This window comes from Vanellus vanellus (genome assembly GCF_965231255.1).
Source record: "Vanellus vanellus genome assembly, chromosome: 1".
Classification (NCBI taxonomy): domain Eukaryota; kingdom Metazoa; phylum Chordata; class Aves; order Charadriiformes; family Charadriidae; genus Vanellus; species Vanellus vanellus.
Genome location: NC_138905.1, coordinates 40,149,029 through 40,293,207, shown reverse-complemented (window position 1 = coordinate 40,293,207; position 144,179 = coordinate 40,149,029). Strand labels below are relative to the sequence as shown.

General features: G+C 40.7%; 2 protein-coding genes across 2 annotated transcripts; both read right to left on the bottom strand.

The window, feature by feature from the left end:
• Window positions 1-43,937: 43,937 nt before the first annotated feature.
• Window positions 43,938-91,375, bottom strand: MYRFL (myelin regulatory factor like; the record flags this gene model as incomplete). Its single annotated transcript, XM_082483181.1, has 25 exons — window positions 43,938-44,094; window positions 44,188-44,262; window positions 46,800-46,908; window positions 48,968-49,042; window positions 49,265-49,352; window positions 52,134-52,208; window positions 56,967-57,123; window positions 57,259-57,310; window positions 57,415-57,501; window positions 58,282-58,367; window positions 59,139-59,202; window positions 59,798-59,961; window positions 63,495-63,604; window positions 64,086-64,194; window positions 64,603-64,803; window positions 67,572-67,662; window positions 68,249-68,359; window positions 69,512-69,588; window positions 70,671-70,866; window positions 74,249-74,396; window positions 76,162-76,253; window positions 77,700-77,958; window positions 78,054-78,121; window positions 83,350-83,440; window positions 91,330-91,375. 25 exons carry the CDS (start codon window positions 91,373-91,375, stop codon window positions 44,008-44,010), a joined length of 2,718 nt encoding a protein of 905 aa, XP_082339307.1. The 3' UTR covers window positions 43,938-44,007.
• A 3,580-nt stretch (window positions 91,376-94,955) lies between these two features.
• Window positions 94,956-129,634, bottom strand: RAB3IP (RAB3A interacting protein). Its single transcript, XM_082488859.1, has 11 exons — window positions 129,606-129,634; window positions 120,967-121,242; window positions 120,497-120,758; window positions 113,264-113,359; window positions 110,623-110,700; window positions 110,034-110,237; window positions 104,221-104,349; window positions 101,844-101,956; window positions 98,272-98,371; window positions 98,096-98,165; window positions 94,956-95,313 (listed from the first exon to the last, which is right to left on the bottom strand). Exons 2-11 carry the CDS (start codon window positions 121,215-121,217, stop codon window positions 95,231-95,233), a joined length of 1,386 nt encoding a protein of 461 aa, XP_082344985.1. The 5' UTR covers window positions 121,218-121,242; window positions 129,606-129,634; the 3' UTR covers window positions 94,956-95,230.
• Between the last annotated feature and the right edge of the window lie 14,545 nt (window positions 129,635-144,179).

Genomic DNA, 144,179 nt, shown 5'->3' with positions numbered 1-144,179 from the left:
TGCGTGGATCTGACTGCTTCATCTAGGACAAAAGTACCGCTGTCTTGAGGTTTTCACCCTGAATTGTTCAGAGAGAAGGAGAACATTACCGTGGGAAGGCTCTCACTAGGTTTGCTGAGACCCGTGTCCATCTGTCAAATGATTCCTTACCAAAGGGAGTAATAACCCAATTAAATTATGTGTATACCCGCAGCACCTAGAAACCTCAATTATAGCTTCAGATCCCACCGTAATATTTAGCTGCATTAGCCTTTATTGCCATTAAATGTTTAGAAAAAAGGGAATAAATGGGAACTGCCTTCATGCCCTGAGGGGTGCAGGTGTGGAAGGGATATGATTAGTATGTGAAGGGGACTCCAGATGCAAATGCAGACCTGTATTTATTTACTGCTGTTGTGGAACCCTATATGCCATATGCTATGCTTTAAATTTTAAGGGTTCAGAAAATCATGCTAGGCATAAAAATATCAGGACATTGCCTTAGAAATGATTACACTATTAACAAATTTATTTAGTTGCCTTCTAATTTGAAAGTTTGCTTATTCTCAACTCAAGTTTTTAGGGCTTTTTGTGCTATAAGGAAGAAATCTGGACACAACGGTGTAAGTAAGCATGGACCACAGAACTAGGGCTGGAAGAGATGTCAAAGATCATGTAGTCCACCCTTCATCCTGATGGCTGGATTCAGTGCTCCCTAAACCAGTTCTGTCAAATGTTGGTTTGGCTGGTTCTTAAAGATCTCCGGAGATCTCTGCACAGATTCCATAAATGAAGTTTATCCCCATTTGCAATAGAAATGCTATGTCTGAATGGAGAATGGATAGGAAAGTCCCAGGAGAAACAGCAGAAGAATGGCAGGGGTTAATAGCACCTTTCTTAGCAGGTCATCAGGATCCAATCACATCTACAAGGAGTTTCTCCAGACATCCAGACTAAGAAAACAAGGAACTACCTGAATCACGGGACAGCCTACAAACAGACTAAGAAGTCATTAAGAGGTGATGGTGGGAAGATTAAAAAGGCAAAGAACAGAGTTGGAACCTTGCCATGGCCATATAAGAAGACAGACAGTGGGTGAATCCTGCGTGCAGAGCTGGGACAGGGTGAAGAAACATAAGGTCCTAATTAATGTCTGCTCCCAAGGGGTGCAAAAAGCATGACCAGAACCACCACAGGGTCACCATGCTACCTGGAATTCATGAGAGATTATGAGGACTCAAGCTGGTGTCACTTGTGCTCCTTGTAACTGCAAGCATCGTGACCAGACCACCTGGATACTTGGATACCGCTTTCCAGTACCTAAAGGAAGGTTACGGAGAAGACAAAGCCAGGCTCTTTACAAAGGTGCAGAGCAGGAGGATAAAAAACACTGCTATAAATTGAAATCATGGAGCTTCTGCCTTGACCAAGGAAAAAGGTTTCCCGGAAAAGTTGTGAAATCACCACCTCTAGCTCTGTGGACTTGACTGCAGCATCTCACTAATGCAGAAGTTGTACTACAGACCTCTCAAGGTACCTTCTAACCTGGATTACCCTATGGTCCTGTGATGCACGCATTTTTGGTGCATGTGAGTATGTGGCTATGAAATGTGTGAATGAGCGAAATCAATTTTATATTACATACAATCACATTCCCCTATAAGGCCTTCATTGAGATGTGCTACATTACTGTTACAACTTTGCAAAATTATTTTCCTAATATCAAAGCCAAAATCTTCCCTGCAGGGATGTATGCCTCAGCTTTTATAGTGAGCATGAGGCAGATGGGATGGAATACCCTGTTGGTCAGTTTTGGGTCACCTGTCCTGTCTGCTCCTCCCTACAGGTGCAACCCCTCTACAGTTTTCTGCTTCGAACCTTCCAACATGTCACACAACAAAGTTAGCTGGCCTTGGGTCTTATAGCAATAAGTATAAGCTGGAGCCTCTCTGCATGCCATTCCTTGGTATTAACTATAAACATCAGGCCTTATCACTCGGGAAGCAGACATTGTCTAAAAAATATGCTATTAAGAGGCTTAACTGAAAAGTAAAATTACTGAATAGAAAATCGGTTCTGTTTTACCTCAAATCAGGACAGCCTGTAACTTCTCTGATCAACAGTGAGGATGGGACAACATTTCCTTCCTCCTCCCAGGTGCCGTGTTTCATGACTCCTCAGTTTCTCCTCAGTTCTTTCCTCTCTAGATATAAAAAACTCTCTCTGTAAACCTTCCCTTGTAAGAGACATTTTCTTGATTCGTGCACATTTTTTCTAGGCTTTAAGTGGTTTGTCTCTTAGTTAACAGCAAAGCCCAAACCTGGTCACAGCATTCAGTCTGAAGACTTTTTGGTGCAAAACAGTGAAAAATAATATCTTCAGATGCCTATGAGGCTATACCATTCCTCGTACATTCATATCTCCTTTGCCTTTTCTCCTAACTGCACAGCATTTACTTCTGCCCGTTTGTGATCCCACAAACCCACCCTCCATCCCCTTCTGGGGAGCAGCTGCCATGACTGCCATCCCTCACCCGGTATTGATGCATGTGGTTATTCCTGCCTCAGTGCAGCCTCTCTTCTGTCTCCTTGAATCATATGTCCTCGTTCCCAACCCCGTTTTCAACTTTTTGAGACCAGCTGGATGTCCAAACCTCCTTGTGTCTCTTCGCTGCTTTATGTTGTCTGCATTTTTCGTGGACGTACATCCATTTCCATCATCCAAGCCATTAAAACATAGCCTAGCACCAGACTCAGGACAGACCCCTGAAAGGCAGAAAGAGAAGAAGAAAGGGAAATTCTCACCATTAATTGACTTCTGAATAACTTAAAATATATACTAAGAGCATGAGAGTCTGCATTACTGCATCAGGAGCAATTTGCAATCCAAGTTGGAGGTCAGGGTGGTGGCTGCAGAGGACAGGTCCAGTTGAAACATCCCATTTCTCAGTGGAGAGAAAAATACCAAATGAGGGAGTGGGCTAGGCTCGTGCTCTCAGCACTTGCCACCCACCACAGCTTTCACATGCTCAGGGCAGAGAAAAGAAAATACATTTACGTGTATGCTAACAAATGCAGATTCAGCACTTGAAGCCACTCTGTTTCCACACAGTCAGGTCCCCGTGACAGCAAGGTAGATATACCTGCTGTGAAATAATACACCAGTGGCACAAAACCATTATACTGGTGGTAACTGAATCTCTGGCATGTGAACATCCTTCATCAGACACTACCAGGAAATATGCAGTTTCACCAGAGTTAATGAGTTTATCAAGACAACCATAACCTGAAGACAAATATTTCTTTTATTCTGTTATTCCTGTATTAAGGTTATACGTGCACGAATCTCCAGTTCACACATATTCAATCACTCTGCAAGCAGAGGCTCTTGCAGTGCACTCAACTTCCTTCCTTGCAAAGGCTAGGGTAATTTCAGGGTGATTTCACTAATCTGATGTTGAAGGTGGAATTCTGGTGCTATAAAATGTCTTCTTTCTTTAGCACCAGGCACTCATCCAGATCTGAGTGCAAAAATCACAGTTGTGGACACTTAACTTTCTACTGCTGTGAGTAAATCTAGATGTTCAGAAAAACATTGCTAATTGCAGATTGGTTTTGCTGCATTTGTGGGTTTTGTACCTTCACTGAAAATTAAAAACCAGCCCCTCAAATACAGCCAACTCCATTGCCATCGATATCGGGCTTAATGCCTGCAAGTTTACAAACAAACTGGGGTAACGACAGACTGGAGAATAATACCTTAGCTCCTTATTTACCATCAGTTGGTTTTCACAGGCCACAAGTGTCCATGTTATTAGTCCAACAGTTTTATGGGGTTATGCGGTCCTTTATGAGCTGCTAGCGTTTGATCGTGCTGAGTTATTGCAGGCTACGATATTTTGTATAGCACTGCCTGGCAGCGCAGTGCTGTGAGTTTCGCAGCGCAGCCGGGTGCCCAGCCCCAGCTCGGAGGTGCTGCCCGGCAGAGGTGGCTGCAGCATGAGGTCATCTCTGGATACATGCAGTGGTGATCCCACGTACAGCACAGTGCATCCGTGGGAAGCACGGGCATCTCTCATGTCCCTGCTCCAGCAATCATCCATCGCAGCCTTCCCCGTACACCCGATGCAGTCAGAGCAGAGACCTGGCAACTTGGTCTACCCAGCATGGAGGGATCAGGAGAGAGGCTGTGGTGCCACCAGTGTGCGTGCCGTGGCCCTTGCACATGCAGGTGATGCAGGCAGCACATTTGGTTTTCTCAATAGCGGGCGTGCTGCTGGATCCATGCAGAGGACACAGATGCTGGTGTGCAGCTGGGCCAGGGTGAGGACATAGCCAGGATGGGAAGAAGATATTCTGGGAGAGGAAGGGATCCCTGCAAGAGGCATGTAGGAGATTGCAACGCACTTGGGAGAGGGTATCCAACCACCCACTGTCACTGTGTCCTTGCCCAGCACCGTGTTGCTTTGTGAGGCGTTAATACTATTGCTCTCTGGCAGGTTGCACCAATACAAGTAACATCTAAAGGCTATTTCTTACGTATATAGTGCTGATCACGCCAGAGCGTGTCACACATACAGTGCCCAGTGTGCCGAATTCAGCGTTGCTTCCATGACTGCAAACACCGTACCTCCACATGGAGAGGGCAGTGAAGAGCCCCCCAGCCCTTCAGATGGTATAAAAGCTGCAATTTTGGATCACTGCTTTCTTTAGCCACAGCGACTACTAAGAAAAAGAGGGTGTGCATTAATATTACTACTGCTTTCTGGAAAGTGGAAGGCAGAGGTATATTATCTACACACAAAACTCAGGATTGCTGCTGCAACCCAGCAGCAGGGATAACACCAAAAAGCTTTGTGCCACCAAGCAAAGCAAAATCAGGGAGACCGTCCCATAGAGTGGGTAATGGACTAGATGGAATGACAGCCCTGTCACTGCTTGGTATCTTGCATACAACCCGTGGTCCCTCAGGTGATAGTTTTCAACTCTGCCCTTCAAAATGTTGGCAGAGAATTTGGGTTTCCTAACAGCATTCCTGGTTTTGTTCCTAGCTGTCCTCCATGGACCTGGTAGACACCCCGCTGAGTGCCACTTCAGCCACAGGCTGAGAACTACTGCTCAGAGGCACCAGTGGGAGGATTTGACCAGCAATAAGCACTCAGGTGAGCAGTGAAGAGGAAGGTTGTTCCTCACTAAGGCTTTCCTTCCCCTCCTCACCCTTTCAGCAGGATTAACCAGGCATTAAGAGTTTAATTCCTAGAACTGGCTTCACAATGGTGGGTATTGAGCTCTGGGGAAAAAGGGAGAATCACACAGAGAAATTATCAAGGGAAAAGTCATCTTTTTTTCTCAGTGACAGTGGGAATTTGCTCTCCATCCTTATAAGCATTGACGTGGGTCACAGGACAGGCCATTTTAGTGAGAGGTGCCCCTATAGGTGCTGCTGTTAAATTCCTACTCACAGCTCCCACAAGCAAGCAAAATCAACAGCGACTGAAGGTCTTCCAGTGCAGAGCTTCTACAAAGGCCAGAGGATTTTGGTTAAGATGATTACATCATTTATTCTGAGAGCTCAGTTTTTAACATCAGTGCATTTATTATGATCCACCATATGGATTTGTCTTGGATTTAATACTTAGGAAAAAGTTTTTTAAGTTTGGAAGGAGAGCTTAGGAAATCCAGGACTTTGGCAACCAGACACGAGATGAGATGATTTGCAAACTGTGCAGGATATATCTATTGCTCTCAGCCTGGCTTTCATTTCAGAAATGGGTATTAACATGTGGAAAGGGCTCAGTATCACCTCCTTTTCTTTAAAGAGGAAACATTTCTGTTCCTGCTTTAAATTGTTCCTGCACATTCTTGGCCGTCACATCAGCTCTGCCGTCGTCAAACCGGATTCAGGTGCGCAGCTGGAGTGACCCTGCAGGAGCCGGTGGCTTTGCCCCAGCTTTCCAGGAGCGTTAATGAAATTCAAAGCTGGGCCTTGGAGATTTTCCTTGCTCCAAGTAAGGGTAGAGGCAACTGAGAAGAAGTTATATTAGAAGGGGGAAGACGCAACTTCTGAGGCAGGAGTTAATTCTAATGAGTAATTGTTATTTCCATCTCTCAACAATGCTTTGATCTTTCTGACGCTGCTCAGCACAGAGAAACAAGGCTTGGCATGGCTCCAGGCTCAGCAGGCGCCTGAAGATTTTGCCTTGCATAGCTCCTTACCTCGGGGAGAGCAGCGGGAAGTCACTCCTGCCTCTCGCAGAGTTAGGAGCTCCCAAGGCATCAGGACCCCCACCGGAGCTGGGGAGGAAAAAGAGGACCTTCCCTCCGTGACCAACGGGCTCTCCCAGCTCCAGGGGGGACCCAGAGCCTCCTGTCCCTGCCAGAGGCAAGGTATCAAGGGCATCGTGCCCAGGGAGAGGCAATAACTCCCAAACCAGTCTGCTCCAGAGTGCCTGAGGATACCAAGCAGAGGCACACACTCTCACCGAATGCCTCGTCCCAGATGCAACCCAAATGACCTGACAGTATATTCTTTTTCTAGTTTTAAGATAAAGCAGCATCACACTCTGCCACAGGCAGCCCTCCCTGGAGCACTGAACCCCATTCCAGTGAATGGTGCCCCTGTTCGTACGGACACCAACCTCTCACACAAGTCAGTTTGCAGAAGTTACATTTTGCAGGGGATGTCGCAATGAGGCAAAACATACCTGAAAGGAACTGATCCTCCCTGTGTCAGCCCTCTGGTCCCCAAACTGACCAAAGATGGTTCCTTAACTCCCAGGACAAGAAACAAAACTCCATTATTTGGGTGCCATTTTCTGGAGGCAATTTGCCTTTTTAGGACACACTTGTGATGTTTGCTTAAGCTTTGGACTTGCTGAGAATTTTTAATAGGATGCCAAAATACCATGTTCGTATGCTGGCTGTTCGTGCCACAAAATTCAGGACCACAAATGAACAGCAGCAAAGCAGCAACCAAAAAAAAAGGGTGTTTGGCCTACTATATCCAAGCCTTTGTGCAACCCACTGCTCTTCATGGACATCCTCAAAATAAGGAGAGGATCCATCCATAACTCTTGATGTTAGTGTGAAATGACATTCCACAATTAACAACAAAAATAACCTAGTCCTACAGAGCTCAAAGCATCTATAATTAGTACTTTCATGTTTGCCAGCAAGACCCCAACAGCATTGGTTCCCATTGGAAAACTCCACATAAAATCCTAACAAACAGCCCGCGAAAATTGCTATGTTTGCTGTTTTTCATCTCCAGCTTGGACACTTCAGTGGTTGTATCAGGCTGCACTGTGGCAGCATGCTGTTGCAACATGAAAAGCATAAAAACAGCACCAAATGTTTCAGTCAAAGGCAGCCATTTATACTATTCTCCTGGAGACAGACAGCTATTTTCTCATTATTTAAATAGGACCCAAACCCTGTAAGAGAAGCTGCAAGTAACAGTCTCCTTATGTCTTTACAAAGGAGGCTTCCCTAGTTGCTGGCACTAAACCAGCTCTTATTTGACAGCCACGCTATAATTACATCTGGGTCAGGAGGCATAAACTAACAAATTTTGTTTGGAAACAGTAATTGGGAAAAGAAGCAATATCCAGGCAGAGCTAATAATATGGGATCCGTTTCACCCTCCTGAAAAGGTTCTTCACACAGCATAGGAATTAACATAAAATGCACACCCTGAAGAGTACACAAGAGAAATCATGCTAAAAAATTAGGTATAACTAGAAAAATACGTAATCAGTTCTAAACACTCAGCTGAGTGCTCTGGAGTGGGGCAGTGAAGCAGTAGCCTGAGAGCTGCTGTAACAGCTGGGAGATTTGGCCAGTCGGGTCGGAAAGACAAAAGTTCCCTTTTCCAGATCTCTGGGATACAAGACACCAACTTGGTCATCCATTTTTTGCTGCACTCAGTGCTAATTTCTGAACTCTTACCGATTACATTGGCTAAATGATCATACCTTTAAAGCAGCCTATTGCGAATTGCAGCAAGTGCTGGTCACCATACCCTGGAACCACAAGATACTTGCAGAAGGCAGTTTTACTTCCATTTTTTTGGAGCTTCTGGTAGTTCAAGCGGATGCCTGACTGAATGAGATCATTGGTGACTGAGCTGCAGCAGTGACATACGTTTATAAAAGCAGTGCCAAGAGGCCAGCAAGGATCAAGAAAGATGATTATAATAGTATTACCCACCATTTGGCTTGACGTTCTGTGTGAGGGATGCCAGCCGGTCATTTCAGTGTACAGGCAATTTCTGATACTTGTGCTACAAGACATAAATTTGGCCTAATGAGTACCAACAGACATGGAAACGAGACCTTCCAGGGAAGAGTTTCAGATTGCCAAGCTTCTCGCTCAGCACCTATGCCACCCATCTGAGCTCCACACATACCCACTGCAGATCAAGCGCTCCTCCGGGGTTTTTCAGCATGTGTATCTCTCTTTCAGTTTTGGAGGCACAACGTGGGGAGAGTGGGTGGGGAAATCAGACGTGTAAAGCTGAGTAGTGTGACACCTCCTGTGTGACCCTGCGGAAAAAGTGCATGCCCCAAATAAGCAGATGTGAAGGTGGTGCCACCCTGAGTGTGCCACGGAGACCAAGCGCTTCACTTTTTGCTGTGGATGTAAGGCAACATGGTATAGGTCGTTTCTGTGGCATGCAGAGAGGGGTAGCAGCCGCTTGCCTGTGCTGGCTCCTGGCCTGGAAATAGGTGAAGCACCATCACAACAGTGAGTCGGTCGGGGTCAGACAACGAGGAGCAGGCGAGACTCTTCTCTCTCTGCTTTTGCAAGCCCCAGGATCAGCCTCGGTTTGGGGAGAGGCTGTCTGGGAAAGGAATAACAGCAGAGAGGAGATGGGGCAGAGAGGAGAGGAGGTGAACTTGTCTAGGGATGGGGGAGAAGCCCTAAACATGTAAAATGTGGGAGGTCATGGAAAGGAAAGGAGAAAGTAGGAAAAGGCTGCACACGGGTGGTCCTGGGGAAGTCAGTCAGGAAAAAGGAGGATGTACATTTTATTCCTAGTAGAGTCAAATCAGGACAGGTGTATTCTTCTTTAATAGATTTTAGGTTAAACAAGGTATACCTAAAACACATTGAGCACATTGTCTCAGTTGAGCAAACTGGCCTGATAGTCCACCAAGCGTTCGGCGTCTTTCAAGCGTTTGGTTTTGTCACCTACTTCTCCCCATGAGCGGTTCCTCAGTCTGTTCAGTTCTTCTCCTCTGCGCAGGACAGGCAGAGCCCAGGGCACGGGCATTTACATGAGAGCACAGCCATGAAGGGCCATTGGGGTCTTTCTGAGGGGTCGTGCCCGGTGCAAAGATGTGCTGCATTTTCAGCTGCTGATGTTCTTTGGAAGCCAATGTCTATGAAATAGGATAAAGGTGTATATGTGCATACTCAACTGCCCATATTTTGGATATGTGGTTTCTTACAAAACCCTTCGCAGGAGAGGAGGACAGAGCTTTAAACCATTCATGATCATGAAAAGAAAAAGTTGATTTATCACCTGTACAGTTTGGATTATGAAGCAATCAACCAGATAAAGTTATTTAAATCCAGCAAGCTGAACTTGGCATAATTCTCCCATTTTTTACAGGGGTTCACAGAGCTCTATGCTTATAGCAAAGCTCTGACAGAGGTAAAACACCCAGATGCTCCTGAAGAAAAACTTCCCGTGGTCAACAGTGTGAGGTCAGATTCTGGTACATTGCAGTCTCTTTCACACTTCCCAATGTTCCTTTCAAAATACTGATACCACTGTGTTCCTAGAAAATCTTAAAAGATCAACACAGAGATGCTGCGACAAACAATACTTCTTGTTCCCACACAGTTCTTCCTCCACAGGGCTACAGATCATTTAATGGGAGAATTGGTTATTTCAAAATAAACTGTTCATTATGGTATTTTCATTGACAGTTCAGTGAAACTGTCAGCTCTTCTCTCTCTAATTGCTTTTGATCAACAAAAGAAGAACATGCACCCTTAAAAGAAAATTATTTTGACGCAGCTGGAACAGCTCCCTCTAAAGAGACTGACGTGTAAAAGAGCAAGCAACAGACAATGATGAGAAGAGAAAGAAAGGGGAAAAAAAATCTAACACATTTCCCCAAACAATCACTTGTTACTTCAGTATTTCTGCAGACAAATGCAATTGCTCCAGAGAAAAACTTTCAGTGTCCTTCAGCAACCTCTGCCAGGAGAAGAATTTATTTGGATCGGCTCCTGCTAGCACTCAAGAAAAAGCCAATTCTCAAGTATTTATAGGGAAGCAAGTTGGTAGCTTGTGTTGCGTGAGTCAGGTTTCTCACTGGTGCCATTCAATCAAGCTACAGAGATTAACTTGCATATACAATCCAGTAAAACCTGCCATGGAATACCCATAATTGAATTTAGGCTACAACTCTAGTCATAACATAAGTAGCAGCCATGTAATCCTAAACTCTAGTGGAAAGTGTGATCTGTCAGCACTCGGGTTTTAATAGCTTTCTGTAAAACACCTTGCATAAAAAAAAACCTTGGTCCCCAATTGGCAATTCATTAAGCATTAGTATTTCGCCTGCAAAATCATTAATAATACGGTCCTTTAAAAACGAAATAGAAATTCATGTTCATTTTCAGCCCACTTCTTTTTCCAAAATCCTGGAATGTGGGAGAAAGGCAAAAAATAATCTTGAATTCCAGTTAGATTTTGGCATCAGAATAAAAGGAAGGCCTTGCACATCCAGATAAAGCACAGGAAAGCCCCCAAATGCTGGAAAGTCACCAGCTCTCACCTTCATCAGACCCTGCGGTGGTCGAGACTCTGTTCCCCCGCAGGATCCCCCCTGCATGAGGCGGGATGGGGATGCGAGGCCAGGTCTTGCCCCTTCTGCTCGGCTGTGGCATTTGCTGCCTGAACCTTGGCGCCCCTTCCCTTCTCCCCTCCCAGCACTGCAGACCCCACCGCTCACAGCAGCGCTCTGCGGGACCTTCATCTCAGCCACCCAGCCCCATCCTCCCTCCTGGCTCAAGGCACCATCTCCCTTTCCAGGGCCAGGAGCGTTGGGCTTTGCCTCCAGGGAAAGCCCCTGACAGAGAGCTGGAGGGAAATTTCCAAAAGGGTGATGATGCTGGTGAGAGTCACCATTCGGTTCCCAGACAGAAAAATTAGATTTGGTGTATGAACTCCGGGAAAACAGAGCAGCAGAACCAAATGCTGAGCACATCTGGTTCGAGTGACAGCGTGCTCTCTGGGAAGGATGTGGCTGCGCACCGGGCGGGTTACTCACCATTACACTCCTTTCTTCTAACAAGGGCCTTGATTCCTGAACATTTAAGATTAGAATTGATTTGGTTTGTTTAAAAAAAAAAAACCTTTGTACATAACATACATTATCTGCTAGCCGAAATGGTCACCCTTGGGATTTCGGCTGAATATGTGAACGCTCAGCTTTTCCGGGAACCGAATAGCTCAGGTTTACGTACCTAATTATAGACTTAAAAGCTTAACTTCTAACATGCCGGTTTGAAAAATGTGGCCACCTCCTTCCTGGTTATACATAACAGCTGTGAAAAGATAAAAATGACAGAGAATGTCCCTTTGCCTGAAACAGCTTGTTTTGGCAGCCAAAACGGTGTTTCCTGGGAGTGCATGGAGGATACCTGTGTTTATCTGCTGACCAGAGGAAAGATGGGGAGGATGGGAAGATACCTTGATTTGTCAAGTCAAATCCAACTGTCATGTGAAATTCCAGTCCCAGTTTAACCCACTGTTTCCCATAGCTGGTACTCAGACACACCAAAGCCTTTGAAGTTGAACTGCAGACTCCAGAATAGCAGAAGGAAAGCAGGAGCACCCAACACCTCCCCGACGGCCTCTGTCAGCTCCATCTGCCCATTTTCCCAATACACGTCCTCCTTCTGCAGAAACAGTGAGATTTAGAAAATCACACTGGGCTTCATGCAATCACATTTTCCTCATGGCTTGAAGAAGACAAGATGAAGACCCAGGGGTTACACCGTACCTGCCTTCATCCACCCGGTAAATGATCAACTGTAAGACCTGCAGGAACCTGCAGAGCGCACATGCCATATCTAATCCTACAGCAATAACAAACTTTTTTGCTTTCTGATGGTTTAATATTTTCCCTCCTTGCTCTGTAACTCCCTTAGAAACCTCTCAGCCAGTTTTCTTCTAATTTTGCCTTTTTTTTTTTTCTATCAGGCATCAGTTATTTTTACTCCTGAGTTCTTAATGTAGCTTGAAATTAATGCAGCCTTTTTATTTATGTATCAGCCTCCTCAATGATGTATGCACAGTTTGAGGAGAGAAATAATTACAGGCTGTTGCGGAAGAGCACAACAGGCTGGTGTCATTATGTCCCAGGCAAATCCAGCTTTGTTTGGAATTTGTGGCATATGGGATTTTTTTTTTTTTTAAAGATGTTTGATCTGAATGTCATTTCTCTAGACAACATAACAATTTAAATCAGATCAGGATGCAGGAAGTTTTGTACTGTTCCTAAGTGATCCATGCAGCCTCAGACATCACAGAAAAAAGGCCTGAGAGGACGTGTCCCTGCTGCCTGCTGGACAGGGCAGTCCCTCATCCAGGGATTTTTGAGCCCAAATAAGGAATAGGAATGCTTTGACTAATATTTTAATTAAAGCACTCCAGATGAACACATCTAAAACCAAGAAATGAAGATACAAAGTTCAGGAGAAAAAAAAAAACAAACAAATATGTCCCCTTTGCAATGCGACCACTCTTGGACCTGTAATGTGTTATCAAACAGTGGATAACTCAACTTCTTGCACAAAAACAACTGTTTGAGAGAAGAGGTTCAGCTGTGATTTTCCAGTGTCTTTCTAATGGCATTTGGTGGGATATCTTGCTGCGGTCCCTGAATATTTGGATAGAAAAGTAGTGCTAATAAAATGAATACACTTTTTATTAAAAAAAAAAAAAAAAAGCTCACCTCACTTTATCAATTTACCCGAGGGTGCTGTGGCTGAGATTAACTCTGGCTGGGAAATGGCTTTCCCATGCTATGAAACTTCAGAATTGCTGTAACCTCTGGGTATTTCCACCAAAAAAGACAAAAAAGAGAAGGTGGGTGGAAACTAAGAGCAGATACCAGATGACAAGGCAGAAGATCAAAAAAACCTGCAAACTTCCAAAACCCATAGAGCCTACTTTCTGTAGAGCCCATCCAGAGATGCTATGTATTGCTGATTTACAGGAGGGATTTTAACACAATTCTTGACGCAACTGGGGTTTAACCTTTTGATTTGTCATTTCTATTCATAGTTAAATTCAGTTTCCACTTATTTGTTGAATCGTCTTAATTTGTTCATTGTACAAATGCCATATATAACAGTAATAAAGCCAGGAAATAAACAATTGCTTTTGAAAATGAGACATTTTAATGCAATTTAACTACTGTGGCACTTTAGCTTTATTTAAATAAGGCAGCACTTTTTGTTTAACATTATTATAAGCGCTTTTTTCCCTAAAATAAATCTTGAGTTACAGTCCTGGTACCAAACCAGGACTGTTCTGAGCCTTCTCAGTGTGCTCTGACCACTGGGATGGTGCACAACCTCATGGTTTAAAGATCTTTGGAAGTGCTTAAATTGGTAAATTGGGATGGCGCCCATCTTACCTCTGTGTAGGCTAGATTAGTCTAAACTAATCATCTGGGCTCCCTCCTCTGTCAAAGCGGAAAGAGAGCATCTCCAAATAGCAGATCATCTCCTTAAGTGTTTAAAATTTGCAGGTTAACTGTCCTTCTGAGGATGCCTCTCTGAGCATGGAGCAGGAGAGTACTTTTGGCAACACTACTTGCTATTAAATGAATAAAAATAGAGAGATGAGCTCGTGCTTTAGTAACCTGATGCAATTAAAGCCAAGCCTTTAATTTGTTAGCTTTGGCATGAACGGTTGCACTAATTACTAGGAAAAACAGGTGCCATATTTCAGGAAAAAAACAAGTAACCAAACATGGAAATAGTAGAACATGCAGCACTTCAAAAATTACTGTTCCTTGCAAGCAGTTTTATATACAATAGTAGAACAAAAAACAATTTAAAAAGAAAAAGAAGGAAAAAAAATATTTCCATAGTCTGTACAATTTCAATATGATAAGAAGCCATGTTAAAACTGTAGTTGGTTTGGTTCTACTCTGAAAAGTACATGAAAACACCTCAGAGGGAAATCTCATTATACTATGACAACAACAATAAAAACACTTTTTCATTGATCAGCAGAGCAATTCTAGATGAATACCTCTGAAGGTACTGAGCAGAAAAAAAGTGGATGGATTTTGCTTACTTTTACACAAAAAACACTGGATAAGCTGCATTGGAAACCTGAGGAGCCTCAGCTCTGCAGACCTCTCCTTTAGCAGAAGGTAGGACCTGTGCTGCGCCGTGTACTCTCCCATTTATTCATGTAATCTGGAAAAAACAAAGGAGATCGGAGACAGGCTTCTGCTGAATGGCACTGAGAGGCACTGGAAACCACACGATAACCTGAGGGACACATGGTAAAATGCCTGAGACAAAAAACAACGGGACCTTTGATTTGACCCATTCTTCTGATGATGCCGAAGTACGCGCTCCTCAGGTCTGGAGCAAGACTTGGTCCCTCCCTATGACTGCAAAGTTCCAAATGACTTCTCCTGGGAGTATCAAGAAGAATTAGCCACTGCTTATCAGCCACAGAAACACAAGCACTGTACACCTACCCCATGGCATTGCCTGGGCAGATCGATGGGGTGCCCCATGGACCCTTGCACAAAGCCCCTTTGTTTCTTGAGAAGTGAGTGTTGGATTTCATTCACATCTTGACATAAAATCTCTCTGCCACATTTCATTTCTTTTCACTTTCAAGGCAGGACAAAAAAATCTGCAGTGCGCTCACTGCGAGCTAGCTATCAAACGCACAATTACGTGTTTGAAGAGGAGATGTTGAACATTAAGATTATTCTGACTTTAAAACCACCCTACTCTTTCCTGAAACCAGTGCTCGTAACAAAAAAAAAAAAAGCCTTATTTCAATGTGATATTTTGTAAAATGGTAATACTGTGGTGGCCATATGATTACTGCAGAGGTTGTATAATTGGATGATTTAGGATATGCAGAGCTTTTGAAATACACTGGGTTTGTTCCTTTCAGTTAGATTGCTAACACTTTCTTTTAAGTCATTCATTTTACATTAATGCATTCATTTTACAAACCCCCTCTTACGCTACTACTAGAGGGAAATTCAGTTGCGCCAATTTGCTGTGTCTGTACTGTTTGTTGCTGAACATCCTTCCACCATGTCTCTGAAATCATCTCCTCTCTAGATGAAAAAAAAAAATCTTTTTTTTTTTTTTCCTGTTGTATTTCCCGGAGATCTTTTCCTGCTCTCATTAATTTTTATTGCCCAGTTAAGAGCACTCTCTGCTGTGCCAAACAAAAGGCAAACAGAATAGGGAGCTGTGTTTCTGGTATGGTGGACAGCAAATTCCTCGAAAGGAAAAATAATAATGCCATGTAATTCTTTTTTCACTCTGTCCCTTATGCAATCTGGCACTTGGGTGGTTGTTTTTAAATCACTAAGTACATCAGCTAGAGGTTTTCTGCGATCTGTCAGCAGTCGCATCTAGCTTTTTCCCTTTGTCCCGCCTGCGAATTAATCCTGCATCCCCCGGGGTAAATCCATCATTCAGATCATTCATGTCAGCAGCTCGTGAAGGTCTTGGCCAGCTCAACAGCGCAAGCACTGATCCCAGACCTCATCACCTCAGCAGGGACACAGCTGCTCGGTGCCGCGCCGGGCTGGGTCCTGTCCCCCAGCGAGGGCCAGGCCACCCCATGGCATGAAGTGGCAGTGAATTTTGTCTATCGGCTGGAGGCACGCTCAGGCCTTGCTCTCTTTCATCATCCAGGAGGGGCAGAAGTACTTTTTGCCTCCACTGTGTGCTCTAACCCAAATGACTTGTGCTCCCCCTCGCACACACCAAAATGCAAGACCGCTAGTAAATTGCTCTTCCCGATCTGCCTGCTCTAAGGGGAAATAGCTACTGCCAATGCATAATAAAGTGTACATTTGCGTATTTTCTTTTTTTTCCCTAAATTAAATATTTGATGTCATTTGCAAACTATGGATCTAATTTTTTCCCATCCCTTTTCTAGATAATTAATACATAGAGCAAATAACTTCATGGCTCACCTACAGAAGGTGGAAGTGCTGGTCTGCTGAACAGTGCCAGTTTCAAAAGCAATTATTTTCTTTTCCTTCTTGATTAGGAGAAAAAGGTCATAAGAAAGTCTGTTTGCTTTGCCTGCTATCTACCTCCTTTATCTGAGCCAAGGTATGTCCACAAGACATTCAAGGCATCAGAGCTACTCTATCTGATGGAGACCTTTCCCTCTGGGCTCATGGAAAGGACACAGTCGTGTCCTGAGGAGCCCTTCCCTTTGGAAGAGCCGGGACACAGTGAATGCTGAAGGACAGAGGTCGGACTCACTTCAAGCCTTGAAGCATTGACCTTGGGCGACACAGCCTCAGCGAGGAGAAGGAGCATCCTCACCGGGAAACAAATCCTGCCTGGCTGGCCGAGTGCAAAACCTGAAACAACGCCGTGATCAATGTGTTTTTTACCTGAACACCACTGAGGCAAAGCTCAGCTAAACAACATATAGGCTTGGCCTCAAGTAGCTATAGTAGAATAAGAAAAAATCATCTTCACTGGGATTTTCAGGATACAGGAGCTACTTCAGTGCTTTTACAAGGCTGTAAGATACTCCCACCCCACAAGAGACAATTACCATTCCTTGCGGGGCTTACAAGTTGTTTTCTTCTCTCTTAAAAAGCTTCTTAAAGGATAATATCTGAGAGTACTTCATTTTCAAATTTATCTGCAGATAGTTTGAGTAAAGATAATTATGTCTTATGGTGCTTGAGAGAATCCAGAAAGTAGTTCAATGTCAACTTTTCTGCTGAGGGGATCCAACCTTGCAGATTAAATACCAATAAGCATCCTGAAGATGCATAACTTTTGGTAAATGCTAAAGCTCGTCATATTGTAAGTGTAATTTCCATCATGACTACTTTGCAATTAACTCAAAAAAACACCTGTCATTGTGTTTGAAGTCGGCAAAGTACTGAACCAACAGCGCTGGAAGCTGAATTTCTTTATTCAGGGACACCTTACGGAGGCACAAGTGCAGCATCAGCTCCTGCAAGCTCTCTCATCTCCGCATGTTCTTGTCTATCTGGAAAGGCTGGGGCTTTCAGAGCATGAAAAAGTCCCTCCTTTGCTCGTCCCTGGTCTCACTGCCAAAGTAGGGAGCAGCAGAGCACTTCTGCAATAACAGCTTTTGCAAGGGGTTCCCTTGACTGGTGGTTGAATAACACGCAGAATAACATCCATGACCTCACGTCCCATGATTGTAACGGCTATGGGTGAAAACTTAGAGAGGCAGCACCCTTACTCTGAACCCATCCATGGGAAAGTCCATTCACTGTTCTCTCATGCTCTGCCTCTCCCAAATCCTGCTGCTGGACATCCCGGAATCACTTGATATCTTCCTTACTGATATAACCTATTTCTCTATTTCTGTTCATAACCATAAGCGTTTCATACTCTTGTCATAATAGACCAATGAGAAGAAAACCTAGAAGTTAACTGTTAACTTGCCTGATGAATAAAGACATGTCAAAAGACACGTACCAAGAACCAGCAGGATACAGCGCGGCTTCCACTACTTTCCCATCCACACCAAGTCAGCCCCGAGCTTGCCACGCTCCTCACTGCCAAAGAACATCCTCATCATAGCCCTGGAAGGAGAGCGGGGTGCGCCAGTGGGGTGGGCGCAGCCAGGGAGGAGGTCCCCATCTCACACCTGCACCCCAAGCATCCGCCCTGGGCAGGGCTGACCACGCTGCGAGCACCCTCGGCCGGCAGCCAGGAGCAGCTTTCACCGCACGCAATGGCAAAGCACTCCAGCTTTTTCATCATTCGCATGACCAACACTAATTTACTGCTTAATTACATCTCAGTGAGAAGCAGTCTTTCTCTCCACAGAAAATATTACTCATATCAGACAGGGCCAGAGCTGGTGGGGGCACAGGAAGGGCAGCAGAAATCTACGCTTCAAGTGTGATGTTATTGGAGCAGATTTTTTTCTCCTTCTTCTATTTTAGGTAATCAATTGTTATTTAATTAGAATTTAGCAATCACAATACATGTTTAAATACAATGCAACAATTGTAGATTAGTTAAAAGCCACTTGATTAAAAACATTTGAAGGTTGATAACCACAGGACACTGACCTAGGTGTGGACTGGGAGTTATCCTGGGAGGCAGCGCCTATACCCATAAAACAGTGATGACAACCCATCACCAAGAATCCCTCACAGACGTTTGTTAATTATTTCCTGACACACAAAGCCAAGAGAGAACAAAGACCAGGGAGAGTGCTTCCCCATATAATCCCACCTAGGCACCTGCAGGCAGAGAGATAACCACTTTGTGCTGATAACAACCAGAACCTCCAGGCAATGAGTCTTCAGGGTTACCGTAAGCTAAAACATAGCCCAACTTCCCCAGCCCTCAAAGGTGCTGGAATTTGGGGTGGTCTTCCTTGGTGCCACTTTCTGCCTAGGAGAAAAATGACACTTCCTTTCAGAGTGGACCTGGCACCTCAGTCATGCCCAGAAATCCACTAAAATCCGGAAGTTTTGGAACCCACTCCTGTCATGATACCGCAGGATGGCAGTTTACAACAGATGTGCTTACAACATATTTTCTAACCTTCTCTGACTTCCATTAATTAACAGGAAAAATAATTGTGCTAGTGATGCTGAGCATTGCATGGATGCTTTATGCTCTTACAGCCAGTGATGTCTGGAGCAACACAAGATGTGCATTTGGAGGCGCTGGGGTGAAGAGCTTCAAGCTTGGCATGCCACGTGGCATTAAAAAGTCCCATGACACTTTCGGGCACCAGCAGCTTTTGACAGACACCCAAATCTTTGAATTTGGGGGTGATCTGGTCCTGCTGTCTGCAAGAAGAAAAAATCAAATGGTGAATTGCTTTCAGTCTTGCCAGGACAACGTGCAAAGCATAGACAGGAATCCCTGAGTAGGAGGGGAGTCTATGTCTTGGAGGTACAAAAGTCTGAGGTACAACCTTGGCTCTGTCTGATGGCTGGTCATAAAACATGCAGAGACAAGAGCACTGCTAGGACCTCTGCTGAAGTGTACTGAATTAAGATAATTAGCAGGACTAAAAGAGCAGCCGCAAATATGAAAATTAAAATCACTACTCTGATCTGCCACTTAGCTTGAAGCTAACTCCAAGAGAGCCCTTCATCCATAAAGCTACTGAGCCCAGGGCCTCGGACATTACAGGTCAGCCTGTCAAAAAGTCATGCAACCAGCCTTAAGAGAAAGGCATTTTAAAAATGAAAAATTTGTTCTTTTTATTTGCTTCCTGGGTTTGGACAGTAGGATTTATCTTTAAAGGAAGAAATAAAAATGTCCAGTAAATTTTCCCTTTTGTCTATAAATTCAGTCATGTGGGCTAAGGAATGGCATTACAGGCAACTTAAGCCAGTGCAAGATCATGTTGTGGCTGAAAGGCACGAGCCGGTCCCCGACTACGTGTTCCCACAGCCTCTCTTGGGTCGGGGCTGGGGATGCAGCTGCCACACGGCACGTCAGATCAGCTCACGGGTCTGACCAGGCATTAACCTCAGCTTATTCATTTGCTGTATGAGGTTTTGGTGCGTTCCTCAACCTGAGGACACCGCACAGTGGCACAGTAGTACAGCTACTGACACCAACCCAGGGAGGAGATGGGAGTATGAGGGTGGAAAGGGCAGACCCAGACCTCCTGGAGCAGCGCGCTCTTACATCTGCTTAAGCACATTAATGTAGACTCAGGCAACATTGGAGAAGACAGTTGTACTGAGACTTTGGATGTAAAGGAAAACCCGTACCACTCTCCACACCAAATCAAGCAACTGACTGAATGTGACCCCGTTGCTTTTGCAATGAAAATTCAACGTTGCATGAGCTTGAAACACAAAAGAAATACCAGAGGAAGGTTCACTAAGGACAAGCGCCACACAAGTGCGTTCGGCTGAGAGTGAAATGCATCGGCTGCCAGCGACTTTACTGTATGTCTGTGTATACATATTTTCATGCTTTTGTGTGTAAAGTATGTGAGGATACCTGGAGGCAATATTTTAAGAGGACGGCAGAAGGCATGCTCAAAAGGCAGACCTGAAAATAGGATTTAATTCTATTTTTCAACTCATTTGATTATCTCAGCATCAGAGGCTGAGACTGTAATAGGTTTGGATTAACTGACCCAAACCCTTTTTTCAGTGCAGTTCTGTATTTTAAGGACACGTTAAGGAAGAACCATCATTAGTAAAGGTTTAGGTAACATATATGATCAACTTCTTTATTGAGTTGAAATACACCTTAAATAATAGTGATTAGGATGTCCTTTTCAAGTGTTTTCTTTCACCCACAAAATGAGTATAAACACACATCTGTCTGTCTCTCGGGGAAGATATTCTTTACTATTTCTCACGTGACTTTACCTTTTGGACGATATCTGTGTAACTGTTTATATTATTATTTTTCATCTGATTCATCCTTATTATTTCAGAGTTATCATACTCAGCCTAGACATATGATTGGCAGTTTCCCTTTTCAAGGGTATGCAGATGATTACAAGTTTATTTTCACAAAATTTACAGAGCGGTTATCCCTGCTAAATACCAAAACAGTATTCAATCAGGAGAATTAAGCTTATGAAAGAGATGTTAAGCCAATGTCAAAGATCTTTTAGGAAGACCGAACTTCTACGCAATAACAACATGGTTGGATTAACTTTACAACAAAAGGAAATTAGACTGGATTTCTACAGAGTCAGTTTTGTTATTCTAGCTAACAATATGATTAACATTGAATGAATGGTAAAGGCCTCGTTCATGCTTCACTTAGTCCAAATTAATGTGACTGATTGCCCAGCCTTTCTCTTCTGGCAGAAATTCCCGTGCCTCCTAGGCTCATTTATCCAGAGAGTCTCACTTTTAAGGGGGTTGACCCCAGCCAGAAGGTAACAGTAGCTGAAGCCTTTGAAGCTTTTGCACTTTCTTGCCCTTTTCTCTGGACAATCAGCTCCAACTTCATGTTTAAGAGTGTAAAAGACTATGGCCCCGGCTACTGTAGAAGACCCAGCTGGGCTCCCTTGTGGGCACACAGGTGTTTGACATATGATTGCAGTAACTTCGGGAATCGTTCCTTCCTCAGGGTGGTTCATTTTGTTCTTAAATTATTCCCATGTTCCACGTTGCCAATTATCAGACCATCCTAGATGGAGGCTAGTGCTAGGCTCGGGATTAGCTGCTCGCTCTCCTTGAGGAGCATCCCTGACTCCCCAAGGAGCCCATGAATTAAGCTGCTGATAAATAACCCCTTTCTGCCAAGCACCTGAGGAACCTGAGAAGACCATATGGGCTGTGAAAAAGACAATATGCACATCAAGTACTGTTTGTGTTTGCTGTGAGAAAACAAGTCGGCGCAGACTGACATCAATGTCAGCAGGATGAAGGCTGCAGAAAAAAATGTAAGCTGTGGATTTATCGTCAGAGGCAGGAAACCAGCCAGCAGCAGGTAACTCCCCTCGAGCTCCCCCTGCCCCATCACATCAGTAATGCTCTCTCACTGGAGAAATCCACTGCCAAAACCTAATGAACATGGAGAGCCTTGACTTTTCCCCCTCCTCAACCTCACCTAGGTACAATATAGATAAAAATGAGAGGCAGTGGAAACAGCCCACACGCACATGCACGCACACGGCTTTCTGTGGTGCTCACGCCTGGGGTAACCCAGTGCCTTTCCACAGAACCAAGACAAGCATCTCTCCCCCACTTATGGCAGCTGGTTGTGGTGCTACAGAAAAACCCTTTACCACTGATCCTCCTCACCAGGAGCTCACAAACTCCTTACATTACCCCTCAAAACCCTTCCACGTTCAGCCAGAGGAACCCACCTTTTGTAAGTGCACAGGAGGCATCCACGAGGCTGAGTATCTTCGTGGCTTCAAGACCTAATAATGGTTAAATCCAGCCCCCAGCCCCCACCAAAAAAATCTTCAGCTGCATTTCTGGAACCAGACTTACTGGTAAACTGAGTCCTGACTTTATCCTTACACATGCATGGCTGACTCAAAGGGAAGCCACTAAGGACGTAGTTATGCTGCACTGCCAAGGTGCTCACCAGGGTATTGGCCTTGACCAGTGGGGGACTGTCGTGGTTTGGGCTGGGCCGGCCACTGAATGAATGACAGATACTCAGTTTAACCTCTCTGCCTTCAGGAAGGGAAGAATGAGAGAGAGAGAGATTTATGGATTGAAAAAGACCCTAAACTACTTTAATGAAATATTAATAATAAAATAATAAAAAGAAAATATAATAACTTTAATTAAAAAAATATTGAAATATGTACCATATATACAAAACCATATTGACCTCCCAGGATCACAATCACATCACCGGCAGGCACTGGGAAAGTCCCGGACTGGACTCAGTGACAGATGGGAACACCATTCAGGATCTGGATTCAGGAATGCACAGATCGGCATCAAAGACAGACGAACAATCAGAGTCCTCCTTGGACACCAGCCACTGAAGAAAAAGGCTGATCCTTTTGATCCCTCAGCTGTTATCCTGAACATGAGGTAGATGGGATGGAATACCCTGATGGCCAGTTTTGGGTCACCTGCCCTGTCCGCTCCTGCCTGCACGCGCAACCCCTCTATGCTTTTCCACTTCCAACCCTCCAACTTGACACTCAAAAAAGTTAGTTGACCTTGGTTGCTATAGTAATAAGTATAAGCTGGAGCCTCTCTGCATACCATTCCTTGGTATTAACTACAAACATCAGAACTTATCTGCTAGAAGTAGACACTATCTGAAAAATATGCCATTAATTTCAGAGAGTGCAGTTAGTTAGAGGACACTTAACTGAGAAGTAAAAGTACTGAAAAGAAAAATGGTTCTGTTTTGCCTCAAACTGGGACAGGATCTTATTGACCACCCTTCCACTTCCATCTCTTCAACCACCAGAAAAATTACCATACTCTCTTAAATGGCACTGATTCTCCAGCTGGACCAAGTGCAGATCAGCCCCGGGTTCCGCTACCACAAGCACTTTGGGCTTTCGCATTTAAATGAAAGCCAGTGTGTAAATAGGGGGAGGATGAGCAGTGCCATCTCAGGGACAAAGCAAGGGAGGCAGCTCACCCAAGCACAACCTGGAGGGCACAAAATGGGAGCAAATGGACTGAGTCAAACTAGCTGCATCTTACCTGGCTTCTGCTATTGCCCGGCAAAGTACGGGGAGAGGGGCACTGGACATAGCCCTTGGGAGCCAGAGGAAGCCAGGAAGAGGTGGAGGAGGACTGAAGAAGGATCTGACGATCTGTGGGTGGGAGAGGAAGAGAGCAGGCTGCTTGGATATCCAGAGTGAACACCAAACACAGCTAGGAGAGTCCATATATTGTCATATTACTTCCATTTTTAAAGGGACACAAAGAAGTTGAATGCCCTACTTAGTAGAACGAGGTTTATCCAAGCTAGAGAGTAGGATATAGACTCTTTCATTGGGGAAGTGAAGACAGCATCTCCATTTTCAGCAGACTTGCCCCAGAAGAGTGGCTGGAGGAAATGGTTCCGATTAGTCATTAGGCAAATTACTTCTAATAAAACTCTTAACACTATAAGCATAAATCTTAACTGCTATGTTACTTCAGATGGACAAAATCCAAAACCAATCTCATAGTGAAGCTCAACATAAAACCAATTACCGCTGACTGTGAAACATATGCACAACTTGGAGGCCTTTGATCTTTCGGAATGGGTCACAGAAGCTTTGCCTTGCAACATGCTTCATACTGAAATGATCTGGCTATGTATGGGGTCATGACACTGAACACCGGCACATCCTATAGACAATTTGACTCAGAAAAAAGCTTCATTCTTTCATACCGGTCACTGGTTTGAGCACTGAAAACCACCATTTTGGTCTGTTTTCACATACTCATGTCAGAAGCATTGAAGGAATTAGTGAATGCCTTCTCAAAATCGTATGCAGTCATCACTACCAGTAGCTCCTGCAGGACAGTGTTTGAGTCTCCCAAAGGTCTTCCTGGCATCTGCAACGCACATGTCTGCGGCAACCAGAACCAAACCAAATCCCCCCTGAGTCTTCTAAGATGAATGAGAGAGGAATGGGAAAGCATCCTAATATTCTTCTTGGCAAAACTCTACCGAAGCTTAATTTTTATTACTATCATGTAGATTATGTCTGCAAAAGAAAACAAAAAAGAAAGGGAAAAGAAGAGGTTCCTCCAAGGATATGCATATAATTTTCATAACAGAATAAGTCCTTGAGTCATGCAAAGGACAAAGCTGTGACAAAGCTAAAAGTAGAATCATCACATTTTTCAGCCCTACAAGCTCTAAACATTTCATATCTACCAATGTTTATGTGCCTTTTGAAAGGTGAAAACAATGACTTCTTACAGAAATAAGCATTCATACATACATACAACGTATGTGTGGCTCTTGGCTGGAAAAGAGGTTTGTACATCAAATTGGAAAGCCCTACAGCACAGAATACAGTTCCAAAATTAAAAAAAAAAAAAAAAAAAGGAAGAAGAAAGAGAAAAAGAAAAGAAAACTCTATTCCAACAGACTGTATTGTCATAGTTTGCCCTTAGCTAAAAGCGAATCCATGATTAATTTTAAAGAATTGTCATCGGGACAGACATATGTAGCAGTCTGAGCAAGAGACAGAAAAGGTGATTGGATTTTGTTACTTGTTCTGTTGTTTGTTTTTCATTGTAGTTAATTCATCTGTGAACTTAACTACTTCTACAAAAGGTTTTGTAGAGCTTAATGAACTTGTGCTTTTGAATACTATCCTTTTGTACAAAGAAAGGCATCCCGAAACTGCCAGTACTGCACGCCATTGTTTTGATGATGGTGATAGTGTTGACAGCCAACAAGACAGTTATCCACCTTCCTGAAAAAGTAGATAGCTTTTGTGAGCATTTCTAGAAACAAACTAGTACGAGTAATATGGCACTCCAGTACCAAAAGGGTGGATATATAATGCATAACAATGCATTTTCTTACAGAATAACACTAAAGGATTTGGGTTTGGGGAGAACAAAGGACAGACTCAAATCTTGACGAGACAAACATGATATCAGAATCCTGGGCAGGATACATACGGGACTGATTTAACAAACAGGACAAACATCTACGATCGTTGATGTTGATAAAATACTATATATACAAATATACATAAAACATCTGCACACTGCATTATATACTATCCTTTTCTAAATCTAGCAGGTTTTCCCGCTCTGTCACATGCATACAATTTTCCAGGCAAGCTTTTACAAGGACAGAAGCCATTTACCCAAGGTGACCCTGCCAGCAAATTCCTCGGGATGGATGAGAAGCAGGAGCTCTGTGGGACCTCCTGCCCGGAGCCCTTTGATCTCAGCCACGTGTTCCTATTTGGCAACGGGCAGGTACGGCGCGATGGCCCTGTGCCAGCCACACTGTGTGTCCGTGGCTCCTGGCAGGGAAAGCGTGTAATTCCTGGGGAGGAAAACCTCTGCTGGATGCCAGGGGAACAAAATGAAATGACTCCTGGCAGGATGCAGAGAGAGCAGAGATTTTCATTTACGGCAGATCTAGGTACTGGTTCGCAGAGTCAGGGATTGAACGGCTGACAAGGCAAACATAACTGGGAGGAGGATGAGGGACAGACGGACACTGAGAGATCTTCCCCCTTGGGAGCCAAACATACTGCTTTTGGCAAAAAAAGATTAAGATTTAATTGGCAAAAAAATAATTAAGATTTAATTACTAGGTAAGAACAATCTTAGAATCCCCAAAGGAAAATCTTGCATTGTTCACAGCAGGAACAAAACACCAAATCAATTTTTGTCAGCACGTATATAATCCAGGCTGAGGCAGAACTTAACATTCCTTGTAGAGCAAATCTTTGTCTTATCCGGACAGGGATCAAATACCCATGAACACACTCAGTTGTGGTATTATGAACCAATAGGATTTCTGGTAAAATAAACATATGGAATAGGTTTTATAGAGCTCGTCTCGTAAATCAGACCAGGCAGCAAACTCAGAAGGGCTGCCAGTGAACCCAACTTTGCAGCTTCACTCTGAGATAGACAGGGGGACACACTGGATTCCAAGTGGGAACATTTGGCTGCCACGATCAGCCAGCTCTTCTCCCTACAGCCTCAATTTCTCCTCCAGGAAGATCCAGCGTCCTGTGTTTTCCATGTTTTTGCAGGGGACAGAACAGAAAAAAAAGGCAAGTTTGCAGCTGAACATCTGCTTGGACAACATTACCCAACAATCACTGCATGCTCAATAAGCCCTGGGGTGTGATCACTGAACTTGGGTCAAGTGCTACCACCAGCTGACTTCAAGCTCAGCACTGCTTGAATTTTCAGTACCGAGCTGAACGACTAGTCACACATCTGGTGTAACATCCTTGGTTGATTTCCAAGCAGTGCGGAGCTGAACACATCAAACACAGGATACTAAGTGGCAGGAAGACAATTCCATCTTCCCTTAAACTCATGTGTTTCACTGCAGTCCAGTTAAAATATTACCATAAATAGCAGCCAGGCTGTTGTAAATGCCAGCATACTTTCTCAACGTATGGGGTCGAGGGCCAGTTTTTAATGTCTCTTTTTCCCTTATCAAGAGAAACTGAAGTCAGTATGAGAGCAGTATGCTCATCATTACTTGGTGAAAACCGATGCGTGAAGGATCCGAAGAAACTAATACCTGGTTATAGATGGAGAAATTGAATGGAGAAAATTTGCATTATTGAGTTAGGAAAGAGGGTGCTTGGAAACCTGGAAGGGCCATTCTGTCTAGGAAATTAGAGCTAGTCAAAGTAACTCGTCTCAAAAAGATGTTTTCTTCAGTAATAGGACAACAAGCTTTGGCAGCCTTCATGTCGGCAGCATATGTCTCATGAAGTCTTAAGGTTTTTTTGTTTTTGTTTTTTTTTATTCACAAACAAGCCTTTAGTCCTTCCCTGCAAGCAAATTTTAAGGGCAAACCAGCTGGTAGAGAAAATCAAGGGAAATAAAGCGTTCACCAGAAGTTTGGGAATCGGGTGTTTCTTGTTGGTCTTAGGAGAGGACCATGAAGAAAGCTGTAGGCAGCAGCTCGAGATGTTCAGGGATCCCAGTTCTTTGTTAATGAGAACTCCCAGACAGGACCCCACAGCACTCCTTGACAGAATAACAAATAATAAGTATTAGAAAGAAGGATATAAAAGTCTTCCTCCGCCAAACTGCTGTCCCCAGCTGATTGTAACAGGCAGCTGGTTGAACCCCAAAACCTCCAACACTCTTAAAAGGCTGTCAGACTTCCAGCTGAGTTGTGTGTGCCCTTCAAACTCAGGCAAGCGGGGACAAAACATCCAGTGGCTTGATATTTCAGTAGGACCTTTCTGTAGGATCTGTCCACTGCTGGCAGAAAAGAAATTTCCTAGCAAGTCTGTGACAAAATTCATTAAATTATATAAAAAAAAGCCAAAGACTGAGTCTTTTAATTCTCCTAAGACCTTAAACATAGATTGGAATTATCATGGAAGTCAAAAAAATGGAGAAATTTTACAAGATGCTGCACAGGGACGTAGGCAGAAGGGGACCAAGAAACTGGGGAGACCTCATAGAACAAAGCTATAAATATTTCATCAGCTGATGCAAATGAAGCTGCACAATTTTATGTTGCTTAAGAGCAAAACTGGCTGCTACCACTTCAGGCCCGAAAAAGGGCTTGCGAGTCCAAACCCACGTTTTTTAGATCAGTTGATCCAGCTGGAAAACACAGGTGATACCTGCTCCTGCCTCCAAGCCTCACCTTGCTCACATTTGCAGCAACCAAGCCCAATGCAGCTCGGAGAACTGGGCACCATACACCCGCCGGGACTCCCAGGGGAGCCACAAGTCCCAGGTAGGTAGTCCACACACCCCGCAGCCCTGTGCCACATATACCCCACTCCGGATCCAAAATAGCCGTGCCAGCCTGAGGGCAGCTCTGGACCAAAGCCACATAAGCCATTTCTGAGGAGCAGTCTGGTGCGGTGTGTGACGGCACACATCAGGCTGCTCAGCGGCAGCCTGGATAGCTCAAGGCTGCCGTCTGCACCCTGCGCACATGAATATGCCCTTTGCAGCCGTGCAACCCCTCTGGACGTTTCACTGACCTATATTCCCACGTGTACGCCTCGCAGAGCAGCACCGGTGCTGTGCAAGCACCATTTCTTCCGCTCATCGCAGCAGTTTTCCACTGTGCCCACCGATCACATTGCACACTGCAAAAAAGGACCGCCTCCAGCACATCCTCAAGCCTCAGGCAAAAGTGTATATCTCTGACTGAGTATTTCGGCATCTCTCCGGCTCTGACACGCTCACCGAAAGGCTGCGAGAGACGGAGCGGCGCAGCTCGGCTCACCAGATGTACAACTGTGTCTGAACAGCAGCGGGCCAGTATGTCAGACGCGGCAGGAGCTCATGGAAACAGGCCCATTAGCCAGAAATCTAGGGCACTCTGCCAATTAAATTATTAACCTCCAGGCATATTTAAACGCATTGAGCATAGTCAGCTTTTCCAGTTTTACTGCTCTTGCTACACTCAGTAATACATATGTGTCACAGCGCTATCTATTTCTTAAGTGCAAGGTGCTTTATGCAGCTAGGAACACACGCATGGGGAAGGTTTGCAGTGTAGGAAACTCCGAATTACAGCTCCCACCAGTTTTCGATGGGAATTATGCCCTTTGGTCCCAGAAAGGCTTTTGAACACTTACTCCACCAATGCACATCTTTCTTTGTGAGCTCCACATCGAGTGGCGCTGCCCTTTGGCATTGGGGAATGTCTGACCGCTCTTCCAATGTAACACAAACAGAGAAGTGACGGAGAGAGAAAAAACTTACCTTACGTCAAATCACGCAGCAGGGTCAGCTTATTAATTTGTTCCATATAAGAATATCAAAGAAAGGTTTCCATAAATTAATATATTTGACAGGGCATTTTGAGAGGGCCAGGAAAGCAGAAACTACTTTTACATAGTCAGAACAAAATTAAAAAGCAAAGAAAGCAAAAGCAGGTCTTAAAAAGCCGCTAACTCTGAGGATTTTCCCTTACTATGGTTTTTTACGACCATCATATTTTAATTTAATAGGTGAACATCATTTTACTAGTATGCTCTAGCACCATCTAGCTTGCGCCTAAGGTAACTAAGCTCCATGATTTTCTCAAGCAGGCAAACTGTGATAAGAACCTCGGCTACCCTGCAGCAGATGTCAGAAGACATCTCCTGAGGAGCCAAGAGGGCTGTTCCTCTTCCCCGGACACTTGCCACAAATGCCAAGTGAGCTTTTGCAAGCTGTGAGGGCTCTCAAGTCACATCTCCTCAGGACTTGTCAGCAATACCGGTGGAGACCTCACTTTTATTTTGGGGTGGGCTTCTAGCCAGCTCGCCCACTTCTCCCTGAAAAGCATTGCAAAGATGAACCCTCACTCATACGGCACCGGCTAAAACTGCAGCACCAAGCAGCGGAGGAAGCCAAGTTAATGAGTCAAATTCTCCTTCTCCAGGTCGGCAATGGAGGCAGCCTAATGACAGCACCTTGGTCTCAGGGTGCTCGCTGCAGAGCTTCAGGAGCCAACCGCATCACCCGCTCGCGATGGTTACTGCGTATTTCTTGCACGTAGAACAACCCCAGGCTTTCTGTTTGAGTGGCTTAGTTGGGTCCACTGAAACAATGAAAGAAGAAAGCAAGCAAGCAAGGCCTACAGGATGAAGCACAGGGCATGTTCTGTTTGCAACACATTGCACCAGCTCTGCTACACAAATGGCCATGTCCCTGCTGGGGCATGCGGCATGCTCCCTGCCAATAGAAGCATGGAAAGAGGAGAAAGTTTGCCCCAGAGACACAAAACGGTGGATGTCTGACCCCCATCTGGAGCTCCATCTGGACCAGAGCAGCTTAGCATGATGCAGCCTTCAGTAGAGGCAAATTCACACAGTTCTTGCTCCGTACTGGCTATTTTCCTGCATTTGTTGCCAAAACCGGGGGCTTATCTATTGAAGAGAAGGGTTAATATTCCAGGCTATGTTGATTGAGGCGTTTTAAAAACAAAATCTGACATGGCTACACTGAAGCAGAGCAAAGCACTGACCCTGTGTCCTGGGAGTCTCCAGAGCCCAGCGAGAGAGCTCTGTAGCAATGTTAAAATAAATGAGGAACGTGTCTTTTTCAGCACAATTTGAAATGTAAAATCTTCCCAGAGGTGAGACAGTAATTGAAGAGAGAACTGCTCGGGAGCCTCTGGAGGCATTATCAAAATCCAGCTGAGCATATACCTGGAGAAGAAAATTGACATGAGTCCGAATAAAATCTGTAGGAAGAGGAAGCAAAGACAAGACACGCAGGTACCAGGATTTTGTAACTCCACAATCAAGAGAAATGCTGTAAATCTAAGGTGAATGGTAAGGGAACCGACCTTAGCTCTCTCTTCCCATCCTGCGTAGAGCTTGTGCTCCCAAATACCCCATGCAACAGTGGGGGGCCACTTTTCTTCCCTCCCCAGAAGATGAGCTGACGACTCCACCCAGCCAAAGGAGAACTTCACTTCTTCTGAGATAAGCACATTTTTGTACTAGCCTTTTTGGAGAAATATAAATTTAACCCCACAACCAGTGAGATTTCACCCAACACGAAAGTGTCTGTCACATCATCAGCGTGACGCCTGCTGTTTTGAGAAACATTACGGGACTACAAACCTCCTTGTGAGCCTAGGTGAGCTGGCAGGCACAGAGCAGAGTTCGTGAAGATGGGTTAGGAGACATCTGTGAGAGAGTAAAGGTGAGCTGTTGGCTTGGAGGCTGGTTTGCAATTTGGAAGATGCGGTTTCTGCTCCTTGCTCTGCTGGGGGCCTCTTGGGTAACCTCAGGTATAGTAGTCTCAGCCTCTGCTATCCCTAGCTCAGCTTCACAGTTTATCACCTTGTCCCCGCTTCATGGACATGCCTGTCAGTCAAACTGCCATTAATGTATTGCTATTTTAAGGTACACCACCACCAGTACTGGTTTGCTCTAGACATTATCCTGTTCAGGGCTGAGCCACCTTCATACTCTGGGTATTTACCTCTTTACAACCACTGTGAGTGAAATCTTGCGATTGCCTCAAAAGCATAAATAACTACAGCCTTTGTTGGCAAGTATAATGTCTTTCTGTTAAGCAAAGATTATGTCGCTTTCCTCGTTGCTGTGATGCATAGGTGAAGGTGCACAACCCATTTGTTTCAGGTTGGATGCTGTTCGGTTCACCTGAGGCAAGAGCTCGAATACAAAAACTCAATTCTTGATCTAACACTTCGGTTTAAAAGCTTCATTTTAAGGTTCCACAAAAGTCCCTGGCCTTCACAAGGCAATCAAGCCCAGCAAACGACTTCTGGAAATTGCCCACACTGGGAAAACGTGCAACCCAGGTTGGACACTGTTGAAATGAGTGGGCTCATAAGCAGCAGTGCCTGAGCAAGGCTCCACTGTTTTCTAAGGATTTTCCTAAAACCCTAAACATTATATAATTTATTAATGGTGACAGCGCTTCTCACGAGTTGCTCAAACTACATTGGTCTTATGGTTTAACCCCAGCCAGCAGCTAGGACCGCGCAGCCGCTCATGCACTTCTCCCCCTTTCCCCCCAGAAAAGGAGGGAAAAAGAGGGAGAAAAGGAGAGGAAAGGAAAGGGAAAAAAAATGGGTTGAGATAAAGACAATTTAACAGAACGATAACAGAAAAGGAAAATAACAACAATAATAATAATAATGATGACACAAGTGACTCTCACCAACCAGTGAGTTGGTGAAGTTGGCACCTGCCCGAGCAGTGATTGCGAATTCCCACCCCCCAGCCAACCCCCATTTATATACTGAGTGTGATGTCTATGGTACAGAATATTCCATTGGCCATTCCATTTTTCTGCTACGCTCCTTCTCAGCTTCTATGGGAAGCTGAAAAAAGTCCTCGAATGGTATAAACATCGCCTAGCAGCAACTAAAACAATAAGCATTATTGACATTCCTTTCATACCAAATCTGAAACAGAGTGATCACTAGAAATAAAATTAACTCTATCCCAGCTGAAACCAGGCAAATTTGTAACCCAGGTCATTATCAAAATGCAGGAGGTAACACCAAGGTGGTGACACCACCAGTACACCAGGGCTTTAGGACACCAGAGCCAGGACATTGCAGCTTTAGGTTTTCTTTGCCTCCTCTGCTAGTGCAGTGGGAAGAACTCTCTTCCGTACACAAGGCAGAGGACGAGGCTTGCAGACCAACTGTGTGTCATGTCACTGGGGTAGGTCACATTGAACTAGCGCTCATGTTATCTCCCTCCTGAACGAGAGCAGACAGGCCCTAAGGCCACAGCGTCTGTGACACTGGCTCTGGCAGCCCTGGGAAACAGCCTCAGCTCCTCCACCGCAAAGGGCTTTGGCAAAAAGGAGCTGGGGCAGGCATTGATTCGGGGATCATTCCCATTTTCGCTGTGCTGAAGCTTTAGGGAGGAACTCGGCTGGTTTGTTTTCCTGTCAACAGCTTCATCACTAAATTAGCCGGCGAGTTACGAAGTGGTGATGCCAGAAGCACAGCAACGTAGGGAGCCTGGTCAAAAGTAGGCGTATCTAGACACTAAGCAAAACCTATCCTTCTGTCTCAGCTGCAGTATAGCTTCCCTTGTTTCTGGGAAAAACCCTTAAGGCTGTCAGTCAGGAGCTTTCAACTTAATTTTGCAAACATGGTAAGTCTCCAAGACTCGAGTCTTTTCCACACAAGGCGATGAAAAACACAGGAACCAGGCTCAGCAGGGACAGTGCCCTTCAGAGCCATTTAGAGATCCCCGGCTCAGCGCCACACCAGGACAAACCATTTTACCATTTTCAAAAACCACATTTTTCCTGCCTGCAGGTACACTTACAGAGGCAGAAAGCTCATTACTGGCCCTAATCTAAAGCTCATCCTTCCTGACTCGGTGTCCGCACGACACGCCCGCGCTGGCGTTTTCCGGCACGGGGGGCCGAGTCCCTCAGAGCTCAGGGAGCTCACGGGGCGCACGGCCGGAGCACGTGCACGGCGACAGACAGCTCATCTACCAACGGCGTTTGGCAACGCAGAGTGATTTCACAGAGGACGCTCCATCTGTCACTGTTCTGCGGCGGAGCCTGACCTCGCCAGCACTGAGGAAGCCCCAGCAGATTAACATTTAATGATGCTTTCAGTTTCAGCCCTTGTAATTTTTCATCTTTCAGAGGGCAGACACAGAAGAGGAAGAAAGTCATATATTATGTACAGCATATGGGTCTTCTTCTTGCAACCATCTCCTTTAATATGCTTGGCTTTGACAGGTTTGGATTTTTTTCTTCTTTCTGCGTTCAAAAAAAAAAAAAATTCTCTATATATATTTTACTCCAGAAACAGAACATCAGCTCCTTCTTGTATCCACAGACCATTTCTGTTTTGATTTGTGTAACCATGATGCCTAATTCAGTTTAAATAAGTAAACACAGGGGTTATGGTTCTCTGTAGCTATCTGAAGAGAAGCAAGGAAACTAAACCTCACCAAGACAGACGGATTGAGTGAGATCCTTCACGTCACTCTTTGTTGTCTTGAAAACTACATTTAACCACATAACTTAATGCAAAAAGAAATCCTTAAGGGGCAGTAAAGTGACCCAGAAACAGAGTTTGCATTCTTTTTGTTAAGCAGTTCTGTTCATTTTTGTATTTTCTGCTTGCAAAGTGTTTGGCTTGTGGCCTGTGCTGAGGAGCACGTGTGGATAAAGCACCCAGAGGTCTGCTGTCCCCGAGGCCTCCTTCCTTCGTCCACAAGGAAAGACCACCAGTGCTACGTGGAGCACCAGCTGAAGTCAGTAAGACCATCTACAAGCACAGAAGCCCATTGAAGAAACAACACTACAGTATGAAAGCTCATTAAATACATATTTGGTGGTGTGGCTGAGCCTCTGATCATTTATGTTAGTATTTGTAGGAAACAGTGAACCGGAGGAGGGATTTGCATGAGAAAGCACAGGGACAAAAGTGGTGGTCCAAAAGGAGGGAGAAACGCAAAAGCCAGCAGAGGGATCCCAACCTGCTGAACATTTCTGGAAGATAAAGGTGTGAATTTTTAAGTTGGCATGATACTTACCAAGAGATGAGGCAAAAGACTGAACCTTAAAGCAAGTAGATCACAAAGGAAAGTGATAAGACAAATGACAAGAGGATAACTGGAGGCTGCTTTGGCCATGATGCTGTAGGGGGGAGCAAGATGGGAACACAGGAGGCTACAGGGGAAGAGCATCGACTGAACGTCGCTACCAGTCAGTTCTGTGGCTGAAGCCCAGCCACTATCTGCATGTCATTAAAGAAAATACCTGAGATGGCAGAAGTGCAGTGAAAGTAAGAACTGTGCAGTCATGAGAAGAACAGACGATAAACCTGTCCCACCCACTAGGCTTTCGGGGTTGGTTTTTTTTGAGTAGTGCCCATGAACCTTCAGTAGCCAGCCAAGCAATGCTCACCAGCACCCTATCAGCAATAAGGTTACCACAGCAAGCTGCTAGCACAAGTTTCTACGCCTGAAGAAATCAGAGCTCCAAAAACAATTATCAATGCCTGGAAATCTGACAAAAGTAAATTGTGAAGAGGGGAAGTCAGAACTGACATTTTTGCAACCAAGACCCTCCAAAGTGAGAAAAAAAGAATTGCTTTTTGAAGATTAAAAAAGCAAAATCATAAGGTTGCAGCAGACTCCAAACCAGCCTAGAAACTGAGAAATGTGCCTTTGAAGAAAGGGCACCCTACAATGGGTTAAGACACCCACAAGAAGATGGAGAAAGAACTGCTCCATTCACAAAAGACTAATTCCCGAGCTTGTGTTCTGCAGTGCAAGTCGTAGCAGAGATGGCTCATAGGAAGCTTCATCCTTCTCGGTGTCATGGGAAGCCATGGTTTTAACGCCGCAGGTACTTCACATCTTCATGGCCTATCTCCATCCTACTCTGCCGTAGGCTGGATACCCCTGCAGGGGTGAGAGACACGCTGAGGTAAGGCATATCATTCCTTAGAGTGAGAGAAAAGCTTCTAGAAAACTCTGGGGCCCTGACTCTTCAACCTGCAAATCTTACAGCCCCTTGCTAAAGCTCGAACCAGGCAGCAATGGCATAGAACTTGAAAGACAATTCATTTTGAATAGTAAAAATGAGTGTTCGTGGTTAAGTGCAACTATGGAAACAGAAGAGTAAAGCCTAAGACCAAACTTCACTCCCCATAGCAAAATTCTGCGGCGTCAGCATGCATTATTTATAAGCACAAATCATCATATTTGTGCTCTCTCTGCCCCAAATGTGTGCGCTGATACAGTCCCCACCAGCAACACACAGTAGGGAAGGGAAGAGTGCAGCAAAGACCTGGAGGCGGATCTCTCTACCTATGTAACGTTTTCACTGGGTACCATCCTTAAGAGTAGGATCTTGGCCAAAGCATAGGCGGTATAATTACAGGATATAACCATGTTAACCATCCCTAGATCCAATGATATCCAGCCCCCTCAGCAAGAATATCTGCAGTCTTAATTAACCTCGTGAGAAATCAGGAAAAGATAGATTATGCTTAGTTACTGCCTCATTTTGTTAATGAGAGATAATTGAAAAAACACATGCTAAAGTGATTGCATAATCATCACATCAAATTAGTTAAAAAGAAAATAATCAAATCATCCTGATCAAATAGTTATTTACAAAAAAAAGCAACAACACACAGAGCACATTACTTGTTTGGGGTGAATCTCACCCAGTCTGGACCAACGGCCCTTGTGCAAGGAGCTTTGCAGCACCAGGGGGAACAAGGATGTGTCCGAGCAGCTTTTGGATGAATTTTGAGAATCAGAGCATCCTTCCTGCTGCTCCGTCACCTTCCATTTGAGAACATTTCCCACCCCTTTGCTGTGCACCCCGAGGAACCCCTGACTCCTGGGTCGATGCTCCCCCTCGCAGCAGTACCCTGACCCCGTCCGTTCTCCCTCTGCCATCGAGGTAAAGGCAATGAGGGTCCACGTGAAGAGCCTGCGTGACTCCACACCTCCGAAAGGCAGGATTAGGCCTATTGACAACAAAAGTGCTTCCATCACCCCTATCCCCTAATAACATTCTCTTAATCTAGGTTTTCAGTGAGGAAATGTGTCAGTCAAATGCATAATGAATTATTTGTAAGTAATTTAATCTGAAGAGCTTTGTTCCCAACTGATGTAAGGCTCTGTGGATATAACAAAGCATTCAGGACACAAGGCATTTTAGGAACCAGCAATATGCTTTAGGCAGAAATCTCCGTTTGTAAATACCACATTCTGGCCCAGCAGATTTCCTTCCTGATAGACCATGACCACTTCATAATTCTAGGGCAGAACCATGAAGATTAATAAAAAGCAGAAAGAGGATTTTAATCAACACAGCCAGCTGGTCTGTGGTTTAGATTATGTTGTTGAAGGGAAAGTGTAACATCAAGACTGAATGAAAAATGCAAAGCACTGATTACCCCGCAGAGTATCTCTACCAGCTAAATTAACATTAAACTCAAATTCGCAAATCCTGTGCTTGTATTACTGTGTGTAGGCAACTGCGATATATTTAACATCAACTAGAAATTAAAACATCCGCCTTTAAAATAATGAGTTCTGTTTTAAATCCTGTTCATACAAGTCCTTTTCCTTTCTACCCGTTACTAAGAAGATGACCCATTTTAAATCTCATCCTTTAAAAAAATATTGCAACGAGTTCCTTTTTTCAGAGAGAGTACATCAGGACAGCTGGAAAGCAACTAGGAAGGGAAGAGGAGAGGGAGTCTGCTCAAAGCCTGGGAAGCGGGATGATGGAGGCTTTTCCAATACAGTGGCATGCAACCAAAGGATGGGAGCCGTGCTCTGCAGGGGAAAAGCTGTGGGTGCCTGGGAGAAGGTGGCTCCTACAGGAGACCGACCCGGAGAGGTGGCAGAGGCTGGAGGAGACCAACCTGGAGAGGTGGCAGAGGCTGGAGGAGACCGACCCGGAGAGGTGGTAGAGGCTGCAGCCTGACCGCTGCTCCTGGCTGGCAGATGTGGGCTGCTGCCAGCTGCTGCAGGGTGGAGGGAGAAAGGGGGGTGGGGGGAGGGCAGACAGGGACCATCCTGCTGGACCCCGGCCAAGGAGCAACAAAAGGCTTGTGTGCCATGGCCACATCACCCTGCCTGCCCCGACCACCCAGCCTGCAGAGCGCCATAGCAACCAGGGTTAAAATTGGGTCAGGATTGCCAGTGTGAAACCTGTTATTTTGAATGTAGGGCTTGGGCTGAAAATGTTCATTCATGTGCTGTTTTGACAGAAGACATGCTATTTGGGGAGCTGGGGGCAGGGGAGAGAGGAGACGATATTTATGAGGATGTCAAGCTGCCCGAAGTGCTGCGAGTGAACAATTTTTCTTTTTTTAGACCTATTCTGGACCTGAACAAGACACTCTAGGACCAACTAAAGTGCCTTAAACATGTTTCAAACCTGCCTTCTGTATGGCTCTGCTCAATACATCCCATGTCCTGAGTCTCACTGGCAAGAGCCGAGGCTGCGCCAGGCGGGTACCTGAGCTCCCCAAAGCCCAGACGGCAGCTGGACGGGCAGCAAGTCCGTGGACAAAATAAATGTAATGTAGGGCAGCGACATGCTTACACCCTGCCCTTTCCTTAGAAAGCACTCTTCTTTCAGCCAAATGATTGTGAGAGCGTGGGACGCAGCCAGCAGCTGCCACTCCAGGTATTATTTGGTGGTTTGCGGATGTTAATTAAAATTATTCATTCCACAGTGAGCAAACACACCCACGTCAGATTAGAGAAATTTAACAAATGCTACGCACACATAAGAGCAAGAGAAGGGGTGTGGAAACATAACAGTGAGAAATGTTTCGGCCAATTACTTGATCACAATTGTCCGGAAAAAAAAGTTCATGCTTTTTCCACAGAAACCTTTCTATACCCTAATGAGCAGTTTGAGTTAACATGCCAAGATCAAAGCACTTGAACTGAAAAGCTAAAGATAGACCTATACACTCCTCACCGGGCCTGATTTTTCAAAAGTGCCAAGTACATTGTTTTACTAAAACAGGGTCTGTTTGATTAGTCCCAAACCTATATAATCCTGACACATATGAGCAGCTCAGTGTGTTTAATACATTTACCCTTACAACACCACCTCATTTACAGTTCCTCTTCCACTTCAAGAAAGGAAAATACTGTTAGCAGAGTTATTAGTGAGCAATTGAGGCATGAAGGCTTTATCACTGGTCCCAGGTCTACAGAGGAGTGAGACTGAATCCCAGGCTCCTTGTGTCAAAGATGTTATCCAAAGCTCTGCATCTACAAACTAAAACTTCCCAAACTTCCTATTTCAAAAAGCACCGTCTCCTCTAAGATACCTGAGAGCCATCACTCAAGATTCTTTTGTCTGGAATGAACTAAATCCTGACTTTAAACAGAACATCACATTTCTGAGCTGGTATGATCAATCTCCCTGTTCCGCTTATTAATAATATTTAATGTGTTGACCAATTACAATCAAATTCGATAGGGGCTCAGCCATACTGCGTTTCTACAAGATTCAAGAAAATCTGAAGCCAAGAAGAGAAAAAGGCCCAAACTGGTGCCCACACAAAGAAACAGAACAATGTAATATTTCCAAAGGCAGGTAGGAATTCCCCATGTGAGGCAGCAGCCAGCTTTCCCCATCAACATGAGAACAACTCAGATGAGAGCTGGTCCTGCCTTATCCCTCATCCAACAGGCAGGGAATGTGGGAGGAAGCAAACATCATGTGGAAGAGTGATCCACAGAAGCCATCAGAGCAGCTGGGATTTTTGCAGTGACAGACTGTCAACGATACAGGAGACAAATCTGCAGGAAACGGTTTCTCTGCAGGGCAGTTTAGCTGGGACATTAAGTAGAATTGTTCCAAGGTGAAGGTAAGATCAGTCAATGATTCCTATAATGAGTTCCCATCAGTTGTGTTCAATATTTTTAAGCATGTAATGTCATACATAAAAGCCATGTGTTCGTATAAAGCAACATATCATATAAAAGTCTTAAAGCACTGCAACTAGTTTACAAATTATAATTTTCTGTGTATCTTGAAACTGATTTCTATACCTACAATGAACTGATTCATTTTAAACATACTCTAGCACTCAAATCAACAGAAAGAGTAAACAGAAAGAGTAAATCAGGTTTTCATTTTGCAGCTGGGTTGTAATTTAAGAAGGGAATGACTCCTGCGTGAGCAACTCCTCGCACTGTGGGCGGAATTTAACCCGTTAACCATTCTTAATGCAAGCATTTTTCTGATTCTAGAAAGCAAGCTATGCTCCTAAAAAAACGTAGACAAGCAGGACTTGATCAAAAGCTCACCTCCAGGTCTCCCTTCAGACCTGTGCTGCGCAGGGCTCCAGACTCAGCTCTGGGATTGCTCGCTTCTCACGGCAGGCTCACATCAACTCACCAGCTCAACAGGAGTACCCTCCTCACCACCCACCAGGCCTCTTCTCAACGAAAGAGTCATTTGACCCGAGCTGCAGCCAGAAAGCAAAACGCCCCTTTGCTCACAGCTGTCTACAGCTTCGGCTGGTGGTGGGCACGAAGGCTATCAGCTATTCCAGCTGCAAACTCACACCCCACAACCACTCGTTCTGCTCTCCTGCCTTGTACTTGGTTTCCGTGGGGCGACCCTGCAGGATTTTCCCTTTCTAGGCTCTCCGCTCAGTGTGGCAGGCTTTCACGTGATCACAGGTCCTCACTTAAAATGCCACTGCCACCGCTAGATCAAACTTACTGAAAGCAGGGCAAGGTCATTTGGGTCACAGTCAAGAAAAAATGTGAACTGCCATATCACGTTTTTGGTATGAACAGCACGGTTTGAAACCCAGATCAGATGGTACCAGACCACCCTACTCCAGTTCTGCCTTTGCCTCCTGCAAAGTTTGCTTTGCCTCAGCTCCCTCCCAAGTTAGGGGGAAATACTCCAGTGATGGCTCTCTGGAGGCCTCTACAAGGCATCCACATTGTGTTAAAAATGGGCAAGGGAAAGGGAATTTCCTGTTCCAGGTAGAACGTACACAAAACATCAGTAATTGGTTATTCAGTATCACAAAAATTGTTTCAAATTACATTGTAATGACCACTATTAAAAATTGTTGCAATTTTATCACTGAGCACACAGAAATGGCAAAAAAACCCAATCACCTGAGACGCTCGAACTTACAACCATGTTTTTCATTTGGAAAAGCCAAACCAGTTTTAGTTTAGTTGTTCAGGATGGAAAATGCTGCCAGCCATGTTTTCCCTGTGGTGTTCTTCTATGGCAGTCCTTGTTCAATGTCGTGCAAGCGAGAAGGACTGCACGAGGTAGAGAATGTCACCAGTCCAGTGGTGCCAAGATGAGTTCCACCTCCCCAAACACAGGAAAGTGAAGGCTCAGCAGATATGGGACTGACAATCATTCCTAGAGCTTCCGTATTTCCACACCAAAATGGACCGAAATCTGGGCATGTACATCACCCACTGTGCAGCGGTGGGGCTGTGCCATGGTTTCATCCCGGCAGGCAGCTAAATACCACCCAGCCCCTCACTCGCTGTCCCCGCAGTGGGATGGGGGAAAAAATCAAAAGTGAGAAAACTCATGGGTTGAGGTAAAGCCAGTTTAACAGGTAAAGCAAAAACTGCGCGTGCAAGCAAAGCAAAACAGGGAATGCACTCACTGCTTCCCGTGGGCAGGCAGGTGCTCAGCCACCCCCAGGAAAGCAGAGCTCCAACACACGCAACGGTTACTTGGGAAGACAAACACCGTAACTCCAAATGTCCCCCCTTCCTCCTCCTTCCCCCAGCTTTCACTGCTGAGCACATCACATGGTCTCAGATATCCCTTTGGCCAGTTGGAGTCAGCTGTCCCACCTGTGTCCCCTCCCAACTTCCTGTGCCCCCCAGCCTACTCGCTGGTGGGGCGGTGTGAGGAGCAGAAAAGGCCTTGACCCTGTGTAAGCACTGCACGGCAGTAACTGAAACATCAGTGTGTTACCAGCACTGTCTTCAGCACAAATCCAAAACATAGCCCCATGCAAGCTACGATGAAGAAAATTAACTCTCTCCCAGCCAGAACCAGTACAGGCTGACACTCCCTGGGCTTGTTGAACCCCCTGTACATGCGCTGTACAGCCAGACAGCATGTGCCTGGCAATGCAATGTCTTCTGAAAACATTATCCGGGGGAAGGAGAATTAACGCATTTTCTGAGATTTCCAGGTGACCAAGCACCTGGCTGGTTCTTCGACAAAAGAGCCATGATGCAAGCACAGGCCGAATCATGTACACTGGGTATTTGCTCTTACACTTTTGCACCTGGTGTATGCAAAATTCCAGGCAAACAGCAAAGTTTTTCTTTTTTAACTAGACTAAACTTCTAGATGGAAAAACGGGGCCCGCTCAGGGAGGCTCAGGGTTCTGTTACACTAGTAGTGTCTTTTCTCCTGGCCCTCTGATCCACTTACTCCTTCAGTGGTAACCCCAATACGGTATCATTAGTGTCACAAAGGGGCAGAAGTCACCCAATCCTCATTTAAAATGATCAAAACACTACAGTTAATATGTCATCCCACTTAAAAAAGTCTTTCAGGTCGTTGTCATTTACAGATTTTCTCAGGAGCCTGAAGACTCTTTGTCACAGTTTTTTCAATGCCAAGTATTTATTTCATTTCTGCTGGTTCCTCCCTAGCTTTTGCCAAAGTGGATTTTCATTAGACATGTTAGAACACAGCCTTTGTACAGCAACTTGTCATCTTAAACCTGAATAAAGTCTTCAAGAGTACCTTACTCAAAATGCGTGATGGGAGTAAAAGAACTAGTTGAAAATTCTTGAATGGGCGAAGTAATGTGTAATAAAATCAGCACAAGGTTTTCCACAAAGAAAATAGTTGCTCTCCCACATGCATCTCACCCCAGACTCTCATCACGGGAAGTTTTCTGATGACAGGAAACACTGAGAGCTTATACTCTCCTGCTGCGGTGCTCTGTACCACTGGGAAGAGTATTTCAACCCAGAACAGTGTGATGAAAACCAGGTAAGTCTAGAAATGGACAATTTTTGTTCAAAATGCACATGCATTATCACCTGTGACTGGGTGACACTTCTTAGGAATTACTCTCAAGTACACGCCATAAAAGTCTAAAGGCACAATCTTCTGATGCTTTTGGATCCAGAGTTCCAAGTCCAGTTAGTCTCTGCGATATTACAGAACACATGGTCTATACCATAAATACTTCCCAGGAGAAAACAAACAAACAAACAAACAAACAAACAAACCAACCCAAAACAACAAAAACCAACACCCAAACCCTTATATGTTTAAAGTCAAAATAGTGAGTCATTTAAGGCAAAATAATCCATGGACATTGCAGTTAACCCCAACTGAAGCTCATACATGTAAAAAAAAAAAAAAAAAACAATCAGTGAGAAGGTCATCGTTAAAGGAAATCCCAAAATAGTGACAAAAGAAATGCCAAATGAAGGCATAGAAACAAATTAAACTCTCCCATTGCATCGTCAGGCAATAAATACACAATTAAGACACACTGGTGTTTACAAAGGCTGTGGTCAGCTATTTCTCAGAGATTAATTTTTCTTCCTAATGTTTCCCTTTCACTGCTAAATAATTTCATTCAGAGTAAGGTTGTTCAAATGTAACTTTTACATTATAAATCTTGAAAAGCCTACAGTCTCTCCATTATATTTACTTTCTCTTCTCTGCACAAAATGAATGATTGTTCTAAACATACCCCACAACACTATTTATACTGTACTTGGTTATTGCATCTGTTTTCCTTCTGTCTGAGGAACTAATGTGAAATTTCATTCAAATAGCTTTACCTTAAAAATGTATTTCCTAAATCTAAACAGAAAGATTTCTCCCATGCAAGTGTGTACCCATATGAATCTTAGAAAACCATACAGGCAAGACATTCTTCTTCTCAAATATTTCTATTCTTTCATCACACTAGCACAAATCACAAACACCAAAAAAACCCCACCTGAATTTAGGAGTAAATAGTTCATTCCTGCCATACAGTTTAAAAAGAGAAGGTAGCCAAAATATATCTCATTCAAACAGCAGCAGAGTTGTTAAATCACACAATTGTAACAGTAATGATGGTACTGCTTTCTGAAATGGAAATCCTTACACAGACCACTGAATTGACCTGTTGTTCCCTAACCTACAGCACTTATTTTAAAGGGCATTTGCACAGTGCCATGTTTTTCTCTCAAAGTTTTGTTTGGTTTTGGTTTTGTTAGCAAAAAAGTAGATTTATGTATAAATAAAGGGCAGCAGACACTAAAAGAAGGTATATCCCTGTAGGTTAGAAGCAGGTCTCCTGACTGCAAATAATGTTCTGTTATCTTACCATCTTCTGAGGACTGGAGTGTACCCCAGTTCAGTAGAGCTCCTACCCATTTGTTCTTGTCTGCTCTATGTACAATATCATATAACTTCACTATGATCATTGGGACTATTTATTTATACATCATATACTCCATTGCCTCATCTCCTTTTAGAAGCAGTTCCTGGAAACGCAGAGCTACGGTTGTTGTCAAACACTTTATTTTCCACCTTTTTTTTTTAATTTAAAGTGAAACAAACAAGAAAGTGCCATACAACTCAGCAAGAGGTTTAAAAAAATATCCAGGGCCATTCACAAGTCTCTTTTTGATATCAAGAGCTTCATTGTCTTTTCCCCAAAGAACAGAATGAACAGCAACATTTTAGTTACACTGCCGATAAAAATAGAAGTAGTAATCAGTAAAAAACATTCCAGCAAAATAAGGATCTGTCGAGCAGCCAGCAAAACCCTGCAGAAGAAAAATAAAGGAGATTCATATAGGATCTTCTCTCAGTTCGAATGCTATTTGTCTTTTGCTGTGTTGCCATTTGAAAAGGCTTACCGGTGCAGCTACACGGAAATAGTATGCGCTGTCATACAATTTAGCTACAGGGAGAGGCCAAATATGCTGACGTCCCTAGATGATAAATGAGAGAGAGAGAGATTAGATAACCTTATTTCACATGAAATTGGAGAGAAGGATAGGCTCTGGAAACTTTTCATTGACAAATGCAGTGCAAAGTAATTATGATAACAAGACTTGATAGCTATAGTCAGAGTATTTAAAGACAAAGTGCTGACTTTAAACCCTGCAAACGTGGGTTTGCTCTGATCAGCTCTGCCCAGGAGCTGACAGACATCTGGCTCCCAACAACACTCAGCTGGCTCTGAATAACTGAACTCCCTCTCTAGTTTTCCAAGCAAAACCCACAACAAAGGTGTAATAGCAGCACATGGCAATTCTGCCGATTTTGAAAGTGCAACTTTAGTAGTCCTCAGAAGGCAGTGAAAGTTCCTCTATATATTCTAAAGATATGAGAGGCATCTTCACCCAGTATTTCAAAAACAGACGCAGGCAGGATTTCATGCTATTTTTGATTGCAGTGTCGTGACATGTACAAATGAAATAACACATTTTGTATCTGAAACGTTTATGCTACATTGAATAAAATAAAATTCAACCCTCACCTCTTTTTAACCTAATGATCCATGGTAACATTTATTTCAACAATTTCTAGTGTCTCAAGTCCTTCATCTTTCCCTCCTCCCTTCACTTTCTGACACATTCTCTCTGTTGGAGATGGTACGTTCACATGATACAACTTATGTGAGACTGCTGAGTCCAAATGATTACTGTCCTGCCCTTTGGCAGGGAGTAAGCCTCCCAGTACCTAGGAAAACCCTCTTAAAAAAAAAAAAAACTCTTCAACTAGGCAGCATTTCTATTCTGAGTCACATCAAACCTGAATGCTCACTGCTGCTGGAGGCTAGTTAGCTTTAGTCTTTTGATGTGGATTTCAGGTTGACACAGGAAATCTCTTTGACCAGTTTTGGCAGTAAGCTTCAAGGATATTTCTGCCTTTCAAAACTCTCTGGGTCTGATTTAATTTCAAGTCTGCTGGAATTACAGCAGACAGGTCAAAACTTGGACAATTTTGTTGTCTGATGTCTTTGCAGCAGTTGCAGAGAAGCCTGTAATTTTTTGCAAAGACGCTTGAAAATTTGATCTGAAAGTCAGCTTACAGGTGGGGGTATCCCATGTGCTCTAATTTGACAAACCACCAAAAAAGTAACTTAAAATCAATTAAGAATATATCATATATAGCACCACAGATCAGAAATCTAAAGAAGACTCTGAAATTACTTCCAACTTCAGGGAGGTTTCTCCTGCAGTGTGATCAGAAATGCTACTACCCTTGCTTCTGTCTTTCCCACTGTTTTAGCTGGAATAAACATTTCCTATCACTGTGCACACATTGAGGCCTTGAAGAAGTCTTACATTTCGAGCTAATCTGCAAAAGTTTGCAAGATCCGGTCTCTAAATATTTTTTTACTGGGAAAAGCAAACATGGTTTAACAGCTTTTATTCCCATTGAGGCAGTCCAGAGAATGACTTGTACACAATTTTTGCTTTTACAACAAAGAACTTTCCCTTGAGAGATTTATTGGTAAACTCCTGTTCACACAGAAACAAAGGGGAATACTACCACTGTTTCCAGTGAATTCAAGACTTAAAAACTGGAATTCGCTAGCCACAAGACAATAATGGAAACAGTAGAGTAGACGAGAGTTTGGAAGACTGTCTCCTAAGGCCCTGAGTGAAAAGTACTCCTATTTCTTCAGTATCTCTGGAGTTTTTATATATATATATATATAGTGGTGAGTTAGGCTGAAGTAGACTCAAAACTGTCCTTCTAGAGAGACACTAGATAGATTTTTATAAAATTCAGCAGAAAATCAGCAGAAAACTGACTCCTACAAAAAGGTTGCATCTCATTACAGTTATCCCAAAGCCAGCTATGATGGGCAGACTCAAAGTACCATTTGGATTTCTACTACCTGAATCAAGATCAGAATATGACAGCCATTAATTTTATATGTCAGGTTCTAACGGACTATCCTTTTTTTTCAAGTGCCCAAAAATACACTATTAACAAGGCCAAGGTGACTAGCTAGCATGAGCTACCTTCCTTTCCACACTCTGGAGCTGAAGATCTTCATGGTCTCTTATTTCTTCATTCATTCCTTACAAACAGTGGTGTATAAGGCTATTCAGCAGAACTAGGTATTATAACAAGTTTTTTCCACCTTCCATATCTCCCTGTACTCCAGAATGCATCCACACGTCACTTGAATCAAGAGCATCATTCGAGGGATTGTGACGTCTTACTTATGAGACTCTGTTGCTTTTATGAAAAGCAAACAGAGCTAGTAGAAGGGAACACCACTTTGGAGAGAAAGGGGAGGTTAAAGCTAATCACAAATTATTTCAGCTCTGTATGGCTTCAACCACCAAAACTATCAGAAAAATGAACATCTTTTTCCTACATAAAGCTCAATTTATTTTTCAGTTTTGCACAGTACCTTTAATGTGAGAGAAGAAAAAAGAGCCATGTGCTGGGCAGTATATAAAAATGATCCCCACAAGCCAGAGTATTGCTGCAAAAATCTTACCTGTGTGGTTTCTAGGAAATCCTTCCTACTGTTTTGGCTTGAAGAATAACGGGAGCAATAATTTCCAAATGTGACTTTGCAGAGAAATATAATCAATGGTTCTGTGGTGCTTCAAGAAACAGAGAAAAATACGGATCTATCAGACTGCTCTTAAATAGGAGGATTGCATATATAAATACAAAATACATACAAGGCAAAAAGATCCAAATTGAATTGTGGAGAAATAAAGCAGAGGAGCTTACTTCACTGGTTAATATGAAGGAGATAAACCTAAGCCACCAACCTCTCATCTTCTCCCTTTCCTCCCACAAATGGAGGGTGTATTGCATTTGGAAACCTGGGTTATCCTTACAGTTAGTAAGATAAATATAGAAACGTACACTAAACTTCCTCAAACCTCAAGGGTATTCATACCAAAAGCTATTGTATATAACTTTTTATACAAATTAATGGTCATTACATGCTGGAGTTGTATGGCTTACATCATGCATAGGCATAATGAACCTGTGCCAGAAGGCACCTGGGCATCTAAACATAACATCAATTTTATGGAAGACAAACCTATAATAAGACTTAAACCAGGAACCTATATAAATAACTCCCACTTGCTACTGTACCCATGCAAATATAGAATTAAAAAAGAAGTAAAAATATCCCAGACTTTGTCTGGGAAGGCAGTGGTAAACAAAATCTCATTCAGAATTCTTCAACAGCAAAGGCCCCGTGGTCATTTCTTCTGCAAACTATCCCTAGAGTGAGTTTCCAGCGCTTCTCAGAAAAGCCATCTGTTAAGCTAGGAAGAGTATAAACAAACAAAAATGACTCGGAGATCCAAAGGAACTCAGATATGGCAATGGCTAGCAGACAAAATGAAAGCAGAAGGTGGGGAAAAGGTGACATCAATATTTACAGCTTATGCTGTGGGGAAAAGTGAAGCACCCCCAGCAAAATGTGCTTTCAAACCTTAACAAGATATTTAAGAAACACCAATTTTAAAGCGTATAAGTTATATATGGCAGTTTCTGTGTCCTACACGGCTGCCAGTAGTGTGTGTTGATTTTATTTGATTTTATTCAGCAGGCATAAAAGTTTTCCAAAGTTTTGAAGTAGCTACAACATCATACAATATTTGGACATAGCAGTAATCCAAACATATTTGGGTTTTCTTAAGCATTTTGGGTTAAGTTTTCAGTCTTGTTTAGTGAAAGTTTATAGCAAAGGTATATATTGAAAATCCCTCTCCCTCCAAACCAAACCAATATGCAAAATAAATTCAGCATCTGCTACAGTGAAACTCTGAGGATGATGTATTAATCCCTACATGGGAGGGTTGCATTATTAGTTTATATTGGCATTCACTTAAAGGACAAATTTTCAGTGGCTGTAGAAAACAAGCAGGCACTTCAGGAGTACTGTTATATTTTCTCTTATCTGAAAAAGGCGAATGTTTACAAGGATATTATTCAAGATCAAAACATAGGACCTAAAGACCATAACTTCACAGAGCCCTTTCTGGGAGAGACTGGAGTCACGAAGTGACATCAAGCAGAGTGCTTGGCAGCTGTTCTGGCTATCACTGGCCTTTCTCAGAGAAGAACCCCAAAAGAAAGGGCTTGTTATTTCTGGGAGAACACAATGGAGATAGACTTTTATTTGAGGAGAAAATACTTGCTGGGAGGAGTAAGTTTGCTGCTTATTCCCACTGTAAGTCACAATTTTATGCATTACCAGAGGTTCTTGCACAAAAATCCCCTTTTACAGAGCTTGGCACAACATGCCAAAAAAGTTGCTCTGTGCAGTTATAGATATATGTTCCTAATAATATTTCTCCATACCAAAAAGCCTCAAATCCCTAGTCTACAGGTCACAATCCTGCTAATATATGCATACGTGTCTGCTCAAATTATTACTAAACTGAACCTTAAGACTACTGGGTTTTAATATCTGCATTAACGGGTGAAATTGTCATTGGGTTGAGAGCAGTATTGGGCCTATGCTACAGCAAAGGATCTACCCAAAGGGCTACATTAAGAACTTAGTTGTGCATAGATTTGTCCCACTCCTTTGAATAGGGACAAATTAGTGTCACAATAGAAATCAGGCAAGAATTACTATAAAAAGATGAACCACTGTCTTGTTATGTATGTATTATCTTTAATTGCACTTACTTTATTTCCAGTGAGATTTCTACATCCATGGGTGTATATTTGTTAACAGGAATAACATAGCTGTAATTTCCAGACCTGAAAAAGGTGGCATTAATGCACATAAGATTTTGAGATAGGTACTATCTTTGCAAAAACATGGAAATTGCATTTAATTTTAAAAAGAAAAAAATATGAAAGGTAGAGAACGCTCCTGCACTTTAGAGGAAACAACTGTGAGACGGAGCCAGCCGAGTAGCCATGCCACATTACTGGTATTCTATTCCACCATAATAAAGCATAATAAAACAATTTACCTACCTGCACTGTAGATTTTTACTACAATAGCGATTGTCAATGCTCTGCTGAGTTTCCAAAATCTGTATGGAACTGATAGTTGTATCGATCCCTAAAAATATTAAGAATAACATTGTCTTCTTGATTATTTCAGAGATCTTAGATAAAAGCATAATAAAATTGCAGTTAATACAGTGACATCTACCCCCTTCCTTGCTACTACAGGAGTTGCTACAGGTCTAAATTAGTGCTCAGTAAAAAGCCTTTGGTGATTACCTTCATTCTGCCATTACAGGGGAGATAAGATCCTTGTTCGATTTACAAGTACAATATATCCCGGGCAAGCACCTAATATTGTAACATTATATTTTGGGCAGACATTGAAGGCTATTTTGATGGTAATCCAAGTAGGATACAAACATTCCAATGTTCATTTTCACGTACTAGAAACCATGCTCATGCTTTAATTTGAAAAACAATATCTTTGCTGAGAGAAATAATCTGGAATGCAACAAAACTTGTTTCTAATCCTATGTGCATGGAAACTACCTAACTCTAATAAATATAATTTCTTCATAAAACGCTGCCTTGAACTTGCAAGAACTTAGAGTTTTGTAATATTCTACATATATGAATACCAGGAAATATGAATAAAATATACTCATCTAACCAAAAACATATATGCACTTTGATCCTAAGTAAACCGTCGCGATAGGAACAACTGAAAACAGTGGTAACAGGATACTATATCGATATCTTCTGAACACTTGCATCCTGAACTTGGAGGAAGTTTACAGTCTGAGGAATGGGAATATGGAATAAAAACTCTATAAACATTTGTATTTTAGAATTAGCTCAACATCTTATGTATAAACAGATGTATATACATTGTATTTATACGTACGCACATGTAAAATATGTTTCAGGGCAGCACACAATGCAGTTAGATATCAAGACACTAATAACTGAAAAACTAGTTTCTGGGGGAAAAAACAACCTCAAACCATAGCTGCTGTACTGATTACCAGGAAAGATGAGGAAAGTAACTGGTGACCAAAGTGATTATGTCCCTAACTAGGCTGGATTAGGTTCCCCCATTTGCTACAGACTTCCTGTGATACCTTGGGCCAGCATCTCTATGCCGTGCAGATGTTCCCTAAGGTGGCCAGTTATGGCTCTTCCTTGAGGCAGATTAACCCTGCAGAGAGTCAGGCAGCAAGAACCAGTGTGCTAACACAGCAGAACAGCTTCTGCTTTCACAACTGGCCTAGCAACCACAGCATTCAGCTGCATCCTGAAAAGCTAATTCCTTCTGAATACAGGAGGACCTGCAACATCTCAGACCCCTAAACCAGCCCGCCTTAGTCTGAACTGTGGAGGGCCTCAAACAGAAAGGGCTGATCAGGTTTAATCTCCCCAAGTGGACCTAGGCTCACACTGCCAATGGCTTGGGGAAAGCCCAGGTGGGAAGGCAGCATCTGAGCCATCAGCAGAGAGCCAGACTCCAGCTGTTGCCTACATCAAGCTGCCGATTTTAAGTCTTGCAATGTGGTGCAGAAAGCATAAGGACGACCTGGTTCAGCAGGCCTCAGTCTGCTCTGCACATTGCACTGTGGGCACTGTTTTTGTGTTTCTGTTCCTCTGTTCTACAGCAACAGCTCCCTGCTTTGCAAAGAAACTTTGCAGTTTACTGTTTACAGTTATAGGCTGACCTGTGCTCTGATTATAAAACATCCGTGTGGTAGTATATACTTAACTTTCAGCATGCAAATATCCACACATATGCTTAAGTGACAGAGGGAAATTGAACATGTTCATCTCAAAGTAGCACAGAGCATTTCCCTCTGACACAGCATCTCATTACAACATGTATCATAGTAAAGCCACAGAGGTCTTTTCTGAAGTGTGTAGCCGTGTAAAAAAAAATCAGAAGGGGAATGATTTTTCCCAGGTCATCCCACTGGGGCATACCAGGCAACAGGCAGAACCTACGTTCTCTTCCTCACATGGCACTGGGTAGCAACTCGCTTGAAGTGCATGCCAGTGTATAAATGTTTTAACATCCAAATATTGTCTAATCTTTAATCAAACATTTATTAAAAAAAAAAAAAAAAAAAAAAACAAAACAGACTTTAAAACAGAGCATCCACATAAACAGAAAAGATGTGGCATAATCTTGGTCATACTGAATGAATGCCAGAGCATACCATTACAACATATGTAATCAGCAGATACTCATCTTCATGGAAAAGAATCAATATTTTCAGCCTAGACTGGCTCTGACAGCAGTGCATGGTCACTAAAAGGGGAGCCTGAAATCAAGCCAAATGTCCTGTGTCAATGAAGCTCATTTCATCTCCACTGATGCAGGCAGTGTCAGGATCCTAAGGCAGAGATGGCCTCTTTCAGCAGCTGACATTTTTAATCCATTAGGTCAACTGGGCCAAACCCCAAACACTTCCTTTACACTGCATCATGCATTTCGTGCACACAAATAACACACTCATATGCTTAAGCATTTTGCTGTATAAGGGTTAGCAGTGTTGAGTATTCAGCAATTCAGTATTTCAGCCCCTGTCAAGGAAAATGTCACTTGTCCTTTTATTGCACCTGAAGCCAAGTCTAAGAACTCTCTAGAGAGGGCAGCCAGAATCTCTATAAAAATCTAATGAAGATGTAAGAGTAAATTGAAATTACAAGAAAATTACAGTGGATCACAGGTATTTAATAGATTCTTTATTTAATAGATTCTTAAGTGCTAATTTTCTATAATGACCAGTTACAAATGAAACTTCTCTAAATTCCAGCAGCAGAATTCCAAGACTAAAGGTAGCTTTTCAAAGCTACACAATTATACATTTCAACAGTTTTTTTTAAAAAATATGAGACTTACAGTCATTTCCAAGGTCAGGTCTGCTGTTAGATTTTTTGACCGGATTTCTTTCAGGTAACATGTTACTTCTGTTTCCTGTGAAAGGATGTATGTACAAATGTCCTCAAATTAGCCTTGCACAGTTGTAGCAGCAAAATATTAATAGAACATCAGAAGATGTTTTGTTAATTATCTCTTTGATAAAGGCATGCATAACCACAAGAGAAACGCTTAAAATACAAAGCACCTTTATTCAGAAGACAATATATATTGTCAAAAGAAGTCAGCACAAATCTGATCATAAAGCCACATCTTTATTATTAGTGAGAAAATTAATAAATAGGCATCTGCCACGCAAACATAGGCCAGGGGAACAACTTAGCTTTTTGAATGTGAGATATAAGATACTGAGGGCTGACCCACATCAGATACAGTACTTCAGAGAGAGAAGGTTGAGTCACCAAATTAAAGAAACTAATACACAGCTCTAACAACATGATTACCATGTTCACTGATGTCACCTCTGTAATTTCAAACATTGAACTAGGCTGGGAAATATAAACTGATGATTTTTTTTTAACTATTAATTTTCTCAGCATTTCTCTACAAAAGTGAACTTTAAAAGATGTTTGAACAATCATCACATTGTACAACCTGGGGAAGGCAAAAGGCCCTTCGAGCCCATGGGAATTAATTTAAAGCTATTCCTGCGCTTTTACTCTAATTATCAGCCAAGAATCTGTCCAGAGACATGTTACCAATAAATTGGCACTGAGAAATGTTGATCTTGCCTGAACTAACATGCTTCATCAAATACCATTTCATCTGGGAAAAAAGGAATCACGTATTTCTAGAATACCAAAATGCTCCATTCCCACATTTTCCGAAGGAAACATTCTGATTTCAAAATGTCTGTTTAGAACGGAATTCACTGCTTCATTGTATAAAATTTTTTTACAAAAGGAAGGATGAAAATGCATCATTTCACTGATATTGAAACAAGAAAGCTGGATCGACCTTACTGTTTAATTATTCATTCCAGATTCTGGTTTTCATTTCAGTATTGGGAAATACAAAAATTCAGACTTTCCTCATGCTAGTAGGTGACTGAGAGCATGGAACAACATCAACAACTGGAATCTAAGGACCCAGAAGCAATGTAATACAAAATCATCTCTGGAATTTCCATAATTTTTGTGTTTTGATATGAATCTGTGATACTGCTGCACGTTATTCCTTGAATCCATATTCTGTTTACTTGCTCATCATACAGATTTGCCAGTTCTGCCAACTTAGGTGGTAACTGTTGCATTTAGTTGTCATCTGCTGCACTGTGATCTGCTGCCACACACCTAGAAAAATGGCTACTGAACACGTGCAATCAGTTATAAATGTACAGTAGGTCCTGGGGCAGATCTAAAAAAGAGCTATTCATTTTCTCTTTCTTTTAATTTACAAACTAGTTGTCACATCTTCCTTTCACATTCTTCTGTTTTCTCTACATAGTCTAGATACGTTAGCAATACATTAAACGTTCCCTGCCTTTTTACATTTTCATTAACAGAGAACTATTCTGTAGGAAAACCTATATCCCCCGGTAAAGGTAAGACATCGCTCACTGAAAGATGTTCTCCCCGAAAATACAATAGTTCAGCTGTGCACGTGTTGGCAGGAATATTTATTACATACTCTGAATTACTAAACATTTAATACTGCGATTCTTTGACAAGAAAGCATTAAGTGGCTATAAGAAATTTGCATAAAAACGAGGATGAAGACAGATTTACTTCACTAAGATTTCAACTATTTAAACTGAGTCGTAACCAGTATAGAAAAATATTTTTACTTGGCTTTTTATTCTTCATAAGATTACTATTTCATTGTCCTTTAAGCTGATGCAATCCAAATGAAATGTAAAAAGCGGGACCCTAAAGTTATTTTTATTTGGAGCTGAAGTTGCCAATTGAGAACTCCAGGAACCACCAAAAAACACTGCAGCAGCCTTCAATAAATTGTGGTAAACTTCCACTCTGTCACATACAGTAACTCTGAGAGCTTTCTCAAATGCCCATGTGGGGTGTGAAGATCCAATTCAATAACAAATACAAAAATATGAGCATGACCAGAACGTAGTGAAGACAACTATAATCTTCACATAAGATTCAGATAAACTCATCCAATAAATGTGGTATCCTTTTCTTTTTTTTTTTTTTTTTCCATCAAGCCTTTCTGGTTTTAATTCATGTGAGTTGTAATATTCTATAAGGAGTATGGAAGAAACCTGCTGAGGGTTTCTTGTGGTGGTGAATCCATTAACTACCATCTGACGGCAATAAATGCAAATCACAGAATCACAGAATGGTCAGGGTTGGAAGGGACCTCTGGAAATCATCTAGTCCAACCCCCCGGCCAGAGCAGGGTCATCTACAGCAGGTTGCACAGGACGGCGGCCAGGTGGGTTTTGAATGTCTCGAGTGGGAGACTCCACAACCTCTCTGGGCAGCCTCTTCCAGTGCTCTGCCACCCTCAAAGTAAAGAAGTTCCTCCTCATGTTAAGATGGAACTTCTTATGTTCAAGTTTGTGCCCATTACCTCTTGTCCTATCACTGGGCACCACTGCAAAAAGACTGTTCCCATCCCCCTGGCACCCTCCCTTTAAGTATTTGTAAGCATTAATAAGATCCCCCCCTCAGTCTTCTTTTCTCTAGACTAAAAAGACCCAAGTTGACCAAAATCCAGCAGGAGCCCTCACCAAGCTTTTATTGTAGAGATACCAGGGAGAAACAACACACTAAGAATGTAAGGACACTGGTTACCAGTGACACTTAACATGAAGGGGTGAGCAACAAGCATTAATGGCATGGAAGCAGAGAGCAGAAAAGGCCCAAATAATGAAGGGTATTCAGGCTCCTCAGTTCCACTGAAATCAACAGGAGTTCAAAAGTCTAAATCCTTCAGTTCTTAAGACAAATGAAGTATGAGGAAAAAAAGGCCACATTAGGCTAGACAACATAAAGATGTGCTGAATTTTTGTTTAATAAACTTTGTCTTGCTTATAAATGCTTTTGTTTCTACTTGAACACTCCTAACAGCCGGCTCCTCAACAAATCTGAGATGCGAGGGATTAGGAGCTACAATGGAGTAGTAGCCTGCACCCACAGAATACAGCCTACAATCAGTAGTAGCCTGCACCCACAGAATACAGGTATAGCATGGTGGAACATTAAAAGGTCTGTTAAATATGAACTCCTAAACTAGTACTGAATTCAACTGCAATTTCAAATAGTTTTATCTTTCCATGAACCAGACTAATCAGCTGATTCTAAAATACCCACTGTTTATCTTGATTATTCCCCATATTTAACTCAGCTTTTTGTTCTGAAAACATTTTCCTTTTCATTTATCTCGGCTACAGCTACATTAAGCAGCTTGTTGGTTTTCCTTCTGTTTGGATTTCATATTGACATTGTTACCTTCCATCTGGGGATACATTCAGCTTCATTAAACTTGTGCAGATCTGAAATCTTTCAGTAGCTTGTGTACTGTGCTGATTTTTCACTCTTGGATCCACACTTAATGCTATTTGGAGCATAAGACCTTGAGAAGGTAATGTTTTGTGTTTATTCTTATCTTCTCTTTCCACCTAATATCAAAAGCAGCCAGCTGGGGATAGAAGGTTTTCATATTTCATTTTCATCCATCTACAGTTCCCTCATTTGTAAATGAGATTAATGTCTTTATTAATTAATAAACACTTTCAGGCATCAGAGCAATACAAATCACTTAGGTATGACCTCATGAAAGCACTGTATTGAGCTGTACCTGCCACAGGGCTTACTGTGCACTAATCACAAGAATCACAAGGACCACTTACATGCAGCTTGTCTGCAGACAACAGCACTTTGCAGTATAAAGAATGGCACGTGGGTGAACCCCACTGAAACAGTTCATGTGATCAGACTGTCACAGCAATTAGCAATGCCTGCCCTGGTAGACATTTGTACTTCAGAGGCTGAACTGGATCCATCCCCAATTTCACCTCAACTTGCCAACTGTGGTTGGTGCAAGAATTGTTCCCAAGGCCAAGAGAGGAAGAGTATGAATGTTGGGTTTAGTAATACTAACACTTGCTTCTAGACACTGATAATGTTAAGGTCTGGGAAAGAGGACTACAGATTCCAACAACCTGTACATACCTTTACGTATAAAACCTTTCTTATAAATATAAAAGTTGTAAACAATACACCTACTCATATATTACACACATAACATCTAGCAGACAATATCTGAAAGACAATTCATTCTAGTAAAAGTAATTTATTTAATACACCTCAGCCTTCAAATAACATCTGTCTACTCAAAACCCCTGCCTGAACAAGCAGAGTGTTAATTCTAAGTTTTATGTTTTCCGGCAATCAAATTTCTGTCTCTGCCCACAGGAAAGATGTAGTGTCACCACACTGTGACACCATTAAGTGTTTTGGGTTTTTTCACATCTGTTAATTCACCCTCCACTACCCCCAATCAACTCCTGGCCAACTGTAGCCAAAGGTTAATTAAAGGAATTAGTGACTTTCTGCTTCACATGAAGTCATTTGCCATGAATGGCCAGGAAGAACAGTGACACCTGACAAAACATCTTAGGACCCAGAACTCTTAAAGGTAACCAAGCCAGATTTTTCAAAAACTTATTGACTGAAGTGATGATTAGTTATATCAAGTTTTTTTACATCCCCTGGATTGGGTTCTTTTCTTGGAAGCTAACTGCCTCTAAAGATTCCTGCCCCTTCCCCCACACTCTTCATATACTGTTTATTCAAATGGTAAACAATAGAAATTAATGCTTCAACTTACGTTTCTCCTTTGTATTGGTTTTCTCGTAACTCAGAGATTTGACTTTTTGTTGATGAATTGGACAACAATAGACCTTGTCACAAGGCAAAATATCACAGAAATTCACTTCAGGGATCCTGCTGATGGGTTGTGTGCTCTGAGAAATTGTGCTTTCCCCCTGCAATGCTAAAGGAAAAAAAAAAAAAAAAAAAGACGTAATTCTCACTAGTGCTGTGTGTCTACTGGAATTTTATAGCAGCACAGAAATTGAAAGCCTGTTACATGTATGCAGACCAGCAAAGATCAAAGATACAGTACCTGCTGTAGTGGTAGAGGGAGAAAGTACAACAGAACTTGAGGTACTGCTATTGAATAAAAAGAAAAACAATTAATTAGGAAATGGACATAAGAGCCATGGACCAAAACTGATTGGTCCACAATCTATTACTAATTTCCATTCATTAACAACAATTCAACTACTTGCCTGTAAATTGGATGTTTTTCAAAATGTCTGTCGTGAACGCTAAGTAAATATAGGGTTGATATTGTCAAAGCACTGTAGAAAGAGAATGATTCTGTAGATTTACACCCATCTCTTGTATAACATAATATGAATAATACCTTGAAAGCACCTTGTCCAAATCTAGTAATATAAGAATTAACTATTGATCACTTCCCCTTTAGTGGAAAAAATTTTGACTGAATTTAATGGGTTTTAAGTCAGATACTTGTATACAGCTAAATTCAACACAAAGTATGGTCAGTTTTCCATTGTAAATAGAATTACAACACCAATTCAAAGTACTCAGTTCACAGAGAGATTGTAAAGCACAGGGTTTTGGACTGGAAACAGAAAATGGCAATCTCAAAAGTCCAGAGCATACTTTCCTTTCCACAGGTCCGATGTCACAAATTAAACTTTCAGGGTGACAGGACTGCCCACCACATTGGGAATAAGTCCAGTTTCATTTCACACAACGGAATCACCCTGTACATCAGAAATTGTACTCAGGGACAGAATGATTGCATAAAACATGCAAAATCTCACAAGTCCAGCTTTGGACCAGTAGCACAAGCCACCAAGATGCATTCAAGTTGCACCATACAGTATGACATAGACAGAGATTAGCTGTGTGTGCACCACATGAGTATCTCACTTTTCTAAAACAATTTCAACCTTACAATATTACCAGGCATATTCACTGTTAACTTTAATACACTGTGTTCTTTGAGGAGGAATTGTAAGAAGAAGAAAAAAATTGCAATCTTCTTTCTGATTAGATCAGTAGAAAGGGGAAGGGAGAAACAAGTCAACTTGTTGATAATTAATTGTTACCATAGTGCCATAATAGCAATCAAAGCTATTATAGTCACCCGGAAAATCTTCATGGGGAAAGACTCTTTCCTCTTTGACAAACAAACCTAGGGAAAAAAAAAGTTTACTTAAATTAAAAGTGGCACATAACTAAGCTACTACCAGTAGATTAAGAAATACTACACTAGTCTGACTTGAAGTTAACCTTGTTTCTTTCAGAGGAACCATACAAGTTATCGTTATATAGCGGTCAACATCTAAAGAGAAAAACTTAAGTAATGAAAGGCTCCCTAGAACTGTGAGTGCTCCGCACGCTGTTGATAGTCTGAGGACACAAACATTACACAAGAAGACAGGGTGGGTAAAAATAACAGCTCCTTCTCTTTTCTTCCTGCCATTTTTCATACTCTTGAAGTATTTCAAAATCAAATTAAGAATTCCGTAAGCAGTGGCCAGAAGATGCTAACTACAGGAGATGCTAACTACAAACCACAGTGAAAGACTCGTCCAAGGAAAAAAGCTGAGAAAGAATTACCACTGTGCAGAATTCGAAACCAAAATGAGCATCTCTGTGCAAGGCTGCACTGCACCATGTAAGCACACCTACAGGCCCAACAATTCTCTCCTGTTGAGGTCTCTTCCTTCACACCATCACACAGCATGGATCTGCTCTCACACACACAATGTATAGGCAAGAATTGGAAGTGTCTCATATTTTTTCTATCTCAGAACTGTTAGTTTTTAAGATCCTAGCATGACACTAAATAACTCTGGCTAAGGAATTTGATTTTATATTTAGAAACATGAAAGCTTTTACCAACATTTCAACACTTACAAAAACACTCATAGGCACATTTCATCTATTTAATTTCACTCACCTTGCTGGATGTTAGCTGGACTGATTTATTTGATGGCAAAAGACTAGTAGCTCGACTATACCTGCTGTAAGAGACAAAATCCTTTTAATATTCAAATGATTCAGCAACTAATAAATGAAAAAGGGACATTTTCAATAGGGTGTTACTGTCAGTTGATTTTGCAATTTTAACATTTAAATAGAGAAAAGCAAAAGTGTTATCAGATTAATTTTCAAGAACAAAGGCCTCCAATTAACTCATTCAGGTGAATGCTATTAAATGCTACATTTGATTTCAAAGAAAACTTGGGGAAATGGGTTAGAAATAGGAAATGCTCATCACTTCCACTGAAGCACTAATGAAGATTCTTTCTTGCAGAAGCAGCTTGGCAGATTTCTCTTAGCAGCAATTTCCAAGCTCCAGGGCTGTAACTGGACATAATCTACCCTTGCTTTATCCAGCTGAAGTGATTACAAAAATGACTGCAATTTAACAGCCATTTCAAATATTAATTTTGTCAGTGAGTTAAAAAATATGAGAAATTTGCATTTTTTGCACAACTTAAATGCTGGAAATGAGCTGAACTCCACTGTCAAGCAAAATCAGTTTTCACTTCTACCACAGAGATTGCTTTACCAATTTCTGTGACAACTATTAGAAAACATTCCAGATAGAGGTACCTGACTTTGCTCTCTTCACTGACTGTAGACTTTAAACTGCTCATCCGTTTCAGCCTGGCCAGTTTCCTATTCCACTGTTCCAATTCTTCTATTCTGACTTCAAGATTGTTGGTTAGTTTACAAAGCTGCTTTACAGCACCAACATTCTCCATGAAGATCTGATCCTGAGAAGCAAAACAATGACAAAAGTAGATACAGTGTATTCATCAATCAGACGTAACAAGCAGTAATGAGTCTAGAATTCACCTACGTAAGGATACATTGAATATTTACAATGCAAACACAAGTTATGACCCTGTAAATGGGACACATGACTACGAAACCCTTTTGCTAGATTGTAAAAATTGCTTATGTTCAATTTGCAGTAAATTAAAAATGAGGACTTGCATAAAAATTTGAAGAAGCTAAACAGCTTTGTAGTCCAAGAATTGAATTTTAAGCCTTAACACTGTCACAACAGGCATCTACTGTTTGATTTGCAGTGCTGCAGCTGAACACAGATTTCAGAATCCCTTAGCAAAATCTACATCCAACTATCTACCTACAGGATTGCCTAACCTGGCTCAGACAAGCTAGAGTTGCTATCTGTGTTGTACATATAATGTGGACCACACAGAAATCAGTGAGACAGGGAAAGACCCAAACCAGAGGTCAATATGGCACGATATTTTGTTCTCCCCTTCAACCTCTCCAGCCTCTTACAGCAGTCCTGTGAGTTCTAACACCATCATCAGGTCTGCAACTAACACAGTTCAGACATCCTCAATTTACTCCATCTGAATACTTTACCCAGGAAAAGCCTTATATTCTTCTGCCCCCTGCTTATCATTTAGGTATCAATCTGCTGCTGGAGACGCCCTCAGTACAGCCATCCAGGTAGTATTTTATCCATTTCTGAGCCAAAAATGGTTACTGATCCACTGCAGAAGCATGGTAACAACATTCTTTCTTTGCTGTGTTTGAAAGAACAGCTTTCTCATACTAATGCACAACCAGGCTGATGCCATTAAACCTTGGATGAAGTTATTACCGCAGTTAATGTTGCTAAGTGTTCTGGTCTAGTCAAGCCATGCAGAAGTAAGGCAAAAGCAGAGTTCTGCCTTTCATGTTGTAAATGCCATGCACACCTTTCTTTTAAAGGTGACTGCATTCCACAAAGACAGTATTTTGTGTAAACAGAACCAGAGCACAGATATTGGTGGTAACTTGCAACCTTCTCTACTGCCAGAAGACCAACAGCCTGTTTAACTAAAAAGTGACTTCAAAATAACCTCCTGTACCTAGAACTGTGAAATCATTTATATGGTCACGAGTCCTCATATCAATGATACGTAGCTGCTGCCCTTTCCATTCTCTTCAAATCATGCATGAATCTTTTCTGGATGAATTCAACTAGCTCATCTGGCAAAATAGACGAATACTTTCTTTTGGAAAAAAAGGACTGATTAGAGTTTTACTGCCTCACGGATGACAAAGTATGAAGCACAGTGCGACTGAGAAGAAAGATTCTTACCCCAAAATAGCAAATTTCCACACAGTTGAGACATTTCTCTAGAAAGTAGCAGAGCCTAGTTCAAACATGTAATGCAATCAATTAATTTTACAGAGTTCAACAGCTCCAAACAGGTAACTGACAAAGAGACGCAACCAAACCAGCCAATATTGTGCTTATCTGGAACCAAACTTGGAACGTGAGGTAACAAAGTTCAAGGCCTCATCACCTGCCTAATTGAAAGAGAAGATATGAAGCACTGTCCATTTTACTACTCAAGCTGCCGAGCTATTCTGGAGTTGGGAGCTCCAGATATTTAGAGCAGATATTCCACCTGCGACATCAGGTGTCCCAAAGATCTGAATTCGATATACATCTTAAACTGTTAGACAGAGATGTCTCCTGCCCCTGTCTCCCCAACGGTCACAGAATGTCAGAGAATATCATTCCCAGACTGCCACAGGTGTTTGGAGAAAGAGGAGAAAGCACAGACTGCACTGCAGTAATCTACCTAGCTGTATTAAAACAACGTCCAAGTGTTTGTGAAGTGATCTCAGACCTAGCCAATTAGTCACAAAAAAGCTAAGCAGGAAATAAGCCATTGCTGTAACAAGTCATTCCTGCTTGGGCCACATCCACACCACCCTGCAGGGTGCAGCAGACTTTCTCCCTTTGCTAGGTCGCATCCCTGGAGCACATCCTGGTAAGCACTGTCCAGAGATCCAAGCTACAGAGGAGAAAGTGAAGACGATGGGCTCAAACAGCAGTGCTGTGAGGCACTGTTACAGACAGCGTTTTGTGTGGTGTTTCAGCAAAAAGCGATATTTCCATTAGGTAAATTTTGTAGCATTTTTTTCCACTAATTCAAATGCTCAATTGTCCAACCTAAAAGTTTTGCCAGAAAAAAAATTGACTACCCCAAAGCAGTTTTGTGGGGGCTCAAAAATGCAAATGCAGCTGCCACACAATGTAACAGGAAGGGCTAAAGGGCAAAACTAACCTGGTGTCACTATTTGACACCACTGCTCTTCTATGAGCATCTAGAAATCAGCTACAGGCTGGAACCATGACCAAATATAGCAAATTTTCTACAAGTCTCATTTTCAACAGTATCTCTAGAAAGTGCTCTTTCCACAGCATTACTCAAAGTGTCTAATTTATGATTCCTTTATATGGAATATAGCCTAAGAGATCTAATCTATGAATTTAACTTATTTGTAGCCTATCAAAAGACAAGTGACAAGTTGTCTTTTACAAGACAGTATTTTTATAGATATTTTCTCCAACTTTCATGGTGTAAACTTGTGTTTTCTATAGAATAATGAAAGAATGCATGATTATCATGAACACAGGATCGTGCTAATGACATCATCCAGACAAACAAGGTTTCCAATCTGTAAAACCTCCCTCTTCCCATTATCAGCTGTAAGCGGGGAAAAAAAACCACCTGGGAAGTGGTCCTTGACCTGCAGTGAACCAGCGCACAACAGAGGGGCCGCTCTGAGCAATGTTGTGGACAAGAGCTGTCTGCAGTCATGTGTGACTGGACTCTGTGACTGACAGTCCCTTCCAGTTCTATTTCTACAGCAAAAGTAGGGGAAGAGAGCACAGGACAACAGACTAAGGCATTGTTTCCAACCTATGGGCATGGTAATTACTTTGTGTGCCATAAACATTATAATATATGATTTTGAAGCTATAATAAAGATTTCAGATGGCCGAAAAAACCTTCCCACAGAGGACAGAGAGTTAGCATTTGTATTTGGTATGAAGTGATTATACCAGGATTAAATTAAGGAAGTTTTTATTTAACAAATAGAATGCCATCATTGCTTAATTCACTTCTAGAGCACTTAATTAAACACTTAAACACAAAAGAACATTTTGGAATCCCACTCGTTGGACCAATGCTATGAAATTGCTATCCACCTCTATTCAGTAGTTAGGGGTTTTTTCTTTTCTCTTTTATTGTATGTTTATTTATTATTATGACGAGATTTTAATGTAAATACTTTTTGTCGTTAAAAGATTCAGCCATTTACTAACACCTGGTGGTTCAGTTTTTCTGAATGATTTGCCAAACGCTATTTTTGTAAATACATGTGGAGGCCTACAGCTTTGTATAAAACATGTGTGTGTTTATAGCTCCACAGATGAAAGGAACAGTCTAAATACACATACCCACTTTCTCTCGCAAGACCATACCTTGTCAACCATGAGGAAGTTTTCTATTTTTTCTCCATCATTACAAGAAACATCTCCAACTTCTCTAACAGCTTCAGGCAAAAGCTCCTTTACTTCCTGGGCTATTATGCCTGTTCATAAGATAACATAAACTAAAGTCAGGAAACAGTGGAATATTGTTGACCATGGTTGTGTACTTTGAGTTGACCATCCTAAAAGCTACAGGTAGGGCCAAACATGATCTAGAATTTCTCTGTGGTAGAAAAATCCAGGATTTCACTTTTTTTTTTCCCCATTCCACAGAAAACAAGCAGAAATTTTTAGAATTCCTATATCTCTGCAATAAGAACAAAATTGTTTGTGATCACGTACTTCATTTTCATTAAAACTCTGTAAAAAATAACCTTCTACCTTTAAAAATTGAAACAGAAGTTGGAAAATTACCAGAAATACTTAATATTAGCATTTTTATATCAGAAGAGAAACACAGAAAAGTGTGCAATTGTAGTATCCTAAGAAATGAGGACGAAATAGCAGGGTGTTAAAAGGCACTATAGTACAATGAACAACAGTGGAAATTAATGAAAAATGGGAACATAGCTGACTGAATACCTGTTTCGTGGGTATTTTTTATTCCCATAACAGATGCAAATTCAGGCTTATAGTCATACTCCACCAGCCTCATTTGTGTTATTCTTCTCAACTGCTCATTCGTATCGACCTAGTTGGACAAATACCAAGATTCATATGTTGAAACATTGAGAGTGGTCATGGCATCTAGGACTTCAGTGAGATAGCAACAAGCCTGACATGGCCACTTGGCCGATCTTTGCATCAAAAAACATGGACAATTTTCCCATTCCCCATTAACAGAGTGTTATTTGTATTTGTATTGCCAGCTACTCTTCATTCTGACAACTCCCATTTACATAGATATCTCCAGCTTCTATGGACAGCCTCTTCCAAAGTCTATAGGCGGTGGCTCTAAAGAGCACAGCAGTACACCGATTTCTTCAGGCCAGCATTTCAGCACACCCAGGATAAGGAAGCTGCTTTGCATGTCAGAACAATGATCCACACATGTGCTGTGGTGCAAACGTAAATGCCCTAAATACTGCACAGCCCTCACCTCCCGGATATTCTGTTTTGCTCGGCTGTCAGATGGGTGCATGACTCTGCCCATAACTTTTGCATTGCCGCAGACAACCAGTGCTTCGTCTGGTGCATCTGTGTTAATTCCTACTCGACCATGATAGACTATCGTCTCTGGAACATGTCCTCGCTGCCACAGTACATCACTGTCATTCTCAAACTGCCCTGGGTTAGATGCCTGGAAGAAAAAAATTATGTTTAAAGATACAGTATAGCATAGATGTACTATTGCTTATTCCATCAGGAATTCAGGGAAAATGAAATGCCAAATCTTTAATATTTAAATTGTATTCAAGAGCTTTTCTAACACACCAACAGAAAAAAACAGAGTGGAGTCACTTCTAAGTAACTGTTTCTCCTCATACAGCATTGGCCTCATTGCTTTTTCCCTTGAATTCAATGTCCAAAGCTTTCCAAATTTTAACTTTGACATTATGCCATGTAACCATTTATTTACCAACAAATTTTAGCTGAAGCTGGAAATCAGAAAAGAGCAAACAAGGCAGAGATTAAACACACGTGGTTCATAAAGTCCTCTCTAATGTTTAAAATAAACTCATATCAGAAATTTCATGTCAAGGAAACAGGGTCTTCCAAAGAAAACCAAAAAAATAACAAAGTGTGTATAATTAGAAAAGGCATTTGATTTCAGTAATTAATTTTGTTCTTTTTTTTTTATCTTTGAATTCAGGCTTTAAAACTTGAGTCTGAACAAAAGTATGATCACAATAAAAAGTTTGTACTCATTTAAAGAAACCAGGCTTTCACAATACTTTGCCATCTACAAGGCCTGGTGCTGTGCACTTATCACTGTTTGCCACAATTAAAGCATGATCTGATATGCCTGGTAACCACTACTCAGCTGATTGTTTTATTATGTTATGTTTGAGTGTATAAAGGGCCAGAACATAAGTTGCTCTCTCTCGCAGTGCATTTGCACAGCTTTGCCACTTTAAGGTGGGCAGGGGCTGGCTCACTGTACCCTGCCACTGAAGCCCTGTCAGACATCTGGAAAATTACTTTTTCTTTCCAGCTTTCCTGTTGATGTTTCCACCACATCAAATCACAGCCTTTTGATCCTTCTTTTATCTTTGTCTGGAATAGTGGCCAGGTTTGCAAAATCTCATTCCCTGGTTTCCTATTAAAAAACTGTCTCACACACATTGAAGGAACTCTCTTCATTAAAATTTCAAAAGAATCTAACGTTAAAAAAAGTAGAAAAATGTAAATTTCTAAATCTTACATAAAAATACCTATCTTACAAGGTAACAATAATCCCAAGGATGAGTCAAATGTGACAATTCAACAGTTTTCCCAAATTAGTAAAGAGATGATATTTGTAACACTGCTAGATGCAGAAAGAGAAATTCAGATGAAAGCAGTATTGTGGCAATTAATGGACAAAAAAGAAAAAGCATTGAATATACAGGAATGATACAAACACAATCCTTCAGTGTCCTGAAATAAAAGAACCCACAGCAACAGCCAGGATGATAAAACTTCTCAGCAGGGCAGAAAACTATTGAATTCCAAACACTGCTTTCAAATCCCTTTCGCAGCTTCACCCAGAAAGGAGCTCTCGGTCATATTGCCCTCCGAAAACCTTCTGCAAGGAAGGGGGGTTTATGGCACAAGAGAACACAAAGTTATGGCCCAGACAAAAAAGGAGCCAGGATTGAAACCATCGGAAAGCCCTCACATGCCTTTGGCAGCCCCTGTGCAACACTGCACATACTGGGGATTTGTATTTTTGCTCTCTCCAAACCCTAATGCTAAACCAGGCTGTAATTATAAGCCTAGGCAGATGATATGCCATCAGAAAGGACCCAAGCAATGGCCTACAAAAAGTGATGCCAGGACTAAAAGCTCTTGACAGCCCTCACCTTCCTTTGGAAGCCCCTTCCCAGCCCCACTTATTACACTGGAGCTCTCGGTCTTATTCAACTCCAAAACAAAATGCTGAGCCTACCCCTCGCCATAAGCCGAAGCCTAGAAAGACTCCGTGCAAACAAGAAGCTCCTTGACTGGCCCATATGAAAAAGTTTGCTGGACTGCAATCTTCCAGAGGCCCTCGCCATCCTTGGCAGCCCCACCACACGGCACATAAATTTCCTATCTTTTTAAGCCCTAAACATAATCTTTGTCCTGGAAATAACCATAATCCTAGACTATGCCCAGTTCAAATATTAATCACCAGCTATTGGTCACATGGAAAAGGCGCTGGGACTGAAAGCTTTTGGCAGCCCCCTCGCAACCACACTCATACTGGGGCTCTACGCTTTCTCTCTCTCCTAAATCCTAAGCCTCCTGTTACAATAGAGCTCTGGGGTTTTCCGTCTTCCAAGTCTAATTCTAACTGTAGGCTAAAGCTGAATACTAAAAGGAAAACTTTTTGTGGATCGGACTGAATAACAATGGTCATGAGGAAGAGAGACCAATTCTTCATTTTTCTGTTTTGAAATCTATATTACAACCACCAAATTAAGAGCTGAGACACTCTGAAAACACACTGGAAAGGGGCAGCTATGGGTCTTAATCTTCCTAGACCTGCTTGACCTTCTTTCCTTGCAATTTTTTTCATTCTCATCCTGCTTTGAAAATGAAGCATCTAGCCAATGAAAGTGTTTACCAAATTCCTGGCAAGTGCAGGAAATTGTTTCACCTCAAAGAAAAAGTAATCTGGAAAAATCAAGGTATTTTGTATTGGAATTCACAACAAGCTTTTATTTTGAAATCTTCTACAGCTCTACTTTTAACATTTTAAAATCCCAGTAATTAAAAGACAACAACATACTCATACAATATGCAACTCCAATTTTTTTTCCTCAGTCTTTTTGATTCAATAGTAATTTTTATGCCCAAGAATCATCCCCCATAGTCTCCTGCGTATATCAAAACAGTTTTGTAAATACTTTTCACATGAAAGCAATATAAATTTCTACCTACCCTCACAATGATCTTTTCAGAGACATTTGCAGACAGTAGGTAGAATTGGTCCTGAGAGACAGCATACAGTCCAACTACCAGCATGAAGTATCTAATTTAAAATTGATTTAATCAAGATAATAATTGAAGTAATGTCTTCTCACAGAAAAAAAAATAAAATGTTTTAAATGCAACTGCTATTACTGATACATAAAAAGATAGCCAGAACATTTTTAAAAATATATTTAAGTTACAATATGAAAGAAAAAATATTTCCTTCACTCTCAAGTAATATGCTCTTTCAAGCCCCACAATCACTGAAAATGAACAAAGATTACAGTAATTTTGACAAGTTTAAGTAAGGAAGACTCAAAGATGAAGACCCTTCCTTCCCCAGAAGAAAATTATCATTACTTGGGTATTCTTTTTGGCTGCCTGATTTCATCAGCCAACATTCTGGCTGTGATTTCCTGAAACAACCTCTAACCATGAGGATGATACATTTTCTTTTATTCTCACATCATTCTGTGACTCTAGAAGAGAAACCTGTAAGCAGATACCAAGTATCACAGAATTTGAAATTTAAAAAAATCACAGGATTTGGCAACGCTGAGATTTTTCACAAACATCAGCTCCATTCTAAAGCAGAGCTTCTCTTTTCTACTTCATACACACAGGCCAACAAGCTACAGCAATACCTCTGATCAGGATTAGGTTTCCCCTTTTTTCTCATATTATTTGCTGTTGTTTCACTGAAGTGCAACCTTCCCAGTGTTACTTTAGTTACCTGGTCCCCTGGCAGATCAACTCTAAAACAGAAAAGGAAACAAGATCAGAGAAATAAGCATTTGGAGATTTACCTGGCTCAAGCCATATTTCCTCAAACTCATTAAAACAGTTTTGACAAAAACTGACAAATGAAAAAACAGAGGAACTCCAGTAAAAATGCAGTAACCCTGCTTTATAAAAATGCATTAAAAACACAGTGACTTTGTCAAGGAGATAAACAAACAGGATAAAGCAACAGCAGTGGGAGACTGTTCTTAGTAATAGCAGTCTTGTGTTTCTTGGTGTTTGTAGATAGTCTTGAACATAATAAAACTGTATGTGTTCCATATGATGCGTATTTGTTGCTTGCCAAGGGTAACATTGCTTATTACTGGATCTGAATTCCCACATTAAAATAAGTAAATTTTACTGCTTGTCCCTTTTTTCACCTGCACCTAATTTTTATGTCTGGAATTATAAAGTATTGACCTATGTCTCAAATACATACTGCTCCTGTAAGATACAAACAATATGAATAAAGAGTTTGCATAGAGAAAACAACAGTCCTCTGACTGCATTCTCACCTGGTATAAATGAAAACTACACCATCACCACCCATGAAACAATTTACACCCAGAATTTATTCTTCAGTATGCAAAATGAAGACAAATGCCATGACAGAGGTAATAAAGTGAAAATCAAGCTCTTCTCCTAAGCTCAAAGTTCATTTTTGCAGATTATGTATCGCAGCCTTTATCTCAGCCTTGTCCTGTCAAACTTGACACTGCCTTATCTTTTCCTGGTTTAAGGTTTATTTAATTATTTATAGAGAACAGAACAGCTCCAACAGAAGACACTTATGCCAGAAGAACAAACATTGATTCTGCCAGCGAGTTAAGATGCAGAAGTATGGCAGAGTTCCAGGGAAAAGCTGCACGTATGTTTCTAGCAGAGACATTCCCCCTTAAAAGCACTGCAAATAGATCTCATGCCCATGTAGAACAGGAACATCACTGACATTTCTTAAGATAGGAAATTCATCTGCCACACAGCTCTAAACACTGTACAACAGTGATGTTAGCTGAATGTAACGCTGGCTTAGAGCTACTACAAGTTTCCAGGGAACAACTACTTCACATTTCTGACCAATCAAGTATTGACATAAAATGGAATAAATTTCTCAAAATTCTTACTTAACAGGCTGGAAAGTTTTTTTGCTTCGATCTGACTGAGACTGTTCAATAGCAACTGTTTGATTTGGAGCTTCCACCTATAAAGAAAAAAGAATTTTCAGAAATAACACGAATATTACATTTTCAAACATAAAATTTGCAATAGAAATTAATAGGCAAATTGTGTTTGAAACAGTGAAAGCTCTCTCATTTCTCTTGGAACTGTATAGAAAGTAAGATGGGAATGGACTCCTGATCACTTGACACCTGACAGTGTTGTGTTCCAGCTAGTCTGAAGCCCCAAATCATTCTGTGGATATAATTTGAAAGGGGAAAAAAAAACGAGAAGTCATGCATTAATTTTCAAAAGAAAAATTGTTTTCTGAATCTAGACTGTTATTGGCTCATTCTATCCCAAACCATAAATGTAGCTATTCAACACAAGAACTCAACCTATGCAAGGTAGTTCCATAAGTTATTTTAATGTAAATTTCTGTACCTTTCTGGAACGGTACCAAGCAGCACTTTGCTTCAAATGGGAACAGAAGACAGTAATATTCACTAATTTATTCTGCATTAGCAAAACTGGTAGTAACTGAATTGTAAAACACCTACATGGATTTTTCAAATCACTGAATTTTGGTAGTAAGTAATAAACCTGGTAAAATCTTTCAGAAAGATTAAAATTTCTTACTGCTTCTGTTTTTGCAAGTTTGTGGACGCATACTGGCTGGGAAGAATTTGGTTCTTAAAATGAAAATGGAATAGAAATGGGGAAATTTCATTGGGTTTCTACATGTGAACTGTTTGGGAAAAACATATTTGATTCTTTTTCTTTGCTTTGTAAATTGCTTTTTTTCAATACATCTTATTGACCAATTGGTAGATTGGCCACCTATACACCAGATGATGCCCCTGCCTCTGTCCACAGAGGGAAGTCAGTGAAACCATGGCAAACAGGCAAAGACGATGCCTTTCAGCATATATCAGCACAAGCATCCATAAATCATCACTTTTTTGCAGAAGGGTTCCACACAGAAGTCACTAGTAACTTAAAAGAGCGTTCTTTTGTCAGTTCTTGATCAAAACTAAGAAAAGAGTTCAATTATTTACCTTATTCTGTGGATAATCACATACTAACTTATTAAAAGTAATAATCAAAAAGAGGAGAAATACTTGCCTTTATTCCAAAAGCTTTCAAGTAGAACTTTTCTATTGGTTTTCCCCCCAGCTGAGTTTTGATATATTTTGGATGTCCAGTGATTCCAATATGGACTGTAATTTGGAAATGATTCTTCTTCTGGCACACAAAGGCATCATCTGCTGTTGAAAAATTAAATCCTTTATCTGTGACAATGTGATATCCTACAGCGGGTCTACAAAAACAGGAAGAAAGAATAGCAACTTTAGGTACAGGCATATTTGAGGGACATCTTGAGTTTCTATTTTTTATGTGGCCTGAAAATCCATCTGATTTTTACTGACAAAATGGGAGCCAAAATACATCTTTACAATCACCATTTCTACCAGTATTTTCTTCTTAGCCTTTTGGAGATGTAAAAATGAAAATGCATATAAAGTGTACTCTAATTCTAGTCTGACACATGAAATGTTTGGAAACCAGAGGTGGAGCTGCTTACATAATCCTCACTTAGAAATCCAGTATAAAAGAGCTCTGTTCACCTAAAAGCACAACCAAACCTTTTAGTGTATTCAAGCATTCATTATAACTTTGCTATAAACAACAGAGCTGAACTAGTGCTGCAGACAACAACGTGCTAATGAGCCAGCAAGACTGCCTATTTTGTTCCCTAATTCCCACACCAAGTGCTTCTGCAGAAACTGCTGGGATTAGATTAAGGCTTTACTCGGGCTAAAAGAAAAGCTATCAATACTGACCCTCTGGCCAGATGACTATAAAACTCTCCTTTATAATGTTGTCCTTCCTACCCCAGCTAAGGAAACCTTATTCTATTTATTCAAAGGCTAATTTGTCACCCAAAAAGAAAGAGTACTCTGTCCTTATGATTCACAGCAAACAAAGAAAGGTATCAAAAGATCTTTCTAAAAGAGCCAGTGAACTCACCACCCCAACAATGTTTCCAGTCCTCTGATTTAAGTGATGGATAATTCTGAAATAATAGGACTACATGGCAAGGTTCTCTTATATGGGCATTGGCTTTTCATGCTAATGAAAGTTTGATAATGATGATCTCGTCTGATGCTACTAAGAACTTCTCATTAACACAATTACTGAAGAATAGCTTTTCAGAACCCATCCATTCATTTGCACGTTAATAGTTGGAAAAATCAAAATGTACAGACTTTACAAGAAACGTACAGGCTTTAAAAGAAACGCACAGACTTTATTATCTTTTTATAAATTATGAACAAAAGGCCCCTTTCAAACAATCACCAATTATCTGGGACAGGGAATAAAGAGAAAACTACTTTGTGACTACTTCAAAACTACTAAGTCATATGTTAATTCATATTTAAAATTATAATGAAGTGTCTACCATCTCCTCAAACCACCGTTATTAAAGAAGCAAAACTTCTTCAGTTTCATAGAATCATAGAATGGTTTAGGTTGGAAGGAACCTTGAAGATCATCGAGTTCCGACCCCCCTGCCACAGGTAGGGACATCTCCCACTAGACCAGGTTGCTCAAAGCCCCATCCAGCCCGGCCTTAAACACCTACAACTGGTTTCCTCCTACAACTGGTAATTCTTTTTATTTATGTAGGAAATGTGTGTGTTTCATAGTAGCGAAAGAAGTAATTTTTCAGATTTACATGTGAAGCAAGTTCACTAGCTGATATTCTTAAAGCAATTTCAGAGTATTTGCTTACATGCAGGTGAGCAGATTGAGAAGCAAAAGTACAAATTTCCATTTCTCCAAGTTGAAGTGTTTGGAACAATGATTCCCAAAGAGGAATTTCTTGTTTATCATTTCTGAGTACACCATTTACAGTAATTAAGAGCAAATACATATTTTGATCTGATAGCACAAAGAATGATCAGTCTTACCGAGCAGTATAGTAAAACTTGAAAGAACTTCTAGGGAGCAAGGGATATCCCTGTCATTCAAGTATCCCTCCTAGAAATACCCTTCAAATTCACTTTGTATTCAGAATTTGAGTCTTCAGGCAACACCTTTGGAATAGAGTCCCACAAATCACAACAGTAATGGGGCAAGGGGCTAAGAAAGTGTCAAGCAGACACAATGCAGGGCATAATTATTGGTAGAGTAACCTTTTCTAATTTATTTAGCTCAGCTAACAGCATTTTGTTGTGAAAATGAAGTAATAAAAAGGTTAAAATACTGGATGAATAAAATAGAAAATAATAATTAACTTGAAAAATGTCCTTAAAATGGGCACAGCAATTTTGAGGTATCAACCCATCTACACTAAGCAGTGATAAGCACATGACTCTTTTGAGGCTAACAATACAGGATCACTACTCAGAAAATCTGTGCACTGTGCCATAATTACAGTGCATCTTGGAACAAAGACACTGCCATTGACCTCACTTAAAAGTAACACTTTCTTCCTCTGCAAATATCTCAATACCCTTCTGCAGTAATGGCAACAGTATGTGTATTTGGATGATTTAATGCTCAGGATCACATTGTTGACACAAGCCACCAAGAAATGTGAGCCTGGAACTCCAATTTTAAGTGTATGGGAACCAACAAGAAACTGGGTAGCAGCAAGAAGAGCAATCTACCACCATCAGCTCACAGCTGCCAGGTAGTCATTGACTGAAAGTGTAACAGGAGTTGGAATCTACTTCCATTTAGAGTGACAATTCACATGACAAACACAGCTGGAGGTTTCTTGGCCCAACCAGCTCCCAAGGAGTAGAAAGGTGTGGACACTGAGCTGTCCGCTCTCTTGTTATGTCAATACCTTAGGGAAGGGTTGTGGGGGATACAGTAACATGTGTATTGCCTCTACCACGCTGTGCAGAAATAAGGAACATCAGTGTCCAGCAATGACACTGATACACTCTAAACTCCCATGAGTGCTTCTAGCAGGTTGGGCTAGAGAAAAAATTAAAATTTACTGTGCTATTTAAGTTCTGTGGAGACAAATACAAATTGTTTGCACAAATCCCAGGGAATAAACCACACTGTAAAAGGACATTTGTTAAAAAGAGATCATTCCCTAAATACCAGAATGGAGAAAACCAGTGATGTAAAGTGAACTTGGAACGACCTTTGCCAGGTCATGTGGCAAAAAAAATTATTTATAGTTCTGATTGATACAGGAAAACTCTGAATCTTTGACTAAACAGTTGCACGTCATAGATACATGTATATAGTTGTTAAGACTTAGGTTATATGAGCCCAGAAGTAATACAATTATGTTCTATTTCAATTTTTCTTTACTGTTTTAGGCCATTAGAGGGGAAGGTGCCACATGTTCAGTAATGACTTGCCCCAATTTGCTTGACAAAAGAAACAAAAATTAACAGGTATTTTAAGTTAAACTCATTTTTCTTTTGCCCCTAAATCCCTGAAGGGAAATCAGAAAACCTGGCATGAATTTCAATCAGTGTTTAAAGTTCTGCTTATCTGATACATCTGCAGATTCATATTCCATCATGCCTGCTATACTTCCTTCTCCAGACTTATTTTCAGTAAGAACAAGGGATGCCAAATGTATAATTTATTCCTATAAAACTACAATACCAGCAAAAAAAGAAAATCCCAAGAAACCACTTTTCCCAAATGCAAACATCAGTGCTTACAGTTTTTCATAATTAGAGTTAAATAAGCTGTTCCACTGAGAAGTTTGATATGGTTGCCATGTTAGAGCTTGACAGCATTTTTCCAAAGCTGCATTCTGTCCATCACTGTCATATTCTTGCACTTCAGCTGCGTAGTCCTTAACAGTTGCTGTAGAGAGATAGTGACAATTCAGTTACTACTTTTGTGACTAGCCAAAAATCCTGCATAAACATTTTTATAAATATATTTACATATACATACATACAAAGCACAAATACATTGCATATATATTTAAATCTGATTGCCCTTTGCAGTTATTCCAAAAGATTGTGTTATATTTCCTTGCCCTAGAAAATAAATTTTTCAGCTGTCCTGATTTTCAAAATATTGTACAAGCAGCATTTCCTATTTTTATTCTCTCCAAAAGGATGGTTTCCTTGAGGGGGGGGGGGGGGAAGGGGAAGAGGGGGGAGAGAAGCTAAGCATTTTACTGTAAATCTGCAACACCACAAGAAGCAATTAAGCAAAATAATTACATATGTTTCCCATTCTCTCTACTACAGATTTAAATATACTCCAACTCACTGCAACAGGTACTTTGTTCGAGAGCAGGAGGCACAGTTTTCCAACAGCAAGCACATTCATCACTACATCTGGTTGACTGGTTAATGCTTTCTGAGATATTATACATTTTATGAAGACAGATGAGAATGTGATAAGAGACAGAGATAAATGGGATACAGTAAGGACGGGAAAAAATATGTCATTGAGCATATAAGCTAAGATCTGTCCACAGCTAGAGACAGCACAGTAAGACAAAGCCTACAGGATCATTTCAGGCCCGAGCTTCATTTGCAATTCCCCACTTCTGACAGCAGAGTGAAAAGAAAAGAAAAAAAACACAGTAAAGAAATTCACACCTCATTTCTAAATGATCCTCATGCGACTTTAACCAAAGGCTGTGTTCTTTTTCCAATAGCATGTGTGTCAGTGCAATTTTATTAACAGTGACTCCCAAGGAAAGCATATTTCAAAGCTTTACGTATAAAAAACAGCAATAGCAATTTTAGATACAGAAGCATCTGCTCATCCTCTCTTTCCAGCAGCAGTAGACAGAGGAGTATTCGCAATCAAGCAACACTGATCAAATAAAAGAAACCAAAGGAAAAGTAACCTACTAAATCCAGTTACTACTCATTAAAAGTGTTCTAAAAGATTGATTTAATGTTGAAAAATAACTTACTCTGAAGAAATAACAGGTAACTCTCAGATTTTCCACTAACAGACAAGGGTGAAATTCCTCAGATAAACTGTTCATTACAAACATTCACAGAGAGACTCACACTTCACAGAAGCCGATCCATTTCTGTATATGCCTGATAAGGGTTTTTTTGTATCAACTGGTATAAGCTTAGCATTTTTATCTTGATAAAACAATGAACCAAATTAATTTGGGGAAGGGGCGGGAAAGAACACACAGCTTTCACCAAGCTTGTGCATGGATACACTTCATAGAAAAAAATACAGAGTTGAGATGATAAAGGGGAAACTGCAATCTGTTTGCTCATCCACCACATTAATTCCCTGTTAAGCTGACTCAAGATGGTTTCTTTGCCCAGCCAATTTAGCACCAAGCAAAGTCAGCAGAGTATGGTATCATCTGTGTACTGCAGGCTCATACATGGAGAAGGGCAGAATATTTTGTCCACAAAGTCCTCAGGAAGTATGAACCTCTAACACTTCTTCTCTCTTCGCCAAATATAAATAGGTCCTGGTTTTCAAAAACACTGAAAAGGTAAATTCCTCCAAACCTGGTAGTGGAGTAAGACTGTTAATACCACTACCTTTTCAGAGCCAGCAGGAGCTGCGGTCTTAAAATATTTACTTGTCTATGGCATGAAACACTAAATTTCATCTTCACACAGTGGCTTACCTTGTCTGGAGTCCTGAGACTGAACTGAAGAATCAGTGGCATCTCCCATTAATTGTGAGAGCTTCCTTTTTTTGCCTGATGCTGCAGAAATACTTTTTTAAAAACACACATTGAATTACTCATTTATAAGTTTAAATATAGGTATTACAGAGTCAGAGAACACCAAGGTATCTCACCCTAACTGTATTGTCATCCAAATTCTGATTTGCCAGGAGGAAGAGATTGTTGTTGGCTTTTTAAAACTGAATTATGCAAGTTTTCCTTCCAAAACATAAATGAGTTTTTTTTTTTATTTCATATGAATAGAGAAGTTGATCTTTTTTAAAAAATTTACACAGTGCATAAGCAGCAGGGTTTTACTGTTTCCTGGCATTTGCACTAAAATCACAGCTTAACCTTGAATAATTGTTCTGCACCATGCATGAACTCACTTTCCTTCTTATACAGAAAACACTAGTAGCAGTTATACTAATGCATTAATGAAGAGATCTCAAGGGGCAACTGTTTCCCCCTTTCCCAGAAAGTGAGACTTCAAAAAATGCTCCTTTGTGCAAAGTTTTGATATTATCAAATCTAAACTGGAATATCCTCACAGATGGCCACTCCTTCTGGATGGGGGAAAAAACAAGCCAAACTCCAGGTCTCAGTCAGGCCCAGTAGGTACTCAAACTAAGGTTTCTCCACGAGCAGAAGAAAAGTCTTGCCACCATGTTGATTGTTATTCTTTTTCTGGGTTTGTTCCAAAGTTCCACATTTAGTCAAGAAGTATTTTGTATCTTAAATTCCAATAACCAAAGTATTCCCTCAGAAAATAATATGATTTTCATTAACTGGCACCTTCTACTGCCAAACAAACGAAGAACACAAATAGCTCCACTGAGAAACCCAGACCCAGCTTCCTTCCCCAAATCACACGTAACACATAATTGAAGTCTGTATAGGAGACAGAGCATCTGCAAGCCCAGGACTAAGACTGATGAATTCACATTTCTCTCCACATAACCAGGGAGGTACCCCTCTGGCATGCATCAGTCAGTTCATTCTTACTAGGTATCATGGTTGGATGCTTGCACTAGCCAGTGTATTTTAAATAATTAAGCATCCACAACATGCTGGTGGGTGAATATGGCAGATGGTATATGAATACTATTTCACTTGCTTACATAGATATGACAATTTAATTTTTTTTTCTCTCATGTCACTTGTCAGAACACTTACAAGATCCCTTATGGACAAATCCCTACAATAGGTATTGCAAAACGCCTATTTTTATAATCCTGTTATAAAGCAGCTGTTTATTCCTCCTTAGCCTTGTAACGTTTTAAAGATTGAAATCCACTTCTATTTCCCATCTGAACTTCAATCAAGATGTTTAAAGAACCCTCAACTCAAATGTCTCAAAAATGTCTAAACACTGCCATCCTGTGGAAAACCCTACACCCACGGGGATTTTACACCAGTCTTAAACCATGTCTTCTACCAGGTCTACTTTTTTTTTTAATATGTCTCATCCTTTGCATAAAAGCTTTATCATTTACCCAGAAATATGAGATGCATTTGGCTGAAAGTATGAATAATTAAAACCCAAACAGCTGGAGGATGTAGAATGATTCCAAGGAGCCACAGCACTTTCTGTTTTCAGACAGCAGCCTTGGGGAGTGGTGCAGGGATGTCCACCAGCACTGGTGTCAGGGTAAGACTCCATGAACCTGCATGGAAGCTTGCTGGGTGCCACAGCAGATGGGCATGGGAGCGGAGGCTGCAGCCCACTGGGCCACGTAGCATCATACCATGTGGCTGCAAGAAGTAAACAGACAAGAAAGTAAGGAGAAAAGAAAAGGAGCTTGAGACCTTCCTACAAGCTTGGGAGAGGCAGAATTCATGTGACCTACTTTGGAGCTGTGGTGGAGAACACGGTTCTGATCCAGAGTCTGGTGGGGAATCTGGCAACTGGCTTTGCCTAGGAATGAAAATGAGATTTTAATTTCTACTGGGTGGAGACATGGAGGATGACCACGAGGCAATGCTGAAAGCAGCTGAAGAGGCTACTAACAAGGTTCTTCGGGAAGCATTGCTCACCATGGTTGCTGCCCCTTCTCACAGGAGCAACATCACTTACGCTACATCAGACCATCTCCTATAGCCCTCCACCTCTCCCTCATGCACTGAGGCCCCATCCCTACCAGCTGTTGCCCAAATTCCCCTCCATGACCTGACTTCAATCCTCATTCTTTCCCATGAGCCGTTCTTCTGTTACCTCTGGGCACGCCAGCGACTCTGAATACATGGAGCTCACGAGGGCTTTACAGCCATTCTCTCCAGACTACAGGTTAAACATCCGTAGCATCTTCATCCACTGGCCAATTTCTTAGGACCTGAGTTTGGCCACAGCACTCTCAGCCCCCATCAGATGCTGGCGGGCCCCATTTTAGCAGCTTGCTCCCCAGGAGGGGCAGCCGGAGTGCGGAGGGAAGGGGGGGCAGCCGCACGGGGAGGGGGGGGGGGGAAGGGGGCATCTGCCCCGCTTGAAACAACGGCTTTTGCAAACTGACCAAAACAACCCAGAAACTTAACGTGGGGTTTCCATGGGTGACGAGCTACCTTCCCTTTCTTCGGTCCTGCACAATCTTCCAGTTCCGTTTGGAAGGACATAGTGGGGGGCCAATAATTAGTATCTTATATGCCTAAATCATAAAAGAATTTAAAATGAAGCGTACTAACAGGTCCATCCCAACAGCCTCCTCAAAGAAAAGCTTCAAAACCTAAACCAAACCAAACCAAACCCGCACGGAAGACAGCCGTTCCGTCGTGTTTTAACCCAAACACCATTGCTGACCGATGATTTACAGCGCCTGAGTTTATCACCGGGGAGAAGCACGCCGCACGGCTGAAACCTGAATAAAGAACGACTCGTACGGGCGGGCCGGGGCGGGTCTGGGCAGCGCTGGCCGCTGTGCTGAGGGGCGGCCGCGTCCCGCTCCCAGCCGCCTCCGCCCCGCCGCCCATCGCCCGCCACAGCCTCAGCCAGCCAATCAGCGGCGCCGGCAGCGGCGCGAGCCACCGGCCGCTGCCAGGCAGGGCGGCCGCGGCGCTGAGGCGGCCAGCGACCGGGAGGGGGAGCGCTCCTGCCCGGGCTGCGTGCCTCAGGAGATCAGCCACGCCGAAGGGAGGACACCCCCAGGGGACTGCGGGCCGGGAGCCACCCGCGCCGGAGCCGAGGAAAACGAGTAAGGAGCGAGGAGAGGGAAAGAGAAGCCGTTACGCACCGCCCCACCACCACCGCCGGCGGTGGCAGTGGGAGGGAGCGGGCGTGAGGAGCAGCGGCGACAAGGGGAGCGGGGAGGACGGAGAAGCGCTCGGTTTAAATTGAGCCTCGAAAAGGCAGGGGGAAGGAATGTTTCCCCTAAGTGTTTAATTGTCTATATTCTTTTTTTCTCAATACGCAAGCCAGTGATCAAAAGGTTGTGTTAATTGGTAACAAATTAAAAATTTCTTGAGTCTAGGCTCTCTTGCCCACGACAAAGGATTCTCAGGAAGCGCAGACCCATGCAGCAGCCCACATAGTACCATCACCCAACAGCTCCCACGTCACCTGCCGTGAAAACACCTGTGGCGTAACGCATTCATGCCAGAGTCCGGCAGAGCTGGGCCACGTACAGCTCCATAAGCAAGAGGCTCACTTCCCAGTTCCCAGTTATGAATTGGGAAGCAGTGCCACCTCCGCCACAGCTCAGGGTTGTTGACAATCAGCACTGCACAGGAGGAACACCCTGGTGTGGCAATGTCTCTGCATGGCACAGCACCTTCAGCTCCCCCATCACAGGAAGCAGGTGCAGAGGCATGGGATGGGAAGGTATGGGAGAGCCAGGGGCTGGAGGTGTGACAAAGGAATCCTGGCTGGGAACCAAGAAATTCCATGCGATTCACAGCCGCCCACCCCTTTGCCAAACCCCATAGCCAAGCAGGAAAAATTTAACACCCATGCTTGGAGAGCTCATCGTGGAAAGGAAAACATAAGTGTGCTCTGTGATTTTTAGCATTCACCACGTTTTGTTACTGAAACAAGTAAATCACTGAAAATGCGACCTCACGTGATTCCTTTCTAAAGAATTTCAGGCACACTGCGCTGTACGAGAACATGCTAGCCTGCATTTTACCGTGCAGCTTTCTCCTGATTTTCAGGCAGGAAGTGTTTCCTTGTGTACAGCTGACAGCACAAGCTTTGCTCTCAGCTTGTCTCCAACAGCTCAGCCCATTCTCATGTCTGATGTTTGAAAGAAGATTCTTGATTATTTACTGTTTGGTACATATGCTTGATTATATTGTATTATATCTTCCTGTGATACTGTTTTGCTTTTACACTTAGAGCGTTTCTGCTGTCAGACAGTGTGTCTGGAACTGCTCCATAGTTTAAGCTAGGCCAAGTCCTTCACGAGTAGGTCACAGCAACAAGCAGATATTCCCACACTATGTAGCAAAACCACTTAATTTCTTCTGCACTGAAAATAGGAGCACCCTAAGTCAACAGCAGACCACTACAGAGAGCCAATGCTTCTGTCTCCAGTCAGTTGAGGGCAGTTTTTCAGTCCATGATGGTGCTTGCAAAGCAGCTTATGGGAGAGAAAAATCCTATGCCATCTTGCTGCCATTTAAAGGAACTACAGAGGGTTCCTCTATTACATTAGGAATAGATGGAGGTTCAAGAAATAGACTCTTAACCCTTTCAGGTATTCCTATGAATTGTAGGCTCAAACACTGCTCTGAAGCACTACCTGAAAGACTGGTGCTTAATACGCATGTTCGGCTAAAAATGCTAGAGCAGAGGAAGGATGACAGAAATTTAACAAGGCACACCTCCTTCACTAAGGCCCAGTGTTCTAGCAGAAGTTGAATAAAATAAAATTGCTTACACCTTCATATTCAGAAAACACGTGTGTTCCCACATACTCAGCAAATATTTTCAAGCATCTGTGGAAAATATCCATCACCTGATTTTCATTCTGCTGTTTCTACATCAGGTTTTGTATTTCTGAGTTTGGATGGCATGAGAGAGAACAGTTTCATTTTTGGTCACAGCCTATTACTTTTGACATGTTCTTGTGTATTTCATAATGGTATCGCTATGGGTTTTCTAACATGCCACATCCACAACCCTGCATTTTGCATTAGCTTCCGCTACATAATTACTCTTAAAAATAAATCTAAAAACATTAGAATAATCTTTAATTTCCTTCAAATCAAATTTTCTGTTGCTTTTAAATACCATGTGTACTGATCTAAACATTATTTTCAACTTTGAATAGAGAGTTAGTAAACATTTGCTTTTTTTTATTTTTCTCTGGGATACTTGATCCATAGCTACTGAATGCTAAATATGCTTTGTAAAATTTAAAAAAATACATCCATAAAAGTCTAAAACTGCCCTTCTACACATTCGGTTCATGTTCCTAGTTTCAAACACTGCCTTGGGTGCTCGATTTCTGCTTTAAGTTAGGGTTTTTCAGTAAAATACAGAGGCAGACACTTTCTAGGAGAAAGTATTCATGAAGTACAGAGGTAGTAGGGATATTCCTGCAAGTTAGAACTTTAGTGAAACTGGTATTGTGTTTTTTGAGGAAAAAATATTCTGTGGTTGAAATGATTCTGTATTACAGATATAGTATATCAATTAAGTGCCTATTTAGCAAAGGACATGGCAACCCTTGTTCTCTTTTCACCACTCAAGTGTAAGCTATTACTGTAGGAAAAGATGAGGAAATCACATGGTGTTTCACATGTGGTGTTAGAGGAGACTAAATGTATGGCCTGTCTGATGCAAGACCATCTTTAATGGACACTTCCAGATGCACCCAAGACCTTGGTGGTAACAGCACCCTTTTCATTGCAATCTGCTTTCAATATTGCTCGTGCTGTTGGGTTGATTTGCATTATATATATATATATGAAGGCTTTTAATATTTTTCTCCTTTGACATGTTTTGGCAAGTTCCTTTATGAGATTCTATTCTGTTTATGCACAAATAGTCTGCAATACAGACAGATACTTCATAAATTTACTTTTAGAGATCTAATGATCCAGTAAATGTTCTTCTTAATCCATAATTAATGAAGTATTACTGTAGTATCAGTGTAAAATCCTGCTGAGCCTCCAGATTATTTTCTTGGCATGTAAATACTTAGTAGCACTGCAACTAGAATATCTAACATACCTAAGCTACATAATAGCATATATATATACACATTTATATTTCTGCTATGTTTTGTGTATAAAAGCAAAAGAATAATATTTTAAAGTTGTTATAGAGGACTTCAATAATCTGTTTAACCTGCACTGTGTTTAGTCACTCTAAAAATAAAGGTTATCTATATTTATATACAACAACCTCTTCATTCTTCTTTACTTTTATAGCATGGGCAGAGAGAGAATCAATTAATTATTCATGATTTAGAGCGGGTAGAAGCCTATTTAGCCCACTAAGTAAATGTGTGTGCTGCTGAGTGTGTCCAGAATGAAAAATCCCATATTTAATTATTTTTAAAACATACCCTCTTGCTCTGCTTCTTGGCAAGTGCAAGTTTCAGCCCATTATTGATATTTTGTGTTGAACAACAGTTGTCTAAATGAAAGATTTGGGTTTGAAGTCTTTGATAGATCTGTGCTGCTTAACTTTCCACCCTTGACCATGACCTTTGCATTATGTACCCTTTATATCTCTTAGTCTCACAAGAGATTAATGGACAGTTCCTCTGTTCTGAATGAAGCATTAGGATGAAAACAGTCGTGCTGCTTCCCTCAAACTGGGAGGTTTACATTACTCTCTCAATTTATTATACATTAGTCTCCCTTATATCACTTATTCTGTACATAAACACTAAACTCGCACTTACAGGAATGTTAAAATAACAGCTTTGCATTTAGTGCCACAATTAGCATAACGGTTGTGAATTATCCCAGACTTCATTATCATTCATTCTGTTGAACAAGACAACCCTATTTCCATTACTGTCTGTAATTCATTTTTTCAAGTCTTCTTATACAGCTTCAAGTAACAATACCAAAAGAGTCACAGTTCTCTTGAAACTTAGATTTCAGGTCTGACTGTTGCATTCAGATTTTATCATGGCACTAATGGAAACAATTTAAGAGATGCCGCTAAGGAGAGGCATTACCTGTTGCTGTAATACTTACAAAGTTCCAAACTCTGCGTCACTACTGATGAATTCTTCCAGCATACTTGTATCCACCATGGGATTCTCCAAGGCTCCATGGACATCTTGCCCTAAAATTAAAAATGTCAAAAAGACAGAGGTTATGAGAGTACAATTTGGAGGGAATCATCAGTACTTCAGACTGAGTAACGCTGCCTGCTCTCCTGCACAAAGGAAAACCAAATCCATCCTGTCTTGTGTGTAACAGGTGGGTTACGCTTCTGGTTTAGTCAGTCTGGGAGAAAGGGTGACAGGAAATGCAGAGTAAAAGGGGATGTGTGGGGAAAGATGAAGGTGACACAGCAGCACCAGGCAAACCCCAGTCCATGCATGGCGTTAAGGCTTCACTGAATTGCCACAGCAAGGGGGTGAAGGGCCCCAGTCTGCAACTGGCAAAAGGGGGGTTGAAGCTAACTTCATCCTCTTTTACACTGGGATCAAAACAGGTGGTTTGGTCAAAGCTCAGACATCATCACACGCAGATCCTCTTTCTGCATTAGTACTGCAAATAAGTTTCTGAAACACGCAATTTAAAAATCCGCCATCCTGAGCTTAAAGCAAGCAAAAATAAAGCTTTAAAAATGTTTGGTGACTTCCTTTTATTCTCCCTGAAAAAAACAGCCCACTAACTTGTTAAATGTATTAGTGAATAGAAAGGTTCAGTACTTTGTCCTTTGTTGCTTGGTAACTGAAGGCTATAAACAGATTTTATGATTATAAGGTCTCTGGAATTCATGACAACTTTTGTAGAAAGTCAGCCGGAACTCTCTAAAAAAAACCAAACAGAACTGCTTTGTAGGCTCCCCACCTCTGCAGCAAGCCTGCCATAAACACAGGTGTGGCCAGTCGGAAAGCAAACAAGATAAGGACCTTTAAGTTACTGCTCTCTCCAGTGCGTGGCTCTGTCCCACTGCTACACGAGATGAAATGGACTAGCCTACAAATCCCAAGCTGCCTGGCTCAGCCCCAAGCGGCCGACACCGACCATTTTGCCTCTGCTCTGCAGCAGAGTGGGAGAAGGCAAAAGGTTAATCCCTGTCACTGAGCACAGAAGCAGTAACCACAGTTGGTGCTTTTATTGTCTGCTCACCGTACTAGCAGCAGACGCGTGGTAAGATGCATGGTAAGAAGTCACACTGTAACATTTCTTCAGTTCTTTCCCTGATGTCTCTGTCTGGTGTGATTCCTTCTTGATCCAGTGTTCAGACATTACTTAACTGCAAGCAGCATCTAAAAATCCACTTCCACCACCTTGCACAGGAATTCCCCATGTGTCTGTCTAAATGCGTAAATTCGCATTGCTAATAAACATCTCCTGAACTGCTTTATGATCACAGATTAATCTAGGCATCATTTGCTTATCACTGCTGCGGTCTTAATTTTGGCTGCCTTTCACTGTGAGACAGCAACTTGCAGGTGCACTACTTGCATCCTTGCATCCCAGTATATCGGCGTTGAACACAAACCTGTCCTCCACACATCAGAGGAGGACAGATTCAGTAGCTGCCACATACTTACTTGCCTCAGCAAAGTTGTAACATGAAAAGTCTTGAAGTAGCAGCAAAGCACTTTGCAAAAATAGCTTGAGAGTACAAAAGAGACTGGGTTTCCTTAGCAGCCTTCCTCAAACTCATTGGATTCTCATTTTTTGGTCTTCATTTGTTCTTCTGAATTTAGGATATGCCCCCTTGAATCTCAGACACTTCTCCCTTTGCTAATGTAGTCCACAGGAAAATGATTCGATCACCTTCTCTTCCTTTTATCCATCTGTTCCTCCTGATCAAATTGCTTGGTCTTCATGCAGAATCATAGAATGGCTTAGACTGGAAGGGACCTTGAAAATCATTGAGTTCCAACCCCCCTGCCATAGGCAGGGACACCACCCACTAGACCAGGTTGCTCAAAGCCCCATCGAGCCTGGCCTTAAACACCTCCAGGGATGGGGCTTCCACAACTTCTCTGGGCAACCGGTTCCAGTGCCTCACCACCCTCAGAGTGAAAAATTTCTTCCTAATATCTAATCTAAATCTCCTCTCTTCCAGTTTGAAGCCATTCCCCCTCATCCTATAACTACATGCCCTAGTAAAAAGTCCTTCCCCAGCTCTCCTATAGGCCCCCTTTAGATACTGGAAGGCTGCAATAAGGTCTCACCGGAGCCTTCTCTTCTCCAGGCTGAACAACCCCAGCTCTCTCAGCCTGTCTTCATAGGAGAGGTGCTATCATCTTTGTGGCCCTCCTCTGGACCTGCTCCAACAGGACCATGTCTTTCCTATGCTGGGGGCTCCAGAGCTGGACTCAGTACTCCAGGGGGGATCTCACCAGAGTAGAGTAGAGGAGCAGAATCACCTCCCTATGATGATATAATCTTGGTGTTAACATGGGGCTAGAGGTCAGACACAAAGTGTTTTTCCTGTACCACAAAACCAAGAATGCCTCATTTTGATCAAGGTCAGAAACAAGCTCTTTTGAAGTACAGCTATCAATCAAAGAAGGACCGGGCCTATAATACGGGCGTCCCACAGTCCAGAGATCAGCTCTGTTGCTAAGTGATGATAACAGCAGTATGTATCATCCCCTCAATCTCTCCACTTTGCATAAACAGTTAAATGGGTAGGAGGAGAAGGAAGGAATAAGTAACTCTGTGCTGGGAGCGGAAGGAAGCACACCAGGAAGACACGCCACCACTAATGAAAGCTTCGCAATACAGCTGCACAGAGGGGCCCGTGCATTTGGCCCCCCTGTAGAACTTTAACAATCTTCTCTCTTCCTTTCTGAATGTCCTTTCCTAGTCTGTGGCATCATTTTTCTTTGAGGGTGGCAGAGCACTGGCACAGGCTGCCAAGAGAGGTTGTGGAGTCTCCCACTCTGGAGCCATTCCAAACCCGCCTGGATGCTGTCCCGTGCAACCTGCTGTAGGTGAACCTGCCTGGGCAGAGGGTTTGGACTAGATGATCTCCAGAGGTCCCTTCCAACCCTGACCATTCTGTGATTCTGTGCGTGATCATGTGCCTGTATTGGCATCTGTTTCAGCAGAGTAGGAGCTGTTAGATCACACTCAAATTTATTTAAAATAGTGGCCTCTATTTCACAGGCATTTGATCACAGTAAGTACTTAATAGATATGGGCTTTGGGATGATTAAGTACACTGATAGTTTATCATGAGTTTGTTCACTGTTCTTGCTGCTCCCTGACAGGATGCAAGCCAGTCGTTCCCCTGGACACCAGGTGGCTGCAAGAGCAGAGAACCATGCATATGTGGTGGGACGAGACCCGCCAAGAGGCCCCTGGGAACACACAGCCTCCTGCGCAGGACCGTGTGCCCAGCAAAGAGCTGCCAGAGGATGTGCAGAGTCAGCAGCCTTTATCAGTTTGCGCTCAGGGATCTCTGCTCCCAGTCCACACTCCACACCGCAGTGTGACCAGACGTCTCTGGGAAGAGTCTGCACCAGGTGACACATCCGACTTGAGTGTCACTGCGCAGAGGATTGCCAGCTACCCAAGAAACAAGACAGTGACCGGGGTTTCATACACAGTTGTTTGCACAACAGAGACTGCGGTCATAAGCAGCATATGACTATATTTTCCTCATTTCACCATAAGCTTGATATCCTGTTGTTATCTCTCCTTCAATCTGAAGTCTAAAACCTGCCAGTTCTACCCCTGGCTTCTGCTCTCCTGTCCATTCTCACCAAGCCTGTCCCTGTCCCCAGCCCCAGGCCCCCAAGGAGCAGCCTGAACTCCAGCCTCCTAATCTGACAGTTGCTTGCTTCATCTCTCTCTCTTTGGCAGACATCCCCTCCTTTCCTCCTGACCTCAGGCTGCAGTCACCTGGCTCCTGAGCTTCACTTCACACTCCACACTTCTGTAGCCAGCAGTCTCAATCCCTAAATTACCGACCTCGATTAATTCTCCCAGCACTTGCACATAGTGCCTTACATACGACCGCATTTAGATTGATTGCCTCCTTTTCAGTGGTATCTAAGGATGGGGGGCAGTGAACCACAAAATCCTTGCAGTGAGTTTAGGTCTTCAACAGAGTAACTACTTCAGAGAAAGTCACATGCCATTGTGAATTTGGCTTGAACCACAGCCACCACTTTCCAAAGGAGTACCCAAATAACCAGGCTGTTAGGGTGCAAACATAAATTCAGTCCACAACTGATGAAATATGCCCTCAAACTTTTTGTATTGATTAAAAATCAGTAATAAACTGATCATTTCCTGACATTAAAAGAGGATGCCAAGAGGTTCCCAGCCAAGTCCAGCTATTTGTAGTAAAAATCTGTGTTAAAACATCAGCTTTTCTATACAGGGAACAATCCTTAAATAACGTCTTGAGGCGTGAAAAAGGCACACAGAACACAGGGCTCCTGAATGCCTGCTGGCTGAAAGGACAAATCAGTAACATTTGCTACAAACCCTTCCAACTTGAGGGAAATGTTTCTGCTTGAGAATTACTAACCGATTTTCATCTGAAGACACTTGACCACTAAAACAGGCCTCAGCGCTTTATGAGCTCTGCTACATGAGCTCAGTGGAAAGTCCAGCCGAACTTCATGGACTCACACTAAATCTCACCTTAGGGGGCTGATAGTTCATAAACTTCTTTCACGCTAAAGGACTCACCGTACTCATCACTACTGAAACTGTTCAAGATAGTCCAGTTCATTTTGACTGCAACAGACCCGGAGTGACTGATAAAAGCTGCTGGGCCAGCAAAGCTACAGACTTGAACCTCAGGCAGGTGGCAGCCACCAACAGGAGAGGGTTAAGGAGAGAACCCCTGCAGCTGGCAGAGGTGCAGCCAGCCAGGACATACCCCAGTCTGCGGCAGGCAGACCTGTAACGCTCCAGCTGGTAAGGAGGGGGCTCGTGGCAGGATAGATGGCTTTTCCCCCAAAGTAACATTTTCCAGAGAAACAAATCTTATTGTTAATAAATTATTTCTCATTTCATCTTTTCTTCCTGTTTCAGTCTCTCATCCTCAAAATGGTATGAGATACCTTTGGGGTTTAAGTCTTTTGTGTTTAATGGTATCTTTGTTCTGTAGCTTAATTTATTTACTAAGAGCTCTAAATTATATTCCAGGAGCATGAGTATACAGGGAGGTGGCGATTCCACCAAGAGCCTTCTTCAGATTACAGAGAGCACTGAGACCAAACACACACATTTCAGACACCCCAATGTACCTTCCAACAACAACAACAACAAAAAAAAAAAAAGAGAGAAGACTGAATTTAACAGTGTAACTAGGTCAGCCTTCATTCCCTTTCTCAACCCATTGATAATCTCAGCAAGAAGAGATTGCTCTGCTACACACCGACAGGTACAAAAGCCAGTCAGGAGCTCTGACCTGACAAATAGGAAGTCACCGATTAAAAAACCCAAGTATTTTTTTAATTAAAAAGTATTAATTTCAAGAGAAATCATAGGAAAAACTGTTCAAAGATGAAATCTCTAGTGTGGGTGGAGTGAAACGAGACAGAAAAAGACAAGAACAGCCACACAACAAGAGAAAAGCCATTTACTCTTAAGAAAAACCAAGGTCAAATCCCAGTCAGCATCATATCTAATCCAAGAGGTCTACTGACTACTGAAAGTAATGATCAACGGGAAACCCAACATTATCTCGTTATCCTTGAAAAAACCCTCCTTTTTCAGGCTGTTCCCTCTCAATATTGCAAACATGAGTTTATCTTACTAATGAGCATCAAAACAAACATGCACAGTAAGGAACTAAAGCAACGGAGGAAATAGGATCCTTTTTGCCCATTAATTTCAAATAAGCTTACAAAGCAGATCTACAAATGTGCTGGGCTGCCAGCTGATGCATTTGGAAGCCAAACCTGAACCACTGACAAAGCAGAGAGACTTCCTCAGCAGCCGCATTCTCCACTCGGTACTGCAGGACTCAGCTTTTTTGTAGCCTTGAAAGACAATGTTCTAGCGCTGCCGTGACTAACTTTGGAGGCCACCAAGTTAGACCTAGCAGTTCATTGCTCTCGCCGCATGAGGTGGCATTACAAAGCCAAGGCCATAAGCTGTAGTGCTGAGCTGGAGAGAGGCCATCAGTTAAAGCTGGCCTTAACGTTCAGTGAAGCCAACCCCTGCTTGGAAATAATGCAAACCCTGCTTTAAATCCGCTTGTTCCCTTTCCAGATTTACCTATGGTTTAAAAGCAAGGGGATACACACTACTGCGTGCTGGATGAGAGCATGATTAGCTCGCGTAACCGTGACACGTATCTAATCTCCGTATCCAGAGAGTGAAATCCAGCCATCTAGCAGCATCCTTGCACGGCAGCAGCAGACCGTTGTCGAATTCTAGTGCTACACAGCAGAAACACACAATGTTACTGAAGGAACATAACCTCCCAAGAGGTCTGATTTTTCCTGCAATTAAATGGAATTGACAGGGCTTCTCCTCCTCACGTTGGCCCAGACAGATGTTCTGCCAAACTACTTTCTAAAGAGTTGAATTAGTAATTCTAGAACCACAATTAGTAATTCCAGTTAAAGAGCTCACACAGCTAAGATATCCGAGATACCTTCTACCATCAAAGTATCATTGTCACAAAAGCCAACAGAACCAAGCCCAAACTCCCCAGAGTCCTGTTTTCCAAGTCAGTTCCTAAAAATCTTTGAGATTTTTTTATATCATTCATGTCCAACACTATTTTGAGTATTAACAGCTAAACAGTACAGTACTTGAACAAATAGTTTGATAAAAACAACATTATGTTGCTGAAAGCAAAACCAAGCAAGTTTGTTAGCTTTTGATCTCCATGATTTAAAGTGAACTTAAGAAACATGGTATAAATTTGCTAAAAATCTATAAAGAACACATTTGCTGGGTAGCAGCCCTCGATTGTGCTTCACTGATTTAAATTTCTTGGCTTAAATACATTTTCTTGATTAATGTTGGAGAACCTTTTATTTCTTAGTTTGAAATTAAAACTCAAAAGTTGGTGTTGCTACCTCTCACCTAGCCCAACAGAGTGCCAGGAAAAAAAAAATTCAACTATTTAGCACAAAGGGAATCAGATGCAGGGAAACAAAAACCATCCACATTGTCCAAAACAGAAAAGGTAGTTTTCTAAGTTACTCTGAGATCAGTATCACATTAATACCTGTACAGGTAATAGAAGGAAAATAAATAGAGGGGGGAAAAAAAGCTTGGAATTGAAAGGTTAATATATATTAAAAAAAAAAAATAAAGTGTAAATTGGAAGGGAAAGAAAAGATTTGGTAAAATAGTAGAAAATATGTAAGCCTTTGAACAGCCATTTTGAATCATGTTAGGGCAGGGCCTGAGAAATGCACTTTGACTATGGAATCTATTAGAAAGTAAATTTTGTGGTAAGAGAAAGGCAGAAGACTAAATGGGACCTTACTTGAATGTAAGATGTCTTTGGGAAAAAGGCAGAATGTCAGATCCCAGCCAGAGTTTAAACAAAAAAAAAAAAAAGTCTGAGTTTAACTTCTCAGAAGGATCCCGAGGATACTGCCACAATTATGGTTTTACCAGTTATAATCAGGCCATTTCAGAATATTAGTGGAAAGAAAACCATCTTTAACCTGACATGTTACAACAGAGCAAGGAAGGAGCTCTCTAACCTCATGAAAATCACTAAGATTGCAGAATTGATAAATTGCAAGGACACCTCAGCCACTTCTCGTTTTTTCTTCCTGGCAATTGCCACAGCAGTACTGCAGGCTCCACTGGGTCCACCCTTCCGCTGGTCTTCTGGCCCAAGCACAAAGAAAATGGCACTGCGGTGCATCTGTACCATTTGTAGGACTTCCGATTATCGCCTTACACGATAGCTTTGTGTAAACAGAGCTTTTGGGGTTTGGGGGCTCTTTTTCTTCCTTTCTTCTTCAACAAACTCCAAACAAGTACTGTATTTTTGCTGCCACCAAAAATTGTTAAGACTCTCTCTTAAAACTTGACTCTTACCTTCAAAGAACTGCTGCAAGGCCTCATTTTCTCCCACCACATCCATGAAAAGCCAGTAGAAGTGTTTTGCTTTCCTACTGTTTGAAGAGTTCTGCTGAGAAAAACACACTGTCTCTCTTCCAGATGACTATGACCGTGCCAAGGAACACATCATGGTTTTGTCAGAGGTTTCAATGACTTGGTCCCAGCTGATTTCATTCCTTCATAACTTGAGCCAGGGCTATACTTAAACTCTGCTACACCTAAAGGAGAATCTGACAGGGCTTTTGAGGCAAGATGAAGGTGATGTGAGTTCTTCCGTTCAGTATGTCTAATGCTCTTGTTTCAAGGACCTTTGGTCCCAGTACTAACCATAATTACACATGCGCAAAAAATGCAGCAATAAAAATTACTTATCTTGTCTCTGTACTTTCACACAGGTGATGCAATTAATACTACCGATGAATGCAATAGTAATCAAAAATGCAAGAGCAAAGCCATCACCAGTTTCACCGTAAGTACTATCCCATTTAAGGCCCTGAGCGTCAAGACTATCCAACTGGTCTAAAAAAAAAAAAAAATGTATCTCACAGAAGTTTAACTATAGGGAAGCAGAACCTCTACATTATTATTATCATTAACAAAACTAAATTACAGATTAATCTGTTTGTCTAAGGGAACACTGAAAAACACATGGAAAAGCTGAACATTGAACAAAAGCCTTTTAAGGCTAGTAGCAAACCCTATTGCACTTTCTTTAAATTGATCTTCATACACTGAAAATTACCCCTATTCTGTCACCCCTAAGCAAAGGGTAGACAAATATTCAGGCATTTTGAGAGAAGGCATCTGTTGTGGTTAGCTACAAATTAGCTACTGGAGACATAGGGGAACCCAGATGGGACTGACAGATGCTCCCCTCTACCCCTCTTCAAAGAGAGAGGCAGAGGAAGGAAAAAGAGACTTATGAGTTTAGAAGGAACTAAACTACTTTGATGAAATATTAATAATAAAATAAAAAGAAATAATGAAATATATACAAAACCATATCAAGCTCCCAGGATGACAATCACGACACTGTCTGGTACTGGGGAAGTCCCAGGCTGGACTCAGTGACGGATGGGAACCGGATTCCAGATCTGCATTCAGGAATGGGATCAAAGGCAGATGAACAGACAGAGTCCTCCTCGGATGTCGGCCATTGAAAAAAAAAAAAAAAAAAAAAAAAAAAAAAAAAAGAGATAGAGCTGACCCTTTGATCCCTCAGCTTTTATACTGAGCATGAGGCAGATGGGACAGAATACCCTGTTGACGAGGATTGGGTCACCTGTCCTGTTCGCTCCTCCCTGCAGTTGGGACCCCACTATGCTTTTCTGCTTCCAACCCTCCAACAGGGCAAGTAACAAAGTTAGCTGCCTTGGGTGTTATAGCCATAAGTATAAGCAAGAGCCTCTCTGTGTACCATACCTGGGCATCAGCTATAACCATAGGTCTTGCCACTCTGGGAGCGAACAGTGTCTGCACAATATGCTGTCAATATCAGTAGTCAGAAGAGGCCCAGCTAAGAAGCAAAGTTACTGAACAAAATTGGTCCTGTTTTACCTCAAACCAGGATAGCATCTTTCAGAGGCATTTGGTTGTGAACAACAGCTTCAGTGAAGTCAAGAACTCTGGAATAAGGCCATTTTCTGAGCTCAGAAAGAACTCAGGAACGTTCTGAGAAAAAGAACATTCATGAGAAGTAAATGTTGTGCAATTTTTACAAGCCCCAGACACTCACAGTGACACAGGTTTCTCATGAGAGGCAGCTTATATTAAAAAAATATAGAAAAGACTTCCGGGGAAGGGACTTGGAAGACAGAAGCCAGCCAATCAGTCTTTACAAGATGTTGATATAATAGAGCCAAAGTCATCACCACTGAACTACACTGGGTACATCTTTATAGTCCCTAGTATAAGAAAATCAGCTCAGCCTAAACTTTAGATACCATTTATGGCTTGACACTGTCATGTGTAGGAAGGACCCTTCTCTCCACTTGAATGAGCAACACTTATAAAGGATTATTAAGTCAGAGTAGCAGCAGCAGCTACCAGCTATCGTTCAACCACCGTTAGCTAATTCCGGAAGAGGTTTGATTTCATTATGTAAACCAAGGATTAACAATCATTTAGGAAGCATTTATAAGCCTAAGAGAAAACATAATACCAACAAATACAGTTTGTTTTCAAAGAGGGAGAAAACCAGACTCCCTTAGTACTATTGAAATAACAAACACCCTTTTAACAATTGAAGGTGGAATTACTCCAGGTTTCTACAGTAGGAACTAGTAGCCAGTAACAGGAGATTGATAAAAATATTTCATCAGTACTGAAATAGCCCAGGCTGGACATGCTCCATTACTAGTAAAATATTTAGGTTCAATTGTTTGTTTTAATCTTAACATTGAAAGGCATAGTCAAAGCCAACACTTGCAGAGTGTTTTCAGGCACATATACATGCAAGCAACACAAGTATGGTATTGAATTTCACCACTCATTCAGTTTACTTTCGTAAAAACTGAAAACACTCCAGTAAGACACTGATGAGTAGCTTTATTTTTGTTGTGCATCAAAAAACAAAAAAAGAATGAAAAGAATGATCTGTATCCACTGAGTTGTTTCTTGTTAAAACCTGCCTATGGCAGAGGGATTGGAACTCAGTGATCTTCAAGGTCCCTTCCAACCTAAACCATTCTACGATTCTATATAAACTTGCCTGTACTTCTAATGTTTTTCAGTTTACCTGCCAGTGCTTTAATCTTATTTGTTACTGCTAAATGGCTGTCATGATCAAGACCTAGCGTATTTCCAAAACTGTTTTTACATAGCAAGTCTACCACATACCCACAACTATGTTCCTTGTAACTTAATCAACTGTCTGCTTTCTGCTTGGACTACGCCCAGAGAAAAAGGACTGCTTGAACTTGAAGTGCAAAAGTAGCACTTGAACAGGAAAAGCATCTTCTGTAAGAAGCCATGACCCTTTTTTGGGTTCTCTTTGTAGCAAATTGTATGTGTGAAGAAACTGCTAACATTATATGGAAATAATCATCAGCATGTTAAAGAAATCATGTAACAGATATTTTCCACTTTTAAGGACAGCTGTGGGATAGTGATGCATAAAACACTGGAAACTGGAAATCCCCAAAAAGCAGGAGGGAAAAAAAAAAAATCATTTAAAGGAATGGAAGAACTCTAATAAATTAGAGGGGAAAGAGGAAGTTTTTAGCAGGCAGACAGGGATCGGGGCATATTTCTAACTAAAGAGCGAACAAGGTAATTTTATGATTTCTTGATGTTTGAAAAGCACCCTAATTTAGACAGAAGATATAATGAAGAGTGGATATAGCGGATATGTTTCTCTTCTTACATTGTTTTAAAAAATAAAAATATAGGAAAGTAGCACTTGAGAGAATTCCAGGTTTTCCTAATTGTCTGTTACCTGTATTGCATACATGCATGAAGAGATACATACACATATCTAAACACTAAAATGAAAAAAATGTCAGGCATATATTCCCTCTTCATAAAATCATCTCAGTTTTACATATCAGGGAGGTGCACATCATTCTGCATCACAAACAACAGAAGACAGACACTGCTTCAGACTAACGCTTTAATCAGAAGTTTTGTTTTTAAATGTAAATTACAATCACTAATACACCTGCAAGTGCTTACCACGTTTGTTCAGCTAAGTATTATATGTATGCATATACAGCATAGGTCAGTTTAAAACAATCACAGTACTTCTTAGTGCAATCTGCAAAAGGAGAAAGATCTTGAACCCACTTTGTGGAAATAAATATCAAGTGACAAAAAAAGATTCAGCAATTTTAGTTATGTATATTCAATGAAGTTCATGCATGCGCAAGAGTAAAAAGATCTAGAGCTCTTCCTTGTAGTAGCCAAGTTTTGCTAGTGACATCTCTCTTCTCAGCTGCATAACTTCCCAGAACATCTGATCCACTAAAAAAAAAAAAACCAAAACAGAAATATCATTAAACATACTGAATTCATATTTTATTTCAACTGATGTATACAGGCTGCCTCACTGTACATCACTTCAGGGGAACTTAAGTAGCATACATCTAGTAAAACCAGAATTAATACGCGAGGGCTATTTGTGCTTGGTTGTGACAAAATTTGTTAAAGTATTTTTTAAATCATGGTCCTATAAAAAAATCCCCAAATTTTAGATGATTTCTTTTTAAACTGGAGAACAAAAATCATCCGTACTTCTTGTCAGCTTCAGTTAATTGCTGTTTTTCATTTTAATTGCCTTGCCCCTTCACTCATTTTCTGCAAAATTAAAAGACTGCAAGAAGAAAAAAGCAGAACTTTTTGGATAAGAATTGTTTCATCAAAGAATTTGTAATTTTGTTATAATTTTTACATTTGAAATCTTTCTTCCTGCCTCTTTTTTTCCTACCAGTACCCCGCCAGCAACAATAAACTAGAGAGAAAAAGGACTTTTTTTTTTTTCATCTGTATTTTGCTGAACTTGATGAATCTACAGCATACCTTAAGCTTCTAGATGCGACAGCAATACAAATCAAAATTAAGTATATAATTACTCAAGACAAAAATAATTTCCATGTGGTCAAGATCATGATGTAGAATGACTACAAGTATTATTAAGCTGAGCAACAAGTACAAAGTCTTCACTACCGTATTTCAAAAACCGCTTTTTAAGTAACCTCTGTCTCAAAAATTATATTGTACGTAAGTAGAAATGCTGCATGCAATGCATTATGCAGACAATTATCACGAGTGCCCACGTTCTTCTTATTGTTGAAATATTTATATAAGTTTACAAATGCAAATTCAATGCTTTTAACGGTAAAAATTACAATTAAGCTGAAACACCAAACTCAAGTTTTTTCAAAATTTCTTATGAAGAATAAATAATTCTGATAATGCAGAAAATACTTCATTATTTGATGGAAAAAATATTAACTTAATTTCTTTATCCTCAATAGCAAAGTAAACAACTTTTAATTGAAACTATGTAAGTCCTTTTGATCAAAAGCCTTTTAACTATAAACCAAATTAAAACAATTTTCAAGATCTTTTGCAATGCTAGTACATCAGTAAAAATTACTACCATCTGAAGGTGTTATTAAACATAATTTAGTGTATGACATAGGTGAATTTCTGATGAATTCCATGAAAATTCCCCATGAAACCAAGGAAGTTGACAGCATTATATGTTGTAAAGAACAGTCTCTCTATTTATCACCTCAGGAATATTTCATGTTAGAAATGGAAACAAAAGATTTGGGTGTAGCTAAAACACTGAGCTCTTGAAATTGGGAAACATCAGGAGAGACGACTATAGGCGAGGTAGATCAAAGTGGGGATAATTCTAGCCAAATTCTAGATGAAGACAATCCACACAGACTCAAAGACTAGAAGAATGAAAAGCACAGACATCCATAAACACTGCAATGCTGTTTCACTCTACTTTCAAAAATGCAACTGAACTACAAAAATAATAATTTAAATTTAAAAAGTGAAAGCAATTTTTTAAATTAACTATTGACATGGGGCTAGTGACAGTTCTTCCACTGTCTGTGCTTAGCAAATCCAGTAGCCTAAGTGATATGGTCTGTTTCAAAAAAAAACCTTGGACTGAAGGCTGTTGGGCAATATTCTTTGACTTAGACAGGAAATACAATTACATCAATTATGTACAGTTTAAACACAATCAAATTATCATCATTTTCTCTTATAGTGATAAACAGCTAAAATAGTCTTGCAAATGAAGACCAATAACTACAAGTCCAACATAATATATTTTTTAAGTCCAGAATTAAGTAACTATGTGTACAGTGCATACATTTTCATAACCATCTTCTTTTATATGGACATATTGAAACCAAATAGCACAGTTAAGCAAATTTCCAAATTACTGCATAGACAGAGTTTAAATAGGCAGTTGTTGGATATGCTCTTCTGACTGAAAAAAAAAAGGAACTGGGTATCTCTGATGGGGAAAAAAAAACCACCAGCCTGAAGCAATGGCAGTAAAAAAACACATTTATCTTTTGGAGTTGGGGGGTAATCAAGCCTTACTTTGTCAGATACATTTATAAGCAGAGCCCTAATCAAGACACTTTGCCATGCCACAGCAATGACCAACACCTCATTTCTCAGCTGCACTCAGCTGAACAATTACAGTATGGTTTCCTGTTTATTTTTTACAATTTAACCCAAAATACTGTGATCCTTGCCAGTTCTCCCTGAAAGAAAGGGAGACACAAGAAACACTGTCTCCCACAAGAAACGCTGTCTGAATTCTCAATGCACGAAATCAGAGGACACACCAAAACACCAAGTGAAAGAAGAAAAAATGGCCCAGATCAAACCAAACTTAAGGGTTTTTTTTGGTCTAAAATATCTCCATATTCTGTGAAAGAGCCTTTATTTTTTTAATACTGTGTGGAAAAACTGTGACTAACTCCTCTCATTACAGAATTTTTCATAAAATTTCTTACTGAATAACATAAGGGAGTTTTAGATGGACTAAAAGTCACTGCTTTTTAATTTGTTGTTATTGTTTAAAAAAAAAAAAACAACAACAACTTTAGAGGGTAGGATATCACCAAATTCTTGTAATGACAATAAGTACCAACAGATAGCTTTCTTGTAACGTCAGGTCACTGCTATCATGCAAAGACAGGAAGTTTAAGGCACATGCACTATGTAAATTTCTATTTATATTTGCCAAATACAATTTCCTACTCACCATCTTGCTGCTTCAACAGTCCTTGCTGGATGTATCGAATATACGTAAAGAAGTTACACACAGAAGTGATCTGAACCCACATAAAAATAATAGTGGTTAATATCATTTTGTATAATGCTATGGGAAAATAACTAAATAACTACCACTCAAAATGAAATCACAGTAAATCTACTTACCCTGTAACGACAGAAAGGAGAAATGTAGTAATAACTGCTTGAATCTCCTAATTTGATTCTATGCTTGCATGACTTACTTTGTCCACTGAGAGCACATTTCCTACAAAAACATAAAGTTTGCATGATTTAATAGACAAATCTGACATTAATGTCTAAACACCTGCATGTGTTTAAGGTGTTAATGTAATTGCTTCATATTGGCACAGATACCCAAGTCTACCTTCATTTTACAAGCTGTAATTATTACATTATGTTGTCAACTATTTTAGTACCACAAGGACTAATTTTGTTTCAATACTGGTGCACGGTGATGCATTTCTGATTTTTAAAACTTTCTTACGCTCTGGTCATGTACTTCCACATTCACCAATTCAAACTGGCTTGGCAACTCTGGAACAATGGGATTACTTTAGCTTGTCATGTGTGAAATAAACATTGTTTAAATTACCAGTTGATGCCAACATTTAAACAGATTTTTTAAATTCTGCTTGAATTTTCATTTCATCATAAAGATATCAGCCCTACAGAATAGCAGTCAATTCTTTGAAGCGTCTCAGGCACGTTTTAAGACCAGCTTTGCATTTATGCCCAAATTGAAATAGTATTTTATATTCAGAATACAAAATAATTTGATACAAAAGAAAACAGGCTGTCTGGCAATAATTCTTTCCATTACCATTATAAAAAGTGATGGCTAAATAATCAAGTTTATTACTTCTGATGTATTGCAAGTATGTCATATTTAGGAACAAGGAAAAGTCAGTAGTCACCATGAATTCTTCCCAAAAAACAATTCAGGAAAAGGCAGAGAATTTTTAAAGATTTCCTCCAACATTCTTTAGAAAAAATAAGGTTTGAATACCTGAATACGCTGCTATTAATACGATCTTAATAAATGTAAATAAAACACAAAATGGAATTTCTATATTGCAGCACCTCAGATGATCTGGGTTGTCATGGCATCCACTGTTTCATTGATTTTAAAAGCTGCTGGCTCTTCTCCCTTCTATTTCTACCTCATAAAATTAGTGAGTATAAAAACAAGCAGCCTTTCAAAAGTGAAACAAAAATTACTAAGCTTCTGTCATTCTAAACAGTGGCTCAGAGGCCCTTTTAAATAGCCTGCAGCTGGTCCACACAACCATATAAGACAGGAGAAAATTGAAGAGTGTATATGATTTTCCATAGCAATTTATAAGGACTGACAGCAGTCCATTGATCCAAGAAATCCTATAGCAGCTGAAACAAGCTGATCGCAATTTCAGTCAAGCTTTTGTGAGAAGACAGACAGCCTTTCAATGCTAGGAAAATAAAGCCTTTTTTTCCTTCTGGCTATAGAATTACCTTCTATATGTTATCTTCCATCACAACAGTTTAAATGCCGGCATGACGGTTACTACTAATGACTCAGTTCTGCGCTGTACAGCACACATGCAGCTTAGCACTTTGTTCCCCGTGGGGACAATTATTTGAATCCTGCAGGGAAACCCAGCTGCCTTACGTTAAGGCAGCACTTACTACACACCATCACAGGCACCATTCAATAACTCCTGTATATCAAGAACCTTTATTCATTATTATCACAGCTCTCCGCCTTCAGCTCCTTATTTTGCTGTTGGGCTATTACCTACTATTTTATGCATCTCTTCCTCCATCCTCCAGACAACTGTACAATAAAATAATTCCTTTAAAAACATTACTCTAGTTTTTGTTATTATTTATTTACAGCTTGTCTATATTTTGTTGCCTATTTAAGAACATGTTTTCAATAAAAAATAGTGCTTTGCACCATATAAAAATAAAAAAATGTGAAACTGCTACTCTGATTCATTGAAAACTGGAACACCTATTTCCCATTCAGTGCCAGTAATCATATATAAAGCAAAGCACATTCGCTGCCAAAATACACTTAAATACTGCATATTCCTTACCTATGACTTATCTACAAGCACTGCCACTAAAATTTTTGTTGCTACATGACAGCAGGAAAAAGGAGAAAGGAGTACGCCTAGCCTTGTGATACATCTAAAGTAACTACATTACAATTTGTGCATAGTCATCTCAAAACATTAATTTATATATACCTAGCCAGCTACTTAAGGTTACATAAATTCTAGGTAAAAATTTATCTTACACTGGAGAAAACAGGTTAAAAATCTTATTAAACTCCTGAATGATGCAATTGAGTCTCTTGCTTTTGAGTAAATATTTCATCATGTCAAGACATAGGGAAGTTGCTTGAACCACAATGATTTTAAATCAATTTGCCAATTGCTCGTTAATGACACATGACTTGTTTCAGTAGCTTCTGGCTCTCCAGATTCTCTGTTGCATTCATGGAACACAGCTCACGGCCTTGTATCTTGGACTTGAAATCACCACCCCTTAAGTAGTTCCATTATTGGTGGTGGAACCTCCTGATGAGAGGGGTTACAGCTTAAAGAGCATGTTTTCTGGTGACAGAAGTAAGCTCAAGAATATACAATTGCCTGAATTTTGTAGACTAATAATAATTTTCATTTATTATTTTCATTTTTATACAGCTTCTTTAAAGAGAAAGTAAAACATTTTGAAGTTCAATGTATTTTTTCTTCCACTCAAAAATAGAGAAAAAACAAGAACTAAAAACCAACAGCAGTAAGAAAGAAAAAAAATCTTAAGAGCCAGATGAAAACATTTTGATGCAAGTTTTCTATCAGAAAATTGAACTCCGATAATATAGATGTTACAGAGACAATTGTCAACTTGACCAACAGAAAAGTAAAGGCTTTATCAAGATTTGGAAAGCTCCAGATTAACACTGACCTTGCTTACTTAACCCAGACATACACTAAAGCACACTACAAATCCCTTCTTTCTCCTCCACATCCATCATGGCCCCAGTGCCTCAGGCAAGCCCCTCCCACCTAACTTCAATGTCTGCATCAGTACCTGACAAGTCTTGCTTCAGATTCCTCTAGGACCATTCCAAAACTTCCAAGATAATCTTCCTATCACTCAAGCATACTTCCTGCTCTTAAGTTCAAATTCACTTTCATTCCCACTTCACTACATTCCTCCTGCTCAAATTCAGAAGATTTAGTCTATACACCTCCTCTCAAATCCTTCAGCTACCTTAGTGCGCTATGTACATCCTAAATTTCTTAGCCCACAAATATTCTAGATGTCCGATATTCAGCCTGTGCTACTTCAATACCCATTTCTTTCATTACACTTTCCAGGTGACAGTCCCTAGTTCAAAAGCATCTGGTTTAAGTATCAGGATGGTCTTCTCCAAGGAAGTGAATATCACTTTTGCAGTCAATGCATCATAAGTGAAGTAAACAGCTCTCCCAAAAAGGGAATTTGTCTTAAAGGTTTTTTTCTATATTAGTCTTTTTTAAAGTTTAATTTACTAGTTGCTTACTTTCTGCATAAAATTTTGTAACAGCAATCCTAAAGTCTTAGATTTTAGGAAATAAAGTTTGAGATACACAAATTTGACTGAGGTGATCAGCCGATAGCAGTTTTCTCAATTTGAAAGTTATCCCAAATGAGTCAAGATTCCCCCTCTGTCTGTTAGCTTAACGTACTTTGGTCCCCCACATTCAACTGCAGAAGCTTTCACAAATCGAACAGGTTGCAAGCCAACAGGTTCAATGCTCAGAGTGTTGTTTTCAACAGCTTCCAGAACAGCTGAGGCCAACTGGAAGAAAAATTTAGAAAACAGTTAAAAACAGCTCTGCATTACCCATTGCCTCAAAGCAGTGACACATTTCTTCTTCCGTAAAGTTAGGAACTTTGAAAAAGTCAATTCCCCGAAAAGAAATTCAATTACAAATGAGATTTTGCTTTCATTGTGAGCAAGAGGTTCCATTTCCAGGCTCCTGTTTAAAATCTGCCCTCCAAATAACCCTGCCCTCCCTGAGGCAAGATAACTGCCTTTACAGCCAGGAATGCAGTCAAGCACGTTTAAAATGCTAACTGTATTTTCAGTCACTCCTCATAAGCCCAAACAGCATATACATTTGTACATGCAGTGTTCTTGTCAGAAACTGGATACAGCACAAACTTTGTTTATTTTAAAAAATTGCTCTAATTTTCTTCTTGTATGGAAACACAAAATGAGGCAGCATGTCTCCTTATCTTGCAAACAAACAAGTAAGTGTTATGTCACTGTTTTTCAGCCAAAGATAGCTTTAGAAATGTGTCCAAACAAGTAAGACTGAACAATACAACAGACAGAAAAGCGAACATAATACATAGAAAAGTCAGTTGCAACTTTCAAACACTAGTCTAATTAAAACATCGCTTTCATGAAACAATGTGCAACTTTCCTCAGGCTTTTTATGTTAGTTCTTAATAAACACACAATAATAAGATACTAGAAATACATTCATTTTGCTTTATTGGACCCAATACTTATTCAAGACTACTGTTTAAGTATGGACAAGTACCAGCTATTACTTGAATTAGAAGAAGGTGCAATTTATGTTATTAGTGAAATAATTCTGTGCCAAGGTTCTTTCCTACCAAGTAATAAAGACATTTTTCTATTGTACTTCGAATATTTTAAAACCAGAATGTTACTACTAAAGTCGTTCATATGAAATACTCTGCCATCTCCCAAAAGCATAACAAAACACTACACATACACAAGAGGCTACTGAGGGTTAATGTAATACTTCAACCATTCAGATAACTGCATTTCCAATTATTCAAAAACACAATACACTTGTAGTTTATTGTTTGGGTTGACTGCACATTAGTTTATTGATATTCAAGTGACAACAGAAGTTGGTCTCAATACAGAGCATCTCCAAACAATAACTGACAAGTGCTAGAAGCCTCATTCTTTCCTTAAGAGGAAATATGAATCTACAGTAGTTATATCACCACTGAAGCAGAAAAAAAAAAAAAAACAAAATGAAGTTGCTGGGAAAGACAACAGGGTGACTTACGTACACATACTGCAGAAGCAATTTAATTCCCATAGTAACTAAGTAAACTTTTTGGTGGGAGAGGTTGGTATGATGCTGTACTCCAACCATAATGAACTGGTATACAATTAACTAAAAGATGATGCATGCTTATGGCCTTAACAGTCGATTAAAAGCATGGGAAAAGAACGTAATACCACATGAAAACAACAGATAAACATTATGAAAAGACAGAATTTTCCATGTGAGATGTTTAATTTTATTGGGAGAAAAAAAATCAAGTCTGAGGGCTTTAAAATTTGCTATTCTTATTTTAGCTAGATCTAAGAATACGGTCCCTTTCCCCTAGAGACCGATACCACAACTACAGCTTGCAAATGCTACCTAAGAACAAAAATGAAATAAAGCAGTTGGAATCAGTGGAAACAGATCAACGTTATTACCAAGATGGGTAAAATTCTAGTCTTTCCTGTGTACGGGAGAGTGTGTGGGAATAACACAAGGATAAAAGTCTCATAATTCACTCCATCTAAAACCATGTTCCCAAACTGCCCCTGTTGAAACCCATCAAATCCCTAAATCTAATTCTTGTAATTCAAAACTCTTAAAAAAATAAAATGCCCAGACTGTGTTTACAGCCTTCTCTGATTGATATGAGAGAAAACTGGTTCACAAAATTAAATATGTTGGTCTCTACTGCCCCCTATATAAACAAGAGACAGTGACAGGACACTATTTCTAAAAAACAGTATCTTTGAAACATCAGGGAAAAAAAACCAACCATCCATTCCTACAAACATCAGGAGTAAGGAAAGAATAGAGCTAAAAAGACCATATCCGGAATAGCATAATGGTGAAGAAAATAAATGGTCATTTCAATACTCTAGACTAAACTTCAGCACTTCACTGTAAACTGTTACACTCTAATGAAACAAAAATGGTTAAACTTCAAAGGAAAACATTTTTAATACAGTCTATTGGCTTCATGTAACATATTTGTCAGTGACCACATTTAGACTATTTCCATTACCTCACTTTTTGAGAAGGTTAAACACGGAAAAATATCTTCCCGATAAATTTTGTCCAAGAAAGGACATGTTCTGTCCATAGTAGGCTCATCCTTCCAAGATCTGAATTCATTGTACAAAGATAGGTCAGCCTAGAACACAAAGATTCACATATTTTAGCACTGCAATTATCATATTACTGTACCATTTGCAAATATCCACAGGTTAATAATAGGCATTAAAACTAAATGCCTTCCATCACACTGTGAAAGAATGCTATTGTACCCCAGCTATGAACACCTTCTGAAATTTTAAGACTGTAAATATAAGCAAATCAAAACATATCATTTTCAAGACACAAACATAATGCATTCACTGGTCACTGCACCAGCAGGGACAAGCTAATTACCTCTCCCCCATTTCCTAAGCTTCCAGGATAGCTTTGAAAAATTTAACTGACTGCTCAACAGAAAAAAAGCCAAAACTTAATTTTCTTCTTGATGCATTTTCATTACAGCATTTTAGTCCATCTCAATTTCTGTGAGTTATAGAAGAGAAATCTAAAGAAAACAACTGCAATCCTAGACATCTTATATGTTCACCCTGCATCTGAATAGAACACACTGCTATCTGAACACGAAAAAGAAAACAGACATTTCACGCACTAAATACACTAGCAAATGAAAGCAGGAATTCAATATACAAATCAATTAAAATTATACTCTTATTCTTCATTTTTCATCTTTCTGCCCAAACTGCATGCTACAACAGGAAGGCAAGAATATTCACTGGGCATGATTTAGAATCATAAGATCTTTTTCAAACCGAAACGATTCTAAGATCAACAAGTCCAACCATTAACCTAACACTGCCAAGTTACCACTAAACCATGTTGCTCAGCACTGCATCTACATGTCTTTCAAATACCTCCAGGGATGGTGACACCACCACTTTCCTGGGCAGCCTGTTCCAATGCTTGACAAGCCTTTCAGTGAAGAAATATTTCCTAATATCCAATCTAAACCTTCCCTGGCACAACTTGAGACCATTTCGTCTTATCATACCACCTGTTACTTGGGAGAAGAGACCAAACTCCACCTTGCTACCGCCTCCTTTCAGGTAGCTGTAGAGATCGATACGGTCTCCCCTCAGCCTCCTTTTCTCCAGGCTAAACGACGCCAGTTCCCTCAGTCTCTCCTCATAATTGTGCTTCTAGACACTTTGTTGCCCTTCTCTGAACACGCTCCAGAACCTCAATGCCCCTCCTGAAGTGAGGGGCCCAAAACTGGATGCAGTACTTGAGGTGCGACCTCACCAGTGCTGAGGTACAGTCACTTCCCTAGTCCTGCTTGGCCACAATTTCTGATACAAGCCAGGATGCTGTTGGCCTTCTTGGCCACCTGGGCACACTGCTGGCTCGTATTCAGCCAGCTATCGACCACCACCCCCTGGTCCTTTTCTACCAGGCAGCTTTTGAGCCACTCCACCCCAAGCCTGTAGTGCTGCATGGGGTTGTTGTGACCCAAGTGCAGGACCCGGTGGCCTTGATGAACCTCACCATTGGCCTTGGCCCACTGATCCAGCCTGTCCTGATCCCCCTGTAGAGCCCTCCTACCCTCAAGCAGATCAACATGCCCACCTAACTTGGTGTCCTCTGCAAACTTACTGAGGGTGCACTCAATCTCGTCATCCAGATTGTTGATAGAGACATTAAAAAGAATAGGCCCCAATACCGAGCCCTGGGGAACATCACATGCAATTGGCTGCCAACTGGATTTAACTCCATTCACCACCACTCTTTGGGCCCAGCCATTCAGCCAGTTTTTAACCCAGCAAAGCGTACACCCATCCAAGCCATGAGCAGCCAGTTTCTCCAGAATGCTGTGAAAAACAGTGTCAAAAGCTCTACTAAAGTCTAGGTAGACAACATCCACAGCCTTTCCCTTGTCCACTAAGCAAGTCATTGATGAACCTGCTCCCCCACAGCTCCTCTAGTCAATGAAGAAATACTAAAAGAACCCATTAAATCATGCTAGGAATAAGCATGCTCTGTGTTAGGAAGAGATGGTTTTATCTGCTTTGAAAACACCTTGTTTCATCAGCTTCATGTTGAGATCAGTTTAGCAGTGGGAAGGCACCTATTCAGTCTGGCGTTTGGGAGATCGGTACTAGGTCACTATTAAGATCTACAACCTGTCCCATGGGCTGGCTACCCACTAACAGCTGGAGCACACTGAGGTAGTCGCAGAGCACACCTTTAGGGTTTAGGGTTACTTGAGAGGGAACCTGTTAATGGGCACCAATACTGCTCCAAGATGTGAACCAAGCAGAGTGGGGATGAGTGCTTCCAACGCATACTCCTAATCCAACGTAAAAGACTAATGCCAGTCCCCAACATGAAACACCATCCTGCTCCTCAGATGCAACGCTGTCCTCAGACTGGTTTTGACACTCTGCTGACACAGACTTCAGCACCTTTCCCCTCCAACTGGTTCTTAAATCCCTTTCTTGTACTATCGCAGACCTATACTCCTAAAATCTGAACCTAAAGCTATAGGAAGGAATGTATACTGCAAGCCAAAGATAAAGCAGGATGTGATTTTAAAATTTTGTAATATTAAAAAAGAATAATACAGATGAGAATGAAACAGGGAAAATAATGTTTATTATTTATTAAAATAATTTATTTTTATTCCAACTAAAAAGACCAGTACACTGCTTTGAACCAACCTCTTTCAGTCTTTTCTTCTTTCCCCATGCATCACCCCTTCTCTGATCTGCTAGCACTTTGCCATTCTTCTACATATATTTTTGGGGGAGTTCTTTTGCCATTTTCGTTGGGTGTTTTTCTTGCAAAAGAACCTACAAAAATTAGACTGGCAAATTTGTTTTCCATTAGAGCTACTTGCCTTACACTCAGGTACAATCAGGAACAACCATCTTAATTAAGCCAGTCTATAGATGTTCCGGTTGCTAAGCCACCAACCTCATTGTACAAATGAAATTCAATAGGTGTAATTTGCTCCCTAAATGAACACTTTCCATACCGTAAAACTCATCTCAGGTCTGGTTTTAAAATGCATACAACCAAGAGATATCAGCAGAAAAAAAAAAAAGACATTTTAAATTGGTACTATATGCTTCTAAAAATCAAGATACGTTTCTTATTAATTCAGTTATTTTCTAGATTTAACTCAATTTCCCCCAAAACCCTGCAATTTATAAAGAAGCTGCTTTGAAAACACTGCTCAGTGAATATAGCTTGATGCTCTTCCTTTTCAATCTACACTGTTACATGTGAATCTCCTCCCTGCCTTTATTTGCGCTTTCACCAGATCAAAGTTTTTATTACCTGCAATTAAATGTACAGCCAATTGTAATAATAGTTCTAGTTAAACTTTTAATGTTTTCATTTTACAATAAAATACAACATCAGAGAAACATTTCAGCTCTTTGAACAACACTGACACGCTTATCAGCATTTACACTGAGTGGATGCTACCTACCTGCCTAAGATCCAGGCAGCTATTCAGCTTGGCTAAGTCTTGTCAATACTGAAATTAATTAGATACGTCTACTTATTCTAGAGGTCACTCCCACATGTTAGGAACCATTTTATGGGATGTTGGCACCCTTCTGGCTCCACTGCAATTTAGGGTAGACAGAGAGCCACTCTAACTCTGTCTACTTTCCACACAAAAACTTGAGAGCTGATGTGTATTACACCCAGCTTCATCTAACATCTCGAAACACAATGCTCTGGGTGGTAGACTCTCCATAAGGGTCCAAAGCTATATTCCACACACCACAAGGCCACTACGTACCTCTGAGCAAGGGTGCTCTCAGGCCCCCTTTTGAAGCCGAGTCACTGAAAATCAGAAGAACAAAGGGGTAACCTAACTCAGTGGCGAGAACATTTAGCAAGAAGGGGGTAGAATGAGGGTTTCAGAACCAGCTCCCAGAAATGCAAGAACATTTACCCTAGACCAACAATAAACAAAAGCAGTAAACAAAACCACAAAACACTGGATAACAAAAGCAGTAGGGAAGCCCTATCTCCCTTGCTTAAAACAATGTCTTAACCACCATGCCTGAGGCAGTCTTGCTTTCTTCATCCCATGCTGCACTCCATTAAGTGCTCCTGCTCAGAAGCGAGATAGAAAGCCAAGTCCCAGTAGGTGGAAAATCCATGTGTTTCTTACTAAGTCCCTAAGCTGCCACTGGAAGAAACCTGTTTTGAGCAGCCTTGATCAGCATTGAAGTGTCTCCTTCTGCAGCCAACAGAAAGGTGACTGAACTAAAGAAAGAAAAATGTCAGGCAGACTGGACCTTCTGAAGCACGTCCTTCACATTCACCACTTTCTCTCCACAAGAAATTAAGGCAAAACAGATTTCTCCCCTCTCACTTTTGCCTGACACTTAAAAATTTCATTGACTCATGACCTCTGTGTGATGCTTACAAAGTAACTGGATTCCATCCCAGCTCTCCCCCTTTCTGAAGGGCAATAAGGATTCAATTTTAATAAGGAAAACATCCTGGATACCACTGACAGCAGGCAGGCAAGATGTAAAGCTTTTTTTTTTTTGGTGAAGCCCAAGTACAAAACAGATAAGGAAAATACCTTTATCTTCTAGATTTTTAGTAAAAAGGTGTATAGTATAAATGCACTTAATGATGACTGGCAAAACAAAGTATAAAAATGGCCACTGTGAATCACATTAAAGATCCAGTTAGACTGTTACCTGTCTGACAATGGCCAGCAGTCACAGAGCTGGCTGCAGAGCAGTATGAGAGAAGACAGTGACGTGTCTTCATTTTACAGCCTCTCAACTTCTAGCAATCTACAGTTAAAGAAGTTTCCTAAGCCAAATATCATAACTATCTTCTATACACCTTGACAGCATTTTCTTTTGTCACTCTGCATGACTACATTTTGAACACATTTATATTTGTAATCTTGCTACCTCGTGACAGAGTTGTAAAGTTTCGTTATGTACTGACTGAAAATTATTTTACTTTTAGCTTCCAGAGTTTTCATATTAAAAGAAATCAGGAATATTTGTTCACTATTCATCTTCCCCATGTCAACTGTGACTGTATAGATTTTTGTTCTACCTCAAGTGTCTCTCTCTACACAGAAATACTTCTATAGGTTTGACCATTTATGTCACACTTCCTCATATTTTCATTATGTCCTTTCAGAGATGAAAGTATCATAGCTGCATGCATAGACACACATATTTACCACATACAGCAGTATAATGCTTTTTCTTTTGCTATTTATTCCTTTCCTAACAATTTCTAAGGCTCTGTAGGTCTTTGACCATCACTGAGCACTGAGGTGGTGTTTTCAGAGAATTATCCACAAGTACACTTTTTTCTTCCAGCACAATGTAGCTATTTCTAAGTCCGCAACAGCATGTCTGCTAGACTTGCATTTTATATAAAAATATATAATATAAAATTACTCTTCCTCTTTTCTATGACAGTTTATGAAATGTTTATGAAAGTTTATGAACTTGTGGACTTCGTAAAAAAAGCCCCCAGAACTTGTCATTCAGTTATACGGTATTTTTCTTTTGAATTACCATCTTCCAATTATTCATTCCAGTATTTCAAATCTTACCTCATCTTCCCATCATGATTTAAAGGTAAACAAGACTTGGAAAAATCACCACATACTGGTATGTAAGAAAAATTTTCTTCCATTAATGAAAAATATCTCTAAAATAGTCCTTATTACACGAAGATTTAATATATACTAGATTTACTATGAGTAAAACAAACAATAAAGCCAGCTTATCAGCAAAAAGAGGACAATCCTTGTACTGTTACCTCTTTACAGTCTTTTACAATTGGCTGCATCATGGTCAGGTCCTGATGACTGCCACCCATAGCACTGCTTGTACTCTTGTTTCTCGCATGGCCTTTCTTAAAAGGAGTTTTTCCAGTAGACTGAAAATCCTTAGTTGGAGATGTCGGTGAAGTAGACAGTACTAGTGTTTTCAATGCTGCTACTTCAGCCTGGAGGACATCAATCTTGGAGGGGGAGCAGAAATAAAGTAATTAACAAACAAAAACATCATCCTAGGCTATGAATATGTTAAATCATTTAACAAAATTTCCAGTTATCTTGGTTCAAATCAAGACTTCATCTTCCAACAGTACTAACACACATATGCCTACGCAAAAGCGTATTGTAGTAACACTGGCTTCCTATGCACCTTGCTAGCTCTCTGACATGATGCTGAAACACCAGCTGTGTCCATAGATGTTAGCTAAGAATATGTCAAGGCAACACAAACCAACTTAGTATATATTTTAATAACGTATACAGGTAACGCTCTATTTACATCTTTATGATTCACACTTTAGATTTATAACCATGCGAAAAAACAAAGCAAGCAAGCCGGAAAAAACTCACCTTTCCCTGTGCTTCTTTTAACTGTTTTTCTGCTGCAGCTTGTTTGACATTAGCTTCTTTAACCATCTTGTGTGCTTCCTATAAAAAATGTTTAGCTAGTGTAAATGCTTCACACAAATTTACTAGATCTAGTTAAAAAAAAAACTAAGGACATACTTTTGCTTTATGGACACTACTTCTCAATAGTAAGTTGTGCAACAGTCTGATATTAAATAGTTACATACCAAAAAAAGACCTACAAATCTATCATCTGGATTCATTACTGGCCCACCAAGTTTCTTCTCCTTGGTCCTGAGCCCAGATTCAGAAATTCAGCAACTCCACCCACCCCCCTCCAGCAGGAACAATACCTGTCATGAACACCAGGCTCCAGTCACGCTTCAGTGGCTGACAAGTCAAGCTCCTTGACCCCATAAAGACTCAACCAGTAGCAACAAAACCAACATGGGCACAGTAGCACCTTCAAAAGAACTTCTCCCTTCTTCTAGCCAGAATAACCAGTTTTAGTCAACTGTAAATTTGTGCATGAAGGAACCAGTCAAACAACTATGAAGTCTAAATTCTTACCATCAATTCAACAGACAAAGCAGTAAGTTAAAAATAGTTTACAGATTAATAAACATTTCTTAAGTAGAACAGAAAAAGCACTAAAAAATAATCCAACTAAAGAAACAAAGCTAAGCCAATAAAGAAGAAAGTGTAAAAGGACTAGGAATTTTTTATACATCCTTTTACCTCATACCTCTAAGCCTTTTGTCTGCATAATGTATTTGTTTAGGCTCTGATCCAGCAATTTGCTCCTGTGTTCAAACTATTCTTCTTACTTGGTACTTACTGAAGGCAACAAAGATTGAAAGAACAAGGCCACAGACTAAATTACTTAGGATAGGATCCTTCTCATATCTGTAAAGCGCCTAGCACGTATCTGGACGCTATATAAATAAAACAAAAAAGTTCATACATCATCATACCAAAAGATCTGGCTCTCACTGGCATACAACAGAGTTGCATAATGTGGGTTTGTAAAATTCTCTTAAGTAAAAACAGACACATGCAGGAATGGGAACATACACATTTATACAATGTGTACAAATACATTTAACATTGACCATGCAGTTTCTGCTTAGTGATGCACCTTTGAAAGCAAAGCATGTTACAGTGCAATATAATATATACACCCAGCTGTGCAAAACAAGTCTCAATCCTCCATTGGGATGCATTAATATAAGCTCCAGCATATCCACTTATACAGTCACTGAAGTCAGTGGGATTCAGAATAGAACATGAATTCAAGGGCTGTAAATCCCAGTGCAAAAATCAAGAAACTTCATCACTGTGTGTTGTTAGGGCCTCTTAGAGAAATCAAATCACAAAAGAAAATTCAAGTGACATGCCCACTACAGTTGGAAGCTCTGAATAATCAAAACGCAAAGAATTACTACAAATACACTATTTCAAACATAGTTTTAATAAATTGATATATTGTTCTCAGCTATGAAGTATCATTAATATAAAATTTCACTCTATATATAATATAAAAGAGGAATTTTTATTCCTCTACAGTTAAAATACCTGCCCAACATTTTCCTCCCTCCCAATATACACAAGTATTTATGCTAAAAAGTACCCTTCCAGTCTTCCATTTATTCTCTACACACAGGAACTGCTTAATATTTTAAGTAACTTTGCCCTACTGGGATGATATAATAAAATGTGTTGCCAGCCCACAGAGCAGTTTGTAATTTGATTTTTGAATGTCAGTATTTTCAAGGTTTTAATAGCACTTTCATTCCAATAAATCATCATAGGTTTAAATACTGTTTCTAAAACATACCTAATGTTGTATCTTTATGCATATGCTGAAAACCAATACTTAGAATTTGGTAAACATATAAATCATCTCTGGATTATGACATTTACTCTGACAGTTATGGGTATTGCAATTTAGCCTCTAGGTATTGCTAGATATATTCCTATGATAAAATGAGAACAGATCCTGCTTCAAGTATGGATTTAAGATATTTTTTTCTGTGTAATACAAGCTCACAGTCTTTGCTGGCACTACTGCCTTTTTTTCAAATGAAAAGGTCCCACTTAAAGTTCAGGCTTCTCACTTGGTAACCAGGTTCCACCCCAGTGCATCACTCAGTATTAATGTTTCTTTTCAAGTTTGTGGGAGTAGCATGCTGCCAGACCCAAAATTCAAAAGCTGAAACCATGGTTAATTTATGTACTTGCTACCTCCATTGATCTGGCACTACATTATTTTTTTTTTTTATTTAGTCACCATGGCAACCCCAAATTTAGCCCTTATCTAGATAGCCTTACTGTCTGACAGAGAAGCTGTCTCAAAATAGTTATGCCAAAAAATAAGCTTAAGTAGTTTTAAGCTTTATGATAGATTTTCCTTATTTTCTTCGTTTTGTGTCTAGGCAGACTGACTAGCTCAACAAGGTCTCTTTCATCTAATGAAAAGTCTACCGCTTGCTCTTAAGCCTCTATTTCAACACACCCGGGTCTTCAGGACGCAAATCCCTTTATAAGCTTATTGCAGAAAAATTCAGCATACAATATACTGATTCTACATAAAACATCTGGCTCAGCTTCCTTTAAGTATATCACATCGAAGACTCCAACAAACCTCAAACAGACTAGCTGTAAGTTCTTCCAATTCCTGTCCAAGTTGATCTCGCACTTTAGAAAGCCTTTCACATTCTTCATCTTTTAACTTCAGCTCCTATGGAAAATTGAAAGTTATTTATTCTGACTTAGAGTAGTAATTTGGCCTTTTAAAGCTAATACCACAGATAGGGGGGAGAAAAAGAAAAAAAAAAAGTCAGAGGCACATAAAACCTTTGCTAAACAAAGCCTTTCAAAATATTAATCTTAATACTAGAAGCAATTAATACTTTACATACATATAGCTATTCCTCCTGCTATACAGCAATATACCAGGCCAATCTAACGTATCTCTAACCTAGCCATCAGCATTTCCAAAATACTCTGAAGTAAAAAAAGCTTTTTTCCTGAAAGTATAGAAGACTTGAGTCACTTAAAATATAGATCAAGTTAATTATCGGGACAGAGAAAATACCAGTTCTGTTTACCCATTCCTTAACAGACACTTAAGGAAAGTAATGCTCTTTTTTTTAAAAAAAGAAAAAGCTTTGTCTCAAGACAATCTCCAATTCTAAAAGAGTCTTAAAACATATTCTACTATAAATACTGTCTCCTGCGTATCTCCTTACAACTAATACAATTCAAAAATCATACTGCAATTATATGCTTGCTCTTGTTTATGCAGATATATAAATCAAATTACAGCAGCCTAATAAAATTCAAAATGTTATTTGTCTACAACACTAAAATTTGGGTGAAGGCAGCCTGACTATACCACTCTCACATTAAGATTTTAACACAGATTTGGCAGTATAAGGGTTACACATGCCCAAACACATCTGTATTTTCCCAAGTCTGAAGGAAAAGTGGGGTAATTTGCAGAGAAGTACAAAACGTTCAACAAGGAATTTGAAAGAAAGGTTCCTCTCCCCTTTCCCAACCGTTAAACCCTGGAATCTCTTGCAAGAAGGAGAAGGATGGAGAGAAAAAGGGAAACAAAAGCAGTGAGATCCACTATGACCTTTCAAGCATTTTTTTGGCCCCAACTCTCCTTCTACCCCCATCTAGTTCTTCTGCCTCTTCTTTTCCCCCTGCCAAGCTAGCTATTACACTACCATGGCTCCTGAAATGCGGGACCCAAGCCTGTCACTGACAAGTTAAAGACTCCAAATACAATCTAGCAAGGCTTTGCTTTGAAAACCTCCAGAAACTAGTAAAGAAAACAGCTACCTTAAGAAAACTCTGGGAGGTCAGTCACTACAGACTCAAAAAAAGGCCCAAATGAGAGCTTTCCTTGTGTTTCTGGGAGGTGGCTAGTATTCCTCCCAAAGTCTTCATGACTGAGCAGTGTTGTACACAACGATGTGGAAAACTACACCTTGCCTTGTAGCATGCTGATATTAGGTCTTGCTTTCAACTTCTGCAGTGAAACTGGCAACAGATTTTCCTTCAAGATGAAAATCTTAATTTTCCTTTGATTTTGGCTCCTAAATTCAACAAGTGTTTGAGGAGTGTTCTAGACTCATATAGTATAAAAGGCATTATTTCTCCTTTCTTTTATTTGGTTTTAACTTTGGATAATAACTATTTTGAAAGGTACCACTTAAGTGATCAGGTTTTTCCAAATGTGGTATTTCTCAGAGTACTCAACTCTTATTTACTAGCTACTATTTTGGACACAGTGACCTATCTCAAAAAAGAAAGGCAGGAAAACAGCTACAGATGGAGGGAAAAGAGAAGGAAAAAGGAATATAAAAAGCCAAAGAAAAAAAAAATACTGGAAAAAAAGAGGCTAAAAAAAGAAAGGGGAAACAAAATTTTATTAATTAATTTTGTGTTGGTTTGAAGTATTTCATACATAAAGTATGGCTCTTAATAAGGAAATGAAAGATTCTGATGCAAATGCTTAAAGCTCAAGTTTCATGTGTTCCTATATTGCAGAGAATACATAATACATTTCATTTGCTTTACTTCACTGATTTGTAAGGAAAATGCTACATACACATCAATACTTCTTAAAAGGAGGTTATATTAATCTTCACGTCAAGAATTATCAAACTCACAATGAAGGTAGAACTACCCCAGGTTCACTTCAGGGCTATCACTACTAATACACTGTTTTAAGTGAGATGGTTACAGTTTTGCCTGCAACTGGAAAGATTAGCGGGGTTTAAATTAAAATTTAGGCAGACAAGTAAAGCTACTTAACAGAAACAAAAAGGAGACAACACCAGGCAGACTACTACACATGGCTGCTTAGCTAGATTTGTCAAACACTGGGCAAGTTTCCATGACATGATTCAGAAGGAGCATAATATAACACATTATTTTGCCAAGCAAGTTTAATAGCTTGGATTCTTTAAGCAGGGCAGAAATAAAAAGTGCCCAAAGCAAAAAGCTTAGCAGTTATTAGAAACTTTACTGCTGCCTGTGTCTTAAAGGTATTACTGGAGGCTTCCCAGCCATACACAATATAGAGGCAGAAGAGACTTGCGTGTGCTAGACTAACCATCCATGCTGCAGTCCTTCCCACATTACTGTTCTGAAAAATTAACTACATGAAAAAGATAAGCTATTATAAAGCACACCACACACAGTTGTCTAAGTAGGTAATAAAAAAAATTTAACTTGCATGGAAAAACACCGTAAAGTTTAAAAAAAAATCCTATATCAAAGAGTCACATTATCGCTTATTTCACTTTGATCTTCACAGACAGACTACAAGGTGGGTCTTTAGAAAGAACCAGTGAGATAAAGAATGCAAACTGCTGCTTCAAAAGCGTTCGTATTTTAAATTCTAGAAAGAAAATCATCCTGCATCTAGTTCAGCAATTTAACAAAGTCAGAACTAGATGCAGAAGATAAAGGAGAGAGCAAAGATTTTCTACAGATTATCACCTAAAATCAGAACCATGGGATACCGCTGAATTCTGAAGTTGTCAAAAAATCTTGCATTTATATTAGAATGTGTTTCTATTTGAACGGTCTTCACTCAGCACCCAAGTTAAGCAACCTACAGAAAAATTAGTCCACTGCAACCACATTTACAAGGGTGTTTAATGTAAGAGAAGGTCCAGAATATCTTTTCAGAGACAAAAGCATTTCACAAACTATTGAATTATCATCTTGTAGTGTGGGTGAAGACGTTTCTATTTTGCTTGCATGTAGTCTTCTACTTGCCTGAGAAAATTTCTATGCCTACAACCGCATCAGTCAGAGATGTGGAAACTGAAAACTTTCATCATTCAAAGACAGCAAGGAACTGCTAAAACACCTTCAGAGAACAGACTCATTTTTAAAAAAAAAATCACAAGCCAGTGACCTTACAATTCAGTTGCAATTTGTTTCAGAAAAGCTTGAAAGCATACTCTTCAGCGGAGTTCTGGGATGATACATTATTCTGGAGCATCCTTATTTTTATCGTTTAACTTACAAGCAAATAGCAACAGAAATTTAAGAATGTTGAATGCACTGTATAGTACTACTGGAATTCCTGGATAGTTATTGTGAATGTCTTTATTCATTAATTCATGTAGAGTTTTAAAATGTCATGTTTTACTGTGGAAAAATAGATTTAACTGTCAGTGCTAGCCTGTGCAGAAACACTATAATAATGGCAACAGCCTCTGTTACACTGCATTCTTTAACAGCAGGCAGAATAATGGAAAAAAGTCTACTTCAAATCCTGTATTGACACATAAGACCTGAAGACAAGAGATCAAACTGCAACACTCAGTTTGTTTCTGAGATGAAGAATGCATACAGAAATTGCAGCCTTTGACAGAAAAATCTAGATCTGAGGATCAGGTTCTTACACTACAATTGAAATTTACAACACCACATTCTATACTGTCGCCTCCTTCACAAGGATCACTGTATCAGTGTGGAAAACACTCTCTCAATTTCACTATACTAGGGGAATATCAGTAATTCACATTTCTACTACAAGAAGTCAAACATGGTTTTACTTGTTACCAACAAACCTATAGATCTTAATCTAAAGACTGTGGGAAGCATGGAATTCATTCTCAAACCAAATACAGTACTTGCAACCAACACCTCTGGTAGACTGCTCTTTCCTCATCAGAGAGGAGGGATAACCAACAGTGACAGCTGATCATTTCAACACTCCAAGAGAAAATATATCACCACAGAAACCCAAGTTTCCCTCTGCAGTCATGGATTACATCATTATACTGATGGTCTGATTGGTGAGGAAACAACTTCAGGGCCAAATCACACAAAAATTCAAGGAAAACACGACTATGAACTGCCACAGCTCAGAAACTACAAGTGAGCTATCCAAAATACATGCAACATGCTGGTTAATTGAGATGAAAAGCAAACAAAAGGTATTCTTTTGCAAGGACACCAGTAAACTTGCACATCAAGAAATACCATATATCAAAATACCATCACTATTCTCTCAGATGTTATCTATGTTATTTACAGGTGGTTAATCTACCTTCAGTAGCCACAGTGACACAGCTCAATCCAAACATGGCAGAAAAAACACAAATGCATAGACACGTGGACATAAAGTCCCAGGCATTGAATCACTAAGCCTTTTAACACCTCCTCAGTTTTCCTGATGCTGCTTCAAGGGGTAGCAAAACACAGAGAAAGGTTCAGATCATCTAAAGCAATGGTTCTTCAGCTCCACTTTACTGAATATGGCCAGAAATTAAGTTTTCAGTGAAAAAATAAGCAAAAATTACCTGAATGGTCTCAGAGTGAAAAATCTATGTAATATTATTTAAGGGGGCATTTTAAGGCAAAAATATGTCCAATTCTATATGCTTCATCAGTATAGAATGCTGTCCTGCCATTAACTCTGACTCAGCCTTTTTCCCAGTCTTATGGCATGATTTGGTGCTGCAACCAATTTAGATTGAAGTAGAAACTATATTGCCTCTTGTCAAGAAACAAATTTTTGACTTTTTTTTTTTAAAATAATTTTGCCAGAAATGCTGTTCATTTTGAGAAGTGAACTCTGTAGTCTTAAGAAACACAAGGCATACACAAAGGAGGGAAATAAAAAATTATATTTATTCTATTCCTGAATAATTTCTTCAAGAACCATACTTAAATGTCTAACAATTACACGCCACACATACATTTTGTAATGTAAAAATCTGAAAGCATATTAAGAAAACAGTTGTGCTCCAAGCAGAGACATGAAAAAAAAAAATTAGACCGTGGATCCCTAAGGTTCAAAATCCCATTTCCTTTCTAGTTCCCTTTTGATCACAACTGCAACAAATTCAGATAAACCTTTAAGGCATATTACAATAGCATACAGTTTGGGTAAGAAATTTGGAACAAATGAAAAATGCAACATAGCAAATTTGTGTTTACTTTGAGCCTGGAAACCTTACAGACTACAGACTTTCCAGGAATGAACAATGAGCTCACAAAATTCAGGTGCAAATTGTAATTCTCATTTTTCTCAGTTTTCTTAATAAACAGCACAGGGACTTACAAAGAATTTAAAACCACTATGCAAAAAACAACCAGCTATACACAGGCACTACCTATTCATTATATCCCTACAGATTTTTAAACTGAGTACTCTTTGACAAAAGTGAATATACTTGGAAATAAAAGTTTAAAGACTGCATGACATACTGAATATTGCAGAGCCCTATGTGAACAGCCATGACTTTTGGAAGAAAGCAATCAGAGATTAATTATGGATAGAAAAAACTAGTCCTCATACCGGAAGTGGAAGAAAGTAGATATTACAGAAGGAATAGGGTTTATTATTTTACAGTCTGTAAAGACTCCTGCTATGACTCCTGTGTTACTGACCAATTCTGAAACAGTGCAAGTTTAGGAAGACAAGCAGACAAAATAAATTATCCATCCAGTACAACACTGGTAAGAATCAACCTGATGGGCTAAGAATTAGCAAGAACTTTGACACGAACAGTCTCAAGTTAGTGCTGAATCGCTTTTAAGATGACTAAAGAGTTTGAAAATACATAACATGCAGTTAGTAGGTCCTAGCAGCCTTAATGCCATTTCCTTAAAAACTACTTTAAATTTCAGAGTGAAATAGGAAACATTTCAAACTTTTAAGAGACAAATTGGTATACACTGGAATAAGATTTTCAGATAATTCCAAGGTAACAGCAGCTGATTTGAGTTGTGGTTTTTCAAGTACATTACCTGTACTTTGGTATACTATCAGGAGCTGGACAAGCTTTTCTAAAGTTTAAACTTTAATTTGTTCTTACTCAGGTTCCAAGTTTAACTGCTAGGATTACATATTCACATGCAAGGTCCTCAAACTTAGCTCAGGTTAATGTTTCCTTTTGGTGGTCAAATGCTTAGCAAGTGAACACATTAGCAAAGGAAGCAACTACTCAGCAATAAAACAATCAACAAAAGAAGTGATGTCAGAACCCATATTTCAGATTCACATTAACGAGACAGAAATGATGACTACATTCAACAAGGTAAGGTAACAAACAGAGGAAAATAAGTTCAAACACAAGATGAGTTTAAATCTAAACAGGAATGGAATCATGTAGAGGAAAGGGCACAGACACAAATAGCACAAAATCTACTTGAAAGTTTAAGCACAGAGGAATGTTAAAATGATAAATAATGGCTTTGCATTTATATAGCACCATTCATCCAAACAAGACAAAGCGCTTTACAAATATTAATGAATTGAGCCACAGTGTCTTCAAAAGTATCCAATATTCAATTTGAAGTGTGGTGTAACAGTACTCTGAAGAACATCAGTTGACACCTTTACTGCTTCTTTCCTATGCAGGCATTCCCCTATTAAACATCACAAGTAACCCTGTTCTATAGCACTTCTATATTCCATGACACACGCTACACTTTTATACTCTAGGAGAAAGAAGACTTGAGAGGTATATAATTAGCATCTATAAATACTTATACAGTAACAATGGAATGACAGAAAATTACTCTTATTCTCAAATGTCAGAATGAAGAAATAGTTTACATTTCAAAGAAAAAGTATGTTTAAGCAGGTATTGGAGCAAAAGCTTTCCATAGTGAAGTTGTAGCAACACTAGGAAAAAAACACTACCAAGGAATAATTCTAAGACATTAGCACTGCATGCATTCAGCATAACTTTACATAAAATAATTACATTCTAATAATTCCGTAAGAAATTAGTAGACTCAGAGTGCACCTTCTGGCCCATCTATCATTCTGCAATATTAGAACCACTCTGAAGAGAGAAAAAGCAGGAGACAAGACAACGAGCCTTACCCTCTGAGCTTTTGCAAGTTCTTCTTTCAATCTTTCATAGCCCTTTTCTCTTACTTCCAGTACAGATGGGCTCCGTAAGTGAGATAAACTGTCTGTACTCAACCCAAAAATATCTTCATTTCCTTCAGCAACATCTGCTACTGTAGCACCCTGCAAAAACTCTTTCTCTGCGTTATTGCTCTCCTTTCTGGAATTATTGTGATTGAATGACCCACCCTGGGGTCCAGAGGTAGAACAAAGTACTGCGTCGGTAACATTGATGCTGTAAAGAGAGCGATATATTTTTTATTTATATAATAAATTGAGAATAAATACTTTAGAAATGGCAGTAGTGGTGTTGAATGTACCATTATGGACAAAATTTAATATGACAACATTTGAAGTAATATTCAAGTTATATCTTTAGTAAAGCAAGCAGTTTATGTACAACAAACATCAGCAATTTAAAAAGAAAGACACACAGAACTTACCTGACACATGACACTTCTCCACAGTTCAGTTGCCTGGGAGATGAATAAACAGGTTGTGTGGGAAGGTCAGAAACATTTAATGCATTGGGTTGGATTGGTGTGGAGGACACAACAGAAGGATGTGGTCGGTAGATAACACTGGGTGAGGTAGTCTGTTCCTGAGTCCCTGGCTCATTTACTCCAAGAAGATCTGGTGTTGTAGGTGAAGCGAGGTTCACTTCATGAAAGCCTTCCAAGGGGTCACTGGCCATAATAAAAGCCTCATCATATGAAACCCTGAATTAAATAATCACATTATCAGAATGCAAACAGGAAATATTTAATTATATCTGACAACTATTTAAATTAAAAAACCACCCAAGACAAATATATTCAGAATACTTCATGATATAATGGAAACTGTGGTATAATCTTGCAAAAGTATTAACTTCAACCACCAAAAATGTTTTTTCCACCCATTGGACTGTTAAGTCCAGAACACCTAATAGCAGACTCCACATGTAAATGGGGTGATGAAATCAAGAACATACTCTATATCATAAGAAAGCCATCTTCAATAGAGCCTAGAGCTGTTTTTTATCAGAACACAAATATATTACATTCATGAAAGAGGGGGGAGACCTGGGAACCACAGAAGGAAAAAAAAAAAAAAAAACACACCAACTTAAACTTAAAGCTTCCACTTTTAATCTCAATGAAGCAAATAATCTACAGACATAGATCAATGAATAATTAAAATAAGTTATAGTCCATAGCAGTTTTGGTTAAATTATACAGCTCACTGAAATGATAGAACTAGCCAATACGACTCATGAATTATGATGACATGTATTTAATACATAACATGATTAAGCGATGATGACGTATGTGAGTATCATACCAGAAATATATTACAGGCAAAAGTGTATTATGAATTGGCAATTTAAGTGAAAGTATTTTTAAATTCTATTTTTTTTAATTCCATGTTTTTCTTAAGACCAACAGAAAACAAGTACAATGCATGAATTTTACAAGCCTAATAAAAAGCTCCTATTTTCCAGCAGTTTATCAGCAAAGATCACAAAAATCTTTGCATGATTCAAAATTGGAAGTAGTACAGAGAAATTTGTGAAGGAATTACTTAGCAGTGATTATTCACTGCAAAAAACATTTTCCATGTTATATAAATAAAGAAAGAAAAACAAGGCTTCACAAAGGTACTTAACATGCAAGAGAAAAGAACTGTTGCATATAAATGAAGTAATACATTGCATTTTACAGAGAAAACTGCTTGGATCTTACAACAGAAAATACACGGTGGAGATAAGATCTACAAAGACGACACTCATAACCATGAAAAGAGGATGCCATCTACTTAGAGGCACATCCAGTTCATCGGCTACTTCATAAAACACAGAAAATACCAAGAATAAAGTCCCCACATCAGCATATGCAGTAATGTTGTAGTTACATCAATACTTTTTGGTCATCTTAAACTCAAAAGAACACTGTTCAAAACTGTTTTGCATCTCAAGTATTGTACCGAGTGTGTATATATCCGTGTTAAACAAGTTGCTTCACCACATTATCAGGTAAATGTGGAAGAAATTCATTTGTTCAGACAGCAAGAATGTGTTATTAATTTTTCGCTGTTACTGTTAGTTGCTCCCACTAAAAAAAAAAAAAAAAAAAAAACCAAAAACAAACAAATCAATGACCTCTAAGAAATTGCCTAGACTTAAGGGACAAAAAGGACCTTACACGAATTAAAAGGGATGTTTGGGGGTTTGTTTGGTTTTGTTTGGTTTTTTTGTTTGTTTTACACAGAAATTTGTTTTATTTGGAACTATCAACAGCAGTTGCACAAACATGATTTACACAGAGAAACACTGCCACAGTTTTGTGCTTTGGAGCTTTTCTACCCTAACACAGAGAAGAACAACTTACTTTGGAATTTAAATAAGTTTGAAAAATATTCTTGTATGTTTTCCCTACAGTTTTTCTTAACTATTATAAGCATTCTAATTACATGCTCTACATGACAATAAAGCCTGTTGAGTCAACAAATTAAAATGGAAGGACTGCCAGAGCTACAGGACATTTCTTCAAGGTTAGATTTCAAAAGTGTTTTGACCTCTACGTGCAACTATTACACATCATGGTTTTACATTTAATGAGCTAAAATGTTGCCATCTTGAAAAAATAAAATTGCAGAAACAGTCCGTTAAACTTTATCCGCCCACTTGAAAAATACCCATCTTGCCAGTCTCAAAGTCAGGCCCACATCTACACAAACTCATTCACTTTCACTGTTCCCACCACTCTCCTCTTTTTCAAACACCAAGTAAGCCATACCAATATTACTATATCGGCAACACCGCCAAGATGTCTCCTCACATTCCCAATTCTTTGAATTCCAGTCTTTATAATTAACAAAAGATGCAGGCTTCTGAACAGGGATGTAGGAAGGCTGCCTAGATGCCTTGCCTTTTCTATGCCTGCCACATCTAAGAAATTGCGCCAAAAACCACCCAACAGAAGCAAAGATTGAGAACACAGCTCAGAGCAAAACAGGAATAACTCTTCTGCCACATCTTCCCTTCTCTTGACTAGTTTCCATTTCAAGTTTGAATGACACATTCATAGTTCCATTGAAAACTAACAGTCTGACTTGATGTTCAATAGTGGTACCATAGTATTTCGCATCACCAGTACCACTGGTTGTTTTTCAGTTGCGTAGCCTATTGGGCTGAAATTTTCTATGAAAGTTTTTTTTTTTTTTTCCCCAAACAGATTTTGAAAAGAGACTCTTTAGCCATTTCCAACACAAACAGGCTCAAGAAAAATGTATTTGTCAGTTTTTAATGTATTTTACTATTTCTGTACAAATCTGGTTGGAGCAACTACTTTAAGTAAATCAAGTAAGCAAGAGGCTCAAAGAACCACCATTCTATACCTTTATGATAATTTACACAAATTCAGCTACATTATGAAGTGCAGAAAGTCACGCAGGCTCCCACCGAGAAAAATTATTAGACACCTGCTTATTATCTTCCAAATGTTCAAATGCATTTCTAGCTCCCCCTCTGGATCATCACATCAATCTACAATAAGCAAATTTGTATGCTTGGAAAAAAAAATGAAAAAAAAAAAAATCTATCCTACCTACATGCTCCTACTCCTATGAGAAATGTTCCACTGAACTCCTTTCCCACAGCTTTTCCACCTAACCTGCTTATATCCTGCAGTGTTTTTAATAGTAAAAAAAAAAAAATATTACGGAATTTTATTTACAAGACTATTACTCTGCTTACACATTAAATATCAATCTCAGCCTAAACAGACAAGAGAGATTTATGAGTACGTAAATCCATGCGTGTCTTCTCAGTTATCAAACAAAAAAGCTTTTTCTGATGCAGTAAGTAAAAAAGTTATACAAGTTATTCCTGGAAGAGCTGAAAATAAAAGTCCCTCAGCTAAACTTTTCCCATAGCCTGTCAAATGGGCACTCACAAGCATACCATCTGTGTAAAACACTTCCCATTCACAACTTTTTTCTTTCCTAACACTACCTCTCACTTCGCAGTGAGCAGGCAGAAGCTGGGTACACCACCCATACAAGACAAAGAAGCCCATATTAAATATCTCAATTTCAAGACTCACAAACACCATTACGTTGTTACCAAGGTGTCAGCTGAACATACGTTATGCATTAATCAAACCAAACATACGTGCAAAAAGCTAGGCAGTCCTAAAAATAAAAGCTCTCTTTGGGGAAAGAACTCTTCAAAGTAATGGTAAACAAAAGGAGGAAAAAAAAAAAAAAACACATTAAATTTCAGTGTCATTAAAGATTACAGGTTTGGTTAAGGCTTTGGGGGGTTTACATTATTGACTAAGGCAGCAATGAACAGCCTTGCTGTGAAGGAACGTGAAGCACATGGTAAGCAGAGAGCTTTACTAGGAGCCAAGCTGACAGTGTATAAAAGAACACAGTGTTGACACAGCACTCTTTAGTAGTAATTCTGCTACTGTGAACAAAAGCTGATATTATGACATTTCAGGGCAGCACATTTATTAAACAAAATAATGAATTTTCTTAATACTTTTTTTCTACTACATTAATATATGGTGAAAGCTTGCAGTAGCATTAGTGCCTACCAGACACATGATTATTTTTGTCTTAGTTGATAGTATGCAATTTGGATGACGTACAAAATTCCAGTACTGTAATAAATCAGGATGAAATTCATTTCCTTATACTTTCATCTGGAAATAATGCAAATTTAGTGGAAACTATCAAAATGTTGCAGCTTTTTATTACCTCTCCACTGCCACACTTGCATTGCTGACTACCCACATAACTTCATGACAAAATAATACTCAAATCTTATTTTAGCAAATATTAAACAGAAACGTACTACCAAGAAATCAGTTTAACTACAGTCAGTTTAACACATTTCTATAGCTTCTAATGGGAATCAAGAACTGTGAACATTTTCAGCAGCAGTCAAATCAAAACTCTTAATCTAATTTTCCTGTTATTACTCTAAAAGGAGTTCAGCAAGTTGTCTAAACCAAAGCAGTCAATAACAAAATAATAAAAAGCTCCCTGAAAAGCAGTAACTTACTGTGGTTTGTCTTCTTAAAAAAAAAAGAAAGTATTGTTGAAAACTGCCTTCTACAAACTCTGGAGTTTGTCTTCAACAGATTGTTTTTACTTACAAGACAGGTTGAAGATGACAACTTTGAACAATCTTCCAATTGTTATAGTCCATTTAAAAGCAATGCCAGCACCAAACATTTCACGCATCAAGAAATCTAATTTTTAGCTCTATTAGTTAAAAGCACCATCACAACAGAATGGATACCTAGTCAAGTTAAAAAAAAAAAAAATCTCACATAAAGGAAAGGAAGTTACTGTTTCTAAACATTTTGATGAAAAGTAAATGCTAGTTAGCATTTACCAAAAAAAAGGTGCCTGTTAGCTATAGTTGTTTAATATTCAGACAGCAGGCCTTCCAAAATACAATAAAGTCTCAAGGACTTCATTTATTATACTCCAACATCTGCTTCAGTTAATATGGGAGGGGATAGGAAAGCGGATTTTCTGTAGTAGTTCCTCCTCGAAAGGACTGGCAGTAGCTCATCACCGGGCGCGCATCCTTCTCAATGGGTTTAAAAAAAAAAGTTCTGAAGTATTTGGAATTATACAGTCTGCAATGTAATAAGTTTTAAGCTCTAAAGAACTCAGTAGGGAAGCAGAGTAGTGAACTAATAAACACCTTTTAAAGAAATAGTTCAACTAAATACTGCTAGTCCATACCTACACCTATCAGATGCAAGCAGTTTAAAAAGTTAAATTGTGGTAGGGCATATATGGACATTAATTTAAAGTTCAAAACCAATTCAATTACATCTCCCCAGTATGAGATATTCATCAGATGTCGGCACAGGACAAAGAAGTTTGGTGGATATTTTTTTTCCTAAACTGTTTGACATTTAAGGTTAGCTGCAAAATTCAAGCAAGTTTAAACACTTATCAATGCCAGTTCATTCCACAAACACAATTCAAGATTTGGCATAGGAATTCCCTTAAAGTTTGCAAAAACCAATTCCCACCTTCACCATTATGGTAGAAATTTCTATTTCAGGAGCCCAAATATGCAACTTTTTTTTTTTTGAGGCAGTGAGATATGAGAGAAAAGAAAGCACTGAACTTCTCCAGTCTTTACATATTTTACTTTCATTTGCGAGTGACCTTGCACTACATATTTCCCAACTGACAGTAAATTAGGTAAGATGGTAAATAGAAGGTAAAAGTTAGGCAAGTCTATAGAATTTAAGAGCTAGAAAAACCACGCTTGGTTCAACATGAGAATATTTTTCTATTGCATTCCCACTAGTGTTGTCATGTAATGCTATGATGTGAGTCTTTTTCTATTCTTCACTCTCATGTTAGACATCCAAAACACTGCTTCACGTTGTTTTAAAAGAAACATGTAGTCTATTTGATAGCAAGTTTTTATAAAGTTAAAAAGAATTTTTGTTTTGCTGAACTGATGATTAAAAGAAACATCTCTTTCGGAAACTTTATTATAGGGATATCTTCAACTAGAAATATACAGGTGCAGACAGTAAGTGCGTCTCCCTTACAGAAACAAGAAGCACACAAGACTCAACACCCCATATTTATGGAGTGCTTGTAAAACCTATAAACAAACATGGTGTAGAATCTGGTAGGTAGTACACCTCTTACTAAAGAGAAAAATCAGTGCTTTGCAAGATAGAATACTGCAAAGCTTTATTGTAAACAAACATTCGAAGACTGATGTTTAGTTCACAAAGATTCTCTAAACCAAGTTAATTTAACCGCAAATATGATTCTCTTTGAAAACGCTGTTCTTTTCAAGACAGAGCACTGTTCTGCCTTATCTTGGAAATAACTTCACAATCCCATCTCAGGTTTAAGCCTGATCACAGTGACTGTAGCAGGACTTGGACCTAAAGACCCTCCCATTTTCAGTTAACACTGAAAATATTCAATTCACAAACCAGTAAGACTGGCCACAGTTTTCATGGTATGTAAAGCTTTCTAAATATATCTGCAAATGCATTTAAAGAAACATTTTCTCAATTCTGAAAAAAATGGTTAGCATATTATTAAACATAATTAAAGCGTCTAATACAAGTATTAGTCAAGTTACAGTGAGACAAGATTTTAAATGGCATATTAAAAAGGGTTTTAAAAATAAAAATCCATTTCTTTTCTGGGAAAATCCATAAAGGTAAGTGGAACAGTGAGAGACCAGCTCATTGTGCATTTTACATGAATTTTAAATCAAGTCAATAAAAACTATGAAGATAGCTGCAGTCTATAATCAAAAGGCTTATTGTGACTGTTTTCCTACAGAAAAAAAATCCCCATTTAAATATAGTGTAACAAGATGGATATTTCAGTCAAGCTGTGAGGTGCACTCCCATTTGTTATTTATTAAAAGCATAATGAGAATTGTAAATTATTTATCCTTCTCTGCTCACCAGGTAACATTAACCAAGCGCAACAAAAGAATGACTGCCAAGACACAAACACAGAAGGCCTGACTTTAACCCTCCCCAGAACTCATTAAACAGATCTATAATAAAAACAACAATTAAAAAAACAATAAAAAATATTAAAGCAACAAGACCTGAGGTTTTGCCCTACATTTTACCGACAAATACAAATATCTGAACAGATGGCTGCCAATACACACTTCTAGACTGAATAACCTTACATCTGCTTCAAGAGAGAAGCTGATAATTTCAGAGTTACGGCAAGTCTGTGGAAGATTAATTATTTTAGCTATCACTGTTTTTGAAACTTCCTAAGAGCATGCTTGCAAATGAACACAGCGAACAAACCAAGCAACATAAAGCTTAGTATGCTATCCGCAAACAAAACAGGTAACTTCTCAAACCAATGAAAACCCTGTGGCTTTTTGTCAGCAAGAGGAGTATTGAGGGTATCATTAACGATTTGGCCGCTCGGTGTTCTCCTGCTTCCAGAGCCCTGCTACTCTCGGGGAACTCGCGGAGCATCAGCACTTAGGCAGCACAAATTTCTGCAGAGTTCACCACTTGCAATCGACGCGTAACCAGAATTTCCTTTCTGCACCTCACCGTCTGATGTAACTGCATTACGAAATTAAGGTTAACTGAAATCCCTGCTACTTAACTACTAGAGCTTACAAGACTACTTACCGCCGACCAAGTATTAACCTCAATATTGCTCAAAGACCTTAAAGCAACCAGAAACGCTACAGGCGAGCGCGGCTCCACGGTCCCACAAAGCAGAACTCCCCTCCGCTCTCCGCCTGGGGCACCCCTCGGCACCGCCGCCCCGGGCCCAGGCGGAGGGGGGCGAAGCCTCTGGACCCACCCGGCGGTCCGGCCCGGCCCTGTCCTGCCCTCCCCTACACCTACCGCCCCACCGGCCGGCAGCTTTGTGAGCGGAGGAGAACATTTCAACACCTGTTTAGCCACCTCTAGCAATCCCTCCCTCCTGCTCGTTGTAGTCATTCCTGCCCGGACGCCCTTCCCCACCGGCCCTACGACGCCCGGGAAGGGCCGCCGCCGCGCAGACAGCCCTGAGGGGAGGACGGCGGCTCCCGGGCCGCCGGCGGCTCTTTGTCCGCCCTCTCCCGGGGCAGGTGCACCCGACGCTTTCCGGAGTGATCCCCGAGAACTACTTTTACCCAATTCTGCCTTCGGGCGCTGCTGGGTTCGGGGCCAAGCGCGTCCCTGCCGCCGGCTGCTCCCCCTACCCCGCGCCCACGCAAACCCCGACAGAGCCGGGGGCGCCCGGGCCAGCGGCGCCTTCCCGCCGCAGACGGCCACAGCGGCACGGCGCGGCACGGGCGGCCGGGACGGTGGGTCAGGGGCGGCCTCCATCCCTCCGCTACAAACGGCGCCAGAGCGGGGAAGCCCACCCGCGCCCGGCCACCGCGCCCCGGCAACGGGCAGCCCTTCCAGGCGGCGCCGGCTCCGCCCGCCCAGGCACAGACTCCCGGGAGTGCGGCGCCGAGTAGGTGCGGCGGCGCTAAGCGGTCGGCCATCCCCCTCTCCTCCCTCCCGCGCCGCGAGCGGTGCCGGGGCCGCGCAGCCCCACCGCCACGTACCTGCCGAGCCCAGCGAGAGCGGCGGCCGCCGCCGCACCGCGTCCCCTCAGCCAACCTGCCGGGGGCGGGGGGGGAGGAGGCGGGGCGCTGGGCAGCCGCCGCGCATGCGCCCCCACGGACGCACCGCCCGCATGGGGAGGGCAGGGGGCAGGTGCGCGCGACCCCCGCCGCCCCCTAGCTGGGGTGGGGGAAACCCGACCGCGGTCCCGGGGAAGGTGAGGGGCGGCGAAGTGGCCCCGCCGCGCACCGCAGGCCTCCGGGGGCCGGGGCAGGGGCTGTGCCCCTCCGGAGGGCCGGGCCCACGGCAGGAGTAAGGCCGAAGTGGCCTTCTGTCAGCGGTGGTGCCTGGGCGGCGCCGTCGCCCTCGAAGCACCCGCCAGTGGCCCAAAATACTTCTGAGGGAGGGTCTCAGGATGGCTTTTCCTTCGCGCTGCTGGTGGTCAGCCACAATGTCAACAGGCAGTCGGGTTCCAGGGGCCAAAAGGCCTGGAAAGAGGAGGCCCGAAGCTGAAGGAAGGTGGACGTGTTGCCCGGTCAGGAGCAGCCTCCATCCCTCCGCCACAAACGGTACCAGGGCGGCCCATGGCAAACGCTCCCACCATGACGTGCTGTTGTATCGCTTCCATAGGGCCTGACTGGGAAGGTACCGGAGACTTACGGCTGACACCACACAGGGTACAAGCGGCGCCACGTTTGGTGAGAAGGGGAGGCCATGAACAGTCACGGCTTCAGGAAAGGTCATCCGACATTGCTGTGCCTCTGCTCGTCACCTGCAAGAGAGGGTTAAGGCATTGCTTCTGTTCAAGGGCACGCGAGGACAGGGCTATCAAAGTCTGAATGTTTTGCCACCGTGAAAAACACGAGGAAGTTAATAATTCTATATTAAATGGTGTACAGTAACAAAGGCACAGGATTACACAATTGAAAATAAGAAAATGAGACTTATGCCAGATCATTATCCAGTGATTTTCATGCACAGGGCATGCACTGCCCCAAATCAGGTGCCGAGCCTGCCAGATGTATGTCATAATTAAAGACTGAACTGTAATTTATGTGCACAAGATTTGTGAAATAAGGCCACATATAGAGCTAAAATACAGCTCGCCTGCTAAAAAGATGTGTTTTTCCAGCTCTGCTAGTTTGTCCGATAAAGAGATACTACTACTGCCTCTCATCTTGGCTTGCCTACGTCATTAAGCCATCACTACTGCCACCCTGACATATCCAGGGTAGTTCAGGCAATTTTCCAGCTTTTTGGAGGTTTACATGCAGCCTTCACTTTTTGCCTTTTAAGTCATTGTCTTTAAAAGCAGTAGGCAAAATGTTGGAAAGCTACTATAAAAAAGACTCCATTTTACCACCGATCTGATTAGATTGCCAAAAAAACATGCTTCAGATGACAGCAGTATTGGCTGGATAATGTACTTTCATCATTGTTAGTGCAGCTGAACTGAACCATGTGCTGCAATGGTGAGGAACTTTAGCAAAAAACCTAATGTAAACAAGATCTTGTCCCATTCATCAGTTAAGGAATCTAGGCCACATTCCAGTCAATAATTAAACGTTAATTATCTTGACAGCTTTCAGCTGAACGTGAAATAATCCTGTTTGACCAGTCCTGCAGGACATAGCCACAGACAAGTAATGTTCTCTCTGCCTCATTCACCGTAGCATCCACCAAGCAAAAAGTTCATTGAGGACAAACAAATATGACAAAGAGGATGTCAAAGGACAAATGTATCAATGCCATTCATCGTAAAGTAAATGTATTACCTATAAATAGTAATATATTCTAAATGCCTTTTCAGAATATAAATTTACACTGACTATGAAGGGGCTCAGGCAGCAAAAATGTCTACAGAAAATCATCATCCACAGCTTTTGTGGAAGCAGTCTGAAAGCCAAGAAACCAAGCAGTACAAGAAGTGGAACATTCAAATAGCAGTATAATTTGAAGTTTGTGGTGAAAAGCCTCATAGAACAGAGATGTTCAGTTTGAAGAGCTCTGACCTTTAAAATGAGTTAATTTGCTAATATTGACATGCAATAGAACCCAGGCAGTGCTATCAGAATACAGGTTTGCCAAATTAGAAGATACATCCAAAAGTTCATTAAAAACATGATTGCAAGAGACATGACAAGTGGAATCAGAAGTTGAAAACAATGTATTAAGACCTAGTAAACTGACAAGAGTCTATAATTAGGATCTGTAATCCTATAGTTCTTAATCCTGTACAATGACTGTACTTGGCATGACAATCTGCTGTTTTAACCAGATTAGACATCTTGCATTTCAAGAAATAAAAGCAATACAGTTCCAAAGACATTTGATTGTGCTAAAATTAATCACCAACAGATTTATTTTGTTAAAGTACTCCTGTATTTTGCTCTATGTAAGACTTTAAAAGTCAGGCAGCAACAAACCACAGAAAATATAACTTACATGGTTAAAATTAAAAGTTGAAACAATTTGGATTTAATCCAGGGACATTAATAAGAGAAGTAAGCATTTTTCTTGGAAAAAAAATATTTTAAAGAGTACTTTAACCCTTGGTTCCTTCCTGAGCTGGACATCAGAGGAGGGCTACTCCTCTGGCTACTCCTCCAGGCATCATGACCTGGGAGCTAAGGTTAACACCACCAATGAGGGCACAGCCAAGAGCAAGGTTAGGTTGATGATAGCAACAGGCTTTGTCATACACCTAGTGACCATCACACAAGGTGAGATGTCAAATCAAGTCTGGGATGGATCCAGGAAGTCTTGTCAGGAAGAGCAAGAGACGGAACTAGAGACTTATATGCAAACTTAAACCTATAAGGTAGGTCTGCAGCTCATCCAAGGAGGGAGCAACCAAGACAAGCTCACCCAAGACACAGCACAGGCAAATCTTGGTGGCCTGGGCCTGAGCTTAAATGGAGCCCCAGAGTCCCTTCCCACTATAGGAAGAAGGTGGCTGAGTAGGTGTCCCAGACGAGGCTGATCAGGGCAATTAAGGCCTTTTAGTGCCCTTAGGTCCCTGGCAATCAGGAAAACTGGAAGTCCTTTTAGAAACAAAACCATGTGTTGCTATTGTTCTAAATAAGCAAAGTCGCTGTTGCCAGTGGAAAGTGATGGACAGTTTGAAGCTTTGGTGGAATTACATATGCCATGGGTGCTATCTCTGATTAAATAGATGTAATCTGACAGGACAATTCAACAAAACTGCACAATGTACAAAATCTGGAGAATGGACTTTGCTGAAACTGTGTTGTTGCTAATGAACGCTAGTATTTGCTGCTCCCATCAAATCTATTCACTTGGCTTGTTAAATCAGTTCATCTGTTCTTTTTGAACTCCTCAGTGTGGTTAAATGCCCCAAGTCAGAAATTCCCGTTCTCCAGCTAGGTAGAAAGCTGGTTAGGTATCTTGGCACAGACTGGGCCGCAGCAATCTGTATGCTAAGAACTGACAGTCTTGCTTGCATAGCTTCTCTCCAGTCATACCGGTGCAAAATGCGGTAAACATCATTGCAAACAGTTCCCACACAGCATAGAGTCCCCCTGAACTGCATCTTTTGTTTGTCCAGATCTTCTATTGCATTTGAACCATCCGTCTGAGACACTATCTTCAAATGTAGCTGTTTCCTTCACTAAGAGTACAATCCACTGGACCTAAGAAATCTATTTCAGGGAGGGAAAAGCACAAGAGACAAAGGTGTTTTACAGAAGGTAGCCCCAGGCCATGGCAGGCTTCTCTGTTGAAGACAAGAATGGCTGCAGGACTTTAAAGAAGCCAAGTGCAGTGTTTTTCTTTGATCTGACTTTAATTGAAGTTCCTCATCTATACGCACAAACACAAATGCCAGCTAATAAAATTTTTCCTCCAACAGGTTGGGAGGAATAAAAGAATGAGATGGTTGTTCTTTTAATAGAAGATGTTTGAGTGTGTGGTGGGGGAGGATGTCTCAACAATTTCACAGATAAATAAAGCAGATAAACTTTGAAATCTTATTTTCTACTTGCCTGTGCTACTTCCTACTTGCTTGTTTTATATTTTTTAAATATATTGAATAAACTGTAATTATTACCTCCCTTTCAATGAAGATGTTATAAAACAATAAACTCAGCAAACCAAAGGATGAATCTATTAATACAAGTCACACATGCATTGCAACCCCATAGCACAGTGAAAAGAAACACAGAATGATCCACTACGTACAAAAAAGGTAAAGAGACTGTAAATCTTATCTATTTTAAAGGAAATTTTTTTCCCTTCTATTAGCTCAACTGAACCAGTGCTAGCAGTTTTGGGAACCATAGTATAGACAAGAATTCCCTACTCAGGCATACTTCTTCAACGTTTAGCTAAGCATTTGGAAAGCAAATCTAATTGGTACATTGGCATAAATAAGCATCCAGCTTATGGGAGTCCTAAAACTACAGCTCTTATCTTTTTGGTGCTTTACTATTTTGACTGTTTTAACATTAAAACCAGTGAGATCTGTTAATTTTCTTCAAATTCACCCACTAACCCCCCCCCAAATGATAGCAAATAGGCAGGGTTGATGTTAGTTACTCAAAACTTCCAGTGGTGGAAAGGTAGCACAGCCTCCCTAAGCAGTGCATTCCAGTGCCAAACTATCCTTGGAGTTAGAAATATTTTCTAAAGTCTCACCTAATCTCTTTACTGCAGGGTAGGACAATAGGTAATGAGCTTATCTCAGTGGATGCAGGAAGCAGCAATCTTTAGGGTATCTGATGGCATCATCTATCCCCTCCATTTTCTCAAAGAATAAACACACTTATTTTAATCTTTCCTTAGAGGTGATGGTTTTTAGACCTCCAGTTGTTTTTATTATTCTGTCTAGACTTCTTCCTGTGGGTCCTCATCGTTGTAAAAGAACAGTGCTCAAGTCTGGGCACAGCACTCCAGCTGAGGTCTGAACAGCCCTGGCTTTAACATATCACATGCCTGCTGATATATTCGGGCAAAAAGCCCTTTATTTTTTTCTAACTGCAACAGAATACTGCTTAACCGGTCTTTCTCCAACTTGTGTGTGACTTCACTTGTGAACTTTCTTCTATGTCCATTGATTCTTACTTGAATTCTAATCTTGTTCCGAAAAAAATGCTTATGGCCCTTCATATCTTGCAAATTTGGTAAGTGCACTGCCTATTCCATCAGCTGAGTCAATTAATTAAGTGTTGCACGTTATAAGAACCAGAATGATCCTCTGAGATGAGATGCTTTACTTTAACAATTAGCCATCCAAAATCATGGTTTGAGCATGGTTTTCATGTCAGTTTTCTACTGTCTTCGCAGTAGTTTATGCTAGAAAGTGTGTTCCTCCCTTTTTTATGAGATGTCACAGGAGGGAATTTCAAAAGCCTTACCAAAGTCTATCTATACCACATATATTGCTTCTTTTCTATTTGTCTTGGAATGACTCAAATGATGTACTCAAATCACCCAACAAATCTATTGTAGCATCAAAACCTCAAAATACTTCATAGTCCTTTCCTCTGCCAACACACTAAATCAGCATCAGAAAAAAGAGCTTAAAGTTATGTCTAAACAGTGAATGCTCATTGGAATTCTGTATTCTTTAATTAAAGGCCAAGGCCTGAATTAAAAAAAAAAAAAGAAAGAAATTCCTTTTATACACGGCAGATACCTGTACACAACCTGCAGAAATCATTGACACAATATAACAAGAATGGCAAATTCTTTATCATCTTAAAAAAAAACAAACTAACCTTTATATGCCTACACAGAACACAGACTAATCGGGGAAGATGAAGATATAAATGAATAAAGAATATCAATACTCTATTAACTATTAAATGACAAGGATTAAAAGCACGTTAGTTTACAATTGTCCACTTTGACTGTAAGACTGATTCTGCAAACAAGCTGCCCAACTAGGCGGATTCTGCTGTTGCTTATAAAATAAATAATGCTTCCGGGTTTTTTGAAGGTGTGTATAAATGTAACTTCATAGTAAGCGGAAGAAACAAAACAAACAAAAAAAAACCCCACAAAACAGAAATGGCCTTACAAACTTATGTAAGGACTGACATGTGGTTTCGTTTATCTTTAGAAGCAAGCCAGGGACAGATCCAGAGTGTGATTAAAAATAGTACAACATGTTCATCCCTAGTTAGAAGACAGCAGAGATGCCAGACCTGAACTCAGAAATCAGAAAATAAAAATACAAAATACATTTTCACCTGAAAATTAACCCCCTGAAAGCCAAACAGACTTTGTAGCCCTGACAAACCTACAGTTAAAACTCAAGAATTCTTTTACATGATGAGACTCCAAAAATAGCCCCACCAAATACTCTGAATGGTAACAGTGAAAAGCAGAGGGTGAGGATTCAGGAATTCTATGTTTTATTCTCAATTCTGCTTTGGACCTGGGTACCATCCCTGTGCCTTTATTTATCTGTCTCTAAACTGAAATTCATGAGAGTTCTTCTTCCTTCCCCATAACGTGGTCACGTGATAAAAAGTAAATAATGACTTTTTCAAAGGTCTTCATTCTTTCAGACCGAAACTGCTATAAAAATGGAAGATGTGGCTTTAATGGGCTGATTTTCCTTTGGTTTTGCTCAATGACACAGAGTTTCAAAACCAGACTTCAATCAAGGCTGCCAGTTGTTGCTACATTCTACTCTGTGAGGTGAAGCTGGTCTTATGGAGAAGTTTTTGCAGGTACCAATCATTTCCCCATGTGATAGAAATACTGTTTTATTCATCTTCTGTCCAGCATTACTTAGTTGGTATGGACATCACTCTGCTGGGGATAGGAATGCCTCCCAGTGGCCTTTTCTTCTCCTTGTCTCCTTCTGTCTTCTCCAGCGTGGCACACCCATGGTGGCAATGCTCTGCAAGTTCAGAGCAGCAGAGAGGAATTTCTGAAAAGTAATCTAAATCATTTACTCAGTCACATAGATGGTAAAAAATGATGAAGTAGTATCGAAACCAGAGCAGTTCCAGTTCCACAAAAGAGAGGAACACCTTTTTACACCTCCCAAAGTGACCTTAAAAGTGCAAAGTCCCTCAGGAGTCTTGTCTCCACTAGCATTTACCTCTGCATTACCTTGATTGGAATTGTGGCCACACTCACCGTGGCAGGAAAAGTTTTCCCTCACTTCACTGAAATAGTCAAAGCATGGATTTACTCAGAGGAGTGTGAAGGATGAATTCCTCAGCTAGCACCGTTCGATGCCCGTGTGTGTTCTGGGTCGTGTGCTGGCTCAGCAGCAACAGGACGAGCACAGGGTTTGTTTCATCTGCTCTTGGCTCACAGACTAAGCCTCGTGTCTGGGGGAGCAATGAGACTGTCGATTTTGAACCAAGGTAAACAAACACAGCATAGTCTGTATTTTGCAAAAGCTACCCAGGCTGTTTAGGCATTTCCTTCTAATTGAAAAGTTGCAGAAAGCAGAGAATGAGAGGGTTTGTTGCAGTTCGGGTGGAAAAGGTTGGGCTTGTTGTCCATAGAAAAAGGAAAGGCTAGTTGTTTATCTCTGTTGGTCCACTAAACTCACTATTCTTTTTCCTGGATGCTACTTTCTCTTTTTATACCCTTTTTTCCCCCTCTTGATCAATATCTGCAAAATGAACAGATGAAGTTCTGAAGGAAATGTTTAGCATTGAAGTATGCACGGGAGGAAAGTCAGAGCTAGCTTTAACACAGGATTGGCAGGACCACCTGGGTCATGGAATAAAGCCCTCAGTTTTATCCTTTTCACGTGCGTATCGAGTACCATTTTTAATAGCAGTAAGTATTACTAGACTGTTTTGAACTAAAACTAGCTAAGTAAGAAAAAGAACTCACGTAAGTTCTTCCCGTTACAAAAATAAATTGATGGTGGTCAGCCATCCTGATGTAATCCTTTTTTATGCACAAATACCAGTAATACTATTCTCACAAATACTGCAACAGCAACCGTTCCAAGTCCTTTCCAGACGATACCTAACTCAAAAGAGCTTGTCTTTTCTAAACACTTTTCCCTGCAAATGCTTTTCTGTCTGTTCTTAGCGTCCATCTTTTCTTTGAATCTCTTCTGTCTCATCTTTCCTGTTGTCTCTCATACAAGCAGATGCTCCCACAAATCTCTCTGCCCAGGACATGGCTGAAGAAAATCCTCCATCCTTACAGTCCCAGTTGCATTCGATGGTAACGGCTCTACGTTTTGGTTTGAGGTCCCCTTTAATTTGAATACAGATAACGAAGGGTATAGTTTCTGCCATCAGTTGCAGCATGGTTTAATCATGCCTCTAACAGTGTTGTATATGGTAAATCGCACCACAGCTTTGCATCAGTCATTACTGCAGTGTTATTCTCTTAAAGTCGTGCACTAATCTGATCACCATTCTTACACGTGGTTCTTCATACACACAAACCAAATTATACATGTACAGAGAATGTCGTCACAGAATAAGCAAAGCTGTCCTCAGTTATTAAATGGGAGAAACAGAATAGTTTGGTTGTACTGTTCAGTGTATTGTCCATTGTTATGTATTATTGTTGTTATTGTTGTTTGCATTATTATTATATTTCCATGCAGAGAACAAGAGTTATCATTTGCTGCTCTCAGAGTTGTAACACCACTCCCTGAAAACCTAGCCCCCTAAGTGTTAAAGAACATGAGTTTATGATGCTTCTAGTGACACCTCAAAAATCTTGACTGAGAGCACAAACATGGCTGTTGTACAAACAAAGATGCATTATTAACTCTAATACAAATAAACACTCTTGGTATTCTTATAAAAGAAACATTCTGATGTGAGAAAAGATCCCTCTTTCTGAAAACTCCCAAAGAAGTGCAGGAGACATTAATATACATTATAAAGCACAAACTATTTATCAACCATAAATATTCTTCACTGGCCACAACAATATGAAAGTCTGTCAACATAACTTCTTCATTAAAAAGGAAAAGAAATTACAGTTTTGTAGCATCCTGTGTGTACAAGAGGGTGATTATGCAAATGGCCGTGCAATCAGCTGCATTTTTAGGCAAGCAAGGAAATTATCCAACATTGAATGCTTGACATTGTGCCAGAAGTTTTGAAACCCTGGTCATCTTGCAAAGCAGAATGACACTGACTTCCTAAGAGCCAGTCCATAGAGCAAAATCAAGCGCTTCTCCTGTGATTGCCCATTTGGCCATCTGGCTTTCACTTAAGCTGAAACTCCCTTAGCATATATTAACTAACCCACGCAGCCTGTTTCAGATGAACAAGATAAGAAGCGCTTAGGTCTTAAGTTAAGAGAAAGCTCTCCCAGTCGATCCAGGCATTGGCTTTTGAGCCCAGTTCCTGGACACCTTATTCCTGGTTGCTTTGTTGATCCCATCTTCCAGCTGACAAGTCCCGTGCCATGACATGTTTGCTTTTGCACGTCTGTGCCTTCCAGCAATAAAAGGATTGTCACAGTCTGATAACAGTCACAGTAATAATAATATTTCTAATACCAAACTCAGCAGTACCGCATAACAAATGATGTTTATTTCATTACAAGGAAGTTGCGAAGCAAAGTGTTTCTGAATACGGGTTTACAGTACTTGGAGAATTAATCTGTCGGGGCAGCAGGCTTTATCCTGCAGACAAATGCATTTGTAATCCTCTGAAGTATTTTACCATGTGACTTCCAGAGATAAAAGAAGCTCCTTTAAAGTATATTTCCCCAACCCACACTGAGTGATGCTAAGTACAGTGGTATCTCTCCCTCTAGATTAACTTTTAATTATTGCAATTTCTCTCATAAAAGAGACTGTAAGATATCACAGCAGCTCTCCACACGTTCATTCTATCAGCAGAGGACATTTTATGTTAATTTACTCATTTGTTTAAGACAGGAATTCCAGGAGCAAGTGACAGTAATTGGAAAAATAAAGCTAAACTCAATATATTCTCGCCTGAGAAAATCTGACAGGAGCTTCTTTAATACTGCCCTCTTCCCAACATTTTAACTATTCACTCCTTTTCAATAAGAAAATTCTTTAATGTTGTTCAGACCACATTTTAGCCTAGTAATTATGGCATTTCTTTGGATATCGGCATTATGCGTTGTTGTTACAAATACTAAAGTGTTTGCTTGAAGCTTCACTAGCACACAATATGAATTAGTGTCTCTTCCAGAAATCTTGCAGTATAAATGGGTACAAAAATCAAGAGGAAAGAGGAGCAGAAAGCACAAATAAATGAAGTAAGTTGTATTTGATGGGTTTCTACCATCTGTTACACTGCACTGTCTTGTTAAACATCCGTGGATGATATTAGGAGAAACCTGTCTAGTTACACAGCGCTAAAATGTTTTTGTCTCTGTGTGATTTATATGTGTCCAAAGCATACCAGGAGAACACGAATGCAAAACACACCATTAGCAGTGAACATTAGTAGAGCTGCATATTCAGAGGAACTTCTGAAAACTGTTTTTGTAGATGAGACCTCTCTTGTCTACCATATACACTTGTAAAACAAAAGGACCTCTTTTGCTCCTATTTCATGATGATGCAACAACATTTGCTAAGGATGTCCATCAGGAAAGGTCAGAAAAAGGACAAGAAGTGATAAAATTAAACCATTCATTGCAAATGTGAAATACTATTTTACACACTTCACAAATCAATCCTTTTTTGGTAACCTTTTAGGAATATAGCATACACAATTAGAATTTCTGCATGCTATCTGCAATATGACATCTGTTCAAGATAATAGCACGTTATAGCAAAGGTGTGAGTATCTTAACAGAGTATTACTTCCTTGTCAAGCTTTGAAGATATCTTCATTTGGATTAATAGTCCAAAATAAGACTCTATATAGATTTTAATGGTCTCCAAGATCTGCAAAATAATTTCTTAAATACAAAGGTGAAAAAAAATTGTGGCTTATAGTATAAAGAGCACTGAAATGATAGTAACAGTTTGCAGGTCCTTGCTCATTATGATGAGATTTTAAGAATTTGCTATAAAACTTTATTTGCTGCAGTGGACTCAGTGGACTAATAAATGGTTCTGAACTGCCATACATCTTACGGTGGAAACGGTCGCATAGCAGAGGGGAGGCAATACAAATACGAATCCATACAGAAATTTTTCTTTTCTTTTTCCTTCAAAATATTGTGTTTATTTCCTCTATTATGTTGTACGCATCAGGTGGCTATTAGCCAGTTAACCAATTGGCAGCCTTTTTGAATGTGCTTCTTCACTAAATAATGTATTAAAGGGCTAGGAGAACACTCAGATTGCCCAAGTGGCTCATCGTGGCATAGATTTACTCATTCAACAGAAAGAGAGGGTTATGAGGAAATATGAGAGAGGAGTTCCAGTTCCTAATAACAGGTTACAGACTGCAGGTCTCTCTGTTCTTCAGAGTCTGTTCCCAAGCTCAGTGTTTGATGGAGTAGTTTTTACCGTACCACTTTGGAAGAATTAATCAGAATTATTTTTAAGAAATCTTTCTCTTGAATCTCTGGGAACTAATTGAGGCTCCTTCCATGATAACTCCAAGCAGATAATGCTCCAGAAAATCTGTGTCCTGTTTCCTGTCAAATTGCCCAAGGCTGCCTTGCCCAGCTAATGCCTACGGGCCCAACACAGCGTATCTATCCCAACTTAGGCAAATTGGAAGGAGGCTGCATGAAAGAGCCCTGCTCTGGAGGGTGATTTGCCATAAGGGAGCAACTCCACCCAACCTCAACTGGTCGCTGCTGCTACCTGGGAGGAGGCAAGATCAGCGGTGTCCATGAAACCACTCCCTTCATCCCTCTGTCTGACAGCTCCATCTCTTCTCCCCAAAGAGGCAATTGGCACCCTGCTTGCACTGCCACCACAGTCATGCTGTCTCTGGCCACTGGCATGTGGTGGCCAATAACGGGGAGGAGGAGGATGTATCCTGGGCTGCATCAAAAGTAGTATGGCCAGCAGGTCAACAGAGGTGATTCTGCCCCTCTACTCTGCTCTTGTGAGATCCCACCTGGAGTACTGCATCCAGCTCTGGGGCCTCCAACATAAGAAGGACTTGGACCTTTTGGAGCAAGTCCAGAGGAGGCACACAAAGATGATCAGAGGGCTTAAGCACCTCTCCTATGAGGACAGGCTAGGAGATTTGGCATTGTTCAGCGTGAAGAAGAGAAGGCTCTGGGGAGACCTTATAGCAGCCTTCCAATACCTAAAGGGGGCCTACAGGAAAGATGGGGAGGGACTCTTTATCAGGGAGTGTGGTGATAGGACAAGGGGTAACGGTTTTAAACTGAAAGAAGGTAGATTTATGCTAGATATTAGGAAGAAATTCTTTACTCTGAGGATGGTGAGACACTGGAACAGGCTGCCTGGAGAGGTTGTAGATGTCCCATCCCTGGAGGTGTTCAAGGCCAGGTTTGATGGGGCTTTGAGTACCACTGAGAACAATTCCATGATTCTTTGATGCCATGTCCAGTGTGTCTCCATCCCCGGTTCTGTAACACTACTGTGAGACTGCAGTCCAATGGTCAAGGGGCAAAGGAACAGATGCCACAGGCCTTCCTTTGCCCCGTTGCCCCCCCCCCCCCCCAGCTCTGCTTAGCTGTGTGCTCACTGCAGCAATGTCTGGCACATGCCTTCCTTGCCAGCAGCCCTCTCAAAGCTCCAGCAGGCATTTCTTATACAGCAGGACTGTCACGGTTGTGTCAACATCACCCAGAAGCAAAGGAGTGTGACTGTCATTAACCAATATTTTCTCATTCCTAGGGCTTAGCTGACATTTTTGTCAGAGATTGGGAAGCTGACACTTTTGTCAGAGATTGGGAAAAGCATTTGCTGTTGTTCTCCTCCTCCCGAATCCCCTTCTTTATCCTCTGCCCCTAAAGCAGAAGGAAGCTGCTCCTGTCTTGAAAAAAAAAGGATTTTTGCAGGGCTCTGTAGCTAGTCCTTGCTGAACCAAAGGAATTATTGTGATGGCTTTCACAGCCCTTCTGTAATAAGTGAGCTTTTGGAGCCCACCACCAATGTGTTGTTAATGTGGATTCAAAGTATCGATACAAAGCTAAACTGAAGAGCTGAATCAAAATGTAAGACTGCCTTAAAATTTACAGTAAATGTCCCCACTCACTCATGCTAACACAGATATTGGCATGAGCTAGAAAAGGTAGTAAGTTCATTAACTGGGGATGCTGCAGTAGCAGTTACAAGCTACCACTCTCTCCTCCCCCCACCTTCCAGACTCAGCTGGACCAAGGCAACCTATGGGGGCTGGACAGCTTAAAATGGGAGGACAACTAGTTGGGAAAGAATCTGTCCAACCAAGTCGGGGATTGTAGTAAAGCCATGGAGCAGCCTCTGTTAGTAAGGGCTCTATCAAGTCTGCTTCTTTTGGGGAGGGGGGAAATGGAGGAGAGAGAAAAACATCACCTCTCTTTGGGAAAAATCCAGCAAGGACTTAGGGACACTTTAGTGATACAAAAAGAGGAGTATTTCCTACCAAACCGGTCACAATGGAGCCACACAACTAGAAACCTGTATTCATTTCTGCCTCTGAACACATAGGAGCTCTAAATCTTGTGTCTTCTGCAAAACAGCTCAGAGCCAGTGGAGCAATCTCAGCTGCCTCAATCTGCAGGAAGACCGAAGAGCCGCCAGGAAAACCACCTGATACCCACTGACACACAGAGGTGCTATTATTTACTGCTCGGCAAGGCCAGCAAACGATTATACTCAGCAAAGAAAAATGTTTTAGGTCTAAGTAATTATTTTACCAGTGACCTTAAAATATCCCTGTTGTTAGGAGTTTTCCTTGCAGAGGGCAGTCACTGTAATAGGATCAGGCAGTATGTTTCTTCATGCCAAGTCACTGAATGCTAAAATGATTTGTCATCTTTCGCCACAGGCCACTGCCTGACACACACATGCCACAGTCTAATGTCTCGCCTGCTTTGACATCAAAGTATCTTCCTTCTGCAGTCGCCAGCGAGAAGAAAGGCAAACAACGGCAGCAACTTATTTTCTTTCTGAGAGAGTTTTAATTAAATAAGTGGTCTCAAATAGCTTAATGCGACTCAGGCAGGGGGAAAAAACCTTTCATCATAAAATGTATTAAATCTATAAATCTTGCTTACTCTCTCCTCCTGCAATTTTTTTTTTTTATTTACTTCACAGTCGCATTATTTCATTCTCTGTAGAGATTAATGGGAACATTATATGTCATCTCGTGGGCTTTCACAGTCTATCACCTTTTACAGCTCCCTCTTAATGCTGTGGGTCATAAAAGACAGAGTTCATCTCATTTTACAAAGGGGAAGGGAGGAAGAAGTCCTGTGCAGATCCTCCAGTCGGAGAAAGGCTTTCGCATGCTGATATGTACCATCGTGAATAGGTTTATTGAGTCTTTTGGCAACAGCAACTCTGCCTATTTTGAGGGATGGGTGATTTCTGCAGCATACCGCAGAGTCCTGATTTCCCAATTCGAATCAGCAATGCAGCCGTGCAGCCGTGCAGCAAAGGTGTGCTCCAGGGTGGCATTGAGGTGCAGCTGAGGCACATTCCCAAGTTTGGTGGGGTTGTCTCTGGTCTTCCCGTTCAGATGTAGTCAGTGCTATTCACCGAT

What these genes read in the sequence shown, in the direction of transcription:
- RAB3IP (XM_082488859.1), bottom strand. Translation starts at nt 121,217, where the DNA reads ATGGCCAGTGACCCCTTGGAAGGCTTTCATGAAGTGAACCTCGCTTCA. An exon ending in GGAGAAGTGTCATGTGTCAG is followed by an intron (nt 120,759 to 120,966) that starts GTAAGTTCTGTG and finishes CTCTCTTTACAG; the next exon opens with CATCAATGTTACCGACGCAG. An exon ending in TTACAGCTAGTCTGTTTGAG is followed by an intron (nt 110,701 to 113,263) that starts GTTTGTTGGAGT and finishes CATTTTTTATAG; the next exon opens with GAAGCACACAAGATGGTTAA.